This window comes from Pempheris klunzingeri, chromosome 12 (genome assembly GCF_042242105.1).
Source record: "Pempheris klunzingeri isolate RE-2024b chromosome 12, fPemKlu1.hap1, whole genome shotgun sequence".
In the NCBI taxonomy this organism is placed as follows: domain Eukaryota; kingdom Metazoa; phylum Chordata; class Actinopteri; order Acropomatiformes; family Pempheridae; genus Pempheris; species Pempheris klunzingeri.
The window spans coordinates 25,414,336-25,515,926 of NC_092023.1; the positions used below are offsets into that span (position 1 = coordinate 25,414,336).

Sequence of the window (101,591 nt, forward strand, 5' to 3'; positions counted from 1 at the left end):
TTGTTTTCTCAACAGGGCACTGAGTTTCAAACTGTATCCACACAGTTAAGACATCTACAGTATGGTACGCCTCGAGAGCATCCATCGGAAAACGCTTGAATAGGAGACATGCCGTTGCAGGTCAAACACTAGCACAATGCCTTTTTTGAAACACGTAACAGCATCCAGAACAATAAGACATAAAGAAACAGGTCGAGAGGGTTTGCAAGCACGGTCCAATTAGGGATGAATACTGATATCAAGGAACAAATGCCAAAACTGTAGATTAGTATTGTAACTTTGAGAAAAGCACTTAAATTAACTGTCATAGTCAGTCATTACCCATTTACATAAAGTTACACATCCACTTCAGGCCTATGCCCATTCTGATGGTGTGCGTAAACTGATTCAATGAGTCTTAGAAACAACTGAGCTTTCTTTTCCATAAACAGAGACATTCAGTGTTTTAATAATGCAGCAAATTCTGTGTTGGGGTGAGGCGAAAACCTGACCCCGTTCCAAATATTCTTCCATTGCTGCACGGACAAAAACGCAACACTTAACCCACAACAGAGCATCACACACAAGTGCTGACCTCATTCCACTCATCCAGCAAGGGTACGAGCCTGTATACGTGACCAAAGCATTAAGACAATCTACGGGATGCCAAAAAGGTTTTGCATATCATCTAAAAATATCATGCCGTCCATATAACACTGGAATTATACGATTTTGTACAGTTTAAAGTTCACAAAACTCACTGTCCAAAAACATTTACGCAGGCCAGTTATACTCTGATTTGGACTGTGTCTATAATCAGGTGAGCACTGAGGTATGCTATTACCAAAAGCTTGTACATGCACATATCAGCCAGTAAGGCTCAAGCTCCAGGCTTTGGCAAAAACAAGCTTATACTGTAAAGGTACATGCAAAAAACAGCACAGGGCTTGAGACTATTAAATTGGCCGACTTGGAGGATGCCACTGTATATCCCTTTAAAGAAGCTTCTTAATCTAATCATAATGTATAGTATTCTGTGAAATACTCTCATTTGCTTTCTTCCTGAGAGTGAGATGAGAAGATTGATACCACGCTCACGTCTGTGGGAGGCGATTTGCCCAGTGTAGCTTTTAGTCTCCTGAAACGATGGCTCTCGAACGCTCAGTAGCCAAACCCTCATTTTTTAAACCTGTCCATAAAACCTGTAATTTGTGGTTTTAGAGTCTTGACGAACAATATTTCTTTCATCCATCCAGGGCTTCAGGGATTCACTGCGTCTGGCTGTTGTTCCCCAAATTGACCATGTGACTTAATTTAACTAATTTTGACACGGCTGTTTGCGTGTGGATGTCAATTGGTGAGATTTCGAGGGTCCTGCTGAGTGGATTGTTGGACTTTGGACAGAGCCAGGCTAGCTGCTTCCATGGTTTATGCTAAGCTAGGCTAATGGTCTCTCGGTTTGAGCTCTGTGTTCAACGCACAGACGCAAGAGTGGAACCAGTCTTCTCATTTAATTCTTGTAAAGACAGCGAATAGACGTATTTCCCAAAATGTCTAACTATTACTTTAAGGAACCCCCTTTACCTGAAATAGATACTTCATACATAATCACATGATTGTATAAATGAACGTATTTTCACTTGCAGAAGGAACATTGACTTTATGTTATACTGGGAAAAACAGACATACATTCACACACTCAAAGTTCCTTAGAAATGGTTATGCAAATGGTAGAAAAGCTTTGGCATATTTTGCCTACAAGTTGTGCCTGCACACTTGGAAAGAAGAGCAGAACGAAGCAGTGTGAAGCTTCACACAGCTCTTCCTTTAGTCTGTATGTCGAGTTCGCAGTCCCACATAAAACTGTGGTGAGTTTAATTACCTACACTGTATGCTATTTACATGGTTTTCATTTTATTAGGCCTTAGGGTTTCTAGGTGGACCTTTGCTACATGTTCCCAGGTGTTCAGACTGAGATGAATGGTGCCACCTTAAATGTATCACCTATCACTATGACAGTAATAGACTAGCTCATCTATATTTGAAGTACCAACAGGGCAAAGCTACACATTTAAGTACAGCCCCAAAACAAGCTCTACAGGGAGATGATCTTTATACTACCCAAGCACTTAAAGAGGTGAGGATGTCTGGTGAAGTAAACAGAGCTTTCTAATAGATTCTTAAAAGATGTCATTGTTAGTGATTGGTGTTTATTCCCGATGCAGAGTTTCTGAGTGCTCAGTGAGTCAGAGCACGGTGAAGGAGGGTAGAACTAAATCATTACAGACACAGTGACAAGCAAAATCTTTCATTCTGATTGCTGTACTGATTTCCCATGAATTATAGGACCTTATCACCCTAAAGAAAGCTTGAAAATATGAAAGTGGGGTAACGCTTCAAAGTAGCTTTCTGGCTTATGACGCATCCATGGCTATAATGTGATTAACAAACACTGATTATCATCAACAGGCACCACTTAAAACAGGGTTACAACATGAGACCAGCAGCGCTTTCTTGTCCGACTGGAAACGGCCACCAACACGTACTGTAAATGTGTCTCGGAGAGGTGTTGCAACAGGAGGAAGGTGCTCCGGGAGGAAATGAGAAACAATTGTTCAGAATTAGGGCACGCATAACATGAAAGAGGCTGAGGGGAAGAGTGAACTGCAGACACAGGCGATAATATAAACTGAGTGCCTGTGTGTGCTGAATAATTCAGTCGTCCCCATCAGATTTTGAATAGGAAGGCTGAGAGGGCGTCTCCACCTAAACCACTAACCCCACAAAAACCGTGGACTGCTATTGCTCGGGATGTCATCATGCTCGTGGAGCTTTCTGCTCGTGAACAACACCTCCTAGTAAGTGATTACCTTATTTGTCATGCTATACTGTAACATTGCATAGAAGTTAGAGCTTACTCTAGGGCGGACGGATACAGTAGGCAGGGGGCTCTCTGGAAATCTGCTTCATTCGTGCCTTACCGGAAGGATGCTACAGAAAAAAAGAGGGGGGTGATGGTGGGAGCCATTTTGGGTCCTGCTGTGCGTCAAGTCGCCCTGCTGTGCGTTTCCTCCGCTCCTGGCTACAACAGAGGAGAGAGGTGAGAACGTATCTATTGGCGTGGCACAAACACCGCAGCGGCCAGAGAGAGACCCGCCATCGTCACTGTGAGGTGATGTGGCGCTAGCAGCTGCCAGGGGAGGAGCACACCGAGCCGCACATGCTCAGCTTGGAGGAGGACTCGGGCTCCGGCTCGGGTTCTGGTTCTGGTTCTGGATCGGGCGCGTCGTCGTCGGTGGCGCCGGCTTCGGCCTCTCCGTCACCGTCCCCGCTGGCATCATCGGCCCCGGCCTCTGACTGACCCTCCTCCTGACGCCTTTTCAACCTGAGACAGATGGCGACACAAATGTAGAAACACACATATAATCATATGATGATGTGATAATTCTAATCAATATGATTACATATCTAATTATCTTCAACTTTAACCCCTTTTGGGTGAATTGGCAGCTAAAACACCCTGTTTTTCTTTTCAATTTCCTTTGAATGCAATGAGAAGCCTGAGTCTCTGCTGTGCATAATTCCAGATATTATGTCCTCCATTATAAATAGAAGTACACTGTCATTAATTAGAGCAATCGGATAGGCATTTGCCAAACAGAAGGAATTCAGTAAGCTGCAGTGGCAGGACCCAGTCAATAATGAATGAGGCAATAATTTAGAGCAGCACTGAACTCCCTCTACATTGCAGAGAGGACACATCTATGGATAGTCTTTATTTATGATGTACTATGTATATTTTACTGGCATGGACAATAGATGAATAATATTTAGCCACATCAGGGTGGGCTCTTAAAAAGCCTACTGCCATCTGTGATTTATCCAAGTTACTTCATTACAAAGGCTTGTCTGTCATCTGGGTTTAGGGCTGCAGCTAACTAATTATTTTCATCTGCCATTAATTTTCTCAATTAATCGTTTTTGGTCTATAAAATGGTGAAAAATGTCGATCTGTGTTTCCCAAAGCCCGAGACGACGTCCTTGAATATCTGGTTTAGTCCACAACCCCCAAGATATTCAGTTCACTGTCAGAGGGCTGAAGAAACCAGAAAATATTCACATTTAAGAAGCTGGAATCACAGTCTTTTGACTGTTTTTCTTAAAAGAATACGCAAACCAATTAATCGACTATCAAAATAGTTTGCAAATAGTTAAACAGATGACACCTAATCCATTAATTGTTGCATTTCTATATGGGGTAATATACAGTCCTCTCCTATAAAGTTACCATACCAGTAACCAGTTATCAGGATACACTGCATGCTCCATAATTCTATAGTGGACATTAATGAGCGTTTGCTGTGCCTCTTCACATAGTGCAGCTAATACAAGCTCTTAGCTTTCCTTATCTCCTGACGGTGTTCCCTTGGTGATTTTTAACAGCAGTGCTCAATGCTTCAGGGGACATTCAGGCTCCACATTTATCCGTGCGTTATTCCCAGTCATGGTTCAAATGCAGCAGACAGTGTGGAGATGTTTTCTTAAAACTCCTTAAGAACAGTTTATTAAATTAAACTGGGTTTTTTTTGTTCCCATGCACCCATAAAAACACGAGGGAACATATATTAGTCTGAAGTAGAGCCACATTTCTTTGTTTGAAATGAGAATTAGGTGTGGCTCTTTTGCCTTTTGCCTCTTTTGCCTTTTGCTTTTGGTTCAGCAGGATGAGGACTTTCTGTTTGCGTGTGAGAGCATCCCTGTTGAATGACGAATCAGAAAGCTGTGCTTTTAGCCCGTGTTATAGATGGTCTGCTGCTCCTGTGTTCTCTTACTTCTCACGGTTGAAGATCATGAACTCCTGCTGCACCACTTCAAGGCACTCCTGTAGGTAGTCATTCTCCTGCAGGGTCAAACAAAACATCAGCATCATCATCATCTCCCACGTCGACATCAACCTCGTTATCGTCATTAAGACCTACACATAAAACTTAACGTCAGCTTGAATCAGTCATCTGCATGACCTCGGAGGTGAAAATGTCTTTTCCCTCATTTCCTTTTCATCCTTCGCTGCTCTTTTTAAACAAGTCATGAATTGTTTGTGAGTCCTCCTCAAATTGGATGTTTGGCCCGAGACAAAAATAGAAGCTCATATTTCCGAAAGCACTTGAGGCCATGACAACAGCAGTGAAGGCTTCATAATTTAATAATCTTGGTAATAACGCAGTATGAGCACACACAAGCAAGCATGCACACGTACTGTATCTGCCACACACACACACACACACACACACACACACACACACACACACACACACACACACAGACAGACACCAAGTCTCATAACCCTGCTATTGTTAGAGGTACACACTCCTTGCACATGCTGATCAGCGCTGATAACACGTGACACACGCAAACAGGAGTGACGTTAATAACACTGATGTCATGGTGACTGTCTGATGGGAACAGACTGTTTCTCATAAATACAGAGAGCGGGCCTCCTGTCTGTGGTAAATAAGGCCTCAATCAAACGTAACCACACAGAAGACACAAAGACACTCCAGTTCTGTATGTACAATATGATTGTGTCAGGAATGGCTGCTAAATAATTGTCCATTTTAAAGTGGAAACTTGTCTTTTATGTCAAAATTCTTTTGTTTTAGAACTTTTACTGGTGTTAATACAGTGATATATAATATAGTCATATAGTGTAATATTATTTGCATATTGTTCAAAATGGCCTTTATTTAAGAATACTGTTGGTGGTAAATTACTTTTTATTATTGACTAATCCTTTAAACCAGTGGTTCTCAACATTGTTGGTATCAAGAACCCCCAAACTGATGCACATCATAAGATCTAGTCTCAGGGATCCCAGTTATTCCATAACCGTACTGCAGACTGGCAGAGTAACAGTGCAGTGTGTGAAACCTACGAACAGAATAGTCCCTGTTATACATTCTGTCATTGTTCATTCCATTAGTCAATGAATAAGAGTGAAATTAAAATATTCCTTATGTTTCTATGGGTCGTCTGGAATTTGTTTAGGACCCTTAGGGGTCCCTGGACTCCAGGTTGAGAACCGCTACCATCCATCCATTGTCTATTGTCAGTCAATCACAGGGCTGACACATAGAGGCGGACAACTATTCACACTCACACCTATGGGTAATTCAGAGTCGCCAATTTAGAGTTAACCTGCATGTCCTATGGACCGTGGAAGGAAGGGAGTGCAGGGAGGACATGCAAAGTCCACACAGAAAGTGTTGCCAGAACCACTACCTTAAATGTAAAATGTCACAAGCTTAACATTTTTGGAGCTACATACTTTTGGAACTAATTTCCTGTCTTGCTGACAGTTAGATGAGAAGATTGATACTGCTCTGATATGTTGACGCTAAATACGTGGCTGGAGCCAGCAGCCGGTTAGCATAGCTTAGCATAAGGACTGAAAACGGGGGCAAACAGCTAGCCTGGCTCTGTCCAAAGGTGGCAAAGGTCACTAATTCCTACGTGGAATATACCTGAAAATATATGTCCCAAATATAAACATGCCAACACCAATTACTCACTGTCCCTTTGCCTGGCAGCCAGCAGAGACTCCAGGAACATTCTGCTCACAGGCAAGACAAAGTCTTGTACATGAACCCTTGTAAAAGAATGAATCACTATTTTTAAACTTTGGATTCGATATGGATTTATGCCAAGCTAAACTAACAGGCTGCTGGCTCCGGTGACATATTAAACAGACCGATGTGAGAGTATTGATCTTCACATCTAGGCAAGAACTCGATCGACTGTATTTCCCAAAATGTCACACAATTCCTCACATTTCAAAATCTGTTTGTTTTTGGTATAATCATTTTGATTGGTATCACATCCTGGTGTAATACTGTTATTACTCCTCGCTCAGGGGGAGAGGCTATTTTAAAACAGGTGTAAAATATAAATTAAACAGTATGACACTGAGAGATTATTGCCTGTTTGGGAATATACGTGAGTGTAGTTAGTAGCCTGCAGCTGTCATGCTTGTAGAGCAAGTGTCCCTTTATGTTCACGAGCACTCTGTTATTCATTCTGTCTGCTGAGCTAAGATAATTCACCAGAGCTAAGGGAAAAAAAAAAAAAAAATGCTGGGATTTGGCTCGCCTCCAATCTAAAAATATGCAGTCTTGACGGGAACTGACAGACCGGAGACTAAGGTAAACCTGAGCAGCATTGTTATCCACGACTGGCCCTGCGCATCTTCCAGTATCTACTGTATGAGTAATACGACAGGTTAGAATTTGTGTGTGTGTGCTGCTGTCCTCTTCATAGTCATTTACTTTTAGTACTTACATGCTGAAAATGACACTAATCTGATCGGCGCAAGGCCACAAAGGTAAAATTAACAGGGAAACAGCAAATCATAGCATTGTATAATGGAAAATAAACTCTTTTATATGTGAAAAAACTAAAAATAGCATTTCCTATGATCAAAGGGAATAAGGGCCTTTTAACAGATGCTGTGACATCTTGTATTCCACCTTCATTCACCTAAATCCTCCTCCTCAACAGAGCATAATGCTTTTAACGCCAAAGTTATGCAGCATCTCAATATTTTATCTCTTGTATCTAAAGCGGAAAATATGAAAGATGGGAGAGATTATAGCTAATCTGAGAAATGTGATCCTCACCTTTTAAATCCTCTCTTAAGAGGCACACATACACCTACACACTAGAGCACTAAGAATCACTTTCATCATCAATTAGCCTGATAATTATTATTTATTAATGAACTATTTGTCTTGTTATGTGCAGTCTGTGGTCAAAAATCCAAAGATATTCAATTTATAATGATATGAAACTGAGAAAAACAGCAAATGCTCACATTTAAGGAGCTGGAACCAGAAATGTTTTGGTATATCTGCTTAAAAAGTAAATCAAACGATCATTATTTTCATAATAGTTGCGCATTAATCGATTAATTGACAAATCGTTTCCGCTCTAGTACACACAGAGTTCATCGCTCTTGTAATGTTGGTTTTAAGAATGTACTATTTGTGTTTCTAAAAGACACACTACTGTCTTTGTTTTTCATTGACTGTCTGATTTAATAACACATTTTAAAAAAAAAATGTCTCTGTTCTTCGTCTCTAATATCTAAGTGAAAACATAAAATACTCTCCGTCTCCGTCTTGGTTAAGACTGCTGGATTCATCAGGATTAAAGGTGGAAATAAGATACAGCTTTGTCTTTCTTTTCTAAATAAATACAAATATGAATTTCTATAAAAGTGCTGTCAATGAACCAAACAGGTAGGCACTGCTTATCATATCCACACATCTCCAGTACAACCAGCATCTCCCTATGTGGCTCATCAGCGTCACTCACAGACTGTGAATCCTTGCTGTTGTCTCGAGACCGGTTCTTGGCCAGCCTCTTCTTCTTCTTGTGAAGGGGGCGCGACTCCAGGATCATCTCCTCCAGCTCAAAGGTGGGGTCGCAGTGCAGCCGACCTTTCTGCAGGAGGGAGACGCACACAAGATAATTAGTAACACAAACGCTCGGGATCATAAATCAGCTGCGGTACAGCCAGAGAGCCCACAAGTGCATCGTGAATGCACTCACATGCACAGAGTGTTGCACTAAGTCCATGTGCACACACACTGGAATAAAGTACTGCGAAGAAGCTGCATTCAGGTTCCTTTACATTATTTAGTTGCCACACCTGCTCATTACAATCGACAAACATGAAGGAGTGGTTGTTGTGTTGTTGTGCGAACGTAAGTATTTCCTGTAAGTGTGTGTTGATATGGTGACACTAACATTAGGAACGAATCCGGCCTCCATCTTCTTCTCGTACACGGCGTCCCAGTTGACGTCAGCGAGGTAGGGAGATGTCTGCATGTCAGACAGGCTGGAGAAACGATGCTCTGGGTTCACTGTCAGAAGCTGGAAGGAAGGCACACACACACACACACACACACACACACACACACACACACATAGAGCAACGTCACCTACATCATGTCACCTTCACAACTTCTCTCCTTACTCACAGCCAGGCTCCTCTCTCCGGGAGGTGGAAAAAACCCCGGCAATCGTGGGTAAAAAAGAGAAATCAATTTGACCGTATCTTTCCTTTTTGTTGTGCACTTTGAAAAGAGCAGTTCAGAAAAAAGACACGTAGCCAGCATGTGTGGCTGGGCTAGGTGAAGCGAACATAACAAGGAGCCAAAAATATTCTGTTAAATTTGTAATCCTTCCTGGCTTCCCTAAAACTATCATGCCAGAAAAACATTCATATTTGATATGAAAGATTTTCAACTATAAGCACTGTATAAATTCAGACTTTGTTACATTAGCGCTGCCATGAGGTTGAATTTCACTGGGAATTGGAGTTATTTTTTCATATTTTCATGTTAAGTTTTATAGGCCTTTTTCACAGCACAGCATTTTGACTTGTCGTAGTAGGAAAAGCACAGGTGTTACTGTTAACATTAGCGATGGCTCTGTCGCAGTAACGATACACCAGCATGCACTACGTACCCAGAAACTAAAGGAGCTAAATGAGCTCCAGCCCTCATTTGTTTGATTATTTCCACCTGTGCTTTTACTACTGTGACAAGTCAAAATGTCCTCTGTGAAAAAGGCCCGTCGTTTATAAGCATGCACAAGAATATAAGTGCTTAATATCAAATAAATCAAAATACATGAATAAATAATCACATTGATTAATTGTATGAATTACAAAAACAAACTTAAACTGAAACCAAATTTAGCCAGTTAGCTGCTCTTAGCCAGAGCTAACTGTAACTCAACCAGCTACAGACTAAACATAGTGCGTAACATTAACCAAACTATGTAGCTATGCTACTTAACTAGCTTGCTAACTATCTAGACTTGGATAATTACTCAGCACCGGGGTGAAGAGCCAGTGTTGGCTAGCGTTAGCTCCAGTCTGCTAGACTCTAAATGCTAGAAAACAACGGAAGCTTTTATGCTGTTTTGCTCTTCACAGAGTTCCACGTCTTTCTCTGAAGAACATCTTGAATAAAATAGAATAATTAAAAGCTAACCAGTTAGCTGCTGCTACTAACACTGGCTATGTTAGCTGGCTAAGTAGGTAGCATGTGCTCATGTATCTTATAATTAGACAAATTATTATTATTATTAGCATTATTAGCATTCTTATTACTAATCAACAGTTGGCCAAAGCTGTCATTTTACATAATTTAACTTTATTCTTACTTTAATGGCTTCATGTCTTATCATTGTTGCTAGTGTTGATTATTTTCATTTTCATTCCTACTTCTTAATGGCTTAAAGTCACTCATACTATTAATGCATCTGTTTTAATTGTGTCCACTTGTGTCTCAAATTAAATTTTTTCAGTATCGACAAACTGTTGTGAGCGTTGTGAGCGCTGTGTGTTCCCCAGTAGCTCACGCATTGTGCAGCACATTGTGTTTCCACCTGGAACGAAATGTGCTTTATAATGAGGTTTAGTCACTGTGTCTGTTCTCTGGGTGTATTCACAGCAGCAGCTACATGGCCCATTCATAATCACTTTAGCACTGATGTCGAAGCTAATAGAAACTAACTCGCTAAATCAGGTATCTGTAAGCAGTTGTTTAAGAGGCAGCGAAAATGTAAACAACAAATTAAAAATCAACTCCAGCAAAACCCTGTTAATATGAAATCATCTGAGCTTTAATTATTTCTTTAATCATTGATTAATTTATTTAGCTTACACATTTATTTATTCCAGAATTAGTTTGTTAGTTTAATACCTGTTTAATTATGTTGCCACCAAACTTCAACAGGAATACTAAACAAATTCAAGCTCTTACTGATGTAGTAACCAACAGGGGACGCTGTTAATCAAATCAGCCACTCATCATCAGGTTATTGTTGCGCTTATCTATAAGATGAAAGCCACACATGAGTGGAGTCACTTATTCCAGAGAGGAAATAAAACCTAGTGCTGATATAGTTGTGTTTTTAATGCTATACCATCTGTTTCATTTTTCTCCTCAGGGTAAACATTGGAAAAGATAATGGGATGTGGCTTTTGTTGTCATGTTAAAGCTCTGCCTGTGCTTTATTTTCTTCCTTTGGTCACAGGTTGATTCAGTTTTCTCCTGCAGGGCTGGTTAGGTCCGTCTCGGTGGAGTCCAGACCTGGTAATCGATCAGCAGCAGAGCGGAAGAGACCAACGCTGCATCCAGAACACTCAGTCACTCAGACACACAACACATGCATGCACTCATGCTCACACTTACATCCTGCCAAAAAATATCCCGTTTAACAAGCCACGCTTTTTCAAACTCACTCTAAAATCTTGTCTTAAAATGACTACAGAAATACTGCCAGAGGGGATGAGATCATTTGTTGCCAGCATAGTTTTACTTGTTCACATGACATGTTGACACTAAGTAGAATAAGGTAGACTATTACTGCAGAGAAAATGAGCCTTATTCAAGGCAGTCATTTAGCAGATTTGTTTCCATTTGATTCCAAACAACAGACAGATTATCACTTGAGCCTCGATGTGAAGCTAAATTCCTTGTTATGTTGAATATTATTATTAACAGCAATACACTGGTGGACAGACCCACACACACACACACACACACACACACACACACACACACACACACACACACACACACCGTCTCTTCTCTCACCCACTTTCTCTGTTTCTGTGCTTCCATCCCTCTGATTCCCATCTGTCGTTTTTCTTCTGCTTTGCCCTGAGGGTCTCGCTTGATCCTCCCTCCCCTCAGCTCCAGCCCCCCTACAGTACCCGCATCCTCTCTTCCTGTGGCTTCAGTGCTTTTTACCACAACATTTACCCCTGCATCACCTCTATATCCCCGCTCTCCTTACCACCTGTTCCTCTTTCCAAGAAACACCATCTGTGTCCAGGCAGAGGGGTCAGGGTTCATTTTACTTAAACAAAACTGGAATAAGGATAAACTGCAATTTGCATCCATATTCCTTCATTTCTTCATTATATAGTGGTAGTATGTTCAGGATTTACCAAGCCGTACTTTCGATTCTGATCATTTTTATTATTGATTGATCTGCAGATACATTTCTTGATTAATCCTTCGACGTCCTCAAATTGCTTGTTTTGTTTGACCAAAATCCAAAATACTGTTACAGAAGACTAAGCAAAGCAACAAAACCTCATAAATGATGTTGGACAATTTGGATTTTTGCTTACAAAGGTTATCAGTTTTCAAAAGTCATGTCAGTCATAAGTCAAAATTGTGCTTATTTTTCTGTGATCAATCAATTAATTGTTTAATTGTATTCTCTAGATTATTTTTCATGATATCTGGAGTAAAATAAGTCCAGTCTGGCCACCTGGCGACACACACAGTGCTCTTGCCCTTGTCAGTCACTGTAAAAAGACATCAAAATCACAAATCTCTTCCATTGTCCTAATTTTATGAAGATTTCCAGGTTTTAAATTCGGAAGCAAATCCCACAATTTATATGAAAGAGCTGAAAGTAAATTATGTCCCACTGTGTCCAGCTCACCTTCCTCATGAGGGAAACCAGGTCCTTGGGCCAGGCTGGGCTGTACTGGACACTGACTGTGCTGAAGAGCTGAAGCAGGGACTCCACTGAGTTACTGGCATGGATGTCATAGGGCCTCTGGTATGAAAACAGAGTGGATGAGTGGAGCGGAGGTTCATTTTTGCAATCTAATAACATAAAGAACCCAAATTCCCATCATGCCTTACCCATCCACGGAGCACCTCAAAGGCCGTCACCCCTAGTGACCACCAGTCTACTTCAAAAGCGTAGCCCGTCCCACCACTAACAAAAGACTGGAAGATCTCTGGGGCTGAAAGCACAAACAAAAATCATGCACATGTGGTGAAAAAGAAAGTGGTCAATGGCAAAATATCAGCAGAAAATGTCTTTTTTTCCCTCATCTGTGCAATACCATCACAACACAACATAGGACATTCCTGCATCGTTGTGTAAACATGAGATCTGTAATTTGTATAATGTAGGTGGCTATTAAGGTATCGTATTTGACCACAGTGCATCTACCACAAGCTTTTCTCATGCTTACAAGTAACAAGTCACATCTTACTGAGGTTGTTATCTACCAAAAGATGTCAGGAACATCTGAGGGACACATCTAGGGACCATTGTTTCTTGTCAGACTATTCATTTTAAAAGTGCACTAAGCAAGCAGACTCCCATGATGACATGATTGAGAAGATGGTTGTAATGAAGCTGCAAAGCTAATTTTACCCATGTAGGGCTTGGTTCCAGCTAAGGCCGTGGCTCTCTCTCCGTCCTTTATTATCGTCGCTATGTTGAAATCCGTCAGGTGAGCATGACCTGAGAGGAAGCAAATTCATCAAAAAAGATTATCTAAACTGAAATATTTTAAAATAAAGGTCTCCAATCACATAAAAGGGAAACATTTCAATGTGTGAAAAGAAGAGAATTTGAGAACAGAATCTGACATTTAAAAACTGGATCAATGTGTCCTTGTGGTTTTATGTGTCAGGCACACATCCCTGACTCCTCTGACCCTCCTACCGTTGAGACTCATTAGTAGCTTACAGGGTCATTTTTGTGTCCTACTTGTCATGATGGACTCAATCTCACTGCTGCTTGTATAATATGAATTTACATAATTCACATAATTTCCTCTTTTCCTTGATCACGAATACATTTAAAAACATGACTATGTGCTTACAGGTAAATATCAAAGCTTAAACCTGAGCAACATTTTGTAGGCACAAATATATTTAACCTTTAATAAATTGGGTAGTCTGAAATAAGGACTGAAATAAGACACACAGCATGTCACACACAAGCACATGCAAACAGCATCAGAAACAATCACGCACATCTTTACAAAGGTCCAAAATTAAAAGTTTAAATTTATCCAGTGGGATGAGACATGATGAAAGATAGAAGAAACTGATAGAAGAAAGATGTAAAACAGAAATATGTGTTCTCCAGAATAAAACAGCATTAAGTACAAGTTTAAGGTTCTGCAAACTGTAATATAGACATGACCTAAGCTGGAGAATAACCATGTGCATACAAGATTGTATCGTCTGCATAAAAATGGATATTATAAGTCTATATACTGCAAATAATAATAACTTTGTGGTTAATAAATGGGAGGTTGTTGTGAGACCATCAGTTCTGCACAGATCACTTGTGTTGTATCACACAAATACGCAATGAAAGAGAGATATTTGAAAGTTTATTTTACCATCCTATCCAAGTAAGCTAAGATAAATTCTGAGCATTATTTCATCCATATTGAACAACCAAAGGTAAAAGGTAGCACACACACAGATCTGTTACAGGACTTCACATGTGATTGGTTTGGTTAAGTTCTGCATATAAATGACAGGACTTTTCCTTCATTCTCTGACACTAGACTGGACTGAAATGTTAGCATGAGTTTAGTCAACTTTGTCCAGTAGGTTTGTGTATGTACTGCCTTTTACCATTGGGTATTCTATGTTGATGCTAGGTGATTTTGGTTCAGCACCACAAACATAAATTCTGGGAAGGTGCATCCTTTCATAGATCTGACTAAGCTATTATTCCACACACACACACACACACACACACACACACACTCAGCGAAACACAAGGCAAACAGTTCACACCCTTACCTTGCTCATCCAACAGGATATTATCTGGCTTGACATCTCTACAGGAGACAATAACAGAGACATAGATCAAAATAGATTTAGCATGTAAATAACCTTAATACAGAAAAGCAACCTTATTGTACTCATAAACATTGCAAACATACACTAGTGTAATGCAAATATTAGTAGCTTCATCCGCATCAAAATACATCTGGAGGCGATAATTCTCCAGCCAGGTGCCATTATATGAGTGAAAGGGGGCCATTCAAACTTCGAACAATGGAGAGCTTTGTAGAAAACATGAGGCAATAAAAAAATCCATAATTTATGTTCCTTTCATGTATTAAATTGAGGGATGTCAGAGTTTCCTCATCATTTCACACAGATTTGATGTTATCGTTTGCCCCCGTTTTTCATCTCTTCAGCAGATGTGCAAGTCACATGCTTCATCATGATTTAGCCCCTAAGTCTGTTTCCAGTGCGCTGTGTGACATTTTGTTTTCAATCAATCAATACATCGATATATATCAACTTTTTCAGCACAGCACAGCATAAAAACCTCTTATGGTATTTAGACTTTTTGTATTTTCAAATTTCCATCATTTCCATTCTGTTTTTTTCTGTCAAAGTTTTTTTTTTTTTTTTTAAATTTCATTTATTTCTTATTAAAAATAGGTACAAAAAAAAAAATAGGTAAATGGAAACATACTTGTTGACCTGTTGCTAGTGTTTAAGATTCCGGGTGCTTGCTACATTCCTCTAATTCTAAAATCACAAACACATACTGTAACAGTGCCTCAGTTGGTAGTCAGGTGGGAAAGCCTGGGATTAGATGCGAGTCTGTAGGAGGTGTTTGTAGGCTGCTGCATGTGTGAATAACATGTTGGTGCAACATGTTAAGTGTGTGTGTGTTGTGTTCAGGGAGAGGACGAGAGGGAGAAAATTCTCATTCCCTGCATCTCAAACGTCGCCAGAAAACATGAGAACACACACATCACCAGTCTCCCCTGGAGGCTGTCGCAGTTTTGTCTGCACATGCTTATTACACCACTGGGCACCCATGCCACGGACACATTCAGGCGCACACTCACACCCGTGAACTCACACATCTTGACATTTCCTCCAAACCCTCCACAGGCAATTAACAGAGCGCACACAGCTTATTTAATTATGCCGCACGTCACGCTGGTGTGCTGTACACGCGTGGTCTGCAGAGAGCGTCTGCACTTCCCATAGGACACATTTGTTCACTGCGGCTATGCAAGGCTAAGCTGATGCTAATATCATCTGCCAAAACTCTTGGAGGGGAGTGGTGGGGGGGCGGACTGATCCAGCAGTACAAGGCTGGAGGGAAACACATACGTGTTCACGGGAGGAATCCTGAGACGAGTGCCAGCCACAGCACCGTGCCATTTTGTTTGATGTACAAAATTCACTTAACGTTGAATTTATTTTGCAGCGAGCACAGAGACACCAATCCAACATGAAACGGCATGTAAATAACTTCTTATTTTGTAAGAGGAAGAAACCGAGTGTGTGAGGTGATGGAACAAGAAGCCGTTTTAGCATGTTGTGTGTGTGATGAAGAGAAATGAAGCGACCTGGTGGTCTGAGAAGAGAAGAGAAGAGAAGAGAAAGGACAAAGGACTCTTTTACTTTCCTTCCTCTCATAGGACCAAATTTACCTCCCTGGGCATGGTGGCAGCTGACTGTTGCTAGGAGACCAGAAACCCTTCTTCCCTCAGTTGGTGCAACAAAATAATTGTATAGTATTCTCCTGTCAAAAACTTACAGGGTGGAACAAAATTGTAGAGCTGGGGACGGCCATGGATACCGAGGGATTGGATTACGGCTCCGAGAGCAGAGACAATGGTGTCAAAAGCAGAACAGCTGATGTCAAGGAGAGAATAAAAAAAATAAAAAAAACATCGGAAAAAAAGCCACACATAAGCAGCATCTGTCACCGATTTCTAATTGCAATTCTGAAAGGTTCATCTTGGACGTCTTTGCCAGGTAGACAAGGAAGAAAAACAAACACTGTCTCCCTGTCATGTAGTGAAACGTGTGAGAGTGACTGAAATCACACGCTTGTAACGTTACATAATATATAGATCAGGTGCACACAAACAGCTTGCTGCAAATATAAATATATGCGGGTAGAATGAAATTCACACGTACAAAATCTATTTATATACACATCATATGAGGCCTAATGTGTATATTATTTATGTGCTAATGCCAAATTATAGGAATAACTTTGCTACATTTAGGGACACACACTTCTTTTCTCTCTTGAGATGAGAAGACAGATACAACTATCACACTATTGGACCATGACGGACTGTGAATACAGTGTTTTTCCCAAAATGTCAAACAGACCATTTTCAACCAGAACTACTAGCATTGGGAAACCATATTTGTTATTGCTAAACATGACCTAGTTTGGCTGATCTCCCTTACATGTCACATTCAGTTTGTAGTTTTTAAGCAGGACATGTATGTCACTTACAAAAACTTATTCAGATGCACTTTTTAAAAATGAAAGTCTACTTTTTTTCATCATTTTCCTACACGTTGTTTCACTGGGGGCGGCAACCTGCAGGTTGCTCTTTAACACTTGTGCTTGGCCTCTTTGTGTATTTTCAATTTCTTCATTTCACTATTTGTTTTTATTTCTTTGGCACTCTGATTTATACATTTGCAGGTACGGTCTTCATTTTTATTGTTACTGTGCTAAACGTGCTGGTAAATCTGAAGACACAGGTACAGCATGCTCCACTGTCCACAAACAGTCAAGAGTGCACAAATAGAAACACACACACGCACACACACACACACACACACACACACACACACACACACACACTGTCTACTGTTGTTTGAAGTAAGAAATGTAGCCCCAGTGAGGTTTTGAACAAGGTTCAAACAGTTTTTCAGCCATCTGCGGCACTAAATCTGCAGTCTGCAGGGATCCAGCTCTTCCACTTACTGAAATGAGCAGACACTTACTGCTGTGTTCAGCATATTTGGACAAAAAAGCTGCGGAACGTGAGTCCACCTTGGTTGACGATGATAGATGGTAACAATTACAGGAGGACAAATGTAAAGTAACGTAAATAAAAACAGGGATGCTCCGACACCCTCTCCAGGACTCACACAGTCTGCCTGTATGAGGCTCCTTCTGCCAGTGTGGCATCCTTTTCAGTTGAATACTATCATGTCGTATTATGCTACATCTAAATCACTCTTAGAACAGATTTTGGACTTCTAAATAGAGAATAACAAGCACATTCTTCATTATACAGTGATCATGAGTGCAAGGATACAACAGCAGGTTAAAATTGGTGCAAAATCTGGATAAAACATAAAGCACACTGTCCAAAACCCTTTCTACTGTCCTTTCTTATAAGACTCACCTGGTGCACTAATTTACCTGTGTAATAATTTGTAATAATAATTTTTTATACATCTTTTTTTTTTTCATACTTTTATATATTTATATTTTACTTGTGTTTGAAGTGTATTCTTATTCTTATTCTTATTATTAAAGTAATTCTGATTCTGATTCTGATTCTGATTCTGATTTCTAGGGAGCTGTAGGGAAGAGTAATGTGACAGGATGTGGTCCTGACCCATGAGGTCAAAGTGGGAGCAGGTAGATCAACAGGACATGATGAAGGTGGCTTTAAATATATCTATATATCCATAGTGAGACGCTTTAGTCCTGTTTACAGCCAGAGCTGCATATAAAGCTAGTTAGAAAGGCACTTTGACTTTGTGGTTGTGATATACTATGAGTGCTTACACACAGGAAAAAGATTATTGCAACACTCCCTCTGGAGCAGAGAGGAGATAACGCGCCAGCACAAGTCATGATGTTAAGAAAAGACGCTTGAGTTTTCCTTAAATTAATTTTGGTGTTAGTGTTCCAGTCTGAGCGGCTAAATCATTACACTCAGACATCACCAATAACAACGCTGCAAGCTGGAGAGGCCGAGCACAATGAAGGAAACCTCCTGAATACTAAAATTTACAGAAACAACCTTGAGTTGATCTTCACAGTTGTCTCATTGCAGGAGAAATTCAAGGCTGTGGAATGAAACTGAGGTTTAGTAACACGCAGCAATTCATTTTCGTCCTCTGCGGGGGACACGAGTCTGAGACGTCTGAGTCAAGCACCAGTTATGAAATCTATTTGAGTCCTGCTGTCCTGTCAAGGGGACGTCCTGGTCGTTCTAGTGATGCAGCACACATGGGGCTTTTGGCTTCGGCCAAAAGAGCACGACTTCTGTCCGTTCAAAATGGAGGGAATTTATAAAACACATTTTATGGCAGTGAGGGAATTAAGTGGTTAAATGAATGAAGATATATTGTTTCTGTTCTTCATAAGAAAGATGTTTTTGTCTTTTTATTTATGAGTATATTATAGTCTCAACTATGTTACAGTAAAATCTTAGGAGTGTAGGTTAATTTCAAGCCTTTCATAATACACATTTTAAACCATTTTAAGCAGTGGGACTCCTTTCTGTTCATTTGCAAGGATTTTCCAGACTTCAGGAAACAGAGCGCTGAGGGAAGCAGAAAGATTTTGGTAAAGATTACTGAGGGAGAGATATATAGGGAGATATTGAGCTGTCAGTAGAGGTGGATTAAGAGAGCTAGAAAGAATCGATAAGAACATTTATTGTTTTCTCATTAACAAATAGTTAATCTAATAAATAATAATGAATAACATTTATTATCTATAAATCTCATATGTTCTTTACTTCACAGTTACTTAATTTATGAAAGAAAAATCTAAATCATAAAACCTTTTTTCTTCTGGCTCTCAGAAGGATTGGTAAAAACAAAAGCTAATGATATAATGGGCCGACACTGGTGCTTTACTACTAGTACTGTGAATGTGAGAGTGGATATGAACGCTTTAAAGAGAGTTTAATGTGTCTTTCTCTCTCTGAACTACTGTTTTGAAGATTCAAAACCCACCAAATAAGACAAAATAAGATGTCTGGCCCCACATTGGGAGTGTTATCGTGTTTAATGTGTAAATCATATTGTTCAGTGTGAGACTTGAACACCTCGGCCATAAAAGAATCCCAGACTTTAGTCTACAAAACAGATCAATAAATCACAGGATGAAAAAACAAAGCAAAGGTGACAGTTAGAATTGTTGGCATGTGAGGGAAATTATCTGTGGGGTTTATTTTTTGGATAAAAATTAAAACTGCTTCCATCACTATTTTTACTTTAACCCTGTGAAAATGGATGGCCTGGGGGCAGGCAGGCCCCGCCAGGTGTTTTGTTTACATGCTCCTGTTTAAAATCAATCCAAAATAAAAACTATATGGACAGAGTATTCACTCTTTAAACAGCACAGAGCTAAGCTCAAGTAAACTAGACGACCTAGAGCACCCATTGGCACCACCCAACCACAAATGTTTTTAGTTAAAACTTTGGTGAGGGGAATATTAGCATAGCTATTTTCAGAGGGGTCTGTTGACCTTTCACCTCAAGATATCCGGTGTATAATGTAAAAAAAAACAAGTGCAGGTGTATAGTGTACGTTCACTAGTTAGTTAGTGTGTTCAGTGTATGGTGTAGTAGGCCTATGTAGGCAGAAATACCAATGTAGGCACTGGGGAAATATTTCTGTTCTGTCAAACTGTCTTTGCACTTTGCTCATAAACATGAGCATAATTCAAAAACTGAGACATGTAAAGAGTTCAAATAGAGTGTTAAGAAATATTTATATGTTTACTCATGGTTCTACATTCAGAATTGTTTTGGATCAATATGTTTTGTGTCTGATGGAAAACATGTTTTTTTACATACAACTGTATTAGTTATTATGGCTCATTCACTTATTCACCTTTTAGCTGAGGTTAAACATATTTTATGGATATTAAGCATTTGAAGAAACTCAAAGAAAATACGTCACAATAAGCAAAATACCAGAATAGGCAGAGGTGAACCATTTGACTTACAGAGTTCAAAGGGTTAACAGTGGATCAAGTTCCTGTAATAATGTGAGAGCAGTTGCTCATAGTAACAAACCCACAGAGAATCATTACGTTACATGTTCCCCTCTTCACACGTCCTTGCTTTAAGTTAGAAAGTTAGAAAACTACTTTTTTCATTTTTCTCTCTAGGTAGTTGACAGTGAAGACAGGAAAGAGTAGTGAAAGATGTGTTTCTTTGCAGATATCCACAAAAGGGCATAGCAGCTGTTGGAGGCCTTGAAGAGAGAAGATAAAAAGATGAATGTACCTATGGATGATGTGCTGGCTCTGCAGGTAATCGAGTGCCAGGGTCATCTCACAGAGGTAGAGTTTGACGGCGTCCTCGCTGAACTGGACGCTCTGCTGCAGGTGGTAGCGCAGATCTCCGCCCAGCAGGAGGTCCACCACCATAAACATGTCCTCCTCATCCTGGAATGAGTACCTGGGACCAGGGGGAGGGGGGGGGGGGGGACACAGTGCTCACTCACTGTCCAGTGTGGAGAGGAAACACATACTATACAAACAAAGGCAAAGACTGGGCACACAGACAGCGAACACATACAGTCCACTACAGGGGCTCGTGTGCTCTTTCATGCAGTACACAAAGCACAATACATGCGCAAAGCTTACGTGACAAACATCTGCAGACACACAGGCATGTTTACAGTAACCCACACAAGGACAAACATGGTAGAAGGCCACATCTATGTGCCCCCACAGGAAAACATGCCCTGTTCATGCTGTCTGTTATGAAGTATTCTAAAACCTGGGCCCCATTTTTTACATATTTTCGGTTGAAATGACTGGTAGTTACAAAAACATCTGGAATTGGTCCGGTAGATCCAAGAAAGCCAAGAAGGATCAGCAAACAAGCTACAACTGACCTTTTGTCCACAGAAGACATATTGACTGGTGATAGTAGGAAAAGCACAGATGCAAATAATCAAATGAATGAGGGCTGGATTCCCTTTAGCTGCTTTAGTTTCTCGATGCTGGCATTGTGCATGCTGACTCACTGTCACGGCTTACTGAGATGTAGCCACTGTTGATGTTATTAGGAACACCTGCTGCTTTCCCTACCATGACAAGTCAAAATGTCTGCTGTGAAAAAGGCCTATTGCTGTAATGTAATCCTTCAGGGCAACTGTGCTAAATCCCAGTATGTTCACTAAAAATACTTGGCTTTACCACTGTTATTCAAAGCATCTGCAACATTACAAAAATGATCCCTTCAGATATAGACCACTAAGAACCTTTTGGTTTAACCAAAAATTGTCAATATGTCAGTTCAGTTCAAAGCCACCAGACTCCATCAACAAAAATAGCCATTTTACACGGTGGTTCCTGGTCTACTGCGGTGTAAATAAGTTAGTTTGTTTGTGTTATTATGTGGCTTTGGTGTTTTAAAGGGTTAGTTTGGATCCAACAAAATATGTATGTATCACACAATAACACAAATAATAAAGGCAGAGGTAAACCAGTCTCCTGTGTCCTGCGTGGTAAAACTACTGTTTTTGACAGTGGAGTCTGGCGGCTTTGAACTGAGCAAGATAACAGTTTCTTCTGGTTGAACAAAAAAGGATCTTCCAGGTCCATCTCTGTAGGGATCCTTTCTGTAATGTTGTCAGACACTTTGAATAACAATCTGAGCCTGTCAGTGGCAAAAATCAAGCACTTTTAGTGGATGCACAATTCAGCCATTACACCCCGTACACTGCCAATTCCTTCCAAAGGTTTTTGTACCTAGCAATCATCTAGAACCCAAAATATGTGAAAATAGGGCCCTGATTAAACCAAAACCACTTATCCTTTAAGCAAACACCTTTGAATCAGCAACCATAGTGCATGCCACATATATGTATGTATCTCAATGTGTGCTTGAGACAGGCTGACAGACTGACTGTCCTAATAACATGCCAGTCATATCAAGGAATGCGAAAAGAGAGGAAGTGATTGTCAACTTAAAGCTTGAAAACAGCCCATCTTTGCTTGACGAGACTTAATTGAAGGCTGCTCGGGGTACAAGCTTACTAACCATGCACATCAAATTAAAACACAGCCTCTCAGTGATCTGGGAGGGGATTTTGAAGACTCCACTCCACAATTTCTGCCCCAGACACTGAGCAAAACATTAAGCCACACGGGTGAACACACTGTTTTTGTACAACAGAATCTAATTTTTCACTGAAGTAAAAAAAAGAATCATATTCTAATAGGCCTCCTATGTCAATTTGCAGCGGAGGAGGGAAAACAAACGGAGCCTTCGTGATTTCTTATATCTGGCTCAGTTTAATGTGGTTGCTCCTGAGCCAATTCTTTATTTTCCCATTAAAGCTCTGATACCACGGCAGTATTACTTCTTTTTATAGCTGCAGGTTCCCTCCGTATCTTTGGGCTTGGCCGTGATCACCCAGGGGGACGCTCTGATTGGTTCTGTTCAGGTGCAATTTCCTGCTTCTTTATAAGTGAGAAATGGGGTCTGTGTTTGCTGCAGAGCGAAAATCGCTCCATCTCATCCACAGACTGGTGGTTCTGGCACCAAAGGATAAAAAAAAAACCCATTGCAGTACTTTTGGGTCTTCCTCTTCTCTCCAAAAGGTTTTTTGGAAAGAAATGTGTAGATTAATTGATGAAATTGCCTCAATTGTCATGTGGCAGGATAGATAATGGGCAGAAAGCACACTCTACCAGCTCAGTGAACAGAAAGAACAACACATATAGCTTTTTCCCTGGTGCATTAGATTATGGGCCTTACTGCTAAATTGCAAAACTTTAAATAATGCAACATTAAACTGTGATGAGCTTGCACAAAAGTTCAACTTTATATTACCACTCTCGCATTTTCTCTTTCTCATCAGAGCCACCACTCGGCAAGACTGTCCTGTAGTCTGCGTTCAATTAGAAATGACAGCCGAGCCACCTACATCAGACGCTGTAAACCAGCCTGCCTTGACCCTGCAAAGGTCGGCCTCGCTATCAAAACGCAGAGCAGCCTCAGCAGATGGCCGGCCCCAGGATGTTGTTTGCCGTTGGCAGGGATTCCTCACTGTCACCTTTTTATCACCTCTTTGTCACAGTCTGATTCCCAGTATCCACTTGACAGATAAGCTTCCTCTGAGGCGGCACTCGCTATCTCAGTGTACCACAGAACAGCCTTCCCAATCCACTGCCAAAATATCCGGGCTGCTAAGAGAAAGACTGCAGCGGCTCGGCCCGGTTGTCACTTCCTTCCCCGCTTTCGCTGAGGTGACAAGGAGATGTCAGATATGGGCCGACAACTGGAGCATATGAAAGCTCTGCCGCTGACAAGGCTTGTCACCTTTAAGACTCTCACCAAGGATGGGATGGAGGAGGAACACAAACAATTTTACTCCCCGTTTTTTTTGGGAACACTTCACACCAAATAAACACAATGTGAGGACCACAAATTTGACAGTCCTAAAAATCAAATAAAGGACTCTTCTGCTGTCTGAGAGCGGAAAAGATTCCTGGTAAACAATAAAGGAAAGCGACAGGTACAGTCAGTATTATAAGGACATCCAGACATCCCTCCATTTGTTCTCTGGCAGTTCTTCAGGTCACAGTAGAAACAGGGGTCAGTATGCTTCAGCCAAAGTACTCGTTGGATCATCAAGATCACAAGTTTTCCGAAAGCAAAAAATCCAACAAACTTGAGGGAGCGAATTTCCCTGATGTCCGGAAGTGAGGAAATACACACGGTCTGAGCTCCCTTTTTTTCCTTCTTCGTGCATCGACTTCCCTCACTTTTCATGTGCACAACAAAGGGCAACACAGTGAATGCCTCAGAGGGAGAAAGTGTCATCCCTATTTATAGGAGTCACTGCATGTCATCTTATATCCTCTCTGTGGCGGCAGGGTTTTCACCCCATCAATAAGGACAGTTATACGCCTTATTTACAACAGTATCTTGCACCTTTTCCTTCAAATCGTCAAGTATGGCACTCTGCTTAGCTGCAGTTCTCAGCCCCATGTGCTACAGAAGAGAGAGTCCCAGCAGACTGGAATAATTTACCAGTTGATATTAGATCCATTCCTTCCTTTGGTATGTTTAAGCGTGTCCTGTGTGGATGGACTGCTCCTGTTCATCAGTGAAGCAGTTACTGTTTACACCTACTGTTTAAACCTGATTGTATTTGTGGTTGTGAGGTTCTCAATGTTTTCATTAATTATGTATGTGGTTTGTCTTCATTTTTCAGTTTGTCTGCTGTCTGTCTGTACATTACCATATTAATAATTGTATTTCTATTTTTTTTTTTCTATTTTCCTTGTCACTTCTTCTTGACCCCCTTGAAAACGAGATCTCTGGTACATCTCAGAGGGTTTTACAAAGAATGGACGTTTGCACTTTCAGCGATCAGCAACATCGGCATTAATTATGGAAAGAGAAGAGATCACGTTATGGCTACTTCTGTTAACATGTTTGTTGGATCCAGGGCGCAGCTCTGTATCTCCTGAAGAGTCAGTAAATACAGAAAGCCTGAGTGATGTACATCATTATGACCGCTTGCTTCTTAGTTTCAAGGCTGCAGCTCAAGATGCACGCAGCTATGTACATGTTGAGCTCCAGTAACATAAATATGAAATGAACTGGCATAAGATGCTGTAATTATGATACTGACTGGAATCCACAGCTGAAAATCCTCTTACCTATAAATACACTGACATCCTGTGATATCGCCTCATGAAGCTGATATCGCTGATCTTTCTAGTAAACAGTTATTACTTGCTTACGCATTCAGCAGACATGTGGCAACTGTAGCTTTCATTAGAAGTTGTGTTTCTCCAGCTCCAATATTCTCCCTCCTTTATGTTCTATGTTCGTTTCCACCAACACCTGATAAATATCAGTGTGTTTACCAGTTGGTCGCTAACGTTGCCTGTCTATTGTGCAGTGGTGAGGAGGTAGCACACAGTGGGTTTATCTGAGCTGTTTTTGTGCTTGAACGCGGCCGATTGGTTCAGTCTCACTGCTCCTAACAGTAAAGTTGTGACACTGAGCTGAGTCGAGTTAATCTTTTTGTGGCTTTCTCACTATGAGGGACACCTTTTGCATTACACACAGTCATTTAATCTATTGTCAATATAAAAATATTGACTGGTGCAGCAACGATTTTATTTCTATGGTATAGAGCGTCACACACTGGGACACTATTATAGGTCAAAATAATGTTTTACGATTGACGTCTAATGTCATTTTACGTGCCCTCTGCTGCTCTTCATTCTGAAAAATGAGCACAATTTATTGAGAGGTGCTTTACAATGAGCACAGACGAGTTGCGGGTCAAACCCTAGAGTGTGAGTGAATGCCTGGCAGTAATCTGCGGTCTGGGGAGAGCTGTAACTGTCCAAAAGCAGGAGGAGGCCATGTGGAAAGGCCAGGACAGGACTGGGCTGCGACAGTCACAGCGACTAAGAGAGGAAGGTTAGCGGGCTGGAAGGAGTACAAGGAACAGGCTGAAATAATCAGGCCACAATGACAAATGAGCCCAGGGAGGCAGGGAGGAGAGGGGGAAATAGAGGGACAGCAAAAGAGGAGAACAGTTTTGAGGGAAAAAAGTGAGAGAGAAACAAGAGCTTGTGATTCTGTTGGCCTGGGTTGGTCTGCAAAGTTTCAATGGCCTACATAAAGTTGATAATAGAGATGTGCCGGCTGAACCGGCCACATGACTCGATCACAACGCTCAGCGCTGCCTCTCCTCTCGCCGGGCCTCACCCACTCGCCTTAAGACACAACACCTCCTCTGGCCTGCTTTCACAAGGTGCACTTTCAAAGCCGTGTCCTACAAAAAGTTCCTCTTTAAAAGAAGTGAGTCGGGCAGTTTCAGTAAAAGTCCTTAAGTCCTTCAAGGCTGCAATTCCAGGGCAAAATAATCTGGATTCACAACGTATATTAGAAAAACAGACTCCTGTGCTTTTGGAAACGGTCCCATATTTCGCCTTTTATGAGGATGATTTAAGGCTAAGCCTCCTCACAGGGCTTGTTATAACTGCTGACTGGGGGTGTGCAGGCTAATTTGCTCCACGGTCTCCTAACGCCTTGTTCCATCCAGGCCCAAAATCAATATTCCTAATGGAGGCTGAACAGGGCACATCTATCCTCACCACTCCTCCTGCTCACTGTCTGACTCTGATGAAGCGATGGACAGTAAGAGAAAAAGCACCACATACCGCTCCTCCAGATGACTCACCCACTTTGGCTTTGAGAACCCTTTAAGATGATCCCAAGGGACTGCGTTTAAAGGTCGGACTCTTTGACGACAGTTGCCGCAACAACCCTCGCTGCCCTCAATGGCACCGTGGCAGCGTCCATTTGGTCATGATTCACTGCTGCACCTCTGGGCCCCCGGGGAGAACGGGTGAAGCTGTTTGAGAGTGATCTGTTGTGATGTAACACTTAAACCGAAACCTTTCCTTTATAATGTAGTACTGTACTTTGCAGACCAGGTGATCAAATGTGTTGCTGCACCTCTGCGTCCTTTCCTCTCTGATTCCGGGTGGGGCGCGATGACCCCTGCACTTTGAGGTTATATGCGAGGGAAAGAAGAAGTCGGCGACTTCTCATGTGTCACAAATCCTTGCGAGGATTATTGTGGATTTGCTGTGTGCAGAAGATGCTTTTTTCTTTTTTTTTTCCTCCTTCAAGGTAACCCTCCACTCCTACACATCATATCTATGCAGCGAAGGGAATGGCCGCAGCAATTACTGTGGGCTGCAAACTTGACATTCGCCCAGCTTAAAGCAGCCTGCACCGAGCTGAGGGGATTCAGTGTGGGCTTTCACAGGGCTGCTTCCTAATGAATTTCCTCTGAAGCAGCGGACGGAGCTGTTCAAACGCACGGCGGAATTCAGGAAGTCTCAGTGAAAGCGAAACCCCGCTTGGAGTCAGAGAGTGTGTCTGTGTGTAGGTATGAGCTGCAGGACAACCTTACAAATCCTCTTAGTCTGCACATCTCTTCTTTGACTAAACAAATCAATGCCAAATACTTTCTTAGCGCTTCCTTGTGCACCCCTCGTCTCTGCTTGATGCCTCCCCCCCTCCCCTTCTGTGATTGCAGGAATTTATTACTTCCTCTGACAGCTGTTTGGTGTGTTTTCCCGTATTTTCTCTGACTCCGGCACTGTGGCTCCCTCCTGGCACTGTATCAATAAAAACACACTATGAAGCTCTATCAAAGCTGGCGTTTCTTGTGAATTGCATAATTTTTTTGTTTGCTTTTGATAATAGGTTCCTAAAAACCCCAGCTGGTCTATCGCACATCATCAATAATGAACTGAAGTGCCCAAAATGCCAACACCAGAAATCATAGCGCTCTGCTCGACAAGCCTATGGATACTGGCAACAGTCTGACCTACAGGGAATTGGTTAAACAGCATAACCACATGGTGAACCAATTGTCTCCCTAGTTGTTATACAGTGAGGGAGAGAATGGGAGGATGAAGCCGAATGCTCATCAGTCCTATCTCATTACTTGTCTGGCCGAGATGCTGTCTCAAGCAGCAGCTAAATGAGGCAGACGGTTAACAAGATGCATACAGGTGCAGCACATAGCAATGCTGTCCTGCACAAATGCTCACACAAGGTATCTACGTAAACTGGGGCAGAAATAACAAACTCGCCATGGACTCAAGCTGTAAATTGATTTCCTTTATATCTCACTGTGTTCTTCTCTCTTCAGCTCGAGGGAAAAACAGCTAGCCTCTCCTTGAATTATACATTTTGGAGCACAGAGAAAGCTCAACATGGTAAGGCTTTAGTCGTGGAAAAATCTTTAGAGCAGTCTTGTCTGAATCCATTTACTCAATGAGGAATCCAAAATGTATTTTCAGTCAGCTTCTGACTGCAGGTCTGCGCTATGAGGACATCAAAGATGGCACTCTGGAGCAAAGTCATTCAAGGTAGACATTTTGTCGCTCTCTCTGGTGGCTTTGCATGGGATCAGTCTGGTGATACTAACATTGCAAAACATCAACACAGCTGCCCAAGTTCAGGGTCTGTGCGTGCTGCACCAACGGACTGGCACACTAACAGCTGCATCACTGTCGCGCAGCTGTTTTTACATGCCATCTCTCTCTCTCTCTCTCTCTCATAACACAGTCTGACGGCAACGGCATCAGCCTGTCGAGGATGCGCCTTTGCTCTCTGCAGCCTCTCACTATGACGCTTTATTTGAGATGCAGATTTGACAGCTTCCCTATGCTTTTCAAGAGGGGCAGCCAAATAGGAGCAGGCAAACTCTGAGCAAGATGAGGGACGGGATCACTACTAATTAGAGGAGCCATCTTAAGGCCCATAACTTCTACAGCAATAACTTTCCCAAAAGCATAAACAATTGGGTAGGCTTGCTGCGGTAGTCAGTGTTACAAGTGTTACCCGGGGTTTGGGCATACACACATTACATTACTTTCCCACCACTTCCGCTGGCATTTTCCATTCTTACATTTCTGCGTATCAACACACATGTTGGTCCCTCTTCTGCTAAAATATCCTGGTGTTTCCTCACCGTGGCATCCCTACCATTTGTGTACACATTTGTAATTAGTGTGAACTGGCCCTTTAATGTAAATAGACACTTACAGATGGGCCTCAGAATTACAGATGCCAAAGATAATTGTCCCATAAAAGATTATGTGGTTAATCCAGAATAAATAAGACTATTTGCTGCATATGTGAGCATTTCAGCTTTGATATGAGGGAAGCTGGCTGAGATGATTTTTTCTATACGCTCCTAGTGAGATGGACGGGCGCTCTCTGGAGCATCTCTGCGAAGCCAACTTTGAAGGCAGAGAGAGGAGGTGTGAGGTGTGAAACTTCTCATTCCCACGTAGCTGCAGCGATACGGTTTAGCCTCTTTGTCACTAATGGGCCTTTGAAATAGTGCTGGATGCATAATAAGAGCGAGAGAGCGGAGCGGCACAGCACATGGAAAACTAGAACACAGAGGGCTTTGGCAGCCATACACTCCTGCAGGGATATACTATAAAAAATACACAGGCCTGCTACTGTACGCTCATTAAAATGCCCTCAGTTTGTTCTAGTAGAGTGGTTTCTCTAGCAGGCAAAAATACCCTGTAGATTAAACTTAAATGATTCATAACTCTGGGAGAGAATGAGCCCAGGACATGACTTCATCATCGGTTCATCTACTCACTATCTACACACAATCAATCCATCACTGACTGCGTGAACACTGAAATATTCTGGTGGCGAATGCTCGGAAGATAGGCACGTACAATATCATTGTACCAATTACAGAGGAGTAAAGTGCTTTGTGTAATATGCCGTGAATGCCGTGCCAGGTCCCCAATTACATTTAGAAAAGTGTCCCGCCCGGAGATGAGCGTTGAATAATGAAACCAGCCTCCATTCACCCATATATCAGACTCTAGGGAAGACTAAGGTCATTTCAAACCACAGTAATTATCGAATGTGTGCTTCATGGGCTCAGAGTCAAAAATTAATATCCCAAAATGTCTCTCTTGTGTTAATTGTTTCTTAAGTTAATAGCTGTTGGTAACTGGAGGAAAACTTGTTTCAAGCCTTAATGAAACCAACAAAACTTTTTTTTTTTTTTTTTTTTTTTTGCCACTAAGTGCCAAATGCAGAAAGTAAAGTGCAGGCAACACTAGGAACATAATATTCACAAAGAGTACATCTATTTTAGGGCTGCGACAGACTTCAGAGTGAGCATGCACTCATCCACGGAGGATCTCTTTGGTAAATATACAAAATGCACAGACAGGCAAAGCAGGCGAGCGACACAGGCAGTGCAGACCACATTGAAAGTGTAAAAACATAAGATAGTCACCAGAGATTTACTAAAAAAACATGTTCAATTTCCTGTAGGATCTCAAGCTCTCTAAAGACGTTTCGGACCTCATCTCTCTCTATGCACTGCTGTTTGTTCATGTACTTCATGGCGTACATCTTCTCCGTGTCCCTCTTCTGCACGATGCATACCTGCAGCGAGTGAGGACAGAAGAGAGAGAGAGAGAGAGAGAGAGAGAGAGAGAGAGATGGGGGAAGACAGACAGACAAAATGAAGCATTTCAGTACAAAATAAACACGTATTGAGACAGTTTTAAGACAAAACCCGCATGTGAACACAGAGATCTAATTGCAGAATGGTATTGTTGGCAGGAAAACAGAATTACATCATGGCTAAGGTGTCGAAGCCAAGTCTCAGCTCCACAAATGTGGCCACGCTGCTATGCAAATCAAATATCTTTTCAAAATAGCCCGCAGCATCTTTCAGCTGTTGATTAATGCGATCGTTGAGATGGATACCCTGTACTGGAGCATAAAATGCTGACACGCTGTGCAGCTCTAATGAACTTCATTTTCAGACACAGAAGTTTGTGAAGGGAAAGAACCTCTACCAAACAAATCGCCTCATTATTTATTTATCACAAGTTTTGTGGTTTTTGTCAGGAAGTGGCGATGAAAGGTCAGGAGCAGGACGGGACTCCTGGGAGGTCAGAGTCATTACAGTAGCACTGAAGTCCAACCACAGTCATTAAACAGATCATGTGTCTGCTGCAAATCCTGCATTGCAGACAAATGAGGAATTCAATTCTTAGGGCTGCTTCCCTGTCTGTTCGGTACCTTAAGACCAGACACTTAAGCGCTTTTAATCAATGGGTGAGTCAATCTTAATATCAGACTCATATGCCACCATTTAGAGATTCATTGGCGCCACAAAGGGATTTCTTCATGGCCGGTATGAAGGAGGAATGAACGCATCAACCAATAACTCTGTCACTAGTCAGTACATATGGCATGAGTGTATCGTATGAAATACACTATTCTTTAATGTGGCTTCCCAGCAGTCTCCAAAGGGTGGTAAGATCTAATTTGCATGACTGTTGAGCAGCGATGCCACCAACGCGCAACACTGTCAGTAAAAAGCTTAAGTGGGCCGGAGGGAAAATACGCATTTACAGTTGGCTTCAGATGGAAAATAACTAACAAGATGCACAAAAACATTGTTTAAGCCTTCATCTCTCTCTCAACAAGAACCCTTGCTTCCTTAACTGAGGAAAGGGATTAAGACAAATCTGGTTAACTCAGCTAGATTTATAACAGAGACAGCTGATCTCTGTCTTTTTTTTATATGTAAGTGGATTTTTCACAAGACTTCATCTACACGGCAAAGACTTGGGACAGAGAAAGTGTGTCTGTGGCCGCAGTGTAGCAGCAAACATCATTACTCATCCTTGTAATACACTTCAAATATGCCAGCAGCGGCTCAAAGCTTTGGTTGGGGGGGTCGGGATAGAATCTGATTACCGGCCACCTGCATGTAAACACACTCTCTGATTTCCCTCCTTAACTTTATTTTTCCCGGTGGCTTGGCTTCTTGTGTGCACGTAAACACTGTGAATGTGAATGTGAATGTGAATGTGAATGTGAATGTGAATGTGAAACCCCCATTAAAGAAGGAAAACTCACATCATCATTCACTGTCAAAGACCTTCAGGATTAAATCCTAAGCAGCTGTTTTGGCCCTGAAAAGTGTCCCCCAGTGCTCTGAGTGTAACACTTGATCACCCTGTGAAGCATTAAAAGCTAAACAGCCCCCTGCTGTGTCTGTTATAGACAGAAGGCCTTAGCTGGATTGAATTGTCCACCAAGGCACAGGTCTCCTCATTACAGTCTGGGCCAGACAGATGGCTGTTTTACACAGCACTCTGGCCCTGATGCACTGCAAAAAACACCCATCTCAGTTAGTCATTTTCTCATTTATTCGCTCTTTGAATCTTACAAAAAGGGGAAAAATGCATATTTTAACATTATTCATGAACACGGTGAAATGATCCTGAAATGAGTTACTGTTACTGTCTGTAATGTTAAAATAACCACTGCATTACAATCTGAAAAAGCTTTGCTCACACAGATTTACCATTGCACTGGTGGATTTCTTTTGACATGATTGAATGAGGGGTAAAAAAAAGATTTTAATACTGAACATCAAAGTAAATGAGGTGTTAAAATGGACATTTTCCTTGTGGTGACAGGAGGAAATCTATTACTGTGTAAAACACCCATCTATTTAATTGTGCTCATGGTTTCCCCTCAAGCACAGAGCTCAAATGAGTGCCAGGTCTGACTCGGCTCTCTCCTGTTTCCTCCGTCTGGACCCCACCCCCCCCCTCCAACTTCTGTCACTTTCATTAGCTCATCACAGCTGAAATTCATCAACCTGTTCCTCAGACCTGTCAAATTATACAGCATCGACTGAGTTTCTATTAGATATTTTACCACAATAAATTGATTGATTGGAGGTGACTGGCAGGTGCAAAAACTTTCAGAGCAGGTCCAGTAGATCACTGCTGCCGGCAGCAGAGAATGGGCAGTGAACAAGCTCCAATGGCTGTGATGTCAAAGCTTGTCCACTATAAGTACTTGTTTTTGCCACCGACTGGTTCAGATTGTTATTTAAAGTGTCTGACGAGACTAGAGAAATGATCCTTACAGAGAGAGACCTGTAAGATCCATTTTTGTTTAACCAAAAAAACGCAGTTCAAAGCCACCAGACTCCATTGACGAAAACAGTAATTTTACACAGTAGTTGCTGGTCTACTGCTGTCTCAGCCAGTTAGTTAGTTTGTGGTATCATGTGATTTTGGTGTTTTAAAGGGTTAGTTCAGATTCAACACACAATATTTGTGTAATACACAATAGCACAAACAAACTAACTGAATGAGGCATCGGTGGACCAGTTACTCTGATTTTATACGAGGTAAAAATACAGTTTTTTTCAATGGAATCTGGTGGCTTTGGATAGCGTAATACAACAAATACTTCGAAAAAATCTTAAAGCCATTAAAACCATCTCTGTAGGGGCCCTTTCTGTAATGTTGTCACTCTAAGCCTGTTAGTGACAAAAACAAGCAATTTTTTTAGTGAACATACTTTGATTGGGTGCAATTGCCCTGAAGCATTATATTGCAAACGTTACAACCTGTTTGCTGCCTGTTCTCGGCTGCAGTCAGAGACAATCTACTGGACCAATTCCAAAAGTTTTAAACCTACTGGTCATTTCATACCCAAAATATGTCAAATATTCCAGGTTTCCAGGGGTCCAGGTTTAAAAATACTGGAGTTATAAACAGTTGGACAAAAGCAACTTTTCATTTCTTCTCATTTAATAAGATGGCAACAGGTAGATTTCATCAGCTTTACCTAATTACCTAATTAACGTCCACGAGCTGGTTAAAAACACCATCCCCTGCTGACTTTCACATGTTTCCAGTTAATCATATAAAAATATCAAAATCTGAATAGGCATTGTTATCAATGTTATTGTCATTATCACTGCTGACTTTTACTGTCTAATGGTTACTGATACAGAGGACTGCCTTTATTCCTCCACACAAAAGATACAGTTCGGATACTTTTATGTCCACCACAGATATTGCTAAATTTGGAAAAGGTTGAATATCAGCAGAAAATATTTTTTATTGCCACTTTAAATTCTAAAATCCTGCTATTGGATTTCGAGCGTCCCTATCAGTTCAGCCATACCCCACACCTCCTTTTTTTTAGCCCTCAGCATGACAACACGCAGCTCCAGGCCCTCCCTGTTTCCATCTCCCTCGCTGAGCTTAACACAGACCCAGTTTCTCTTTGCTCCTAGCCAGGCCAGGCTCTACCATCTGCACTGTGCTAGAAGGTAGGCTAAATAAACTCCTTCAAATCCAACAAACAAGAATCCAAAAGGTCTTCTACACATCGAGATCCTTCTTTTCACTGGTAGGACACACGAGCCTCTTTCCCACATGCACCTCAGCCCATTTATGTTCAAGCAATTTTCCATGTCTGCATCTGGGAACGAGAAACAGTCAATTTTTAGAGACACTCATTTCAGAAATCTTTACAGCGCCATTGGGAGCAAAAGCAGTTACATTCTCTCACAGGGCACGCCAAAAGTTTCAGGTTTCTTGTATATTTACTCACAAGAGACTGTGTTCACAACATTTACACAACTGCTACACTGCGTGAGCGTAATGCAACTCAAAGAAAAAAATGTTCACTGTGGTGGATCTGTTCAAACCAAGCACCTGGTCATAGTATACTGAGAATGACATCTAAAATCTTCTGGTTTCATTTAAAACTAATGTACACGTATGCTCTCAGGTGGTACCACTGTTCCTCATCCTTTATCCTCCTGCTGTTTTATGCTTTGAATTTTTCATTGTGCTTCAGTCATGTGCAGGGTGTGCACTGTACGGTGGCTCTTCAGGGTCAAGCTGCTGCTCCTTCGCCCTTTTTTTGGCTGATGTGCCCTTCTGGACCAAAGTTATTGTATTTTTCTATTGCTTTCAACTTTATTTCTGTATAGTTAGTTAGTGGCTTTGCTCAGTTTAGTTTGGTTTTTATTGTTTCAGTTAAAGTTTTACTTTTATTACATGATCTTGTTTTTTTTTTTTTATTATTATTTCAGTTAACTTAAATGCTTTAACATCTGGTTTTAGTTTTTAGTTTAGTTTTAGTTAACTATAATAGCCTTGGGACAAATAAAAAATAATTATTTCATCTCTTGTTGCTGTTATTCTTAGAATTACTGTTGTGAGAAAGCTTGCCAAGATCCCTTTCAACACATTTCATTTCTTTGGAAGCCGAGAAGGAAACCTACACATTTCTGTTTGTTCGTTTGCCAGTGGTCATTATATAAGGTCTTGATATTTGTGTAGGTGATTTGCTCAGCTGTTATGGCCTGTTTACATGTTTGTCTGAAACTAGAGTTTTGATAGATCTTTTTTGTAAAACAAGTCTTAGGAAAGTCATGTATCTTAGATGCTTGTATTCCTGCCCATTATAAGGACACCGCAAGATATCTCTAGTTACATGATGAAGTCATGTAACTAGAGACATCTTGGAGCTCTGAGCTTGTTGTTTAGCTTTGTAAAGGGTTAATTGTGGTTAGACTGTGGTTACCCAGGATCAGTTTACAGTTATACATAATCCAGTGTAGATTGCATTAAGTGTGTTTGAATTGCTATTATTAAGTGTAACTCAGTAAGTTTAAGTTAACTGTATCTGATCTGATTGAATGAAATATAGATATATTTTTCAGTGTTGACCGTCCTGTATTCTCTGCGTTGTGTTGTTCTTTAAAGCGCAGGACACTACTTTATATGTAGCTATTTTTGGTTTTACTTTATTAAAGGGACTAATGATTGTGGCGGCCGTGTAGACTGTAAAAGCCAGAGTTTCTCAGCCAATCAGACATCACACTGTCAGTCATCTCCCACCCGCCCGCTCTTATCTGAAATCCTCAGGAGCCGGTCAGCTGAGTGAAATCATGACTTTTGAAAAGGATTTATTCATATATTCATTGAGCACATTAGCAATTCAATGCATTAGAGCGGTTTAGTATGGAGCAGAAAAAGTAACGATTTTGAGGCGAGGGGTGTGAGGCAGAATGTTTTTTCAAGCTATCTGCATATGAATGGAGACATTTTCACCGAGATTGAAATCAGTCGAGACGGAAGATTCCCGCTATCGCTGTGACGTGCCGGCTTAGGGCCTAGGCTCCGACAGAGTGATGGCTTCTGAGACCAATTCTCTCCGAGCAGTAATGGACACTAAAGAGCCCCTAATTAATTCTGTAACATTACCTCCAAAATGCTAATGTCAGCATGGCCCTACCGACTACTACACTGCTGGCGAGGTTTTCATTGTTAAATTCTAATTTAGGAACACCTGCTATTCAGATTGCCTTTGAATATTTGTCAGAGATAAAGGTCATTTTGTTTTCAGACAGGCAGCGTGGAAGCTGGGGGCGAGTCCAAGGATGGTGCCAAATTGCTTCGCTAGCTGGCTGGCTGTGCTTCTGGGGAAAAAGCTGGCTAATGAATTGGCACGTTCACCAGATTGGGGTCTGGGTTTTCAAACTTCGAGGCAGCAGGAATCATCCAGCAAAAGGAAGTCATGGTGCTGCCCACTGGACAAATCAAAGCCCCTGAAAACGTCTTTCCCTGAAACCAAGTATTCCTTTATAACATTATAACTGCTTGACAGAATAATGTGGTAAACACTCTAAAATCAATCTAATCTGTCTCATCCCGACTGTGTGGGTATGCTTTGATCAGATTGGATTTGCCAAACCACTCAAAAACTCGGAAGAACATGATATCACTTATTCCAAGTGAGTCTGCCCACATCAAACCAGTAACAAGAAAGAAAACAGAGAAAAAAGAATCTGAAATGATCCAAACTGCGTGTTCAAGTGGGACCCCATCACTCAAGGTGGTAAGCAGAGGTTTCAGGGCCTTTTAAAGGTCAGGTTAGACACTGGGCCAAACAACTTTAAGCCCTGGATATGGGACGTTTTTGTCGGCCTCTATTTTTAGTCTTTTCAGTTGATCGGAAGCTTCAGTGAACCTATAGGTCACTTCAAGGATGTAACGATTTATTTGCTAAGTCACCCAGCATTTTGTTTTTATTGATGCACCAACAATTCCACCTCAGCTAAGCATAAATTTAAAAAAAAAAAAAAATCGAAAATCTAAAAAGAAAAAACAGGAGAATGAAACACATTTAATGCAGTTCAATAGTCAGTGTCTCGGTATTTTCCGACTTCTTGGCTCTCAGTCAAAAGCCCACTGGTTCCTACTGAAGACGTACAACTTTAAAAATAGGTCACAAATATATTAACTTTAATCGATGAAAAATGCTCAGTCAACTTCTACCACAGCTGGGCACTGTAGTTTTTAGAAGACATAACTCACACAAGAGTAAATGTGTACTATTCTCAGCCGCAACTTTGGTCTGCTAGTGAGTATTTACAGCAGCAAACCAGTGTGTGTAGGACTGACTCAGAGCACACTTCTGTGCCTTTGTTTGGGGATAATGAAGGAATATGTCACCCTGCGCAACTGTGTGGCTCACTGATGTGTTTTTAATGGGCTTTGGATAACAATGGAGCTCTAAGGCTCAGAGGAATAAGATACATCAGGCTTTGGATACATGCATGTATCCCTCTAACACTACATTCATTGTTGGTTTTGGAGTTGTTGGGTTTTTTTTTTAAATGGGATTTGTTGACAAAAAGAAACTCTAGAATATCACCAGATGTGTCCTTTACTGTGCCGCTCTCCCTTGTAGTGATTTGTTTGCTATGTGAATTCAAACCGCGCATTGTTGCAGGAGGAACACTGAATGTTGAGACCACCATGCAACAGGGAGCATGACTGGTGTTGTGGTTACTGAGCAAATACAATTACAAAAGAAAAAAAGGTCCGTCCACGTGGACTGTGTCCACGGTTTATACTTGGCTCCAGATTCCACGTCTCCAAGCAGCGGGAAGGGCGACAGCGCTGGCCCTGGGCGAGATGCTGTCACAACGTTGGCTGTAATCTCTGACCACCAGCTGCACATAGCACCTGTTTATCTCTCCTTAAAGAGGGCTTTTTAGAGGTGGTCAGACAGGCGCGCACACACACACATTTAGGCTGGTCTCTCTCTGCGGACGGCGTTAGAGGAGCGGAGTCATTTGATGTGGAGGAATTAAAAGGACAGGACGACACGCGTGAAGGAACGCCACAGACAAGAGCATCTGTCTGAGTCATCACCGGAAACAGGCATCCAAAGAAACCTTCCTTTGCATCACATCCTTTGCACTGGATGCTCACTTTTAATAGTTTTGAGCTCCGAAGCATGAAACTAACTTTGTTTTCCTGCAGCACAATCATTATTTAATCAGTGCTAAGAAAGGAGAACGGCGGTAATAATGAGGAGCTCGGCTGTTTCCTGGAGTTAATCTTCGTAGGGTCGGCCAGGGGCGCCTGGCAGGCACAGAAACACGTTCCTACGATTGAACAACACATTAAAACATCCACTATTCTAAATAAAGCCACCAGTTATTCACCCATATGTTCTAAAAACTTCTGAGGATCTCTAATGAGGCGATACGAGCACCAATTACAGAATAACACTCTCGTGGTCATGGGCTTTCATGGCTTGTGATGGGAGCAGCTACTTGTAAGCTCTGGTTTGAAAGCCACAGTAATCCATTAAAAAAAGCAACAGTATTTCATTAATAATTCAGCATTTCGTATTAAAAGCTCCATCTGAGACTGCACAGAACATTTTGGAGCAACGCAGGAGCAATATTAGCATCAAAAAGTTTTGAAATGTACATTAAAGATAAGATATATAATTCAATATCTCAAACCACAAAAGATTCTTTAAGTCTTTGTAAGAAAACACAAGTCTTCCTATAAATTTGCTGGATAAATTCCACTGAGACTGAGTGTGACCTATCTGCTAGTATGACCCATCTACTGCAGATCATGAGACTAATTATATATTCCACAGAGATGCTCTGTCCAGCCCTGACTTCAGCCTTTTTACCCAGTTGCTGGATGGCTGGCTGATGTTAATTTGGGAGGTCGCTGGATAATGATTCCACGGGGGCTTTGGAGAATTCACAATAAAAAAAATAAAAAAAAAGATTCATCCTCTTCACTAAAAGGAACCATTTATTTGCTATAAGAGAAATTGTTTCTGAAATTGACCAGCATAACAGAAGCATGCCAATTAAAAAAACACAGTCCATTAGGTCAGGAAGGGAATTCTTTAGCTTATCTTAATCAAACCCAGGAGGTGCTTTCTCCTTCAATTTCATTAAAACTTTATCTGGACTTGAGGCACCAATGGTCCTAATACAAAAATAAGTTCTGTGGTATTAAAAAAAAATGAGTTCAACAACTCCTTGAATGGTCTTTTATTAACCGAGGGATACCTAACAATTGTGCATTGTGCTGCCAGAGTTACAAAAGAAGAGGTGTGGAGAATATTGGAGCAGAGTAAGACTGACGGCCTGAAGGCAGGCGCCTCAAACGATGCTCAAAATAGGAAGCCAGGAAGATGATTACTATCTTTTAATAATGCGTTTCATCCATCACGAGGAGATAAAAACTCCAGGCTATCACTCCAACCTCCATAACGGCTTTTATGATACATATTTTAGACGTTTATCTCACAGGTAGGCAGAAGATCTCATGGGAAGCTAGCAGGTCAGAGGGCAGTGTTTCATTGGAAGATGCTGACATGCCACCGATTAACAATTGAAGCTGAAGTGTGGCAGTGGTTGTAAACCTTGGCACCTCGGTCCAAGGGCTCAGGATGATTCTAGAGGCATTACAAGATGATTTATGGCATCTATAAACACCACTGGGTGACACACCACTACATTACTGCAGCATGAGACTACATTTAGTACGTTTCCTGGTCGTATCGTCAGTACGTATTTTATTTGATGTGTTAAAATCTGCATTAGTACATGAGTAGAAAACCTTCTACTGACTGTTATCTGACATTTTAGTTTATCTGTTATCTTACCTCTTTGTTTATCATGTTGGCAACACAGCACAACATTTTTATTGTGTTTGAATATCTTCTCAAACTACTGCAAGTCATAACCTTAAACTATATCCTCATTATACCAACACCAACTCCTGGATCAATACAATATTGGGTAGACTGTTGTTCCACCATTTGTTATAGATGACAGTGCAAACAGGAGGCTCTCTCTCTCAAAAGAATGAATAAATTACCTTGTTTTAGACGAAGATCCTTTTCGGCATAAAATCCAGAGCAGATAGTCCACGTTAAGATGCAAAGCAAATGTCTGAGCTTCATTAAAATCACCTTCTTCACTTTTACCATGTCAGAGTAAACTCCATTAAGCTGCTTCAGTTTCAGGGTCCTGGTATTGTGCATGCTGGCTGGCTGTCACGCTGTTAAGGCTTAGTGAGACGCTTGAACAGAACAAAGCTGCAGTTAATGTTAAAGCCCACTGTCCAAACATCCCAACTGGTCATAAGAAGTCCAGCTTCTAAAGCACAAGCGGTTCCTGTTACAGATCTCTTGCGTTACACAAAGTGAACTGACGCACATGTAGAGGCAGCATGAGTGAACAGTCAGTAAAAAAAGACAAAGGCGAACAGATGCAGATGTGCGTGAGGACCAAAATGAGGCGAGGCGAAGGCGTGTCGTCAAGAATAGCAGTTAAAGTAGCATAATGTGACACATTTACATCTGATGAAGAATATGAAAAAGGAGTTTGGATGTTAGAGTAGATTTGAGGCATGTGTTTGTCTCACAAAACTATCCTACAGTTCCCATAATGCAACTCCTTCAAATGGGGTCGTGTTTCCCGTGTTCGCAATAGGAGTCCATTAGACCGCCCTCCTCTTGTGGTGTTTACTTACCACTTAGGAAGTCAAAGTTTTCTGAAAGGTCAGAGGTCACATGTTGTTATATGTTGTTGACATTTTCTGAAATGGCGAAAGTCATGAAAGTTAATTATTCAGTAGTTTTAGTCATAAATAGTTTTTCTTAGTGATTTTATGTCTGAGAAAAACATTGATATTCCCCCTGGCCTCACATTTCCTGCATTAACATTACGTTACCACCTCACTAGCGAGTCACACTGTTGGCGTCGGTGGATTCTACACGCTGACAGAGGAGTCTTCTTTGGAAACAACTTCCAGTGTCGTAACCGCGAGTTGCATTTGAATCCAGCACTTCATTACGCTCCCACCCCCAACGCCCCACATGTTTTTCCAGGCTCAGAGGTACCTCCTGTTGAGCCTTTTCACACGCCGATGAAAAATTGTACGGTATAAATGATTTAACCTGATTACCATCTGCAGTCTCTCCACACATGCCCTCCGCCATGACATGAATGCGTGGAGACGTATGGTTTTCCACTTCCAAAAAAAATGGCCGCCCTTTAAGTTGATCTTGTTTTTGATCTCGTCTTTAGTGTTGTTTTTTTGTCTTTTCTGATGCACTGAACACCACCTGCTGCATGACTGAAATTATTATTCAAAGGCAGCCGTCGAGGAAGACGAATGCATGATATATTCATCACTCTTGCACAGGTCACACAGCTGTTCTGATTAAATGCATCAGTGCACGTAAACACCAGACTGCAACCCATGTAAACACTTGACCTGAAACGTTCAGTGACAATGATTTAAATCAGAACGAAATCAAAAAGGGTGCATGTGACTGCAGCTAATGATCGAGAGTTCAAAAGGTCTGGGGACAGACTCTCTTACAGCTCAGCCACCTTCATGCAGTATCAGGTAGTGTGTTGATATCTCTGGGAATCATACTCCTCTAAGGTTTCAGAGCAGGCTGGCCTGTAGTCACTCTCTCTGTCCTTGTGTGCCCGGTCTGTGGGCAGGTGAGCCTCAACAAATAAAAGCCCAAGTTCCCTTTCTGCTGCTCTAAATCTTTCATGTGTTAAAAACCAGTGATCTCGGTCTGCACCCCAGACCTCTTCCTCAGCCTGCAGCTCCTCTCTGTGCACCCAGACCTCCCTCCGGTTAATCACAATATTACCAACACATGCACTTATTAAATGCTTATTAGCTGAACATATCACTCACAAACAAGCAAAAAAAAAAAAAGCTCTCTCATGTCGCGCTTCAAAGTGGAGCGTCACTGTTAAATCCCAGGGATGGCTGCTTGTTGTTTACCTTTACAATCCGCCTTCTTTCTTACCCCTCATCCCCTCCACTGTTCTGCTATAGTTAGCAGTCCTATCAATTGTTGTCAGAGGGTCTAAAGCTCCGGGGACAACAAGGCTTGCAGAGAGGAGAAAAAGGTTGGGTGTTAAATTTAGTGGACTCAGACAGGAAGCTGCAGATTTTCTGTTTTCTAGGTCAGGTAAGTGCCAAGTCGGCCAGAAGTCTCTGACTGAGACATATGGGGAAACACGAACAGATAGAAGACCACTGCCTGAAGAGAGGGAGGGACGGGGGGGGGGGGCTGCATCTCCCTTCTTAAATTCAGCGGAAATATGCATGTTAAGTGCTGACATCCTTCATTCCCTCAGATTAAATTCTCTCAGATTAAATTTGTGTGGTGTGATGGTTCATCATCAGCAAGAAGTCATTGAGAAAGAGTCGCACAAGTTGAGGATAACCTGAAAACGTGCAAATACACACACACACACACACACATATACGTGCCAATGCTGCATTCTGGGCTCAAAGAGTGCTTTGAGAGAGGCAAGTGAGGCAAACACACTTTCAGGGTCTGATGAACATGTCATCCGGGGAGAAGAAGGAATAATTTGCTCTTTCATTTGGTTCATTCCACTGGATGTCTTCTGCTCCACAGCGGCTGCTGCCAGCCTGCAGGAAATGAAAGTGTTTACTGAGCTTGGCCATCCATTCGCACAGCTCCAGGATGCACTATTACAGCAGGCGTGACCATTAATAAGCACAGTCATGGATCAGACTTCTCTGAGACTGAGCTTTGTAGTGCGTACAAAGAAAGAGAGGTGTTTTCCGTACGAGTGTGAGAATCACCTCAAGTGCAGAAAAATACAAATAACATCGCATTACACTATATGCCCACAGACAGCTCAAGCACATCAGGACCTCATGGACCTTGCGCAGGGACACAAACATTCCTCTGACAGCCGGAAAGTGCTTCAGTCTTTGAAGCTGCCTCCACTGAAAATCACTGAACATCATACAGGGATTTGGTGTGACTAAGGGAAAAGCCCAAACAGTCTGCGCAGTGGCTCCATGTTTACAATCGACAAACTTGAAAAAATTAATAGTAAGGATGCAGCAAACTTACTTTTTTCTCTCTCAGATTCTCGCAGATGCTGACACCTTACAGGATCTCAATGAGACACAGGACATTTATCTTGCACTAATAATAATCTTTTTTTCAAAAGGTAGAATCTGTGTTGTTACAGGCCACTGTTCTGTGGTTTTACATGTGTGTCTCTCCCTCCTTGTTCTGTGTTTAAGGTGCAGCTGATGACTGAGTGGTGACGACTGAGTGGTGACACCTGTGTGGAGTTGTGGGCAGACCATATAGGCAGTGCTTCCCCCACTCACTCTCTCTCTCTCAGCTCCCTGGCACCTGATTTAGTTTCCAGCGTGTTAGCTGTGTTTGTTGGTTAAATAAATGATACTTCTGTTGAATGTAATTCAGTCTTGTGTGGCTCCGTGTGTTGTCGTAACAGTATACTTAGAACTAAATAAGTTTGTATGTAAGATAACATGAGCTTGACTGGAACTGTGACTTTTACTTTCTTCAGCTATTAATTTGCCAATATCTTCATAAAAAAAATTTCATCTAAAGTCATTAATCATTTTGTCTATAAAATGTCAGAGAATTATAAGAAATAGTAAAGGTACAAGGTGACGTCTTTAAATGCCATGCTTTATCTGAACAACAGTCTAAAATCTAAAGATATCCACTTAAATGTCATAAATGACACAGACAGCATCTGAGAAGCAGGAGCCTGTCAGTTTTTGATATTCCTGCCTGAAACCTGACTGACTATATGAAATAAAACTTACAAAGACACTATATTTAATATGAATTGGTAAAGTCAAGGCTGATCCCTTCAATACTCCGTTTGATAAGGTCAGTATTGATCCAGTGTATCCGATTGTTGTTACTAGTATTCTATAATTGACGTGTGGTTGCTGCATAAAAGACAGACAGCAGAGGACTAAGTACCATGTTGCATGTCTACAGCAAAAGAAAACCTAAATACACAAGATCGATTTATATGAAAATTCTAAAATGCCTGCTTGGAAAGGACACAAATGGCAGACAATTGTTCTCAAATCTCAAATTAAGCCTGCGATAAGTATGTGCCAGCCGCCAACTTATGTAAAACACACACAAAGACCTTGAAGTCGGCCACGTATGAAGGTGGGAAAGTATAAGAGGGCATAATGAGGATTACATGCATCACAGAACGTAAAGGAGGACTTTAGATGCACAAAAGGAGCCTGGAGGCTTATCTCAAGTAGGCTATATTCTCCCTAGGTTTACTGGAGGTGTTAGAGGTGTAACTGCATGTTTCATTAAAGGTGGTATGTCTCATACATATTCACCGCCAAGATGAGGCTGTTATTGCATATCTTGTTCCATATATTCATGCTGGAACACATGCTGTTTGCTTGTAATATTAAAGCATGATATAAATCAGCGAAGCATAAAACTGACCATTAAAATGACTGACACTCCGTCTGTTACCTTGATCCCTGCCTTGTTAACCGCAGGGATTTGGCGCGGAATTTTAGTTCACATGTTTGACAGCTCGCTCCTCTCTCTGTTTGAAGATCTCATTCCCCGAAGCTCTCTGTTAAAGGGGGACGTCACTCAGTACACCATTCACATATATGCCCTGTGGGAACGACCACAACGCTACATATATTTGTTCCGTCAAATGTGTGAGCGCTTTAGCTTTCGCAACTGATTGATTGAGTCATGAAGCCCTGCCTTTCTTAGCTTTCTGCACAGTGACAATGGGGAAAGATTTACATTAAAAAGTTAGTATTTTCTTTTAAAGCTTGATTTCAAACACAAGTGGCCTCTAATTTCAAGTTTCTAGTCTTAAATGTGCACTGAATTGGTTCCATACATGATATCGTGCTAAAAGACCGAGGCTAAAGCTAAATGCAGCGGCAAAAAGTCATCATCGCCAGCAGCTGATGATACATGTAGAAAGCATGGAAATAAGGGTGCAGTGTTGTTCTTGTATTGCAATGTAAAGGTAGTTAGTCTTAGTATTATTAGTGGGATACATGTTGACAGATGTTGCAGCTTTAGATCCTCAGGTGGGGCCCTGTTGGCTGTTCCTAAACCTAAACAGTGACCTCACACAAACCTGCTTTTACGTGGTGTTGTCTTTTTTTTATTAATGTGGTTTTACTTCTTTTTATTGCTTCTATACTTAATTCTTTATATTTGAATTGATCTCTTATCTCATTTAAAGTTCTGAGCTTTCACCATCCTCTGTGTTGGCTTTCTGTTGTTATATTACTCCCTGAGCATCCTGCTTTTTTTTTTAAGCTGCTGCATAAATAAAGTTGTTACGATTATTATGAGTTAAAATGTAAGATCAGTTCTTCAGGCTGGTTAGGTAAGCTATGGTTGAACACTCGGGGAAGGCTGCTAAGGGACAGTTGCTAATGCTGATCATACCTAAAAATGTCAATGCATTTGATTTTTGCAGGCTATAAATCAAATATCTTAAAGCCTCTGATGTTCAGCCTGAGCAGCTGCATTAATGATTAAAGAGGTTAGAGTTTTCAGGTTGATGGAATTCTTATCTTGAACTTTTAAAGCCAAATTAGAGTCACTTTATCATATTTTCAGTATCAGATTTTAATCAGAAAATGTAACCTTATCCTTACATCCAGAAATGCTGGATACTGTCACACTTTTTGCAAATTCATTCTCCACAGAGCTGCAAAGATATGAAAAAATGTGGAGGTGGAACTAAACTCTGTCTCCTTTTTCTGGCTAACACAGGCAGAAAAATTAAATAATGATACCGTATATGTGAATGCTGAAATGTTGTGGTATTCTCTAGAGGAAGAGTGGCTGGAATGATAATGAATACAAGCAAGACTTTAACCGTATTATTAGTGGAAAAGCAACAGTACTCATGACGTACGGCTCATTAATGTGTGCAGTACATGTCTATGTATAAAGACACGCTTTGGCAAACTTGGATGATACAAAATTTCAGAGGTCATGACAGCTTTCTGGCTCACAGCATGGCTGCCATTTTCATTTTCTACCACGTCCATTATATTTGTTGGCAGGAATGTTAATATTAACGCCTCCAAATGCCCTATTTTTCCTGCATTCTAAATTTGCCCAGCCTTTATTTTTCATAAACAAAAAAGAAATGGGTAAAATCATATATTTAAGACGAATAAAAGGGGGTATTTTAAGACTTCTGGGCAATCTGGATGTTGTGTTTGAGACGCTTTTTGTGCCCTACGGCTATTTTATCCATATGGCCCCCATTTCTCTTAGTGGCTATGCATGGGAGCTTTGTGCTGTGAAACCTATAGAGGTGTAACGTAACGGAAGAGCACACATTTCTAGGCTAATAGGTTGCCGACGGCTACACTGCGCCTGGACTGTGCTGCAAAGCTGCACTCTGCAAAACCAACTCTCATCTGAGCTCTTCACACCTGCAGCTGGAAGGTAAAGAGGAAGGAGAAGTGCTTATGAGCAAAATGAGGCTCCACTGTCAGTCTCTGCGGGCAGGAAGACTCTTAGTGTGCTGTCTGGGAGCCCTGCAGGGCTAACAGGGAAGAGAAAACGCCAACAAAGGCTCCATCATCTCCTGACCTTTCCACAGGCGCCGGTACCTTCGCAGATATGATGAGGGTGTCACAGCCTCTCTCGCTGTCCTTTCCCCTCACTCTGTCATCCGCTACTCTCTTCCATTCCCACTTATTTCCAGCGCCCGTCTCTATTCCACTGTCTTTCTACTTCCATCACATTTTGTCCTAATTGGGGTTTATTCCCACTGAGGTGTGTTCATGGTGCAAAGTGTAGGATGTAGAAACCTCCAGCTGAGTTCCTGCGCTACCCCTGACCTTCCTTGTCCCCGTGCCCTCCCCTCCCTCTGTTTAGATGTTTACCTGTCTGTCTGACTGTTGGCATTAAGGAGCTGTCACTAAACTGCTGTCAGTGTCAATGACTGTCATGTCTTCCTCAAGTGTCAACTCCCCCCTCAAGCTCTCTCGGTGCAGACCTTAATGAGCCCTTCGGCGGAAACAACAGCTTCCTATATGGGCTGAGCTGAGAAGATAGAGTGACAACGGGGGGCACAAGTGTGAGGCTCATGGGTAGGAGAGGGAGAGCTACAGGGGAGCAGGCAATTATCCCGACTCTGGTGCTGTATATGGCCATACAGTCCTCTTGCAGGCATGTTACAAATGAGCTATATTCTCCACCGCTGTGCAAATAATCACTCCTGGCTACCATCACTCTTCAGCCCCACCTGGTCGAGGGCAGATGCTCCAAAACATCAGACAGACTGCACATAGTGTGGGAATTCAAACAATGATATTGCTACTTCTTATTCGTAACAATACCATATTGTTTCGCCAACACAGGTTTCTTTACTGTTGAGCCCCTAAAACACCCCTTGAATTGAATTGCGAGTGGAACAGTGTGGGAGGAAGAGAAACTAGGCCTGATGAACAAGAGAACAAGAGAGAGGGAGGGGGAGAGAGAGGAACCTGATATATCAAAAGAGGGAACAGGGGAATGATTTGCCCCAAGACAAGGGGAAAATAGGGTGAGCTTCTAGGCAAAAGACAGGGAGATTAGAGTAAAACCTAGTGCACGCTACGCACTACTTTCGCCATGATTTTCCCTTTTTCGGACCATGTTCTGATTCATAAGACATAAGCTTGTGAGCTGGAATGAAATCCGTGCCTCCGCCTGTCACGACAGGCCACCGAGTTCGAGTGGCTCGTTGTGTTTGAGCCCTTTGGAGATGAGTCTGATACAGGGCAGGGGCAGTGTACGGAATGGGAGCAGAAACTGGAGCAACAGGAATAATCTCGCAATCAGTTCAACTTCTTCGCTTCAGAGTCCGGCACAAGTCGACTTTAAATCTCTTTATCAATTTGGACTCAAGCTGTTAACATTACATCTGTCCTACACTTGTTTATGTAAATTGCTATACGCAGACATAAATGAGACCTGTCAAATATTCAGAGGAGGAGCAGAAGCACAAAGTGTAGCCTATTAACTAGCCCACATCTATAGTTTGCACATCTATAACCAGAAGTGGGGGTATGTGAGCAGCTGTGGCCCCAGCACACAGTGCGGCGTGGATACTGAAGGTAAAGCTGGAGCCTGTTCCGTCCAATGAGATCCGCCTGCCTGGTGCATACGCCAAAACAGTTAATAAGCATTGAATATGTGCAGTAGTGTTCATCCCATCATGCCTCTGGCCTAGCCGCACCGGTGATTGGCTCGTTCCACAGCTGTGACGTCACCCAGACAAAAAAAGAACTGGGCTTTGGAAAAGTTTTAGAAAGATTAAACCCCCACTGCTTAAAAATATATAACACAAAGGGGGATAATTGACCGCGTTTACAGCTGAATGGAAGCAAGGCTGAGCTGTGGTCCAGTATATAATGCATCATCACAATCAACTGCCAGTGTGTTCAGCGTCATTTAATTTCATATTCTGATTAGAAGTCTGTGGACTCTGGGACGGCTGGTTTTTAACTGATGCCTTAAGGTTTCATCATGTATCCCATAAAACTTCTCGTACATCAAAAAAATTAAGACCAGTTGCATAGTTTGTGCACCCCATATGGTGAAAGTCTGGGACAGAGACAACTGGAGGCTGCACAGGCTTTAAGACGGGGAAGGAGAGAGACAGGCAGAGCGGTGGAAAACCAGTGTCAGCCATGTTTGCAGATGGCTTTTGAAGCAGGAGGTTTCCTCTGCTGGGCTCCCCTTTCTCAGCTCCAACCTGCCTCACAAGTCCCCGCTGTGTGACAACGAGCTCCACAGCACACATTCTCTCACTTTCACACATGCACGTCGACGCACGCACACACTCACACACATCGACAGTACCACACACCAAACAGCCCATTTTCTTGGAACACCTACACAAGCTGGAATACACGGATCGTGTTTCACAGTGCTACAGCGTGAGGTAAAAACCTCTCAGTGTTTGAGCCCGATTACGTCACTCTTTGCATTTCTCTCAACCACACACACACACACACACACACACAAATGCCTTCATGTGGTGATTTTGTCTTTCATAATAGTTCACGAACCATTTAAGACTAATATAAATCATTATAACCACATTTTGAGTAAAATATATCAAGTAGAAATGGGTGCAAATCTCTAAATATTATGCATTGTCTTTTTTGAAATAATAGCTTGTTTTGTGTTGTAATGAATGCCAACTGGAGATTATCATAATTCATTTTCAGCTACATTTCTGCTTACCAACAAAAGCCGCAGTGTATTCAGTGGGAAGCTACAGACTTGAGCTGTTTAAGTATTCACAAACAGCAAGAGCACAGAGTGAGGCCACAGTGGGCCAAAAAACACAGACAGGATGACCTCCAACAAGGAGAAACTCTATCTGGATGTCTCTGTCAGCATCTGTCTGGCTGTGGGAGTGTGCAGCTTGTCTGTCTGTGTGTGCACACACACACACACGCCTCCGTAAAAGTGTGTGCAAACATGACTGTGCTACAGATACTGCGTAACTGGAGGCCAACTCTCAGACAACACCTGTGTTTATTTCCCGGGCCTCTTGGATGAAGCACTTGGCTTCTCTTGTCTGATGTGGAGGCAAATGTCCAGAAAAGAACAGCAGCTTATTTCAGCCTCCACATGTGGACATTACAAAAATATGAATGAACGTGTATTTACATGTGATGTTTAATCCAAAAACATTTTTTAAAACATTAGGACTGTCCTGCCTCGGTCTCTCACAGCTAGACCTGCATGCATGCGGTGCATTTCCCAGCTTACTGCAGTTTCCCCTCTGTATAATAAGGGAAGTGACAGCAGCTTGAGGGAACAAAGCAATAAGTAAAAATTAACATAAATTCACATGGTAATGTATTCAGCATTGGGCCATGACTTTCCATATAACAGAGGGACATGTTTTTGAAAAAAAAAGATTGTGTTTTGAGAAGAGCAAAGCAAAAAGAATTCGTTCACAGACACGAGTATAATGAACAAATATTAGCCGTGATATTTGGGATACAAAATGAAAATAAACTATTCCAATCTCTGGAGTCCTATTGTGTATTGACACACACACACACACACACTGACACACTATGCCCCGAATTCATTACTGAAGTCTCATACAGGCATTCAGCATGAACACAAAGGAATTCTTCAACTAAAAAATGGCCTCAAAATTAATCCAAAATGTCTGTTTTATCAACAATGGCCACTGATGTTGATATTGGCACCTGAGTAAAAGGTTGAAAAGTGCTGCTGTAATTTAGTTTCACAATATACAGCGTGCACACACACACACACACACACACACACACACACAGGCATGCCAAGTTTTCGTCTTTGCTCTATTCAGCCCAGCCAATGAGCATGGTGACAAATGCAGCCACAGTATTGTGCTGCTCTGTAATTAAATGGAGACGTGGGGTCAAAACTCCCAACAGGCTGCCTGGCATGAGAAGAAAAGTAAATGGCTCTCCTCTAAGCGACTTTATAGAAAGAATTACATAAACTGTATTAATAGCTATTATTAAAATAGAAAACGTATTTATCCTTTAAGAACCACAATATCATGAGAACTGAAGTGTAATCTCTCACAGCCCGTTCAGCCAGGCCTCGTCGGATTCCTCAGCGGAGATAATGACTGTGCAGGCTAACTGAAGGTACAGGACACGCACACCCTCTGCATGAAAAATGAAGGTTACATTACCTTTCCAAAGCTCCCTTTCCCAATGGCCCGCAATATCTGGAAGTGGTCAAAGTTCACTGTGAAGCAAAAAAGAGAAGGAAACACATTTCAGACCAGAAAACACAACATGTAGTGCATCACAAAGTAAAGCACAGTAACACCTCTGCTCTTGCTGTCTGGCACATTTGGTTTAAAATGAAACAACGGCAACGGGTTTAAAGTTCTGACTTTAAACATTAAAGTGTGACAACATCTACATCAGATGACGAGTGGAGGGAATGCCTTCCTTGTTGTGCAGAGTCGCCCACTTTAATGGGACATACAGTGAAAATAAATTCAGCACGTTCAATAGTTGGTTGCAAATCATCTGAAATCAATAACTGGTTGAAGTCTACAGCCCACATATGTAAACAGTCGGCTCCCAGATGACGCTCTGCCTCCACTTAAAACTATCTTCACTTCTGGCTTTCTTTGAGGACTTTTGGTCTTAAGTCTGATCTGAACATGAACACGTGCATCTTTGGACAGTGTGCAGTGTGTGTGAACACAAACAAAGAATTTCCACGGCTTTCATGTACTTACACATGACTGGATAAGCTAACCAAGAAACCAAGAAACTATTATAAGCTCAGTGTTCCAACATTCACAAACGAGGATTGCTTCCCGGATGAAACAACCAAGATCCAGAAATACATCAGGAAGATGGGCCCCCCAGAAATGAGCTGCAAAGTGAATACCTCAGGCAGCAGAGAAACCTGACCATGCAGAAGAACCTTCCTGTAGGGGCAAGACCAGATAGAAGAGGTGGCTGGAAAAGGCTGGGTTAAAAGACAGCACAGAAGCACTAATCATGGCAGCAGAAGAGCAGGCACTTAGTACAAGATCCATCGAGGCAGGGGTCTACCACACTAAACAGGACCCCAGGTGGAGCCTGGGCAAAGATGCTCCTTAAACAATCCAGCACATAATAGCAGGGTGGAAGATGGTACGCCATAACCAAGTGGCTGGTATAGTGTACAGGAACATCTGCACTGAGTATGGGCTGGAAGGGCTGGTTGAGAATGACCGAGCTAAGACCCTGTGGGACTTCCAGGTCCAGACTGGTGGTGGCAAACCCACCGGACATTATGCTGATTGACAAACAACAGAAGAAGGCAGTGGTGATACATGGAGCAATCCTGAGCGACAGCAACATCAGGAAGAAGGAACGTGAGAAGCTCGAAAAATACCGAGGGCTGCAAGAGGAGCTAGAAAAGATGTGGGGAGTAAAGGCAACAGCAGTGCCAGTGGTGACTGGAGCACTGGGGGCTGTGACCAACAAACTGCAGCAGGTACAACATCTGAGGTCTCTGTCCAGAAGAGCACAATCCTAGGAACAGATAAGATACTGCACAGAGGCCTGGGGGGGGGGGTTAAATATGGATGTATGATGTATATACAGCGTGTTTAGATTTGTATCTGATAAGGATAATATGTTAGAACAAAAAAACAGCTCATCTGAACACTGTGAAAGAGATTAAAAACTGTATTTTCAACTGTGAAAAGTCTGGAAAATTGAAAAACAGTGAGAGCCTAATATTCACAACATAAAGACTGCATGGTCGGAGAGGATCTGAACAGCTTCGGCTGAAACTGAAAGAGATAGTTCTGTCTTTTCATAACTTTATTCAGGCTCTGCTGACCTCATGACAATAATGAATGTTGTCTGTGAAAAAGCTCTTAAGATAATATCAGAACTTCAAGCACGACACATAAAATGTTCAGCGTGTGGAAAATAATTAAAACCAGTTTGAGCCATGTTGCAGAAAATTGGGCACTTTTAACAGAGCCTCTAAAATGTTATCAGGATCAACTATTGCATGCTTAAATTTGTGCAAATGAAGAAGAAGACACAAAGAAATCCCCTTGCTCACTAAATAAAAAAGCATATTTTGGATTTCCAACTTATCTTTTGGGAGCATCAGAGTGGAGGCAGAGGCAGAGGAGTCTTGTTTCAGTGAAACACCCAGCTCACTGCAGTCATTCATCTTATTTTATTTTGTTATATCAATATGTGTAATGGCACAGTTAGATGTGTTGGCTCATTGCCTCCTTCAGAGGAATGTGCTCAGTGTTGTGCTGACTGATAGAGCTGTCCTGTGTGTGGTACAGATTTTCAACTAAGTCCTGAGAGGGAGGGTGGCTGGATGAGAGGAGTTTTAAAGCTTTATTAAGAAGAATTATTCTCGGTGGGCAAAAAAATGAAACGTATAACATAATATGAGGGAACAGCCCTGAAATACTTTATGATTATGTAATATTTTATTATTGTTGACACAAGAGAGGTGTTGATTCAATTCTAAAGTGGGGCTGAACATTTGAGGACTGCTGATTTTCTATATATTAAACTACAGGCCTGTTTACAGCTGGGTACCAAACTTTGATGCTTTTCTGGCACCAACTGAACAGCCTCAATACAAGTATTGAAAAATGCCTTGTCATTCAGTACCGAATTTCGATATCTAATGCAGTCTCATCAGCGTCAGTGAGCCAATGAGCATAAAGCATTTGTGTACCAAGGTCTAATAATGCATGAGATCGGCTGTCTAACTTTACGTGTCACACAGACCGTGTGTGACACCCCAGTCTCCCCCCTCAGACTGCATCAGTGACTACACAGCTCAAGGGTGAACTGCTAACCCCCATTAGCACTCTTAGCGTTGTCTTTTGATGGGGGGTGCGGCAGAGGCTCTGCTTTAGGAGGTAGAGCTGTCATCTGGTAATCTGAGGGTTCCCGCTTCAATTTTGGCTTTATATATCTTTTTGTATTGATATTATGTTAAGAAAAAGACAAGTTTTAGATGATACCCAGCCTAAACAAGATAGAACTGCACCTTGCATCATCACAAAGGTATCTGGATTCAGCTGGTAAGTCAGACTGAGACACCTAATGCTACTGTTAGGCTCTGCACCTCAGAATTAACTAATCAGCTTCAGCTGGTACATTTAGTGGAGACAGTTGACGTTGTAGTCGGTGATATCCGTCGTTGTTGGCTTAAACCTTCACTTGTGCTTGTTAAAATACTCTTTATTGCCTAAGTTATAATAAAACTTGCAGTGGTTAGGTGTTATGTCCCCATGCAGCTAAAAGGTTTATTTGACAGAAAATCTGTCTCTCTGTTACTATGTACTGCACGTACTACAATGTGGGCTGATGAGCTGATGGGCTGACCGACCTCCTCCCGGTCATCTGGGATATTGATTTAGACTTGCCTCTGTTCTCCATGTTTTTGTACGTGTGTGTGTGTGCGTGTGTGTGTGTGTGTGTGTAGCAATGCCACAGATGTGAGCACAGCAGGCACGACGCTAACTCACGCAGCTCCTCCTTAAAAGTCAGTCAGCTTCTGAAGCGCACATCCTGATCTGCTCAGCCCCCCGTCCTTGTAGACAAGGAGTGATCATGAGAGGAGAAGGCACATGCTGGGCTCCTCCAGGAAGACCCACTGCCAGCTGACCCACACACTCCATGCTCAACTAGGAGGTAAAGCCCTGCAATGCTGTTTGCTCCCACACAGAAGACACAAGGTGTGGTTTGCATGTTTTGTCTGGGAGATAAAACTAATCCTGTGTGGATTCTCCCCGATCACTCTCTTGTACATGGCTAATCCCCCCCCCATATGGCATGGCTCTGACTGCACCCTGGTGCCGACACACACATACTGTACCATGAACATAGCTTCCATGAGGTATTAGAAGGGATAAAGGGAAATGAGAGGAAAGTTGTATATACAGCATGGTGGGTTCATGGATTCAGCGGCTCCTCTTTCAAGTGAGAATGTGGATGATGATGATGATGATGATGGTGATGATGCATTTCCTTCTGGCTCCCATGCCAACATTGGTTATGGTGTGCACACCCTCCACAAACACCTTTTCGCCATCAGCGTTGGGGTGGGGGGGTGGGGGGTGTGGTTAGCCAGCTGTGTGAGCCGCTTGCTATTCAAAAACTGTAGTTTTTCAAAAGTAATGTCATCACAAAACTTATTAGCCACTGAAGGTGAATGTTTCCAGCTAAGTTACTGCTGGGTGGTGTGCACTGTGCACGCACGACGACTACGTTAATAAATCTAGGGTGTGTATTGGATTCTTCTTCTTCTTCTTCTTCACTGGCTGATAAGGCGACAACAAGAGTGTTGTAGCAAGTTATTTTTTGTGGGGTTAACTAATATTATTACTGACATTTTGTGAATAATTTGTTACATTAATGGGGAAAATAATATTATCATTTATAGTGATGCACTACTGCCCAACACTGCTTTAATGTAACATTTGTCACATCCAGCACAGCTAATCATTTTACTAGCTCATTAAAACTAATAAGCTGCGTGAGTTGCTGTTTTCCAGCTAGCAGCTACTGATGTCATAAATCTGATCACCATTTAATACAACTTGGTCTGTTTCAGTTCAGATAGTTTTTCACTTCACCACTGGGATCCATCGTTCTCCTGACAAACAAACTGCAAATCATCTGCAGCACCTGACGGAGATGCGGGAAGCAACACTCAATTCATCATCTAAAAAGTGAGGAAATATGTAACACTATGTTGAAGTGTCTTACCCACTTCTCAATAAGGGAATGGCTTATATTATTCAGCAGGACTGCATAAAAATTAAAGCATTATCAACACAAAGTGAAAAATCAGAGCACTGGTTCACTTAGTTTATCACTTAGTTTATTACAGGCCCTGTATAACATTCATATAATAACCCGACGGCTACATATCTAACAGGGTTTACTACTTCACAGTGATTTTAATATGCCTGGATTCTGTATGCAATTTATAATATCAATATCACATTTTACCATATTCCCATGACATGACTGGATCCACATTTATCTTTGAATTTACTACATTGTCACACATTCTGTTGCAGCTGGTGAGTTCTGATGTTTTTTTTCCCTCTTAAATGAACTAAAGAATCAGTGTATTACATCGGGTATAATCGCCAGTTTACCACTGATTTTCTGTGAGTTTTCTTAATGGCTCTCCACAAACTCTTCACGAAGACTTAGTAAACCTCACAGCACTGACTCACACTATATGTCAAATGGAATAAATCTAGGCCTACATAATATATTCAAAAAGGAAACCCAAGAAATGCAAATCCACAATCAAATCCTCAGAATATGATTCAGCATGACACACAGCACAATTAACCGTCCACTTCAACCTTTTTATTTCACCCCATCGATCGATGTCCTCGGTATCACAGTGCTTCCTCGAGGCATGAGTCATCGCGTAATGGGAAGCAAAACAAAAGTAGCCCCCCCCCTTCCCTTTAACTGGCCTGGTGAAAGGAGCTGCTCTTCAGATTCAGGGGCAAAAGAGATTCGGGCCTTGTTCCGTTCTAAGGCGATAATTAGAGCGGACACAGTGTTTCCTGTAACCATCGCTTTAGCATCAGAGGCTCCCCCCTCGCCGTGCGGCAGGCTGACTTTTTCACGGTGGGAGGAAGAAATGCACGAATGCAGCTGCACAAATGGCTCATTGTTCAATAGTGGACTTGACAGTCATCACTGGAGAGCTCCAGTTTTTCTCTTCACCTCTTTAACAAATCCTGTGTGACTAACCTATTCATCAGCACTTCAATGAATGTTTTTCTAGTGCCGTCACTGAGTGTCCTTACAGACCTTTTCTTTCTCAGCTTCAATTGGTTGATTTCTTCATGTTTGCTGCAGCCAAATGATTGAAGGACAACTCCGGCATCATTAAACCTGAGCCGACGTTTATATTTGAGTCCAAAATGACTGCTAGGTTCAAAAACTTTTGGTAATGGTCCAGCTGATCTTCTCAGCCAGCAGCCTGGAACAGCTACAATGGCTGTAATGTGGTGCTTGTCTTTGCCATTGGCTGGCTCAGATTGTTGTCCAAAGTGTCAGAATACAGAGACAGACCTGTAAGATCCTTTACGTTTGACCAGAAACAGCCTCCATATCGCTTGGTTCAAAGCCACCAGACTCCATTGACAAAAACAGTCATTTTGCCTCACAGAACACGAGGTTACTAATGTAGTTATGTCTTTGACTGTTGTTTTAATGTATTTGTTCAGATCCAAACTAACTCTTTAAAGCACAAAAAAATAACACTAACGAACTAACCAATTGAAACAGAAGCACGCCAGCATCTCCTCTGTTTCGTAAAGGTAAAGTTGTTATTTTTGTCAGTGGAGTCTGGTGGCTTTGTACCAAGCGATAATAACAGCTGTTTCTGCTTAAATAAAAAGGATCTTACAGTTTCTGTCTCTGTAGGGATTCTTTCCATAATGTTGTTAGACACTGAATAACAATCTGAGCTTGTCAGTGGCAAAAACAAGCACTTTTATTGGACATGCTATGACTGGCATAGTAGCCCCAAGCGATTACACTACAGCCACTGCAGCTTATTCACAACACATTATGCAGCTGTCAGCGGAGGTGATCTGCTGGATGAATTCCAAAGCATTTTGTACCTACCACTCATTTCAAATGCCAAATATATAAATATGTAGGTTTAAAAACACTGGAGTTATCCTTTAAAGAACAAAGGACATCCTTTCAATAAACTGATGGCACTTGTAATCTGTGTCATTTCACAGTCAAGTGGCACTCGAGACAAACCAGCAAGTTGATGGGTGCGCGGTTGGATAATGTCTGCAGCCACTGTGTTGGCTCCATCAACCAATCTCAGGTTTCAGTGGATGCTGCACAAAAGAATATGGCCAAACCCTGCAGACAACTGCAGCGTGTAGTGTGAGTGAATTTGATCCACCCAGGAGACAGCGGGAGAACGACAACATCTTCCCCTCTGTAGGAGCTGGAAGCTGCTGACACACCAGGATGATATGCTGAGTAGGCTCCACAGGGGTCTGCATTGGGTGATTGGTGCCTGTGGAGAAGCTGATACTGGCACAACGCCCATGTCAAGGGGCACAGAACATGTGACTCAGAGGAAGTCTAGGTATTCGTGTGAGTGTGTGTGTGTGTGTTCATGTACTTAAAACCTGTAATTTTGCCAAAGTCATAATTCAGCCCTCCTAAAAGTGCTTTAATCATAAAATAGAGTTGCAAAGTGGTAGGAGCTGCAGGTCAGGGTAAAAGCAGCCATGGGGATGGTGACAGTCCACGGTTAAGTGGCAAATGCTGCCCCATGTTGTTTTTACTGGGATTTACCTATTTCATTTTTGCATTTTCACCACTGGCCTGACACTCGAGGCCAATCAGCTGGCCAGGCTGCAGGGAATGGCCAGTCTGTAGACTAGAAATGTTAGCTTCCGCCGATCATTAGCGCTGCATGTATCATCATTTTAATCTCTTTTAAGGGATGTTTGTTTTAAAAATGCACCTTGGGAGCCTCATCTAACGTTTTTATGTACAGAGATACGAGGATACAAGAGGATTTAATTGTCATTATACAACACAGCGTTGTACAACAAAAGACACGTTGTGAGGTCATGCCACACACAGAGTAGATAATAAAAAAAAATACATGTGTGTATATATATATATATATATATATATATACACACAGTTAATTATATGCATATATCCATGCATGTGTACACTAAGGAAATAATTCAGCAGTGCACAACTTTAGGAGCATCTATGAGCATAACCATTGCCATAGCAACCCCATTTGAATCTTCAACTCTCTGTCAAAGAAGCAGATATTTTCTAACACAGTTGTGCATCTTTTATCTGATGTCCATGCAAGCTGTGAAAGAGTCAGTCACCTTGTTTTCGCTTTCAGAATCAAGGGCAGCTCAAATACCTCCTACCACTTCACAATCCTATATATTTCAATCAAGACACTTCTTTTAATAAGCCCTCCGCCACTCTTCATCACAAGCACAGTTTACAGCACCTCAAACTGCAGCAACATAACAAGATTCGAGGGCTGCGTAGGGTGCCATTAGCATGAGCGACAGCTCTGCAGCACAATGCTGAGGAGGAATAGGGCTGCAATTAACAATTATTTTCATTATCAGAAAACTGTTTTTAATGGGTAACCATTCAGTCTATAAAAGGCTATACAATTTTGAAAAATGTCTATCACATTTTCTCTAAAGTGACATCTCTGAACTTCTTTTGCCCAATTAATAGTATATAGCCCTGAGATATTCAGTTTACAATGTGTAGAGAAAAGCAGCAAATCTCCACATTTAAGGAGGCTGGAACCCGCCAGTGTTTGGCATTTTGCCTGCTCAATTACTTAATCTACTTATTATCAAAACTGTCAATGATCCTATTGTCATTTATAATCTGACTAATTGTTTCAGAACCACTTGGGGCTATGAAAGGAGAGGTGATACAAAGGGAAATGGACCTGTTCATCTCCGGATTACCATCTTCAACAGCAATAAGCCAATAATCTTGGCAGTGGCACAGTGAGGGGCGTTCGCACAAAATGATCAAAAGCTGAGCGTATTTCTGTAATGATTGCAAGTACTACAATCAAGTGTAATGCCGTGGATGATTAAAGGGAGAAGAGGGGAGGCAAGACAAGGCGAACCATGTGGAGGACACCTTCAAGACCCTGAAATATACATTATGCAACATGATCATTAACCTTGCTAATTATACCCTGGGAAATACTGAATTGCAGAGTGGTCTGAAGAGACAATCTTTCACAGATAACTTTTAGAGAGCCAGAAAAAACAAATCTGCAAATCTCACATAACAGCCAGAGGACGGGGTCGCTATCAATGCCTTTTAGACAAAAAGAAAAGTGTTATATGCCAGAGTCATGACTAGGACAAAGATGGCAATTAAGAGCTGGGACCACATGGAGAGGCAGAGCATGTTTAAACATACAAAACAAAACAAGTCCAATAAAAGTATGACAACGGATATGCCTAATTTAATATGTGGCACAAAGTTTCTATAGTCATATTTTGGTATTAATTATGTATCCCAAGATAATGTAATTTTCATGAGACATTCTTTATTAATCATCATCACAGTCGCTGCTCCAGGCATAAAGAGGGTTGTGTGAGGGGAGGAGGGGTGGCAATTTATCAAGACCGCAGATACAGATGAATTATGAGTTCAACTCACATACAAGTACCTGTGGTTTAGATAGCTGTGGCATGACTCACTTCTAACAGATGCTTACCGCTTCAAGGTTGTGAGCCTTTGTTATTTATGCAGTGTCACTTGCTTGAGAAAAAGTTGGCTGGACTGGCTGGTTTATGGTAAGGGGTGTTATAACACAGTGAAGTACACAATTACCCCCAAAATATGCATTTATGTCACTTTGTTTTTTGAATTTAACTGTAGTTCCACCTTGAGATAATCAGTGTAATTTTAAAATAGAAACGTCAAGTGTTAAGCTGGATCATTCTCCCATTCCCCCCCCCAAACCCAACAAGTTGTCTTTGGCACATCATTATTATATAGGCCAGAAAATACCTGCTCTTCAGTGGGTTTTAATGTAAAACCACCCAGAGGGCAGAAGATTAAGTATTGAGAAAATCAGAAGATCAAAACACAAGCCGCAACATCCCATTTTCCACTATGTGGCCTCCAATTTCACTCCGGGTTCCCCAAAGAGGCTATACCCTACTGAAGGAGAACCACCACATGATCAATAAACTGGACCAATGATACTGTTCCACTGTCACCTGAAATGGATGCATCAAGCTGAGCTAAGACCCTGCCACAGAACGAGGAGGAGGCAATGCAGTATCTTAATGGGGGGCAACCTAATACCTTTGATGTCGGCAGAGCTTGAGCGCATTGATCTACGCGATACCACTTAATACGATGGAGCCATGGCTCATTCTATTCACAACTCGGTGTTATGCTGAGTGGGCTGAAGAGGAAGAGCCAGAGATTGAAGCTCTGCCACTGTTACATGCAATAAAACTTCAATTTACAAACCCTAGTGACCTGTGCTCAGTTAACCTGTCGACGCTCAGGTTAATAAGTGGCAGTAGCTCAAATCTTTAGTACTGGTAAACACTGAAAATCAGTTTTCTAGGCATTTAAAATACTATTTTTAATGAAGTTACATTTATGGATGAGTTCTAATATAAACAGCTTACTGCGTATAATCGTCTCCATTATGAATATTGATGTATGAATGTTTTAACATTATATTAAATTGTTTCTTGTAATTCAAGAGTTGATAGTACTGCAGATCCCACTGAGAATCAACTTCCCAGCAGCTTTCACCTCATTTTAGTTTCACAGGTTTGTAATAGAACCTGTTTGACATCAAACGTTTGAGACCAGTATTTGAGAGTTTAAAACTGGTAATGATAAATCAGCCTACATTCAAACACATAATATAATCACACTGATGTCGAACCGGTGTACATTTTACAGTTGGAATAGAAACTTGTTGACAGACTATGTGAGCTCGTAAGCAAATATCAGTTCACTGATTTATTGGTCAGGCTCTTGTCCTTATGCACGAGTCCTAATGCTTCTCGCCATCCCTCAGTAAACCCCCTGGTGTGATTGTTCACACAAGTTTCCCGTCCAATGGGAAATGGCAGAGAGCCAAACTTGACAAGTGGCTGTTGATGAAACTAACAAAGCAAGGAGACATTGGAAAATGTCAGAGCTAAAACATGCACTCATCATGTAACAGTGTGAGCAACATCATCACTGACTGCTTGCTCTGATGATTTCAGTCCTGTCAGTGCTACCGTACTATGTATTGTTTCTAGGCTAATGTTGTAGATGGATACACAGTTTGCACAATGTCCAGTATAACTTGGCACCTAATGAATCAATATTTCAATAAGGGTAAAATCTGAATATTGAAATAGCATTAGAAGGGAACATCAAAGTAAGGCTGTAAAGTTAGCATGTAAAGTGGCACAGAACACAAGTCATTCCTGAAATGTTAATGCAGAGTGCATTTGGAGCACGACCCAATCATCAAATCACAGTGAGTGAATGCACCCTGTGTGGATAAGCCCATTGGAGTGGGATCAAAAAACCTCCTAGCATCGATCCCTTCCTGTTCCGTCGCTGGAGAATACGCCTCTGTTTCTAATCCAATCCCACACTGTCTGCCTCTGTACTATGTTACCGGCCTGTGGACAAGCTATTTCTCAGATTTTGCTGACAGGTCTCCATTTGCATACACAGTGCACATAACCACTATATGCCGTATGCTTGGCAGCTTTACAGCATCAGCACCAGGCACCGGCGGATATGATGAGAGCTACATACTTTGTTCAAGTTCTTGTGCCGATAGTGTAGCATCTCTATACAGACGCTGGCAACAGGATCCGAGTCTCAGTGCAAGTGACACTTCACTGTACATGTGACTCTACAGAGCGCCACAAGGATCATAGTAAGAACAGCTCTAAAAAAAATAAAAAAAACTGTTTGCTTTACAGCAGCTTCTTCTCCCACGTGATTACTGAATATTTTATTGCAGTAGTAAGCCATATTTCACAGTCCGTAGTAGTCGAGCTGCCACTGGGACGCACGAGAATCTTTGATATTAAGCATCCAATCGAATGCTTTGAGAGGCACCAAGGCTTACTGTACAGTTCTCAAGCAATCTCAGACACCGAGCGCTGGTTATTGGCCATCTTGATCTTGACCTTGCACTGATCTTCTTTGATCTTTATTGGTGGGTCTCTCATTACAAGATAGGGGGAAAGACTCACATGTTCTTTTGATCAGCACGGGGAAGGCTGCATGCGCCTTGGATGGCAATAAAGAGAATATGGTGGTTTGAATCATCGTCCTTGGCAGCTTCATTTCAAGTAGTTCAAGTTTTTAAGAGCCCTCATAAGATCCTGCTCCTTATTTCAGCTCACTTTCCACAGATGCATTGCTTGACAGATCTACTGTCTCTGTAGTGGTTATTAAAGCGTGGAGATTTCCAGTGTATCTTAGAGATTTGTATGTACCTAGACTTTACCCTACAAGCGGTGACAAAAAAGCAAACGCTTGCTTCGACACGACAGGAAAGTGCCTCTGCAGCACACTGAAGGCCACATTTGATGAATCTGTTTACTTAAATCACTATCATCACCGAGCAGCCATCATCATCATTTTCTCCTCGTACACTAGAGCGCTAATACAGCCTAATTGCGGGCTCTCTAAACAGAGCCTCTCATTAATATTCATGAACACTACAGAGCTTATTGTCTTTACAGGCGGAACAATTTCAGCTATGGATCTCAGCTGATAATTGGACAAGGATAGGGAGATGCACACAAAGGGTGTGCTGGTGCAATTCCATTTTCAATTTCAGTGGTGACTTGGCAATCCCTGCAGGCGGACTGTCATGTGGTTATACTGTCTTTGAGCCTCCTTGCATGTGCATTTATTACCCGCAGTGTGTTTTTTGATCTTCATCTGCTGCACGGCTTTCATGATGACACAAAAGAGTCACAGTGCTGGAAAATTAAAGCAGCCATTAAGGCTTGATCTGGCTGATTTTTTTTTTTTTTGGCCGTGTTTGTGTACCTCACTAATGTGATGAACCTGTATTCAAAAACAACTCATAGTGATTCACATACAGTACCTTGTTGCTAAGGTTACTCACCAAATTACAATGGACTTGAACTGCTGATGCCTTTCAGAGGATCAATAGAGGGCATAGATCAGGGATGTGCACATCACCTGTCAGAGTTTTACTGAGTGTATCACGGCCAAGCAATAGAAGCCGCAGAATTTGTACCTCAGCAGTCATGCCTGTTTTTTTTCTACATCCATCATTCACCTAGCCCGTCTCTCCGGCCTCGTCTGGATGGAACCGCTGGCCTTAATTCGGCTCTTTCACTTTACCTTTTCATCTTCCCTGTGAATAAGGTCAGGCTCATGAGGCCCGTGGGTAACTTATTCTTTCATACGTCTGTGCCTGTCCATCAATCTTACTACTAACTTTTGACAAACTTCAGATATAATCCGTAAGATATAAGATGTTTCCTGCACTGTTCCTATGTCATCTTAAACAATAGCTGTTCAAGAGAAAATACTTCACAGATGCAGACTGCAAATGTACAACTGTATAACTTCTCTACCTTTGTTAAAGAGCAGCATGCAGCCACTTCCCTGAACTTTCCTATGGGACCTTCCAAACAGGGTTACATTTCAAGGTATCTACTTTTCAATGTTAGCAGCAGAGTCGGCTATTCCCACACTAGAATCAAATGTCATTCACACACGCACAAGGGAACAATATAACCTTACTGTGTTTAATTTTACCTCATTTATAACAGCCTTACTGTTACCTGTTCACGCTCTTCACAGAAAACACAATGTAATTGTCACTGCGATAAGTGCTGATAATGAGCTTTCATCACAAATCCATCTGCAAGACAAGGCATGATCATTCTCTGCATTTTTTGATAGTGGCTCATTTTTAATTTTTGCGAGGGAGAACTGTATTAAGAGGGAGTAGCCACAGTGAACTGATAGATGGTGCTGACGGTGACAGGCTGCACACATCCAACCTCAGCAAGGTAACACATTTTTCTTTTACTGTTGTGTGGAAAACTACTCACTCTATGTCAGCATGGAATCAGCAATTATTATTGACAAATTCTTTTTATTTAAAGATGAGTTTGTTTGGCTGCACTGTAAACTGATCCACCAATAGCTCATCTGTTGTATTTCTGACTGAAAAAAACACTTGGTAGGTGATTGGATGAACCATCAGTCTATCACCGTCAAACACAAGCTACATTCAATCAGTCACATCAACAAACCATAAAACTGATGAAACTCTTGCTGAAGCCAGTCGGGAGAAGCGCCGCTCTTTGCTCTTCATTCAATGATGAAATACTCTTCAGCTCAGATGCTTGGTAGCATCTGCGCTAACCTCTTATAGCTTTATTTATTATAATTTTAACCATATATATGTATATTTCAATCAATCAATCAATCTTTATTTATATAGCACCAATTCATAACAGCGTTATCTCAAGACGCTTTCTTTATGGAGAATAAAGAGCAGGTCTAGACCAAACTTTTTAATTAGAGAGAGACCCAACGATTCATGAATTCAAAATTAAGGATTCAAGAATCCCCACATGAGCAGCATCAGATATTATATTAGGAAACTGTGGCAGGAAAAACTCCCCTTTAACGGGAAGAAACCTCGAACAGAACCAGGCTCAGAGGTGGGCGGCTTTCTGTCGGGGTCCGTATCTCCTGCTCTGCTCTGCACTCTCAGACTTATTTGCTTAATTACTGCCCTTTGAGCCCAATGGCATGAATGGCAGAAACAAAGGATTTTCTCTCTCAGTTCTGTCTCCGCTGCTCTATGCCATGTTTTCTTCTCTTGAGCCTTCTTTTTGGTGTCCAGTGTAGGGCAGCGTAAGGACACACTACACTACACTGGACACACTGCACACACATCCTACAGTGCACTGTCAGAGCAGGCTAATAAGCCGCCTGATGGACGAGCAACATCCACCGTTTGGCCTTGGTTTCTCACAAAATGCCCACCTGCCAATGTTCTCTTCATGCATTCAGACACTTACAAATACAGTTGCAACACAATGTAAAGTCACTGATAAACTCCGTGTACAGTGTGTGTGAGTATGCATAGTACAGCATTCTTGTTGAGTTGAATGATGTATGAAAAAGCTACACAGATGTCAAGCAAATCCTAACAAACAGGGAGCCATGTTGCTGAGAATAATACAAGAGATGCAAAAATTGGACCTCTGCACACATCGAAACCACTTCAGAGGGCTGTATCACACATCTAAAGGCTGTCAAGACGAAGAGGGAGCAAGATGAGAACACTTCAGAGGATAATTCTGCACTGCAGCATCGGGACTTTCGCATGCACAGCGCTGTCACAAAGAAACATCATCTGGACCGCGTGAAAACTTCTGAGGTTACCATAGCAATGTGTCCCTTTGTGTGTGTGTGTGTTTCTCTCTGTCAGTTGCGTTACAGTGCTGCCACATCATCGCTTAGTCCCTGCATTGGCATAATTAATTCACCATGATTCACAACTCCTGGGCCAGCATCGGCACATTGTGTATTCATCATGTTTTGGCTCACAAAACACATGGAAGGCGTCATGCTGGACCAATACTGATCCACGTAAAGCCTTATTTACAAGGTAGAAATGATATCTTGGGTCAGACAATACAGACAGACAAACATATATCGTGTTCACTGCTACTAAGCGTTAGTGTCAGTTACTCCTGCAGCATGGCGTCAGGTTTCTCCAGTGAAAAAGCAATGGATTTATTGCCGCGCCCATCCCAGCTCCTCAAAGGTCATCATCCCAAACCAGGACCATGAAACCAGGTCAGCCGCTGCATAATCTTTCAAGCTGAAGGTACGGCCAAAACTGCACCACCATCACCGCTGCTGCTTCGACTGGGTGTCTTTTAAAGCTGAAGAAATTAGTCAATGAATTAATTGTTCTTTTGGCAGGAGATTAATCAGCAACTATTTTGATATAATTTGAGTCACTTTAAAAGACAAAATGCCAAACACTTGCTTGTTCCTCTGCTTTTCTCTGTTTTATATAAGTGTAAATTAAATATCTGTGGGTTTTGGACTGCTGGATGGACCAAAACCTGCTGGAACAAGCTTTCCTCCTGAACTGAGAAAGACTTTATCTCGGGCTGTAGGAAATGGTAATAATAGACAATCAAGACAATAATCTGCAAATGAATCATTCATGAAAATAACTGTTATTTACAGCCCCTGTGTATTTTAGATGTAGACGCCAATTCAGTTTCTGCTTACTGATCCTCGTTCATATCAATTCTTAGGTGCGAATCACTTGTCATTAATAATAGGGGATTCTTTTTGGTAAAAATTTAACAGCAATATTCTCTATCATCTGTCATGTATCATCTGTTCGAATGTTACCTGTTTTATGTTTGTTTGTGACTGAGACAGATAAGCTAGCACTAGCTTTATTCTGGACTATTATTGTAGTATATTGTGAATTTTGCCTTTGACACTTCACACATGCATTGACTCATACATAACCACCTATGTAGGGAAAAGCCCTGCTTCTGATATGTTCCACCAGCCCTCTGTATCTTCAGTAGGACCTGGTTTCACAAACCACTGGCCTGTGACACATTGCGGTGGAGAAACGGGCCAAAATGCCATACTAACCTTTCCACTGTTCACAGAGGGATACATTAGGGATCTATTTAGAGCCTGGTGGGAGGTGGTGGGAGGGAATGTGGTGGAGGGATAGGAAGAGGAAGAGCGGTCACAAAGAAGAATATACCGTAAATAGAGTTCTATAGAGGCCAGTTATATACTGCCCAGGTACTGAGGTCTGATAAAAAACAAAAACAAACAGCACTCTTTATTTTGGGCCGCTCAGAGGTGAAGAGGACACTGAGGTCTGAATAATGCATCTTCACTTCCAACACCAGCTGTTTTCACATTCACAAACACAAAGTGCAGTAGGAGCTTCAGTAGGACGGTATGGATGTACCACAAATTATTTACATCTCTGATTCCAGTTTAAGATTAGTTGCAGAAAATGTTTAATATGAAACCATATGTTTAATCCATGTATTAAAGGATAACTCTGGTGTTTTTAAACCTGGACCCTATTTTTTACATATCTTGGCTATGAAATGACTACCAGGTACATAAAGTAAATCACCTCTGAGAGAGAGCAGTGAGAGCAGCCAACAAACAAGCTACAATGGCTGCAATGCAAGTAAGCATGTCCACTAAAGGTCCTTATTTTCCCACTGACAGGCTCAGATTGTTATTTGAAATGTATGGCAGCATTACATAAATGATCCCTACAGTGATAGACCTGCAAGATCCTTTTTGTTTAACCTGAAACAGCCATTACATTGCTTGGTTCAAAGCGACCAGACTCCATTGATGAAAACAGTAATTTTACGTGGGATTTGCTGGTATACTGCTGTTATTGCGTGACTTTGGTGTTTTAAATGGTTACTTCGGATCTAACACAATGTTTGTGTAACACAATAACACAAACAAACTGACAAATATAGGCAACAGTAGACCTGGACAACTCCAGTGTTCTGCAAGGTAAAATTATTGTTTTGGTGGATGTGAATAGCAGAATGCAAAGGCTCACTTAAAGGTCTATCTCTGTAGGGATTCTTTCCATAATGTTGTGAGACCTCAAGTGGCACCTCGAATTACATTCTGAACCTGTCAGTGGCAAAAACAAGCCATTTGAGCCCGTTCCTGGCTGCTGGCAGAGGAGATCCACTGGACTAATTCCAAAAGGTTTTGTACTTTTTGTTTCTGTACCACTCATTTTGAACCCAAAATATGTATTAAAAAAATCGTGCCCAGGTTTGAAAACACTGGAGTTGTCCTTTAACCAGAAGGCCTTACTCTCAGTGTATCACTGTGCAGGAAAAGCACACTTGGAGCAGAAGTAAAAGAGGGGAATTGAAGTCAAAGAAAACGGTCTCATTTAAGCAACACGGTAGCTTTGTTCTCCAGCTATGGCAAGAGACGGAATACTTAATCACCTCCAAACTGTTTTAAGCCAAGCATGGCATGTGTGACACTGCCTTTAAGCATGTGTTTAAGGTGAAAGGAAATGGACACTGTGGCCTAGTTCTTTCCCCTTAGCAGCTCCGATTTGATGCACAGGCAGGACACATCTTGTTCTGGCCCAGATACACCTGACTTCTATTAGTCCTCACAGGTATTTAGGACAAGCACCGGAGCTGTATATTCAGTTCACCAGTCAGGTGTGAGCTCACATGATGCCTCAGCCGAAAACCCAATTTTCAAAACCCCCACATTTTTACATAACAGGCTTTTCTGGCTCTTTGAATTCGACTGAGGCAACACCAGTAAATAGCAGTGTGACTGTTTTTATAGACCTCTGATCTACGAAGTGAAAGTGCTTTGTTTGCATATACACTCCCCTGTGGTAAAATAGGCAGCTGGAAAGGAGGAGCCTCTGTCAGGTTTAATAGTATCACATTTCAGTGGCCATTCACCGATTCCCTGTAGAGTATTTCAAGTATGAGAATATGCATGTGTGTGTTCGTGTGTCAGTGTGACGGCACACACATAAGAAACCCTGTTACTTTTGGCTCTCTGCAAAATCTAAGATTTTAAATGTTATGTAAATGGGAAACTAAATTTCCTTAATTGGGGTAAAGGATGCAGAAAAACCTTCCAAACATGGCTAGATTTCTGCTGGAAACAATTATTTTAATCCCTTTGTATAATGAACAGATTTCTAACTGTGTTTTTACAAAAGCACTTGTGCATGACGAAGCCTTCAGACAGAGCAAGGTTTGCTTTGTGCAGCTGAATTAAAAGGGATGATTATTACCTGTAGTGCAGCATGCTAGTGTCCAATATAAGTAAATCCTAAGTGCTTAGTTAAAAAATATGGGGATAGGGGAGAAACTGGTTAAGTGTGTGTAAACGCAGGTTTTACAGCAACAGAGATCTAAACATTTGATTTTCTACCGTCACCCGATTTCTCTTGGTTTCTTGTGTGCACGTACGCATAACAAGTGTGACAAACCTTCTGGCAACACAAGTGAGCTCAGAGCTCTACATAAAGAAGTACAGCAGTGGTGGGCGGTTTGGCACATTTAGAGACCTTTAAGAGGCTGACCGACAGGCTGCCAGTCCTGTCCTGTCCTCTTGCAGTCATGTGAGGAACAGTCACCTTCCTCTGACCTCATTCCCTCATTCCCACTCTGAACTCATTTCCCCCTGGGGATTATTAAAGTAATTCTGATTCTGATTCTCAGTTACAAATAGCCTCCTGAAAAAAATCTACTGTTACTATTACTACTACTATAGATTCTATTACTTTGAATTAATTATTACTATATCGTATCATCATATCAGTAAATCGTTGGAACTGACCAATCACAGCACAGCAACAGTATCTATCTACCAAAAGTCTGTCAATATGTCTCCACATGTTGAAGCAGTGTGGCTGCGGCTGTCAGGTTGTGTCTTTTTTTAGCCTTTGTAAAACCAAAGATAACAAAGAGTAGCAGGGTATGGATACTGTGTTTATCTCTTGTGACATAAAATGTGTTCACGCTCCAGCTACAACCAGCCAATGTTCCCAAGATAGTGTTTTTAACACATTAGTTAGGCCTCAACCTAAAAGCCTTTTTTCTTATTACATTACAATACTGCTCTTCTTTTACATTGATCATTTAAAGTAAACTCTTGCAACTTTTTATGTGGGTATCCAATCGGTGTTGATGGTAAATGTAGTCCACTGAAGCAATAAGTACCTCAATGCGTGCTATAATGACGAGATAAAGAAAGCTGAGCTCTCCTGCTTGTTGAGCCATGTTGGCAGTGCCTACATTTACCATGATGCACTGCGTGCAAGCTTCCGACCCCCACCCCCCAAATCCTCTCCGCTTCACTCTCTCGGGGGTTAGTGTTGGTCGACAGCTCAAAAACGATAAAAAGAACAAGACCCAACGAAAACTGGTCACACTGAAAATCCACTGCAGCAGAGCAGTCTGGTTCGAGGAGCTGACAGAGCCTGTAGTTCTTCCTGGTCACCACAGAGCCTGTAGTTCTTCCTGGTCACCAGCAATGGAGTCAGTGGTGACCAGGAAGTACAACAGGTTTTGCAGCAACTCAGTTTTCTCAATACAACACACTCTGAGGTATTTATTCTTCAACTGTCTACATTTACTAACAACACTGATCGCACATCCACATAAAAAGCGGTTATGTTTTCCTTTAACAGATGAGGATGCTATTTATTTTTTTTGTCTGGGATGTGCAGCTTTAGATATCATTTATGTATTAGTATGTATTAATCCATCCAAGTTAGTGTGAAACATTACAGTGTACACCAGAGGCAGCATTTTCAGAAAACATGAGTTAGTTTAGTTAGCTAGCACAGTTTCAGCCGAGTCACTAAGTCATTTCAGCTGCTCCTCTTTCTGAAATCAACGACCCGTTGAATTTAGAGTGTTACAGCTTCCACCATTATTGTTGAAAATTTGTATTTGTGCCACGCAAGAATAAAAAGAAGACTGACAAGCTTAGCAACAGTAATTAAAGGGGCTTAGCGAACATTTAATCCCCCTGTAACTTTTTTTTAATTAAGCTCAATAAGAAACAAAAAAAAGGTAAAGCCTGTACACACAACCTTTGAGGAAAAACACACCGCCAAGCTACTGTCCTTGAAAATTTAAACAATTTTGACACAGAAACAATGCAGGGACGCTGAGATTATCAGGAAACTGCTTATAATTGGTTTCCTTGGGCAATAATATCTGGGCTGGCTGCTGAATTAAACGTAGGAACGCAGGGTTTGTCTCACTACACTGCACACAGTCAGATACCACACACACACACACACACACACACACACACACACACACACACACACACACACACCCTGTGTAATGCATGGGATTACAAACTACAGAGAGTTTACATCTGTCAGTCTGTCAGGCAACTTGTGTTGACTTTGTGATTTGGGATCTGAGTCTTGATCCTCTCCGATCCTCCTCACTTTCTACGAGGTTGCCAGAGCATGGGCACAATGAAAATGTACTTACAGTTTCATTCAGCTTTCCCTCTGGAATTGGCTAGGCGAGAGTGCGACGTCTCTTCCGTCTGTCATGAATCTAGTTCAGTAATTGAAGCAGCGGGAATGAAGTGAATGTGGGCTAAAAGCAGTAAAACATCTCTCCATCAAAGAACGGCACGATCAGGGAGCCAAACACTGAACTAACCTTACTACTGCTGCAAATATGCCTACAGATAACAGTTTTTTTTATTTGCTTTATTAGATGCTCCTTTTATCAGTTCCAGTGGCAAAAACAAGCAGATTTATGGACACCAATAAAGCTCATCGACCGCTCAAAGACACTTGGGAGAGGTCAGGAAATTGCAAACGCGGTGACAAAAGCAGCAGAAAGGGAAGACAAAACAATCAGCAGGTGTGACAAAATCCACACAGACACTCCGCCGCCCTACTAAGCCCACTTCAATTGCATTACCCCCATCCTAAGCCCTTCCTCCCTGCACACACACACACACAGACACACACACACCTCAACAAGCAAGAGCGACCTTTCTTCCCTCTGTTGTCACCTCAGCATCAAGCTGAGTTCATCTCTTTGAAGACTCCTTCGCTCTGGCACCAGAGCTGCTACAACTGTCACCACCTGCACGGGACCTGAAGCAAACAAGGTTACATAAGACCAGAGACACGGACGAAAAGTCCTCATGAGGCACTGTGAACTGCTTTTCTGAGTATTTTATGTGGAGGAAAACATTTGTTTTCAAATGAAAAAGCAGGCAGCTGGGGAAAAAAGTGATAACCCCCCCCCACACACACACTTTACGATATGAAGGCATGCCACAGTAGGAAAGACACAGGTGTAAATAATAAAGAGCTGCTTCAGATTCAGGGTCCTGGTGCTGTGCGCGCTGGCTCACTGCCACACTGTAACTAGTTATTAAAAAGCTTTTAACAGAACAGAGGCGTCATTAACGTGATTAGTAACACCTGAGCTTTTCCTGCTATCACAAGTCAAAATGTCTGCTGTGAAAAAGCCTCTCGCAACGCTGACAACAGTGGCAGAGGGTGCAGTCAGTAGGATGTGAAAACATACCGGCTGGTTGTCATTACTACCAACTATACGGCTGTTAAATATAAATATAACACCACATTAAATATGACTGAGAAATGTATACCTTTAATGTACTATCTTAATGCATGTGAGCTAAATTGCTCCATCTTTCTAAAGAAGACAAGGACAATCCTGCAGTAACAAGTCAACTGCAATAAACTCTTGACAGTTACTTACACGGCAACTGAGAGCTACAGCGTTTTGTTTTTTTTATATTTCTTCTATTTTAAGAGGTCATCTGCTTTCAGTGATTACACGCCATCTGACCTCTCGACTCCTTTTAAGGCTTAGCAACACTTTGAAGTCACAGGTCTTCACCTTTGAACGAAAGCAAACTGTTCATGCACAATTTACTCCGACTGCTTTCGGTGCTTACACTCGAGCCGACGCTTTAACCAACATTTTCTTTCAGCTCATACACTTGAACCGGCATGAATTATTTATGGCTTTTTTCCACTTCAACTGCCACTTCCGGCTCACCTTATCAACCACACGTCCACCGATATTTCGACTCCCGTCAGCGCTTGAACTTCAACTAAACGAGAAGAAGAAAAACTGTGTGCTGAGAGTGAAGTGAAGAGCACTCACGGCTCCACTGGATGCTTCAGCTTCACTCCTGGCTCACGTTTGAATTGATGCTTCAACTTCATAGTTATTACAACTAAAGTGAAGCTCTTTTCAGGGGTATTTTAATGCTACTTCAGCTTCAACTCTTTCAGCGACTCCTGCTCTTCAACTGCAAAGTTTTAGCAGTCAACGTGTGGATTTTTAGGGCTGTGCTGAAAGTTTTTTTCACTAACACAATCTGGAAAACAACTGAGCTTCAAGTCACTGTTAAAGTTGACCTGGATTAGCCATCAGGCATGTCATTTTTATGTCGGTTTTTAGGTTGCAGCTGCTTTTCTCCCCATTCATGCAAACAGACGCGAGCTGGATGAATTAGCACGGTAAAAGCTCTTTGAGTTTCCTAAGTCATACGTACACTGGCAGCTAACGGCTGTGTGTCGTCTCAAACACGTTCATGCAGAGTTGAATTCTCCTCGGCTCAAGTAGAAGCATGTTGTTTCATCAGATTTGATAAAGACACAAAACAATTCTGATATCTTAACACTCCCGAGGTTATTTGGATTATTTACATGTTTTAGTTTTGGAGTTTTGCTCTTCTTCATGAGCAGAGTGCAAAGCTGATTTTGTAGAGCAGAAATATTTCCCCAGTGCACTGGTGCATTGGTTTCTTTGCTGACTGTCATGCTTGTCACCTCCACAGGCCTACAGTATATTAACACTAACACAATAACTAACTGGCTATTCTAGTTTTTTCCTCACCAAAATTTAGCCTGACTTGGAACGTTATTTAACCACTTTGGCAACAAGCTAGGCTCATATGGCTGTTACCAATGGATGCCCTAGGCCATTTAGATTAATATGATTTCCATAAGGTTATTCTAGCTTTGAAACTGAGCCCGCTACAGCCTCTTTAAGACCGTGTACCTTCCCCCCCTGTTTTCAAAAGGTTAACTTGGGTGCTAACTGTGCAGAAATAGTGTTGCTTTATTTAAGGGGTAGTTGATCTAGGATTTGTTTCCAGAAAATCACGATGGAAATGGAGTGGCGTGCCCCGCTGTGCCGTACGCCGAGGCCCAAATTGTAATTCAAATGTCAGCGTGAACCTTTTAGTACAGCCTTGTGACTTTTGTTCACTTACCAGTTTTATTTGATTTTAAAGATGTTAAGTTTGCAATTATGCTACGTAGACCACAAATAAAAGCCTGCGGTTTCATTAATAGAACGCAATCACAATATAATTTGCAATATTGGTCAGAAAAATAGCAATTCAAATCACTGAGCCCTGCAACACCACATAGTTGTTCATATTTGGAGTTTGGTACTATGGAAATGATCTGCTGCTATAAAGTTAATCATTACAAGCTTTAAGTTGCTACGAGGGAAATACTCAACGTTCTGAACTGTGGCCGCGCTCTGATATCAGATGATAGCGCAATACGACCAGGACAGTATTCCCCATTTATTGTGTCACTGCTAAGGCCAATTATGGCGGCCCTCTGCTGTGGCAAGGGGCCAGTAGCTGCAGGCAGCCATGAAGTTGAATAAAGAGAGAAATTGAGAGAATGTAACAGAGATGAAAGAAAGTGAGAGCCTCAGTATTCAGTGCGAGTAATCAGCCATCTCTCCCCGCGTCTATCTTTATCCTCCACTAAATCTGCTTTCAGTGCCTCACACAGTTATCTTTGACGGGAAGAGCCGTCATGCACACACTCAGACATTCAGGCACACACACACACACACACACACATAAAGAACACAAATCTATCGTCCACAGAAGTGGAAATTTGCCTTTGGCTCAACGAGGATGATCAAATGCACACATCAGTGTAACAACGCAATAAACAGACAACACAATTACCTGCAGCTTCTGCACGCACAATCAGCAAAAACACAATCTGAATACTCTGGAAATCCTTTGGAGCAAAATAACAAGTACACCAAGTCCGTGCTCATGCTCAATTAAAGCAGGCATCTGTCAAGTGTGCACCATCTTCTGAATACTGTAGCACACTCACAACAAGTGCCCTCTTTCAGAAAGACTTGGCAGGACCGGGGTGCTCCTTTGTCTGGAGCTGGCTTACGGTTCAACCAGACAGCCTATTGTGGAGAAACTCATTTACAATGAGGCTGAAATCAATGATTGTTTCTTTATTGGTTAATAGTTTCCCAACTGATTGATTTGTTATTTTGTCTATTCAATTTTTAGAAATATTGAGAATACACAGCAGAAGTAAAAAAAAGCCCAAAGTGATGCCACGAAAAAGAGCAGCAAATGTTTCTATTCAAGCACCAATCGTCTAATAATATGGACATGATCATAAGAGCTGCAACACAAGTTTGTTTCGCTGTCTTGTGAAATACTGCATCACCGTTCCTCTAAAACTCATCCAGATTAAACAGTGTGAGAGGGGAGAATCTTCACTTTGAAGTTTGGCTCCTAGACGTTGCTTCATCTGAAAGGAAAAAATTCGACATTTTTGTGGGTATTTGCTTTCTCACCTACAGTTAGATGAGAAGATTTACGTTTGTGTCACATATCTGAGGAGAAAAAGCTCGTACAATCAGTGACTCCTCTTAGAGCAAAAGCTGCTAAAACCCTTTTTTTGCTGTTATGTGACGTCTCTTTCTTTGTCTTTTATGGCTTCTTTAATACTGCTTTTACTATTTCCATTCACATTCTTCAATGTTTTTATTGTTATTTCATGTTTTTATGCTATTATTTCCTCCTGCTTTCTCTCTACTGTTTTTTTTCCTCATTGTTTTAACTTTATCTTAATCCTAGCTTTTCTTTGGCCTCACTGTTTGGCTCTCTGCTGCTGCTGTTCTGCTTTGCCTGTCAAAACACTTTGTAAACTATATATATAACTATAAATACTAAAATATTTTTAGTGGTAGTATTAGTACTGTTATCTGTATCAGTGTTTCCCAAACCTTGCCCAGGTGTGGTGGAGCAGGGAAACATCTCAAACATGCAGGGCAGTGGGCAGTGGGTGTATCACTCCCATGTCTGTGTCATAAATACAAATCTAGCCTGACTCTGTCCAAACGTGGCTAAATCTACCTACCAGCACCGTCACAGCTCACTACACATGACACATGACATCCGATCACCTCGATCCTCACCAAAACTGAAGAGCAAAAAATGACACGTTGTGGTTTTAAAGGAAGTGGTCACTGTACCAGCGCCGGCCTCGGATCAGTCCACCACATCAGAAACGAGCCTTGTTCACCGATTTAGCAGCCAAAGAGAAAGAGAGGAGACTTCTCTCGGGTGAAGATTAAAGACATGAAAACAAGTCTCAACCGCTATTTATCCACGGCTGCCTTTTACTCATTTCTCACCCAGAATGCTGTTGTCAAAGAGCTTCCGGGGAGTAAAGCAGTGCAGAAAGACGCAGGATGTGCACCTCAATCAATTCCACAGCCTTCCTCTGCTAATCAAACTATGAGCCAAAAAAGCCCTTTTGGCAGCTACGCTTGGACATCAACCTGACCGCTTGATTATGTCTGCGGCCTTTTGAGCCAAACGCCGCTCTGATATTACTGCCTAATGTAGGCCCCATGCGCCGGTTTCCAAGAAGCCACGAGTTGCTGTTTCTAAGAGACCTGACAGGCAGCAAGAGACATCTAAAGTCTAAGTCAGCATCCACGATGAAGTGCACCAGGGTTTGCTCAGCGTGTTATCAGCGCTCTGCAGCTCTTTGAAAGATAAACGGGGTAAAAGAGAAGCAGCTGCTTTACCACCGACTGTAAACAGTGCAGAATCAGCGCTTCACAAATGGTCAAGGTGATCACACTAATGTAACTATTGTCTCCACCCTCTTTGCTCCGTACCTACTGATCACTACGTGTTCGGCAGACGACTGCTTCATTACTCGGGGGGACACACAGTGTAATTTACAACCAACACAACAAAGAACAGAGTGGACTAAAGTCATGATTAGGGATGTGCGTGATTAGTCGACTTGTCGATTGAACGTAGCTACTCCTCCTAGTCGGCACGAAAGACTAGTTGGTTGAACTAATGGTTAATATGTAACATGGGACAGTGGTTGCCTGACGTGGCAGCTAATGCCTGGATGTTAACAAAGTGGGACAAAGGTGATCTTGTGAAACCAGCACAGTTTGGCTGTACGTCGATCTAGAACCCCATTCAGTACAGGCCCGAGGACGCTCACCTGCTGCTAGCCGCATTCAGCTGACCAGCACGCCTTCATCACCCACTTACAGACAAGTCGACGGAAATTTAATTCACGCTCAGTCGACGGGAGAATTAGTTGCTAGGCACATCCGTGATCACGATAAAGGCAGGTGTGATGACTGCGAGGATGCGACCGCACTGACTCGGAAACTGATGCACAGCAGCCATCAGTAGTGTTTCGTGGGTCATACATAAGTGGCACCTGCCTCATATCGGCGATGGGGAGTCGTGGAAACCGGCATCTGTCTGGTAATAAAGACCCCCCCCCTCTCTCTCTCTCTCTCTGCTCACCATCTCAGCCTTGACAGGTTCAGCCCTGAGCCTCCGAGCTTCTCCTTTAATCACTCAAAACAGCCACAGTCACAAACATGTGAGCAGCACCGGGAACATCCGTCTAAAGCTTAATACATGAACCACAGTGTAAGAGTGAGAACACACCACTCAGGGCTGCTCCTGTTCTCCCCAACAACCACTCCCCTTCATAGTAACCTGAATTAGAACTGGACACTTTTCTTGGAGGCTGTTGACAAAAAGCTGGAGGCTTAAATGGGTTATCCTTGTATTTAGAAGCTTGTGCTAAACACACACACACACACACACACAGTCATAGAGGCCATATGACCACCTCCCTGCAGAGAAATGACCTCATTTACTCAAGTTTTGCCTGGAACTTGGCCGGCGCATGATGTCTCCGTAGCAGCACTGGATTTCTGTAGTCTATCACTGTGATCCAGCGCTGAGCTTATTGGGTGCACTTCCAAGAGGCTTATTTCCCATACGCTGACAAGATATCATGAATTAACATTGCTTCCATGCATGACACTAATCTTGTCTTAATTACGCAATTAACTATCTGTCTTCAAATAGCCCCCACTATTTCAAAGGGTTCATTCAGGCATCCACGTATTTTCCCACAGCGTGAGCAGCAGTTATGTTTCCTCTGCTGCGGCTGAGCGGCGACGCTGCACTTTGTGCCCGGCGACAGAGATGGTCGACTCATCTGCACACCGACGCTCACTGGAAGAGGAAACTTAAAACGCTGTCGTGCTCTTCACTGTGTGTCATGTAGGCGTCGCTGGGTGTGAGGAAAATACTACTTAAGGGCACTTTGCTGCCTTTTAAATCGTCTCTGGGCAGAGCTGCAATGATTCATTGATGAATCGATTAGCTGTCAACTATTAAATCATTCTCCAGCTATTTTGATAATCGATTAATCGGTCTGAGTGATGTTTATTTTATTTTATTTTAAGGAAAAGAAATCCAGCTTCTTAAATGTCAATATCTTCTAGTATCTTTACTCCTCTGTGGCAGTGAACTGAATATCTTTGGGTTGTGGACAAAACAAGAGATTTAAGGACTTTGGGAAACACTGATGGACATTTTATAGACACAACAACTAATCGATTAATCGATAGTGAAGCTCATCACCTTTAGCTGCAGCCTTAATAAAACACAGGCAGTCATTAGGTGTCTATTAGTGGGAAGTTGGAGACACAAACACAAAAACATCCAGTTTAAAACAGCAACAGTGTCCTTCTGTCAACATTTAAATTCCTGGTAGAAACTTTGACAAGTCAGCATCAACTCCACGTCAACACCACAGGCTGGTGCTGAAATACACAAATATATAAAGGAAACACAGACAAACACAACTGACTCCTGGCTGCCGCCTTGAGCTTTTACTTTTCCAGCACTTACCATCTTCCTTTTCGTCGAAAACTGGTCTCTTTGAAGAACTATTGGCTCCCATCCTCTTCTTCCACTTGCCCCAGTGAAACATTGATGCTCAGATTGCATTCCTCGCCCCTTGGAGAGAAACTACAGCTCTGTGTTGGACACCCTCCTCAGAAGACAGTGATCATAACCATGCATTTCACCCAAACCCTGTCCGGTATTTCGCTTTAATTATCCGCTCTTTATTCTAACGAAAATTTCAGCCACGCGACTGAGAAAAAAAAGTCTTTGTGAGCCAAAGGGAGAGCAAAGTGCAGCAGGACTGTGGGATGTCTTCTAGAAAACAAAGACTGCTCGGTGTGCTGGAGTTGGAGCTGAATGAAATAATCACTCGGTGGTGGTGATGTTCAGTTGTCTTCCGGAGCCTGGCAGACTTCTGTTTGTCGGGGCTGCGAGTCAGAGCTGCGTCAAGTTACACGTGCTTAGATTAAAACAAAACAGGAAGTGGTGCAATTTTGACTTAAAAATAAAAGCTTGGTACAGCTCAACAACGAGAGGAAGTGGCATGTGGATCAGTAGGAGAACTTGTGGCTGCAGGGTGACTAGGGATTAATAACTGATCAATTAAAATAGGGCACTTTAATGTCTAATTCGGTCTGTTTAGATTATCAATATGCATCAAAACAATCTGATATACATACTTAATATACCAGTCGTTGAATTGCAGTCTTGACAAAAAAAAATATCACTAAAAGCCTTTATTGGCAAATGATTTTAAAAAAAACAAAACATTTTCTTATAATAAAACTTGGGAAATTTCGTGAAAGAAAAGGGAAGTTATCAAAAATGTTCATAAGTGCAATTACTAAAATATTTTCTTAAGAACAGTCTCATTTCCTAATAATTATTAAACTCGTGGCATCATTGACTATAAAGGTGGATTTTCCTCCCCAGCAGCAATCTAAAGCAATCCCATATCATAAATAAAAGGCATTTTAATGGCAGTTATATTTATGATTTACTGAAATAAGTAACTTCCAAGTATAGGAGAAAATGTAATTCTTGCCTACTATAAACGTTTGTCAGGGAGACTTTTATGTTGAAAGTGATAACCGGAAGCTGCTTGCTGGTGTTGTGGCTGCCTTGACTGGTTGAGAGTAGTGTGACAGTTGCTGGTCAGTGACTGTAGTCGACGTATCTCCGTGTCACAGGCTGTGGTGCACATGAGCACTTGAAGAGCAGCCCGTGCAGGTGAAGCCAGCACCGCTCACCGCTCACTGGGCTTTCTCCCATCGCTGGTCACCAGTAGAGAAGCGGCGCCATCCTCTCAGACCCCAGTGAATCTTTGCACAGCCTCGTCTGGACATGGATGGGTGGTGCCGGATCACTGAGGGGGAAAAAAGGATTTAACGCTTTGTCTTCAACATGCACACTAAAGCGTTAGTTGCTCTTGTTGCTGCTCATTTACAATAAAGTGAGACATCTCTAATAATGGCTCCGGCACTGGACCTGCTCACATTTACAGCGCATCAGTGCGCTTTATAATATCTTAATGTGAGCCAAAGCTCAGATGACACGCTGTGCGCGCAGTTCGTCCTGTTTGCACACGGACAGCTGCCGTAGTTTGTGTTGAACTCGTTGCCATGGTTACGACGTCCAACTCTTGAGGTGGTAGCGAGAAGTTAGCACGACATTTTTCTCTTCTCTCTGTATTTTCCTTTTCATGAAATGTTTATTTTAAGAAGACACTGAGTCGCGTTGACAGGTTACGAGTATGTTTTTTTTATTTTTTTATTCCCGTTAAGCTCTTGTTTAGACTGTCGTGCTAACGTTAGCTTATGTTAGGCAGCAGCAGTCAATGAGTAACGCTAGCTAGCACCTGCTCAGGTGTAATAACTCTGTTAGCTGTTTTAGACGAAACCTGCCACTGACTGTGATGGTTAACACCAACTTTCTTGTTTTTAAAAACACAGGCAGGAAGATGCCAGCGCAAAAACTCGCTCGAACACCCTCAGCTATGCTCTGTGTACAGTAAACGTCTCAACTTCTGCCATGTCTTCATCCTCAAAGGAGGAGGAGGAGGAGGAGGAGGTTCCTGACCCCCAGCTGCGCTTTGTCTTTGGGACCAGTGTTGTCAAACCACAGAGCCCCCACATTGTGCCAGGGGACGCTGAGCCCCAGGAGCTGGCTCAGTATTACTTAACAGAGACATTGTGTCTGAGCAGGACCAAGCTGGAACATGTTGCAGAAAGTATTTTGAAAAACAGCACATTAAAGGTCAGTTTGTGCTCTTGTCAGCCTCTCCCTCCAGAGCTCCAGATGCTGCAGTGGTTTTCAAGTAAAGCAAAAAAACAGCAATGCATCCAGTAAAGCATTAGGCCAACAGTTTTATACATGTCACTAGGATTTGTTCTTCCACATTGTCTATTCATTCTAAACTGCTCATTGTGTCATCTTCAGTATTTATATCTTGAAGGCAACCAGATATCCAGTATCCCAGATTCAACATTCACCAGCTTGCCCAACCTGCTGTGGCTGGACCTCAGAAATAACCAAATTGAATCGCTCCCCGTAGAAATTGGCCTGCACAGGTATGCTGCTAATGCAACTGGTGCTATGTATGTATGCTGATTGCTTCCAAACCCCTCGGCCGCCATTGGAGCACAGTTTATTTGTCACATTTCAAATCTATCTTCAAACCTATCTAATCCAAACTCATAATTTCAACCGTGAGATTCTTTATGACTAAGGCACATTTTGTACAATTTCCTCACGTTCTGTTCAGGACTAAGTATACGTGTGTTTTAGGTCAGGACGTAGCCCTTGCAATCATCTAATAATCTGTGATGCCCTTCATGTAGATCTCTGAAAACTTTACTTCTGGAAGGAAATCCCATCTCAGAACTTCCACCAGAGTTGGGTGAGTTGAGTTCAGTCACCTCGCTGGCACCAAATTTAGGTCTAGACTACATGCGATGAATGGAACTAGAAGTTATTAATAGAAACAATGCACAATACGGTTTCAGGTGTTTTGCTTTCCTCTTAGTTGTTGTGACTAATACACTGTTGCTAGCGTGCACACGACATTAACATTGGTAGTCAAGGAATATACAGTATGGGAGGTTGATTCTGGGTAAGAGTGTAAGCTAAATGACTAAAGTGTGACCGGTATCCATGCAGTGGTTCTAAGGGACTCTTTGTTTGTCCTTCTTTCTCAGGCAATGTGATCACCCTCAAAGGCCTGAACCTGAGGAACTGCCCCATCACTTTCCCTCCACAAGACATTGTGAACCAGGGGCTCCAGAGCATCCTCCAGTACCTCAGGAGTGTTATGGCTATGCGGCCAGTTAGCATGAGGAGGACCCCCCCAGGTGAATCAAAGGCACCTTAACTTTGAACGGTGCAGCAGCAAGGTGTTCAGCAAGCACGTGCATCCTAGCCATCTGCTCTTTTTTGTCAAAGATAGGACGGCTGGTCACAAAAATAGCTCCTTGCCCTGGTACCACTTCACTGGTGTGACTTCTGTTGCCTTGGAGACAGCACGTGCCACTCGGCTGACTCTTTTATTCACCCCCCCCAACTGTTCCAGCTTTGTAATATTTTTAGCCAGATGGAAATGATCGATAACCTGTGGGCTCTAAACAGGAGCTCTGTGTCACTAAGCACTGTCTGGAGGTAATCACTGTGAGAAGCCCGAGACAGCCCTCCACAGGAGAGGCTGCTGCTGCACAATGAGCAGAGCCAAACCCCTCAATCAAACCATTTATCTCCCTGCCTACAAGGGTATTTACAAAGACAGGGTTCCGGTCTCTGGGGGGGAAATCTCCTCTCGTTTAATTGGCACACAGTGTAAATTTAGCAGATTTTTAAAAAACACCATTCATTTACATATTGAATTGTCATCAACCTGTTTCATCTGCAACAACATGGAGTAGATTATTTAGTCAGTTGGAGTCTATGAGGGTAAAAGTTACCTTATTTTCTTAATCCAGTAAAAACTTGCTGTCACATATTCTGCTCTGCACTAAGAAGGAAATATTTTACCTGCTGTTACTGGTTGTGTGGATTTGGTGGTACAATGCTGGCATATCTTTGCTGCAGATGGAGAAGAACTCCGTACTCTATCAGTAATCCCTGACAGTCAACCGTTTATCATCATGTGCTTTTACCAGCCAATGTAGCTGTAGACAGCAATGATTGTTGCCAGTATTGCCCCCCCCCCCATCGCCTCATTATACCACACACTGCTAGCTGCCATGGTTGTTTCATTGGTAGAGTTGCCAGTGGTGGAGAAGCTCCAGCTGTCAGAGCTGATGGGGTCCAGCACGGAGGAGCAGGAGTCAGTGGATGAGGACGAGCTGCAGAGGTTCAGAGAACTCAAACACAGGATGATCCTGTTGGACCAAGCAGAGCTGGGCTCAATAGCACAGGGTGACAGAAGCCCCAAGTCACGCCATCCTCCTATTACCAAAAGGTAAGTATAGTAAAGCTGTTTTGGTGAAATCAACATGAGATTTTTGAAGTAAATGTAAGAGACAATGCTTTTCCTTGTTGTAGGTATTTTGGGATATATGTTCATTTGATTTTTCCAAGGGTTAGAGGAAAAGACACCCCTCTCATATCTGAATACTGACGTGAAGCTAAAGCTAAACTAAGCTTAATTCATTAAAACAGCAATTCACAATTTTACAGGAGATGATGCCAGACCATTTCTTGGTTGGAACCAGTAACTTCCTGGAGTCTCCGCTGGTTACCTGGAAGCTGATTCTTGCCAAGAAATACTCACATCTAACCCCCTGTAAAACAGCAAATTGTTGTTTTTACACTTTGCTTTTTAAACAGATTGAACCAACGACATTTGAAATGTTGATTAGTGAGCTTCCAAATGCTGGTTGGAGGATTTTGTTGCCGCTGGACTCACTGAGCTCGCTCTTTCCAGTCTTTATGCTTAGCTAAGCTAACCGGCTACTGGCTGTAGCTTCATATTTAACAGACAAATATGAAAGTGGTATTGATATTCTCATCTCTCTGCCAGAAATTGGATAAGCAATATATTTTCCAGAAAGTGTCAGACTATTCCTAAAAAATATCTCACACATATTATTGCACATAACATCTGTTGGGCATGGATCAGTTTTAACTGTACAATGAAGTTTAAACGTGTTGTTATCTAACAGGACGGTGGAGGTGAAATTGTGCTTTTGTGCTTAGGTAACTTTTGTGCTTAGGTTTGGAGTTGTGAAAGAAGGCCAAGTATATGGCATGGTGCCTTGGAAAAGGACAGCAAAACAGTTTTTAATGATATTCTCCGCAGAGGAGACCAACTGATAAATTCTTCCAGTCTGTCTCCACTGGGACTCAGAGCTTAGGAGAGCAATAAAAAAAAACATTTTATTGCAATTTATTTGTCAGAAAAAAGGCAACTACCAAGGCCGGCATAATTCCAGAGCTCCCCCTGTTTGACACTCAGCACTGGAGGAGGCCAGAAGAGAGGAGACAGGCTGCAATGAAAGAGCTGAAAGAGAAACAAGCTATACTTGAGCAGAGAAGAAAGTAAGTTGATTTCAGCTATAAAAGCTTCAGTTCAATATACTAAATACCCTACTGACTGTCCTCCTGAACTGCACTTATACCATTAGACTACATTGGAGGAGTTGCCAGAATATTCAGACCAGACATTGTTGTTTCATAAGTCAGGGCAATGTTGTGTCTAAATGGCATTTGCCCAAATCACCAACAGTATCAGGGATCCATATTGTGTTCCACCATTTAAAGAAAAGGAATAATCAATGTTGGCAGACCCCTTTGCAACCATTTAGAGACAATGGCTGAAGAGCCATTTTCCCTGACATGGATATATTACAGTGCATTGCTGTCTGACTCTCCAATAGAAGCCAAGAGGCTCTAAGGAAGTGGCGTACACAAGCCAAGAGCACACAGGAGAAGAAAATGTCCGAGCACAAGCAGAAGAAGCAGGAAAGACAAAGAAAACAGCAGGTATGTGCAAAATAAATCACCGACATTTCCATCTGTCAACATGCCACCCACAAGGGGGCAGTAGAGCACCACCTCTGTCACATTGGGCAGGGTACCACAACAATACACGTGAAATCACCACAATATAAAACATGTTGGTGCAAGTAGATCACATTTCAGGTTGCTGTTGAAAGCAGCAACAGATGGCAGTGCCTGTGATGGGATGTGCTGCATCGGTGATCGCACAGCAGCAGCAGCACATATTAGCTATCAAAGCTGATGTGTGTGTGCAGGCGTGCACTAACTGTAAACAATGCAGATGGATGGCTTAGAGTTATTTGTCAGCTTTTACATGTATACAGCTGAAGATCAGCTCACAGTATTTGCATTATCAGTGTACATATTCACTGAGACATGTAGTAAAAACTAACCCTATTTAACTATTTTGACACAATGAGGCTTTTAGGTTACAGCTATGCAACTGCAGCTGTAAGCAGTGTTTGTAGAATGTGTCACAACAGCTGTATCATCCTAAATGTACACAAGCGCCGCACTGTAGAACAACATTCTGTTATATGAGATAATTAACACCTCCTCTGTCCTTTTACAGGAAGCAGAAACAGAACCAGATAGCAGTGATACTGCTCAGAATCAGACGCCCAGCGTGTCCATCACAGAGAGTGAGGAGGCCAGGTAAATGGAATCTCTGGGTTTGTTGTGTCAGTATGACCACTACCTTCAGTCTTGTTTACATTATCAGCAACTGACTTGTCTCAAGGTTGAAAAACCCCTCACTAAAACCTGACTGCGCCGGTTTATCTCCATTACCTCCTTTTGGTGGTTACAGATTTCATAAGGGAAGTCAGTAATGGATTGTACGAACGCTCATCTCACCAGCGTGGCCGATGAAAATACTGCTGTACATACAGTGCTGTGTCTGAAATATGTTGGACATTTGGTGTGTACAACTAAAACAACAATACAGAACGTCCTGATCCACAGGGACCGCAGCTCTTTGGCCTGACCTGAAGGCATAAACGTATCCACCAAATGGTATACGTATGGTCCACAATCATGATTCGGAGATTCAAAAAACATCATAGTCTATCACATGATTATATGCCTATATCATTGTCTAAGGTTGGAGGCTCACAAACAACATAAAAAGCATACATCCATGAAAGACTCACAATCAATTACATTAAACCATAAACAATAGAAAGTAGTGTGAGTCTATGCGTTTTATTTGTTTAAAATGGATATTGGAGTGGGAATGAAAAGGATTTTACAAGTGGGTAGAAAACTAGAGACACCTAGTGGACAAAGAAAGACTGTACACCCACCATTAGCTGTTTCTTTTGTTCTTCTTGAACAACATTATGGCCCAAAACAGATGAACCAGATCAGATAGAGCAGCTTTTCTGTTTTCATTGATAAACTAAATCTTAACTAAGGAGCTCAGCAGCCAGTGGCAGGCTTGCATTTCTAATCAGTTGTCTATCAGACATGGAGGCTATGACACCACTGGTCATACTTAGCAGCTAAATATTCAGTCCTTCGGTATGAGATTTTGGCCTTTGACCCGTGTGTCCCTCCAGATCAGCCCGTGAGCTGGAGCGGCAAATCCGTGCCCGTGTTGAGAAGATGCAGCAGAGGCGCAGGAATCCCAGGGGCAGCACCACCGAGCAGATGGCAGCGGCCGAGCAAGATGTGGAAGAGGTCAGACCTACACTTCATTAATATTCGCACAAACCATCTATACTGAACGGAAAGGTTATTGATCTGAATTTGTTTTGTTGTGTTTCTTCCCGCTTTGAATGACAGATGAGGAAGCTACAGTCCCGGCTTCTAGAGAGGAAGAGAAACCAGGGAAGAGATCTTGAAAATTGTTTCACTATCTTCACCGAAGACACCTGGCAGAGCTTCCTTTACAAGTGACAGAGGTTATAAGGCCCCTTTCTCCTCCCGGAGTCCTGGTTTATTAAATTCATACTCTAAATCCATTGTAAAGATTAATACCTTTTATTAATGAGCACTGTAATGCCCATGTCCCAGAAATAAAGATCACAAGGGTAAATAAGTGTTTTTGAAATGCTCTTTCTTTCTCTTTCTGTGTCTTGGACCTCTGCAGACATGATCTCCATGATACAAACTAGTCACATCTTGCATCTATCTTACCTTATTACCACTTTGTGCTCAAAAATAGGTGTTAAATATATGTATGAAATGAAGCCATTTGGTTATTAAATGTTACACTGGCTCACCAGAGAGACCAGCAGGAGCATCATGTTCCAACTATAACAACTAAATTACCACCACACAATGTAAATCAAATAAGGCTTGAAATAAAGGTAAATAATTTATTTCAGCCCAACAGGAATAGTATTTAAATCAACAGTGGGTTAATTCTCAGCAGGGTGTAGTTCAAGTCTAGTGCCAAATTAAAGAAATTCAAGGGCATTTGGGAACATTTAATTGTGATGTAATGTTGGTTATAAGTGTCTAAACGCGGGTCATGTGTAGCTCACATTTGTCAAACATTAGAAAATGCACCCGTGTTTCATCCATGTTCCTGTGTGTGTAAGTTCAGAGCAAAGCGCCATGAGCCTGTCGCTGTGAAAACAACGGAGGCATCCCGGAGGTAGAAGAGTGCAGTAATGAATGGCATCAAACAAGTCAAAGTGAGCCTCAGAAAGGGTAGGCCTTGTCTTGGGAGATTTCTGCTCCTCCAGCACAGAGAGCGTGATGTCAGCGGTGGCAGTACTGTTGTAATTGACTTGGTGGGGGTGATGGCGTCATTTTATGCCCTGGTGTAGCCTCCTGCTCCAATAGCGAAGGGGAGACGGATCTTTGGCCGACGCGACCGTGGCTCCCTTGGCCGGGATCGAGCACCGCCGAGCCGGACACTTCACGCCGGGAAACATGGAGGCTGTGGCCGAGGAGCTGCGGGCCGGCTCTCGGGTACCTGTCACTATCGATCAAATAGTTAACGATACACTGGTGGTGACGCTGACCTATCGAGAAAGGAGCTACACGGGGATTTTACTCGATTGCAACAAAAAGTGAGTGTTATTTCGTTTATTCTCTTTACACATTTATCTCTGAAATTAATTTGCTAAACTATGCTAACAGCTAATCTACCTTTGATGCTAACAAGTCAGAGCTAGCTAGCCGTTAGCTGTACTGGGCCTCCATACAAAAGACTCGCAGGTTATTGTAGCTGACAGGTTAGCTATCTGCTAGCTGGTCGGCTAATGGCAAACTGATTTTATCATATATCCCACAATGATATGGTCAGATACGTTGTTTTACTCTGCTGCAAGACTGAATGTGAAGGTCGTGGTCCTGTCCACACAGATGGCACATAACTTCTCTTGAACAATAACTAATGTCAGTGGGTTCATCTGTAGCTTATTGTTAGCCTAATCAAAAACAGCTAAGAGCAGCTAAAACGTTCTCAGTAAAAGGGTAGGCCTTGGCTGGACTGTCTGCTGTATATCTATTATGTTGGGATGCATTTACACATACAGATGGTGTTGCATTGTGGACCAGTTTTTGGAGTGTTTTCAGCTGAGATAACCTGAAATACAGTTGCTGTTGTGAGGAATAGCCCTTCATATCCAGTCTCTTTTGGTCTGTAGAAACAATGGGAAATGCCAATAAAGACACATGTGGGATTTAATGAATCACAACTGTAATGCTTTTTTTTTTTTTTTTTTTTTTCTTTTAAACCTGCTTCTGAAAGGATCCAGTGATCAGCTTAGGTTCTGTGTTTGACCAGAAAAGGCCCTCTCTTGTCCCTTAACAAGAAAGCACAAATCCTGTTCAAATGAGAGAAGCATGTAGGTATAATTTGACATGTCTAATCTGCTCTTTCTGGTGCGTATCAAATGTATAAGCATTGTGTCGCTCCTGGTGCTGTGCACCTTAAAAGCCACCGGCTTTAGACTATTTATAGACAAGCAGAATCCGAATCTGACCAGCTTTGCCCCTATGCTTAGATAGTTTTCATGTGAGAGCTCAAGCTGCCCTGAAAATAACCCACCCAAATGGGAAAAGGCAGGCCCTGGAATAACTTAAAATAGGCCTACATTTCAGGCCTTGACACTGACAAAATTTGACTACTTCTTCCTTTTCAGCTCATGGAAATACATTTCCTGTCATTGTCTCCCACAGGTTTTTTTTTTTTATTGTTTTTATGTCATCGTCTCGGCCTATCATTCAGGCAGATCTCTCCATCTAGTTACACTGTACACAATATGAGATGGTAACAGCCTGATGAATCGCGGCTGGTCATATGCTCCGTCCTTGTACTGTGCGCTTAACTAGCACTGCGTGTTCCTGTTACAGGCAGCCCTGTTTGTGCCGTGTCAGTCACTGTGAAGGCTAATATTCGGCTGCTTTAGGGGCACTGATGAAAAGGTGAGAGGAACAAGCCTCACCAAGAGACTGCTATTCAGAGGTGCCTGCCAGTTTCTCCTCCTGGGGAGGAAAACGGGCTCCCCAAATGTGCACTAATTAATAATCTCACCACACTTAAGCCCTGAGTAGACACGGATGCAAAAACAAACTGAAATCTCCTGGCTCCTTCCCTACATCCCTGAATCCCGAGTGATTCATGGGATTGTTTTTGTTCAGTCAGATGTTGGGGAGGGGGGGTTCCTGGGCATCCTGTAGTCTCTTTGTCTGCTGTCTCCTGACTAAAGCAACACAGCCATGTTACTGTTGCGTGCCAGCCACCTCGCAAAGACTCCTTGGCAGTTGGGCCCTCTCTGGACATGTTTGCAGATCCAAGCATAAGAAAAATAAACGCACAAAACCATTCAAAGAGAGTCAGTGATACTACTGCTCCGCTTTCGCAGCCTAAGGCAGCAGAACAGATAACCGCCTGGCTGCTTACCCAACCCCCACACGTAAAGAATTTTCAGCATACAGGTGACAGGGAGAGGGGTGTCAGTGTGACCAGTCAGAGTAAAACAACATGGTGAAATGGTTTTTCCTACTTAAAGCCTACGATAAGCCACTTATAGGAAAGGCTTTCAACAGCTTTGGGTGATCTCTTGCTTGGCCTAATTGAAACAGCAAGGTATTTGATTTGTGCTGTCCCACAGGCCTTAAGTTATCTGATATGGTGAAATACAAGCATGGCGTTGCACTATCGCTCTGATGGAGGAAATTGCTTAACTAAAAAATTCAAAAAATGCCTGTAATGTGTAACAAGAATGTTTGTGTTGGCTTCACAGTCACACTCAAATGAAGCTCAGTGAGAAGCATCGTTAATAACATCATTTTTCTCTCTCTCTCTCTCTCATCTTAGGACTGGGCTATTCTGTCTACCAGATTTCACAGCAGAACCCGGGGACTGCCCGATTTCTAAACCAGCTTGTGAAATCCCAGAAGTTCTGAGTGAGGAGCCGGTTTCCAAATCTCCCAGCCAGGCTTCACACAGACCAAAGGATGAAAACACTCTCCCTGAAAGCAGCATACCTGCTGCTGCACCTCTTCCCTGCCCTGTACCCACACCAGTGCCAGCTGGACAGACTCCTTACCCTCCTTATTTTGAAGGAGCCCCCTTCCCTCAGCCCTTATGGGTGCGCCACAGCTACAGCCAATGGGTACCTCAGCCCCCTCCGCGACCAATCAAGAGAAAGAAGAGGAGAACACGTGAGCCTGGCCGCATGACCATGAGTACAATCCGTCTGCGGCCACGGCAGGTACTATGTGAAAAGTGCAAGAACACACTGAACAGTGACGAGGACAGCAAAGACGGCATAAGCAACACTAAGAATTCTAGAAAAGAGAATGCACTACAGAGTGACGATGACGGTGACGATAAGGATCCCTCCTCCAAGCTGTCGCGGAAAGAGGATGTAGTTGCAACCAAGGACACTAAGAGACGTGAAAATGGCACCAGCCTTGACAGCAAGCGCCTCAGGAAAGACAAAAGGGGAGAAGTCGAAGGGGAGAAGTTCCCCGGAGGTGACGTTATCCCCCACAGTCCTGTCATAAAGATCTCCTACAGCACTCCACAGGGCAAGGGGGAGGTCATGAAGATCCCCTCGAGAGTCCACGGTTCAGTCAAGCCATTCTGCCCCAAACAGCTAGTGCAGAATGGAGTGGAAGAAAATGGCAAGATGCCCCCCGATCCCTCCAAGGAGCAACGGCACATTCTAGATGCCACGAGGTCTGGCCTCACCGTGTCCATTCCCAAACTCAAACTAACCAGGCCTTTTACAACTGTGGGTCAGGACTTGCCGTCTCCAAAGATCCGCTTGAGACCCCCTCAGAGGGAGGTCGAGGAGAGTGTGGTCGAGTATGAGGCAGAACTTGTAGGAGGCACCAGGAGACGAAGCCCCAGGGTGCCCGGTCCCTGCCTCCCCCACTCGGAAGACTCAGGGGAAGGCAAAAATTCTCTGGAGTTGTGGTCAGGGAGTTCAGGAGAGGAGGCGGACAGAGGTCACAGCGACCTCACCCTTCTTATCAATTTCCGTAAGCGTAAAGCAGATTCTTCCAGCCTGTCGGTCTGCAGCAGCGACAGTCTGGATGAGTCCAAGTCCTTCAGCTCTGACGGCACCTCACCGGAGCTGTGCGATCTGGCCCCGGGTGAAGACCTGTCGGTAACCTCCTCTTCTGTGCCCTCGAGGGACGACTGCAAGACGGTGCCGCCGCTCACAGTGCGGCTCCACACCCGCAGCATGACAAAGTGTGTAACAGAAGAGGGTCACGCCGTGGCGGTGGGCGACATTGTGTGGGGGAAGATCCACGGCTTCCCCTGGTGGCCGGCACGCGTCCTCAGCATCAGCGGCACCCGCAAACAGGAGACGGCCAGTTGCGAGGCCCAGTGGCCCCAGGCAAAGGTGGCGTGGTTTGGTTCACCCACCACCTCCCAGCTCTCCGTTGCCAAACTATCACCCTTCAGAGAGTTCTTCAGGTCCCGCTTCAACCGCAAGAAGAAAGGGATGTACCGGAGAGCCATCCTGGAGGCCGCCAAGGCCGTGGGCCACATGGGCCCTGAGATTACATCGCTGCTGTCCCACTGCGACACGTAGGTCAGTTCACAACAGTTTGATGTCACATGAGATTGTATCACATCTACTATGTTAGATAAGTGTGTCCCTTTGCTTTCAGGGGTGGGCAATGAATTGAAAATGTACCAAAGCCAACATTATTAATCTTTCACCAGCCTAATTTAAGTTATGCCCTTGTCTTCGACCCCTTCACTGCACCTGAAAGCACAACAAGAAACGCCGTTACCCTACGAACAAGCAACCAATCATTATTAACATGTGCTTGTGTCCTTCGTGTTGATTCATTCAAACAGAGGAGTAGTTTTTAGGAGGGTTAGAAGTGATTAACTAAGCGTGCCCAAATGTCAGAGAAATTGCAGCAGGGCGCCGGTGCATGTAAGGGCTTGCACAGAAAGTAGATCCCATGTCGAGGCACGCTTTGGCTTCAGTTGACACGATACATAGCAAAGCTATTGGACAATAGCGATCTGTATGTTATGTTAAAAAGAATTCAAGAAATCAAAAGGCACAGCTTTGTTTTGTGAAGAAATGGCGATAAAGTCTTTGCTGTTAAACGTACAGCATGCAAATAAGACACAGACTTGACCAAGAGATTATCAGAGAGTCATGAGACAAAGGGTTTACTCTGTACCTGCAGGGATGCATTGTGCCTCATTTAAAAGAAATGGCAGCTTGATCTGAGAACTGATCTTTTAATTCTTGTGAGGCTTTGCAGTTGGGGTTGAGATTTGATAGCATGTTATCTGAACCATGTATCAAACCTGCTTTTTCACTCTGAATCTATTCAAATCCCTTTTACTGGATCTGTTCAAATTCTAAAAAGCAACTGAAGTCTCAATACTCAAAAGCCAGGGAGCATTTTGAGCGGCAGTCTTAACAATCTGGAGCTGCAGCCTGGAAACACGATACAACTTAATTCATCCCAAATTCATTCCAGCATTAACCACTAACAGAAGAGCGACCTGCTGCTGCTGACATTTTATTTTAACCAGCTAAAGATGAGAAGCTGCTACCTGAATGTTTGTGGCACTGCTCTTTAGAGTAAAGAGAGAGAGAGAAATCTGATTTTTTTTTTTTTTTTTTTTTTAACATCTGAGTTGAGCAAGTGTGTGTTTTTCCAGCCCAGGTGTGAGACATCAGAGTCACCGTAGAGCCCCGATGTGCTCTGCCATTCCATGAATCAGATTCTATAAAGGTGTTTCTCATTTTGATCGATGCAAACAGTCATAATCCATAGTGTCGTCAGTACATAGAATTGTTTAGACGTTAACTGCAAGGACGGAGGATCTTGGGAACAAGTTTTGTAAAGGTCTAAATTCACTGAGTAATTGTAACCATGAATTGTGTGAGGGTTCAGGTCGTATTGCCCAGCCCTATCCTTGGGTTTCCTGAACATATCTAATGTGACGGCGTTCATGTTAAACGTTGGGGGGAATGTGAGCTGAGTGAAAACCTGCTTATGCAAACAAATACTCATATAGTTCTGCCACGTCAGCCTCGGGACCCAAGCTACATTCATGTCGTGAAGGAGGCGCTGTGTTTAAAGCAGCAAAACAAACATTCATAGCGGCTTTACCGAGGCACGGGCTGTGGACTGCTGACTGTCAACAGGAGTGGCTTGTTAAAACAGCTAATTTCAGACTGTGAGTCCCAGCAAATAGACCGTACCCTGAAAGCTATTCAGAGGTATTAGTCTGCTTCAAGTGCATTAAAAATAGGTTTTCCTGTTTCTGTTAAAAACAGGCTGCCGTGCCGTGGCTACACCAAGCTTGTTCCCCTGGTTTCCCAGTGCCTTTTCCCTGTGTAGCCAAGCAGCAGGTCCTCAACACACACTCCAAGGTTAAATATTGTCTTTGAGTGATATGAGAGACAGACAGGCAGCTCCCAGCCCCTCTGTTTACTCTGTTATGGGCTCTGTAGCCAAAAAGAGGTCGCTTGTAGCTGGGAATATACACAGTAAGGAGTTAGGAAGAGCCTATATTTGGTGCTTTTTCCAGAGCTCATAAAGGAAGCGTTTTTCTTGCCCTGTCAGCTACAGCGAGGTGGCAACAGGCTGGAAAGTAGCCGACGTTCACTTCACAGTGCGCCATAATCTCAGGCTGACTAAGGTGACATGTTGAGAACCACCTCGCTGCCGGTGTCGAGCCTCGTAAGCTCAGTTCAAGATTCCCTACACCGGATACATGACCTGCCCTGTTTGTTCACTGTGTCTGTGCTCTTTCTTGTCCTCCCCCCTTCTTTTTCTCTCTTGTGTAGAGGCTGAGGACCGACCGGAGGACTGGTTTTTCTGATTCCTCACACTCTGTCATCAAGACCCAGGAGGGAGTACGTGAGGTTGCCACGGCTACTATTTATATGCCGTTTTTTCGTTTGTTCGTTTTTTTTTTTTTTTTCTTTTTTCTTTTTCACAAGGCTGGTTGAAAAATGGCCGCCAAGGTGGAGTGTGGTTGAGACTGGATAAGGGAGCAAAAAAAAAAAAAAAAAAAAAGGCCAGGCATCTCGTGGTCTACTATGAACTGAACTATTCCTCCTTTTTTTTATTTTATAGATTTAATCATATTTCAATAGAGCCGAATAACGTCACTACAAGGACCCAAATGTATTTATTATCTGTAATGGTTTATTGTGATCCACCCTCCTACTACAATCTCGCAAAACCTCCCGGTCTGCTGCTGTCGTTGTCGCGGTCCTCGCCGCCGATGTGTTCACCTGCGAGGTCCCGGTGGTCCGGCCAGAGGAAGCCGGTGGCACCTCCAAAGGACTCCCCGCCCCCGCCCCCGCCAACACCACCGCCCCCCTCCCCCCTTTGGACACGAGACATTTTCCCGTGGCATAAAAAGTCTTACCCCGAGTCCTCCTACTTCTGAAAATGTGAACGGCTCCATCCAGAGACAGTAGTGACTGTTCCAGTGTTCCATCCTCGTAGCCTTCTACGACATTAGTTGGATTTGTGGATGTGTTTATACTGAACTCTGTTCCTCTCCAGAATCATGTTGTTTCTCTCTTCCATTTCATTTTTAACTTTGAGAGTCACGTCAGACCCCCCCCCCCCGTTCCTTCCTTGTCTTCTAAACTCTTATTTTTCCTGAGAACCATTCTTACATCACTTTACTTATTTAAAGCGTCACGTTTAAGAAAAAAAGCACTTTATCTGTACCTTGGTGGCCTGCTGTATGCTCACTGTCTGAAACACTATTGCGAGATACAGCCCTGATAGGCAGCAGGGGAGTTCAGAAGTCTTTGTGGTTGACTATCTTTGGCCTTGGAGATACAAAAAAAAACTATTATTTTTATTTTTTTTTCAAGTTTTATTTTATTGTGCGATTTTGGGGACACCAGACACGGATGGTTGTGTACACTGTATTCTCGCATTTGACTTGGTGTGTTTCTCTCTCAGCTTATCTGCCGTACACACACACACACACACACTACAAAAATACCACGTCTAACATTTCCACTGGAGAAACATGGGTGAATACGTGTCAAAGCCCCTTATGCATTATCAGTTAAAGCTTTACGAGTGACTTTGGGAGAAAAAGAAAAAAAAACAAAAAAACAACACGCTGTAAGAATACTGTGAATTCAACTGCTGAGTGTGCTGAAGAAAAGCTCGCTACTAGTCGGAGCCTGCAGTTATTGAGTCATCTGGCAAAAGCAGACTGCAGCGCTGACCTTTAGTGACCTTTGTGTTGAAAGCTCGACTGTTGGAGTGGGGGGGGGGGCGGCGAAGGCAAGAGAAGCGCGGCTGTGAAGCGCAGCCCGTTCTGTATTAAAAACGTATCGAAGATTGCACACACAGTCACGCTCAGCCGACCAGCCCGTCTCCTTTCCGCCTGTCTGGGAACACTTTGTTCAGATCGAGGCTGAAAACTAGCTCATTGTCAGTGAGAGCAGTGTATTCATTAGAGGAGCGGATAATGCACTCCTCCCACATTGATAATCTGCCGTTTGACTGTTTGCTGTCAAGCCAGGCTAGTTTCCAGGCAGCCTTACACAACGAGGAGAGGGAGAGTCTAAATGTATGTACGCCTGAGAGGGGAAAACGGCCGTCAGGATTTTCCCGTGTATGAGCAACATGGCTATCTACTGTTGCGCACGTTGGTCAATGTTATTGGCTACTTTTTTGTTTTCTTTTTTACATGTACTGTACATAAAATAAAATATAAAGCAATACCTGTGCTGGTGTGAATGGGTCACTTTGTCACTGATGATCAGAGGAGGTGGTCTCATACCCCCACACCCTATTTAGTACGCCAGCAATAGACTTAGGGTGGCCCAATACATAGTGTGTCAGAAACACCAGGATATCCCACTACACCAGGGCTCAGTTTGCAGCGTCTAAGCCAGCGCGCTTTTCTGGCTATTCTGGGCCACGATCCCCGCGAGGTGGATCGACTGACGAGAGAGAGAGAGAGAGAGCATAGACAGGTGATGGGACACGACATGACCGCGACAGAAGAAGTTCACCCTGCAAGTTATGAAAAAAAAATTTTAAAAACCCACAGCATGTTATTGTCAGATTTAAAGGGGTTTTTCACCAGTTTTACCAGAAAACATCTCATTACTTAAGGTGTCGAATTGGTGAAATGCCACTTTTACACATGAGTAACCCTCAGCCTGTGAGAACAGTTACATCATGTCTCCTGTGACTCCAGAGGAAGCTTTCTAAAAAAAAATATATATACATATATATATATAAGATGTTAGTCGGGTCTCCTGCCTGCATTTGTTTTTAACTAAAAGTCTATAACGCTGCTGTTGTGGAGTTTTAAAGAAGTGAGCGTTTACCAGGTACAGCCTAAGGAAAGATACTACCCCGTGGCATCATGGGAAATGTAGGATCCTGCATTTTAGGGCCTTGCTCCATGCCTGAGACTAAAACTCAGGATATCTTTGCCTCTGCTGCTTCTGCTGCTGTCTCTCACACATTCTCCCATCTTCAGGGAGTGTAACACTAAATTGCTGCAGTGGTCCTTTTTAATACAGTAAAATCCTGAGTTTTCATGTCATCACCACATGTATTTAAAAGGGGAATAATAAATGCATTACTGTTATTTGTTAATACCCCAGGAGTCTCATTGACAGCTCCTGTTGGTTGCTTTGCTTATTAGCACTCAGTATTTATTTATTAGGAATAGACGAGATCATTATTTCCCACTCTTTTTCCATCTTTCACTACAAATCCTGGACCCACTTTCAGTCGCTGCTCTCATCGGGTTTGTTTATCTAAAGGAAAGCTTGGCATTTTGGGAAACAGGTTTATTCACTTCTTGCTGAGAGTCAGATGGGAAAATCAACCCCATTTTCACAGCTGTGGTGATTATGGGGCAGCAGCCAGCTGTAACTTCATGTTTAACGAGCACACGTGAGCGTGGTATCACTTTTCTCATCTAAGTCTCAACAAGAGAGCAGATATTTTCCAAAAATGTCAATGTGCTTTGCGATTTCCAAGCCTGAAGTAGAGCGCACACGTGGTCCTCGGGTCTGTTTCAGGTTGCAGCTCAACCGCTGGTCTGATTCCTCTGTGGTCACATGCTTGCTGTCATCTTGTTGCATGTGCTCAGATCTGGTAACAGCTTGAGCCTCGGACACACCCTGCGCCGCTGACTGCACGTTTGCATCTCGCAAACCCTGCGAGGTTAAGAAAAGTCCACCATGTTGTCCACTGTACAATGGGCTCTCCCCGTCTCCCTCCCTCCCTCCCTGTGTCTTCCCCCCCCTCTCTGCCCTCCTCACCCACTGTCCAGGCTCTCCCTCAGCTGTGTCCGTGCCACGCGTGTTGATTTGTAGCCTCCATGTCATAAATAGGAGCGGTTAGGTATGTCGGTCGCATAAGTAGTGTGTGCAGATCAGAGGAAAGGCCGGTCAAGGTGAGGTGACCCCCGTCTGACTATCTCCTGATCAGATCATTTTACTACAGAGGCTGAGCCGCAGGTCTCCCCTCCCCCCGCTCCTGCTCTTTTTTCCAAAAGTCTGCACTCTGTTTCCCTTGGAGCAAAGCTGCCCCAAAGCAAATTGACTGATTCAACAGGGATAGGCCAAAAAAGGGTGTGTGGTATTAAACAGATTCACTCTAGAAATAGGCCAGTCTGGGTGTCGAAGGCCAAAACTACCAACACAGTGCAGAGGTGAAGTTCTTCAACCCTGAAAAGTGGCTAAATCAGAATGAGGAGATTCTCCTGTCTGTCCCAAAAACATGAGCTTAGCATAAAGACTGGATCAGGCAGAAACAGCCCGCATGGTTCTGTCAGGTTAAAAAATTGCCAACCAGCAGCTCTAAAGAAGTCAGTCACTTATTTTCAGTTACGCTCTTTGGATTGTAGGCAGATTAAACAAAGGAGATAAAAATGTGTTAATTAGTGAGCTTTAAAAAATGGACTTAGTAACGTTTGGACACAGCCGGCTCACTGTTTCCAGCCTGACTCAAAGCTTTAACGTAAAATCTGATAGAAAATGTGTTTTTTTCTCTCATCAACTGTATTATGGCCAATTATGAACACTGATAGGAAACACATTTTAATACAGTTCTCTTTCTTTTTAGTAAAGCTGATTAATAAAATGATCAGATCGTGTGTACGTGTGTGGGGTTTATAGGATTACAGTGAGCGCTTCCCACATTTCAGGCTGAAACTCAGCAAGGTGTCCCCTCAAGTCGATTTAAAAAAAGTTTATTTCTGGATTTAGCTGCATGGAGGGAAGGTGCAGTGATTCTGTACTAGGTGACCGTGAGCCTTGTTGAGTCTTTGGCTTTAGACGAACATTTAGATGATCATGTGCAGCTTTGAAAAAACCTCCCTCATATTCTAGCCGACGGTCTGTTTCGTTCACATATGAGAGGTCGGACCAGTGGAAGGAGCAGAAGTCTGATTTACACTTTAAACCCATCTGGTTCTGCCTCTGTGTTTATTACAGCTGTGTTGGTTTTTCTACTTTGTGTTAAGTCTGTTCTTCCCGCAGGCAAGTCCTCGACATGTGAGGCTGCGTTTGGCTCCGTGGCTGTTGCTTAGTAGCGATCCATTACAATGTGCAGGTGAGGATGGGGGGGGGGATTTTATCTGTGGAGCTGCACTCTTAACACATACACTCGTGCGCAAGATGCCTGAAACAAAGAACGTGTGTTTGCTGAGACCTGCAGGCTTGACAGCAGTGACCACTGTGGAGAGATTTGTCATGCTGGGGGCAGTTTTTATTGAAGTGAAGCCAACAACGCTTTCCACTGCGGATCCCCTGGCTAAGAAAGGGGAAGTGTTTGCTCCTGTTCGTTCACAATGGGCATTTAGATGTGAATACTCCAGTATTATCTGTGATTCTGCTCTCTCTGTAGAGTAACACTGCCACAGAGACCCACAAGATATTATGTAAGCCCCGAGCTTCATCCCTGGACAGGTGCAGTGTGGTGGTGGACTGCAGCAGCCTACTTTACAAGTGGATCTCTCCAAAGTGGGCCTCGGCCATCTGCCTGCACAGACTGTGGAGATGAAACAGGCGCAATCCATTTAGTTTTGAAAATTTACAGTTCATGGTTCAACGTGTACAAACCAGTTCTACAGCCAGGCAGGAGGGAGCAACTGTCCCACTGTTGACATGAAAACACACACACCTATACACATGCTTACACAACAAACACGCTCCGGCTCTCAGTAATCCCTGTATTTCCTGGAGCTGACATGGAGCTGTACCATCATTGTACCGGTTTTCCCCAGCCTCTTTGAAACCCAGTCCCACACTGACTGATAGACACGAGCACATGCTCACACACACACAGTTGCATCACTTCATCCCCGTTCCCATTCGCCGCATGTGGAGGGGTGCGCTGCTCCTTCATGGATCAGTGCAGCGTAAATCTGAGCAAAAAAAAAAAAGGAAGGCACATGGCAGTGGGATGCTGTGTGCAATTACTGCTAATGATATGCCTCCATGCAAGCTGTGGCCGTAATTAACTTTGGAGGAAGCCTGGCCTATCTGAGCTCTGTGAGAGAGGATGCTCGCAGGAACAGGCGCAGCGCTCAGAGCCGAGGCTAAGAAAGCAAACCTGCCTTGACATTATTCAGACGACATGTCTGCTACCCCAGATTAGGCACATGGGTGGTCCCATGTTAGAAGTAACATGATGCAGATGTTAATGGCATTGTCCTCCGGAACTAAAGCTAAAACTTGGGATTGCTCAAGAGGGTGTGGTGAAGTTACTATATAAGTGGATCCTGACATCTGTGGAAGCCCTGGGAAAAAACAGCCCCTGTAAGTCATGGTGAGACAACACTGATCAAACTTTTGAAAGCAAGTCAAAGCTATGAAATAATAAGTCATAGTTCACAAAGGAGTTTCACTTTCATAGTTTAGAGTAATTAAGTTAACATGAGCATTTCGGCATGACTTACTAATGACCAAGTGAGTCACCCATTGGTATTTTCATTTTTTTATCATGACTCATTACATCAAAAAAAGTGCAATCAGCTGTGCAGGGATTCAGTCGACACTGTTGGTTTCATTTCTGTTGGCCTCCACACACAATGGAGATACTCGACACAAACTTATTATATGCCATAGACAAACCCATATTACACAAACGGCTCCACATCATTCACCACAGCAGATGCCTTTGCTGTTGGTGTATTAAAGTGTATTCCGCTACACTTTACAGTCGTGAAGAAAATGAAGACCGTCCCGCCTGACGTGTCCGTGCTTCTTTGACGTGCTCCACCTGTCCCTGGTGTTGCTAGGCAAAAAGGCACAGTGGCTTCAAACGCAGGCCTTGGCGCGTCTCCAGAGCCGAGCACGAGAGAGCTGTCTCCTCCTTTGTCCTTGATGCCTCAGAGTCATTTCTCACTCCTGTCATCAGTATTGACAGCCTGCCTGCCGGCCAGGGTATTTAAATTCGTTGTTTTTTATTGATCCGAGTAAATCATTCAGGGTTTGATTACTTTAGTCTCTCATTTACATTCAGTAACAGCTAGTCTTCCCTTCTTCCTCTTTGCCTTTATGATGTAATAAGGCTAATAAACACTTTATATGCGAGTCATTGTCTTTGATTTATTGAAATATTTCAGCCTGAAGTATTGAAAGTTTGCTGCAAACCGTCTGTTGTGGATATCAGCATGATTCAGCATTAAGATGTTCCACAACAATAGCCACATTATGCAACTTTAGAGTTGTTAATGCTTGCCAAATATCATGCCTTTCCCAGACTTGCCTGACGCAGTTCCAGGAAAAGACTAGATATGTTTCTCAAGGATCTGGGCGCGGTTCAGCTCGACAATTTACATGACAGCCTGCAGGTCAAGCCATGCGGCCTGGGTAATCACAGCGTGGGCCCCGACAGGAAGTGGCTGTCAGTTATGATGGACTTTAAACCCTTTAACAGTGTGTGCTTGTGTGTCATGTCTGTCTCCCACCCAGCGCAGCCACACAGGGATTCCTCAAATATTAGCACAAGTGGACAGATTGAGCAAACACGGGGACTTCTTTGTCAAGGCCGTCTTTATTTCAGGTCGCTCCAGCTTGCGGCCGTGAGCGCGCATGAGTCCTGCGCTGAATCTTGCAGGATGTGGCTGCGGTTCTGCCCGGCAGTGCAGTGCAGCGGCCCCAGGCCTCTCCGAGCAGCTGTCAGCAGGCTCTGGAGACTCAAAGAAAGAGAGCCGCCCTGCCCCCAGCTTCACCAGCCTGCCTGCTCTGACTGCAGGCACGAAAGGGGGATGGGCACT

The 101,591-nt window shown here is 42.6% G+C and overlaps 3 protein-coding genes across 4 annotated transcripts; 2 read left to right on the forward strand and 1 right to left on the reverse strand.

Annotated features, from left to right (window-relative positions):
* Nucleotides 1–2,379: 2,379 nt before the first annotated feature.
* LOC139210947 (serine/threonine-protein kinase 32C-like) lies at nucleotides 2,380–79,096 on the reverse strand. Its single transcript, XM_070841163.1, has 12 exons — nucleotides 78,911–79,096; nucleotides 50,890–50,945; nucleotides 30,439–30,590; nucleotides 20,880–21,053; nucleotides 14,634–14,671; nucleotides 13,240–13,329; nucleotides 12,717–12,820; nucleotides 12,511–12,627; nucleotides 8,785–8,910; nucleotides 8,350–8,478; nucleotides 4,812–4,879; nucleotides 2,380–3,364 (listed from the first exon to the last, which is right to left on the reverse strand). The coding sequence occupies exons 1-12, from the start codon at nucleotides 78,990–78,992 to the stop codon at nucleotides 3,163–3,165; spliced, it is 1,338 nt and encodes a 445-aa protein (XP_070697264.1). The 5' UTR covers nucleotides 78,993–79,096; the 3' UTR covers nucleotides 2,380–3,162.
* Nucleotides 79,097–80,868: 1,772 nt separating this feature from the next.
* On the forward strand, nucleotides 80,869–86,911 carry LOC139211171 (leucine-rich repeat-containing protein 27-like). Its single transcript, XM_070841448.1, has 10 exons — nucleotides 80,869–81,163; nucleotides 81,347–81,477; nucleotides 81,748–81,806; nucleotides 82,105–82,257; nucleotides 83,138–83,360; nucleotides 84,299–84,439; nucleotides 84,778–84,883; nucleotides 85,473–85,555; nucleotides 86,461–86,581; nucleotides 86,687–86,911. The coding sequence occupies exons 1-10, from the start codon at nucleotides 80,939–80,941 to the stop codon at nucleotides 86,798–86,800; spliced, it is 1,356 nt and encodes a 451-aa protein (XP_070697549.1). The 5' UTR covers nucleotides 80,869–80,938; the 3' UTR covers nucleotides 86,801–86,911.
* Nucleotides 86,912–87,652: 741 nt separating this feature from the next.
* pwwp2b (PWWP domain containing 2B) lies at nucleotides 87,653–96,063 on the forward strand. Of its 2 annotated transcripts, none has more exons than XM_070841547.1 (3): nucleotides 87,653–87,924; nucleotides 90,180–91,911; nucleotides 94,147–96,063. In XM_070841547.1, the coding sequence occupies exons 1-2, from the start codon at nucleotides 87,785–87,787 to the stop codon at nucleotides 91,909–91,911; spliced, it is 1,872 nt and encodes a 623-aa protein (XP_070697648.1). In that variant the 5' UTR covers nucleotides 87,653–87,784; the 3' UTR covers nucleotides 94,147–96,063. The 2 variants fall into 2 exon arrangements, with proteins under 2 accessions (XP_070697648.1, XP_070697647.1); XM_070841546.1 differs by having other exon boundaries at nucleotides 90,180–91,907.
* Nucleotides 96,064–101,591: the final 5,528 nt, after the last annotated feature.

Excerpts from the sequence above, each read along its gene's own strand:
- LOC139210947 (XM_070841163.1), bottom strand. The coding sequence starts at position 78,992 with ATGTTTCACTGGGGCAAGTGGAAGAAGAGGATGGGAGCCAATAGTTCT. Across the intron at positions 13,330-14,633 it reads TATCCTGTTGGATGAGCAAG|GTCATGCTCACCTGACGGAT; the intron begins GTAAGGGTGTGA and ends GCTTCCTCTCAG. Across the intron at positions 12,821-13,239 it reads TGGAACCAAGCCCTACATGG|CCCCAGAGATCTTCCAGTCT; the intron begins GTAAAATTAGCT and ends TTGTGCTTTCAG.
- LOC139211171 (XM_070841448.1), top strand. The coding sequence starts at position 80,939 with ATGTCTTCATCCTCAAAGGAGGAGGAGGAGGAGGAGGAGGTTCCTGAC. Across the intron at positions 82,258-83,137 it reads CATGAGGAGGACCCCCCCAG|CTGCCATGGTTGTTTCATTG; the intron begins GTGAATCAAAGG and ends ACACACTGCTAG. Across the intron at positions 83,361-84,298 it reads CATCCTCCTATTACCAAAAG|AAAAAAGGCAACTACCAAGG; the intron begins GTAAGTATAGTA and ends TTTATTTGTCAG.
- pwwp2b (XM_070841546.1), top strand. The coding sequence starts at position 87,785 with ATGGAGGCTGTGGCCGAGGAGCTGCGGGCCGGCTCTCGGGTACCTGTC. Across the intron at positions 87,925-90,179 it reads TTACTCGATTGCAACAAAAA|GACTGGGCTATTCTGTCTAC; the intron begins GTGAGTGTTATT and ends CTCTCATCTTAG.